Source organism: Eumetopias jubatus, unplaced genomic scaffold (assembly GCF_037043125.1).
Source record: "Eumetopias jubatus isolate StellerSeaLion01/CBP00866 unplaced genomic scaffold, mEumJub1_p1.0 scaffold_4, whole genome shotgun sequence".
Classification (NCBI taxonomy): Eukaryota; Metazoa; Chordata; class Mammalia; order Carnivora; family Otariidae; genus Eumetopias; species Eumetopias jubatus.
The window spans coordinates 79230096-79344668 of record NW_028274810.1 but is presented as its reverse complement, the minus strand read 5'-3'; the positions used below and the strand labels follow the sequence as shown (position 1 = coordinate 79344668).

Below are 114573 nucleotides of genomic sequence, written 5' to 3'. Positions count from 1 at the left end.
CGTTCTGCTCTGGTCCACAGTTACCAGGAGGGAAATGGATCCCGGTACTGCTGGGAGTGGCCTACCAAATGTGGGATGATGATGGGGTGGGGTGGGGGGGGGTCTGCCCTACCCAGGTGTGGGCAATAAAGATATATCACCTGTAGAGAATTTAAGAACCATAATAAAAATAGGGGTGTCTGGGTGGCTCAGTCCATTAAGTGTCTGACTGTTGGTTTCGTCTCAGGTTATGATCTCAGGGTTGTGAGATTAAGCCCGGCACAGGGCTCTGGGCCGGACATGGGACCTGCTTAAGATTCTCTCTCTCTCTCAAAAAAAAAAAGGGCTAAAAATTGGTCAGCTTTTCATTAAACAATATCAGTTTAAAAATGCTTCTCCCCCCAAAAATGTTTCTTCCCCCCGAAAATATTTTATTGGCCTGAGTTCTAAATAGTTGCTACAGGGGTGCCTGGCTGGCTCAGTAGGTGGAGCATGTAACTCTTGATTTTGGGATTGTGAGTTTGAGCCCCATGTTGGGTGTGGAGATTGCTCAAAAAAAATCTTTAGATGGTTGCTATAGATACTGTTGAGTTTTAGTAATATATATATTAGCTTCAAATTAGCACAATTTATTACTTTTTTTAAAGATTTGTTTTTAATTTATTTACTTGAGAGAGAGAGAGAGGAGAGACAGCTAGAGAGAGCACAAGCCGGGAGGAGAGGGAGAAGCAGACTCCCTGCTGAGCAGGAAGCCCAATGCGGGACTCAATCCCAGCACCCTGGGACCATGACCCGAGGTGAAGGCAGACGCTCAACTGACTGAGCCACCCTGGTGCCCCATTACTTACTTTTGAATAAACATTGTGTCCTACGTGGAAGTTAATTAGGAGAAATTTCACTTAAATAGTCAGCTCTTGACACACACAGACTCAGATATGCACATTCACTTTGAAATCACTCAAGCTTGCTCTGGGCTTAATTGCGGTCTCCAACTCTGTAACACTCCACATTTCTGAGTTTAAACAGTAGTTTCAGAATGAATGATGACAGTCATTGTAAAGGCAAAGAAACAGAACTTAAGTTACTTCAATTCTGTCATTCTATGTGATCATTTGTGCTAATAATTTATATATTTAAAAAATTAAAAAAAAATTTTTAAGTAGGTTCCACACCCAACACGGGGCTTGAACTCACAATCTTGAGATTTAAAGTTGTATGCTCTACTGATTGAGCCAGCCAGGTACCCATATATATATATGTGTGTGTGTGTGTGTGTTTATATATATGTATATATACATATATATACATATAATTTATTTTATTTATTTATTTTTTTTAAAGATTTTATTTATTTATCTGACAGAAAGATATAGCGAGAGAGGGAACACAAGCAGGGGGAGTGGGAGAGGGAGAAGCAGGCTTCCCGCCGAGCAGGGAGCCCGATGCTGGGCTCGATCCCAGGACCCTGGGATCATGACCGGAGCCGAAGGCAGACGGTTAACGACCGAGCCACCCAGGCGCCCCATATATACATATAATTTAAAGATTTTATTGTTAAGTAATCTCTACACCCAACATGGGGCTCGAACTCACCACCCGAGATCAAGAGTTACACGCTCCACCCACTGAGCCAGCCAGGTGCCTCTAAATTGTTACATATATTATTAAAACTCAACAATAAATAGAGTTTTGTGTTTAAAATTGTAACAGTGGAGACTGTAAGGTATAATATTTTTGTTTGGAAAGTGCAAATTTAGGGGCATCTGGGTGGCTCAGTCGGTTAAGCATCTGCCTTCCGCTCAGGTCATGATCTCCAGGTCCTGAGATCCAGCCCCACTTGGGCCTCCCTGCTCAAGGGGAGTCTGCTTCTTCCTTTCCCTCTGCCCCTCCCCCACTCATGCTCTTGATCACTTTCTTTCAAATAAATAAAATCTTTTTAAAAAAGTGCATTTATTCAAACATAAAATGTTCTGCCAAATTTAAATAATATTGTAAAAGTTAAAGTTACCCTTTTTATTATTTTTTTTCAATTTTTAAAAAGATTTTATTTATTTATTTGAGACAGAGAGTAGGAGGTTGTTGGGGGGCAGATGGAGAGGGAGAAGCAGACTCCCCCTGAGCAGAGAACCCCACATGAAGCTCGATTCCGGGACCTGGCGATCATGAACTGAGTGGAAGGCAGACGCTTAACCGACTGAGCCACCCAGGCACCCCTCAATTTTTTCATTGTGGTAAAGTATACATAACAGAATTGACCATTTTTGTAAGTGTAGAGTTCTGTGGCATTCAATACATTCACATCACTGTGCAACCACCACTACCATTCGTCTCTAGAATTGTTCATCTTCCCAAACGGAAATTTTGATCTCACCCACTTCTGGGGCTCAAGCTACTGTCTAGGTGAGAGTCTGTATAGTGTGGTGAAGAGCATGATCCTGGCTGGACTGCTGGGGTTAGAACCCTCGCTCTGTTACTTAGTAGTTGTGTAACCTTGGTTATGGTAACTAACCCCTCTCCCCTGGTCTGTAAAATGGCGAGAGCGAAGACACGTAGCTCACAGGGGTGTTGTAAGGAATCGATAAGTTAGTGTATGTAGAGAGCTTAGAAAAGTGTCTGACAGTTGGTAAGTGCTCAGTAAAGTCCCAATAAAGATAGAGTTTTTGGGCGCCTGGGTGGCTCAGTCGTTAAGCGTCTGCCTTCGGCTCAGGTCATGGTCCCAGTGTCCTGGGATCGAGCCCCGTATCGGGCTCCCTGCTCGGCGGGAAGCCTGCTTCTCCCTCTCCCACTCCCCCTGCTTGTGTTTCTGCTCTCGCTATCTCTCTCTCTGTCAAATAAATAAATAAAATCTTTAAAAAAAAAAAAGATAGAGTTTTTATTGCCATCTTTAGGCTGATGGCTCACAAATGCGACCCTCCAGTCCAGACCTCTTTCCCGAGATTGACAGCCTATGCATCTGTCTGCTGGACATCCTGGCTTGGGCGTTTTGCAAGTACCACCAATTCAACAAGTCCAAAAGTGAACTCTGGGGTGCCTGGGTGGCTCAGTGGGTTAAGCATCTGACTGTTGATCTCAGCTCAGGTCCTGATTTCAGGGTCATGATTTCAAGATGTGTTGGGATCCATGCTGGGCGTGGAGCTTACCAAAAAAAAAAAAAAAAAAAGTGAAGTAAGAAACTCCCCATCCTAGAGAACATCGTCAGGATCCGATTAATAGTCCTTGAAGTCAGAAGTTACCTCAGAAGTCACTCCTCACAGTGTCTCACCTCTGAAATATCTCTGCTCTGTCCCCAGTGCCCTCACACTAGCCCAGGCCATCCTGGAGAGGCTAGTAAGGCTTCGCCTCCAATCTAGGCTCTGCCCAACAACCACAAATCCACCCACACACTTCCCCGCTTAAATGCCTCCCGGGCCTCACTGCCCTTGGGATAAAATGCACACTGCGTAGAATGACTTCCTGGGGTTGCCACGTGGCCCTCACATTCTTCTTTTCTCTGTGTTCCCATTATCCTACATTTGTGAGTCTTCTGGGTGTTTCAGAGCCTTTTCCTAAACCATTTCTTTGGCCTGGGACACTCTCCCCTGCCCACCCCCAGCGGTCCCCCCATCGGGGTTGGCTGATGGCTTTCAACTCTTAAAAACTGCTTTTTCCAGGAGGCCTCCTTTGACCGGAGAGCTCTGTACCTACCCTAGCACAAGAGAGGCTTTATTATAACTATTTGTCTATTAAATGCTCTTCTGCCAGAACTTGAGTCACAGGAATATTTCAGTTCTGTCCTTCCTAGCCCTCAGTGCCTGGCACACAGTAGATGCTGTCTGTGTACAATAAATGTCCGACAGAGAGAAACCTGAGCAAGAGCATGCAAGCCAGAACAGTTGGGGGAGTGAGAAAGGGAGACTAATAGGCAGGTCGTGTTTCTCTGGTGCAGGCTGAGACAGGCAGGAAGGTTGCCAAACGTCCCGGAAGCTGGACAGGAACCAGGCACTGAACTTCTTGTATCCTGATTGGCTGGGAAATTGGTTCTTTCTCCTAAGGCATGGAAAAGCACAGAAGGGTTTTAAGTCAGAGGGTAGCATGACTGGGGGTGAAGGACCAGCTGCCCACAGGATGGAGGCAGGTGGACAAGACTGGAGGCAGGAAGACAGTTATGAGGCTGTGGCAGCAAGATGTCTCTGGAAGGAAACTGAGGAAGGGAAACAGATGGCCAAGGAACAGGGGTAGAAAAGATAATTCATTGCATGTTCTTTGTGTACTTACGGAAAATTTGAAGCATGGGACTGTACTATTTGGTCAAAATATCATTTTAAAAGATTTTATTTATTTATTTGAGAGAGAGAGAGAATGAGAGAGAAAGCACATGAGAAGGGGGAGGGTCAGAGGGAGAAGCAGACTCCCCGCCGAGCAGCTAGCCCGATGCGGGACTCGATCCAGGGACTCCAGGATCATGACCTGAGCCAAAGGCAGTCGCTTAACCAACTGAGCCACCCAGGCGCCCCAAAATATCATTTTAAAGAGTGAACAAAAACGGTATGTTGCAGTAATCTAGGCAAGAGGCGCCTGGGTGGCTCAGTTGGTTAAGCATCTGACTCTTGATTTCGGTCCAGGTTGTGAGTTCAAGCCCCACCTTGGGCTCCGTGCTGGGCCTGGAGCCTACTTAAAAAAAAAAAGAAAGAATCTAGGCAAGACATGGTATCTATAATATTTGATTTCTTTTGTATAGTAAATAAATGCTGGCTCCTTAAAGAAAATGAGATGATATATAAAATTAAAAATAATAAAAAATAGAATCCCCTGTAGTTTCTTCTTTTGAAAAGTGAGCAGTGATGGAAATGGAAACGCTCCCTTTTTCCCCACCTAAAGCTGCTAGAAGATAATCTGGATGAGGGCTGGGGGAGAGGCCTATCCCCTGGTGGGCTTGCTGAATTGAATAAATCAAAATACAGGACCCCTGTTAAAGTAGAATTTCAAACAAACAATAAATAGTTTTTCAGTATAACTATGTTCTAAATATGGCAAGAACATACATTTAAGGGCGCCTGGGTGGCTCAGTTGGTTAGACAGCTGCCTTTGGCTCGGGTCATGATCCTGGAGTCCCACCATCGAGTCCCACATCGGGCTTCCTGCTTGGCAGGGAGTCTGCTTCTCCCTCTGACCCTCTTCCCTCTCGTGCTTTCTATCTCTAATTCTCTCTCTCTCTCAGATAAATAAATAAAATCTTTAAAAAAAAAAGAACATACATTTGAAAAGTCTTTGTGGTGTCTTGAAATTTAAATTTCACTGGGCATCCTGGATTTTGCCTGGCAACAATATACCCTGGCCTTTCTCCTTGCTCGGCCCATATTGCTGGTCCTTTCCCCAATTTTTATTTTAAATCCTCATTTGGGAGGCACCTGGGTGGCTCAGATTGTTAAGCATCTGCTTTCAGCTCAGGTCATGATCCCAGGGTCCTGGGATCAAGCCCCACGTCTGGCATCTGGCTCCTGGCTCCCGGCTCCTGGCTCCTGGCTTGGCGGGGAGCCTGCTTCTCCCTCACCCTCTGCCTCTCCCCTGCTCATGCTCTCTCTCTCTGTATCTCTCTGTCTCAAATGAATAAATAAAATCTTTAAAAAAAAAAAATAAATCCTCATTTGGATGATTTTTACTTAAAAGACATCCAAGTTTGTTTTAAAATTGCCACCAGACTTTTCTGCAGGGTCCCTGGCCTCACACAGCACTAACCCTCTGGCTCCACTGGCCCAACATACAGCATACTGGGCCCATGAAGTCCCTGAGGTCGGCCAGGGGAAGTGAGTGGAGGAACCAGGACAGGCAGCTCTGGCCAGACACCAAGGGCTGGGTCCTGTGTCCTGGGTCCGGGTGATGGGCACTGGTAATTGAGCCTGGATACTGAGCACTGGGTTCTTTTTTTGTTTTTTTAAGATTTTATTTATTTATTTGAGAGAGAGAATGAGATAGAGACAGCATGAGAGGGGGGAGGGTCCGAGGGAGAAGCAGACTCACTGCTGAGCAGGGAGCCCGATGTGGGACTCAATCCCGGGACTCCAGGATCATGACCTGAGCTGAAGGCAGTTGCCCAACCAACTGAGCCACCCAGGCGCCCTGAGCACTGGGTTCTAAGCAGAGGGTATCATGTCCTGGCTCTGAGTGCTGGGTTCTGGGTCCTGGAAACCAAGACCAGGGAAGAGGCCAGGCAGGAGTTCTTGGTCACTGAGCAAAGCGGACTGGGCTCAGCAGCAGTCATGAGCCTGGTATCTCTTACTGCTCAGGGTGGGGCCGGGGGTGAGGAGTTGCCCAGCCCCAGCTGTTTTGTAACAGCTGCTGGACTAAGCTAGAGGGGAAATTTAAGGAGCTGGGGGTGGGGTGGGGAGGAAAGAGGTCAGTAGACAGGATAAGGCCACTTGGGCAGGCTGACTTAGGTCCCAGGCCCTGGGGATGAGAGCAGGCTGGAACTCCAGGTATCTCAGAGATAGTGGGACCTTAGGGGCAAAGGCAGGTTGGGGGGTGGGGAGAGTGAGAACCTTCAGGCTCCCTGTCTTTCCACCCTCCCTCTTTGCCAGCCTCCTGGCCTAGCTCCCAGGCCAAGGCAGCTGGAGTGATTAGTGTGGGCCGAGGGAGTAGGAAAGTCAGAGGCTTGTCTCATGTCTCAGAACACAAGGATCCGGCTAGAGCAGTTGGCACAACTGAGATGAGGAAGAGGGGCCACGAGATAAGCAGAGATAAACAGGGTGGACAGCAGAGACAGACCAGAGAAGCAGGGCAAGATGCAGAGGGAGAGCCTGAACGCCACGTGGAGAAATGGGTGGTGGTGGAGGGAGGCATCAGCAGCTCCCGGGCAAGCTGACCTTCTCCTTATCTCTTCTTAGACCCAGCAAGATCAGGTCTGAATGTCTCCCCACTGGCGCCCCTATCCCAGGGCTTCCCAACCTCAGCTCTATTGATGTTTGGGGCAGGATAATTCTTTGATGGGGTGTCTGTTGGGGGGTGCTGTCCTGTGCATTGTAGGATATTTAGTTGCTGCTAGACCCCTCTGCCTGCCGGATGCCACTATACCCTCTCCCCCCAAGTCGTGACAACCAAAAATGTCTCTTAGATATTGCCAAATGTTCCCCCGGGGAAGGGTTGAATCATTATATTGTGTACCTGAAACTAACATTACACTGTATGTTAACTAACTGGAATTTGAGTAAAAACTTAGGAAAAGAAAAACAACAAAACAGTGGGGGTGCCTGGTCTCTTGATCTCAACTCAGGTCCTGATCTCAGTGAGTTCAAGCCCCATGTTGGGCTCCATGCTGGGCGTGGAGCCTACTTAGAATTAAAAAAAAAAAAAAAGTTCCCTGGGGAGGAATTGCCCCAACTGACAATCTTCCCTGCTCCCAAGTAGATCTCTGTGTGCAGCTCCTGGTTTCTGGCTGGGTTCCCATCAGTCTTTGTGCCCCTCTTGCCCCAGAGCAGGGCTTCAACTGTCTGCCTTGGGGGCCATGGAAACCGGGAGGGTTGCTGAGACTAAAGCAGCAGTGAAAAGAGTCCCTGCCCTCATGGCATTCCCGGTGCTATTCCATCGGGAAGACACCACAGGTGCGTCTTAGGGTGCGCGAGAGGGCGCTTTGTGAGTGGGTGTGCGCGCTTGTCTCTACAGGAGGAGGGAGAAATGAGCCCCCAAGTACACCTGGACTAGGTATTTGTAGCAAGTATGCATGTTATCCACAATGCTCAGATGTAAGACGTGTCACTTTTATTTATTTCTCTATATCCCATTATCTGCTCCAAATCCCATCCCCACACTCGAGGCAGCCAGGCCAGCGGGAAATTCAATCATAGTCATATTTGGGAAATCCTCTACCCAGTGGTGTGCTGGTAAATGTTTACAAACGGTTGAGGGTGGGTGGTGCTAGGGAGAGACTTAATTTGTAACATTTGCCAGTTGCCGTGGTATAAATCCTGCCCGCCGCGGCGGGCCACGGACGGCAAGCTGCCAGCATGACGTCACCGGAGGAGTTGCTGTGAAGATGTGCAGCTGTGCATGACGCCGCGTTTCCCCCGTGCAGACGTGAAGAGCCCCAGGGCGCGGATGATAGCGGAACGCACTGAAACGATTAGGAAATGATGCACTTCGGAAGCTATTACCTTTTATTTATTTATTTATTTATTTAAGATTTTATTTATTTATTTGGCAGAGAGAGACACAGCGAGAGAGGGAACGCAAGCAGGGGGAGTGGGAGAGGGAGAAGCAGGCTTCCCGCCGAGCAGGGAGCCCGATGGGGGGCTCGATCCCAGGATCCTGGGATCATGACCTGAGCGGAAGGCAGACGCTTAACGACTGAGCCACCCAGGCGCCTGTTATTACCATTTAATACATTTTATTTAACTGCAACTTTATATAATTTAATTTTTGATAATGTCCCCACCCCTCCTAAGCACTATGTATAATTCCTGAGGGTGTGTCCAGTCCAGAACATTCAGGGGAGGACTTAATCAGCAATTAATTTCGCTCTATCCTCATGAATCTGTTTGGCTTTGCCCCAGTGGTCTTTTGCTGTGACTCCCAAGCCACCACACTCAGCACAAGCACACCCAACCCTTCCCCAGAAACAGGGGCTCCGCAGGCCCATTGGAGGTCCTGGGAGATCTGAGTGGGAGTGCTGCAAAGTTGCTATTATTCAAGGAAAGACAGCCGAGTCAGCAAAGACGCCCAGACCCCAGACCTTCACTTTCCCAGGCTTGGGAAACCTCTTCCCAGCTCCTCTAATGGGCCACTTCTGCCCCTCCCCAGCCTGGGAGCCCTGTGCTCTGGAATAACCCAGATCCCTGTCTCCTAGAGCCCGGGCTTTGGTAAACAAAAGCCCTGGCTGAGGGATGTCTTGTGGTGCCTGGCAACCTCTGCTTTTGGCCTGGCAACCCCAAAGCTTTTAACAGCCTGGGTCCCCACCCCCAGGCAAAAAGGAGGAAATCTACCCACAGCAAGGAGGCCAAAATGCAAATCACAACCTCTGCAGCATAGTCAGACCACTGTGCTGGCAACAACCAGCTGAGGCACCAATTAAGCAAAGGGAGAGATTCTAGTCTGAACCTGCCTCGAGGGAATTAAACGGAGACACTGTGAGTGTAAGTAGTGTTCTCTCCAGGCTGTCCCAGCAACCACTCAAAGTTGACCTTGTCATCCATGTTCACATAACATCTGATAGCTCCCTATCAACTCAGGTTGAAGTCACATTAATAGCTGAGCGCCTGGACCTTGTAAGGTAGGAGTTGTCCTATTTATAGACAAGAAAACTGAGGCTCAGAGGGGTTAAGTCACTTACCTAAAGGCACACAGCTAAATGAGTAGTTGAGGCTGGAATATGACCGCAGAGCTGACTCCAAAGCCTGTGTTCTTTGCACTGTGTGACCCCATCTTTCAACCCCCTCTGACCCTAACAGACCTCTGCAGTATCCCCCAACCACAACGTCCACCATCTCCCCATAACAGGGGCTGGGGAAGAGAGATTGAGCATGAATTCATTGATAAGTTGCCAAATAAAAACCTTGTGTTAGTTACTGCTGACCAGACCGTAGGATAATTAATTAATTTTTAAAGATTATTTATTTATATTTGAGAGAGAGAGAGAGAGCATGAAGGGGGGCAGAGGCCGAGGGAGAGAGAGAATCTCAAACAGACTCCTCACTGAGTGCAGAGCCCGATGCTGGCCTCAATCTCACAACCCTGAGATCATGAGCTGAGCCAAAATCAAGTAGTCGGATGCTCAACCGACTGAGCCAGCCAAGCGCCCCTATTTATTTATTTATTTACTTTTAAAAATATTTATTTATTTATTTATTTTTAAATATTTTATTTATTTATTTGTCAGAGAAAGAGAACACAAGCAACAGGAACGGCAGGCAGAGGGAGAAGCAGGCTCCCTGACGTGAGGCTTGATCCCAGGACCCTGGGTTCATGACCTGAGCCGAAGGCAGACGCTTAACGGACTGAGCCACCCAAATGTCCCTAAAAATATTTATTTATTTAAATGATCTCTACACTCGGGCGCCTGGGTGGCTCAGTTGGTTAAGCGACTGCCTTCGGCTCAGGTCATGATCCTGGAGTCCCTGGATCCAGTCCCGCATCGGGCTCCCGGCTCAGCAGGGAGTCAGCTTCTCCCTCTGACCCTCTTCCCTCTCGTGCTCTCTATCTCTCATTCTCTCTCTCTCTCAAATAAATAAATAAAATCTTTAAAAAATATATAAGGGTTAGTGTCACTGAACTTTTGTCTAAGCAAGATAAAGGATTTCTCAACTTCAGCACTATTGATATTTTGCACAGGATTATTCTTTGTTGTGAGGGGCTGTCCTGTAAGCTATAGGATGTTTAGCAGCATCCCTGGCCTCTCCCCACCAGATGTTGGTCGGTAACACACTCCCCTGCCCCGATCCCAGGTTGTGACAACCAAAAGTGTCTCCAGACATTGCCAAATGTTCTCTGAGGGAGAAAAACAGCTCCCAGGTGAGAACCACTGAGCCAGACAAAGATAAAAAAGCAATTGCCTTAAAGAAGCAGGTTTTAGTAGTAAATAAAATGTGCCAGTGAAGAATACCCCCGCCACCCGAACCCGGCTCCATTTCCCGTTCTGAAGTCACTCAGTGTTAATAGATCAGTGAGGTCCAGGCCTCTGCTGTGGATGTAAGAATGGGCAGAGGCAGTGGCTTCTAAGGCCTGAATTCCTGTCTGGAGCAGGGCCTGTGGCGATTCTCTGAGGACTGGCTCTGACTTTCCTGGGAATAACTCGCTTTGCCAGGACCCCACACCAACAAATCAGAGTCCAAGAGGGGTCAGTGCTGGTGCATTTATTGCCACCCCAAAGGGGGACGCCCCAACTGCAAGAGGAGCTTGCTTGGAGCAAGGGTGGGAAAAGAGGGACGGCTGATGGTTAGTGCCACATCCTACTTTCCCATGGGACCTAGTCTCTGAGCCTCTTTTCCTTCTGTCAGCATCTGGTTTTCAGTGCTCAGTCTCAACTGATCTGCCCACATGAGCGGACTGAGGAGAACCAAAGTGAAGCCCTGCCCTCTGGTTTACCCAGAGGGGTGTGTGCAGATGTGTGGGGGGTGTCCCCCAGAACAGTTCTTCCAAGCCCCCTTGAGGGAGCACACTATTTCCTTGAATGAACTTTCACGTCTCTGCATCTTCATACTTCTCTTGCAATGCCCCAGGTATCCTTCAAGAACCAGCTCAAATGTCTCCTCTTCGGGAAGCCTTCCTTGCCCCTCCGAGGCTGTTGGTGAAACTGAAGACCCCTGAGGGAAAGGATTATATTGTGTCTTATCTGTATATTTTGTATCCCTTCTTATCTCATAAATGGGACAGGGATTCAATCAAGACCTGAGCCTATTTTATTTATATGGAGAACTTCTGTGGCAGTCTCTGTGCTAGGGCAATACAGAAGACACAGGACACAATACACAGTTCAGATCAATGAGAAGAATGAATGAACAGAAGCTGGTACCAATGCTAGTGTTGGGGTTTGAGAGTGATACTTACAACCCCTCCACCATGTTCAGACCGATGGAGAGGTGTTCACATAGGCCAGTTGAGGCCGTAGGATGGAGGGCCCTGGAATCTTAAAATATCCTGAGATGGGGGCACCTGGGTGGCTCAGTCGGTTAAGTGGCTGTCTTCGGCCCAGGTCATGATTCCAGGGTCCTGGGACCGAGCCCCATGTCGGGCTCCTGGCTCAGCGGGGAGCCTGCTTCTCCCTCTCCCTCTACCTGATGCTCCCCCTCCTTGTACTCTCTCTCTCTAAAAAATAAAAATAAAAAAATCTTTAAAAAAAATTAAAAAAATATCCTGAGATGATTCCAATGTGCAGACAAGTTTGGGAACCACTGGACTAGAATATTCCCTGATGGTAGATGTTAGCCAGTTGGCTTAAGACTAACCATCTGCTTAAGCTCAGCCATGAAGATCTTCCTTTTGCCAATGATCAACGGGAAAACAAGCAACTGTTACCCTGAGCACAATGTTTGGTTCAGTTCTTCTGCAAAGCAGAGATGGAGGTGAAGGCATTTTGGTTGGTCTGAACAACAGCAAAGGTAACTGCTCCTCTGTTTCCCAGGTGGCCCTTCAAGCTTAGAGGGTCACACACTGGTGCTGGTCTCTTCTGCTTTCCCTTCCCACCTTCCTTCCTGCTCTGAAAGCCTCTTGTGTACAAAAGTTAGTTCCAATAGCTTCTCTCAGTTAGTCACGACTCCAGCTTAGAACCCAACTCAAACAAATTCATTTACTGGCTCATGCATGGAAAAGTCCAGAGGTGCTAACTTCAGGCATGGCTGAATTCAAGGGCCCAACTGGTCTAGTCAGTTCCAACTGGAAGATGTCTTTCTCAGCTCATGGCTCTGCTTTCCAACTGTGTTGGCTTCCTTCTCAGGGAGGCTCTCTCCAAAGGGTGGTGAAAATGACCATTCACAAGTCCGGCTGCCCCTCTTCTGGTCAGGAAATCCCAGGAAAAAGAGGGCTCTTTTTTCAGTCTTCCAGTATAGGTTTCAGGCTGATGTTAATTCCCTCTGCTAGCCTGGTCTGAGCCACCTGCCAAAGGAATGAAATGTGCTGATCAGCCAGAATCACCTGGTCATCCTGGAGCCAGAGTGGGGGTGGAAAGGCTTCTCAAAGGATTATCACAGTGCTATTCCCAGAGGAGGAGGAATGGAAGGAGGCTGGGCGGGCGTAGCAACAGACAGTCACTGTATTTGCTCCCTGGTTAGTGGAGGAATGAGGTGTACAGAAATCACACCAATGTAAGACAGAGTCTGACAAATGCAGAGTAGGTGTTGGGATACTCCTGATGGAGGGGGACTTGGAACTGATGAGGCAGGCTTTTGATAGCTGGGGCCATTGAGGAAGAAGGGCATGAACTAGCACAAGGAGGCAGGAAGTCCAGAGAATGGTCAAGACAAGCACACATGACTAGGACATTGGTGTATGAAAGCTGAGGACATGGAGGCCAGGTGGTGGAAGACCTTGAGCTTGTCCTTCATCCCAATGGCAACGGAGAACCTTTGAAGGTGAAGGTGAAGCTGGAGGGATAGTAGGAGATTAGACCACGTGGGGCCTTGTAGACCACATCAAAGATTTAGGGTTTGATCTTGAGAGCACTGAGGCCGGAGAACAGCATGATCAGAGTTGGGCTTGAGAGACAGCACTCTGACTACCTTTTGGAGCAGGGCCTGAATGGAAAGAGGCAGGGGGCAGGGATGCTGGGGAAGAGCTTTCCCTCTTTTTTTTTTTTTTTTAAGATTTTTTAAATTTATTTGACAGAGAGAGTGAGAGAGCACAAGCAGGGGGAACAGCAGAGGGAGAGGGAGAAGCAGGCTCCCCGCTGAACCGGGAGCCCGCTGCGGGACTCCATCCTAGGATCCACGGATCATGACCTGAGCCAAAGGCAGATGCTTAACCGATTGAACCACCCAGGCGCCCTAAAAATAAAGAAAATCTTTAAAAAACAAAAAGTCCACACATACTTACTGCTGCCAGTTCTTTGCCTAGACAGCTGCCGGGCTCTAGGAGGACAAAGAACAAGCGCATGGGGCGCCTGAGTGGCTCAGTTGGTTAAGCGACTGCCTTCGGCTCAGGCCATGATCCTGGAGTCCCGGGATCGAGTCCCGCATCGGGCTCCCTGCTCAGTAGGGAGTCTGCTTCTCCCTCTGACCCTCTTCACTCTCGTGCTCTCTGTCTCTCAAATAAATAAAATCTTAAAAAAAAAAAAAGAACAAGCGCATGGTTGCCTTCCAGGAGATGGCTCTCTGCAGGAGACACAGGCATGTAATGGATTCCAATACATTGTGATGCGTGTGGGCCGACTTGTACAAGCCGAGTGGGAGGGAGGCAGTAATAGCACTTCCATCCACACAGCTGCTCAAGCTGGAAGCGGAGGCTTGACTCCTCCCTCCCTCTCTCATCCAGTCAGTCATCAAGATCAGTAGATTTGATCTCCTAAATATCTTTTGAGCATCTTTTGAATCTGCTTCCTTTTTCTTCATCCCCACTGAAAACACATTGGATCAAGATATTGTGTCTACTCATTTGAACTACAGTATAACTTCCTAATTGGTCTCTCTACTTTCATTCGGGTTTGCCCTAATCCATTCTCACACTGTGCCAGAATAATCCTTTACAAAAGGAAATCTGAATTCCTCCCCTGCTTATAAATCTTTCAATGGCTTCCCATTGCTCTCAGAGTAAAATCCAGTAACCTCAACCTGGACTGTCAGACCCAGCAGGATCTGGCTGGTTAGGACCTCACCAGGCTCATTGTGCTTTAGGAACTATAGAGTCACTAGCAGGCTTAACATTATTTAGGATTGCCAAGTTCCTTCAGGTCACAGGGCTTTCCCATGTGTTGTTGCTTCTGCCTGCAATATATTTCGCTAGTTCTTGGCCTGGTTGACAACAAGTTTATGGGTCACTTCCTCAGTGAAGCCTCCTTTGACTTCCTAGCCTAGGTCAGAATCTTTAGATTCCATGGTAAGAGTCAGCAAACTTTTTCTTTAAAGGGCAGATAGTAAATATTTTAGGCTTTGCAGGTCACAGAATGCACAGCTACTCAAACCTTTTTTTTTTTTTAGATTATTTATTTATTTATTTATTTATTTATTCAATTTTACTTATTTGAGAGAGAGAGTCTGAGCTAGTGCATGAGTGGGGTGGGGAGAGGCAGAGGGATGAGTAGACTCCCCGCTGAGCAGGGAGCCCGATGCAGGGCTCTATCCCAGGACCCCAAGATCACAACCTGAGTGGAAGTCAGATGCTCAACCGACTGAGCCACCTATGCACCTCACTTATTTATTCTAGAGAGGGAGAGAGGGAGAGTGCGCACACACACAGGCATGCACATGTGCATGAGCCAGGGGAGGGACAGAAGGAGAGGGAGAGAAGCAGACTCCTAGCTGAGTGCTAAGCCCACAGAGGGGGCGGGGGCTCTATCCCACAACCTTCAGAGATCATGACCTGAGCAGAAACCAAGAGTGGACTCTTAGGGCGCCTGGGTGGCTCAGATGGTTAAGCGCCTGCCTTTGGCTCAGGTTATGATCCCAGGGTCCTGGGATCGAGTCCCGCATCGGGCTCCCTGCTCCTTGGGAGCCTGCTTCTCCCTCTGCTCTCTCTCTCTCTCTCTCTCTCTCTCTGTCTCTCATGAATCAATAAATAAAAAATCCTTAAAAAAAAAAAAAGAGTGGACACACAGCTCAATTGTGTGTCATAGCAACCATAGATGAATTTATGGATGCTGAACTTTGAATTTCATGTATACTTTTCATGTCATGAAATATTAATCTTCTTTTGATTTTTTTCAACCATTTAAAAATATAAAAACAGGGCGCCTTGGTGGCTCAGATGGTTGAGCGTCTGCCTTCAGCTCAGGTCATGGTCCCAGGGTCCTGGGATCGAGTCCCGTGTCGGGCTCCCTGCTCCTTGGGAGCCTGCTTCTCCCTCTGCCTCTCTCTCTGTCTTTAAAAATAAATAAATACATAAAAATAAAAATATAAAAACAGTTTCTAGCTTCTGGCCATACAAAACCAGGAGGAGGGCCAGGATTGGCTTGTAGGCTATAGTTTACCAACCCCTGTTCTATGTTATCATAGCATGTAACACATACTTTTCTGTGTTGCACTTACCACACTGGTAATTTTTTTTTTTTAAAGATTTTATTTATTTATTTGACAGAGAGAGACACAGCGAGAGCAGGAACACAAGCAGGGGGAGTGGAAGAGGGAGAAGCAGGCTTCCCACGGAGCAGGGAGCCCGATGTGGGACTCGATCCCAGGACCCCGGGATCATGACCCGAGCCGAAGGCAGACGCCCAACGACTGAGCCATCCAGGCGCCCTACCACACTGGTAATTAATCATGCATGTAATAGAGTTATTATTTTTTTGCAATAGACTTAAAAATTTTTAAAGATTTTATTTATTTGACAGAGACACAGCGGGAGAGGGAACACAAGCATGGGGAGTTGGAGAGGGAGAAGCGGGCTTCCCACTGAGCAGGGAGCCGGATGCGGTGCTCGATCCCAGGACCCTGGGATCAATACCTGAACCAAAGGCGGACGCTCAATGCCTGAGCCACCCAGGTGCCCCTAGACGTAAAATTTTTTTTTTAAAGATTTTCTTTATTTATTTGAGAGAGAGAATGAGAGAGAGAGAGAGAGCATGAGAGGGGGGAGGGTCAGAGGGAGAAGCAGACTCCCCGCTGAGCAGGGAGCGCGATGTGGGACTCAGTCCCGGAACTCCAGGATCATGACCTGAGCCGTAGGCAGTTGCTTAACCAACTGAGCCACCCAGGCGCCCTAGACGTAAAAAAAAATTTTTTAAAGACTTATTTATTTATTTATTTGAGAGAAAGAGAATGAGAGATAGAAAGTACGAGAGGGAAGAGGGTCAGAGGGAGAAGCAGACTCCCTGCCAAGGAGGGAGCCCGATGCGGGACTCGATCCTGGGACTCCAGGATCATGATCCGAGCTGAAAGCAGTCGCCTAACCAACTGAGCCACCCAGGAGCCCTAGACGTAAAAATTTTTAATAAGATTTCATTTTTATTTGAGACAGAGACAGAGAAAGGGCACACAGTGGGGGTGGGGTGGGGGTGGGGCAAAGGGAGAGGGAGAAGCAGACTCCCCACTGAGCAGGGAGTCCAACTTGGGACTCTATCCCAGGACCCTGAGATCATGACCTGAGCCGAAGGCGGATGCTTAACCTACTGAGCCACCCAGGCTTCCTTAAAATTTTTTTTTAAATTAAGAATCTTTATGTCCAACATGGGACTTGAACTCACAACCTTGAGCCCAGGGGTCACATGCTCTTTCAACTGAGCCAGCAAGTCACCCCAGCAATAAATTTCTTTTTTTTTTTTTAAGATTTTTTAAATTTATTTATTCCTGAGAGACAGAGAGAGAGAGAGAGAGAGGCAGAGGGAGAAGCAGGCTTCCCGCTGAGCAGGGAGCCCGATGTGGGACTTGATCCCAGGACCCCGGGATCATGACCTGAGCCGAAGGCAGACGCTTAACCATCTGAGCCACCCAGGTGCCCCCACCAATAAATTTCTTAATGTTGTCTCTCCAGTTAGAGGTAAGCTCTGTGAAGGCACAGACCACATTTGTTTTGCTTACCATTTTCCTCCGGAGCTTCTAGCACAAGGCCCGGCCCATAGTAAACGCTCAATAAATGAACATAGTGATAAGATTTTCTTTCTTTCTTTTTTTTTTTTTAAGATTTCATTCATTTATTCGACAGAGAGAGAGAAAGCAAGAGCAGGAACACAAGCGGGGGAGTGGGAGAGGGAGAACGCTTCCCGCTGAGCAGGCAGCCCGATGTGGGACTCCATCCCAGGACCCTGGGATCATGACCTGAGCCAAAGGCAAGATGCTTAATGACTGAGCCACCCAGGCGCCTGTGATAAGATTTTCTTTTCTTTTCTTTTTTTTGATATTTAAAAGTCTTAATATTTTATTAGAATATACTTCCAAACTTCTTTCCCCTCCATATCTAAACACAAACTTTAATTAAAAAAATATACATAAATCAGTAGAATACCATATTACAAATGCCCAGAAATGCAGAATAAAGACCAAGAACTGCTTGGAAATATTTCTAACACTTTTTGGGATTACATTCATAATCTAATAAAGATTATGAAGTAGCACAATCATTATTGGGGCCAACAATTCAAAATATTTGCCTTATCAAAGCTAGCACCAAGAAAGTATTATGCACATAAACTTGAGAACCAGATCATCTTTACTTCAGAAAAGCACAGTCCTACGGAGTCCTGCTCTCTAGTGTAGCTAGTAAAAGGGTCAATCTGTCTCACTGAGGCATACATCTGTCAGAGCCATTAAAGTCTCGTGATAAGATTTTCTTGAGAGGAGCCTAAAGCTTAGTGGAGAATACAGACATATCAACAATTAACTATGCAATTAGGTAATGTTGTATTACCTAATACGGAGAGAAAAAGAGTTCAGATTTCAGCAGGATTAGGTTGAGATACCAGTGGAAAATCAGGGTACGGGAACTCCTAACCATCTGGAACAATCTGAGTTGATGTCAAGATGTTATTAACGGAGTAAAATGCACAGAAGAGATGGAGAAACTACCTGAGTATGCCAGGTCGCTCAAGAAGCGAGGTCACTCAGGGAGAGAGGTCACTCAGGGAGAAAGACTGAATGAAAAGAGAGGGAGGAAGCTGGAACTGTGGGGTAGGTTTTGGGCCAAACAAGGGGTGGAGGTGGATGGGAGAGAGGTAAGAGATCCAGCATAGAGTATTTCAGAAACCAGGAGGAGTGACTATTTTTGTATCCCTCTAGTTTACTATTGTGTTCCAAGTATTTTGCACTGGGCATGGCATATAGCCCTCAGAAAAGCTGTGAATTAAAAATTAGGTTGAGGGGCACCTGCGTGGATCAGTTGGTTAAGCCTCACACTCTTGATCTCAGCTCAGGTCTTGATCTCAGGGTCATGAGTTCAAGCCCCAGGTTGTGGAGCCTACTAAAAGAAAGAAAGAAAGAAAGGAAAGAAAGGAAAGAAAGAAAAAGAAAGAAAGGAAGGAAGGAAGGAAGGAAGGAAGGAAGGAAGAAAGAAAGAAAGAAAGAAAGAAAGAAAGAAAGAAAGAAAGAAAGAAAGAAAGAAAGAAAGAAAGAAAGAAAGAAAGAAAGAAAAAGAAAGGAAGAAAGGAAGAAAGAAAATTAAATTGATTCAGAACCTTACAAGAAGCACGGCAGGGCATGCAGGGAAGTGCTCAAAGAAGGAAGAAAGAGTAAGTAGCTTGGAAGGAATGCCACGAGTTCAGTAAGGGTGAGGGCTGTGGCATGATCTGAGACTTGAGTTGAGCCTGCTGAGCTTTTCTTGCAGGAAGCGCAGATTTCTTCAATATTTATTCGTATTTACTTTTACTTTGCCCTGGGGATGCAGAAATCCACCCAAACCTATCTCTGTTCTCAAAGAGCTCGCAGTCTGGTGGGGAAGACAAACAGAGGTTCTGAAAATTACAGAATAGGGTGCAAAGGTACGGTGGGAGTAGACATGGGGGGAGCTAGTAAACTTGGAAGGCTTCATAGAAGAGGTGACATTTGAGCTCAGTCTTAAAGGTTGGAGTTCATTAGGGCAGTAATTCCAGCGGAAACTAGCTTGTGCAAAACCCTGATGAATGCAGTGGTCCTCGAACTTGTAGTTGCACGAGAATCACTGGGGAATTGTTTATAATGCAGATTCCAAGCCTATACTTCCCGGGAAACTTCTGGCTTAATAGGTGAGTGGCATCCATTTTAACAAGCTTCACAGGACTACACTTTCAGAAAATCTCTTTCTGTGCTCCCATGGTCATGGGCGGGGGAGGAGGCGGTGGCGGGAGATGAGGTGGGTCAGAGCTTGACCCATCGGGCTCCTGGGTCTCCGAAAGAGGTCACGCTATCACAATAAAAACAACTCCATTTTGAGTTGCGCTTTCAGAGTACAAGCCGCTTTCATGTGCTTTACTTTGTCGGACTCTCGCAACAACTCTACGGGATAGAAATTACGAGTGTCATACCATAGGGGAGGAAACCGAGACTCACAGAGGGGAGACGTTTTGCTCAAGGTCACAAAGCGAGAGGTGGCAGGGCAGAGACTGAAAGCCAGGAGCCCCGATTCCCAGCTCACAGATTTTGCGACAACGGAGGAAGGCCGCCAGTGGGTGGGGCTCAGGCCCTCCCTTCAGGCTGGTTCCAAAATGGTGGGGGTAGTGGCGTCAGCAACGCCCCCGCCCCTTCCGTCCACCTCCCTCCTTCTTCCCCAGGCCACCCAGGCGGGGGGAGGGGATGGAACGGAGCAACCCACGTGACTGCCGACAATCCGGCGCGTGACGCGAAGCGGCGGGCCCAACGCTCGCCTTGCCTTGTGGGAAACGTAGTTCAGCCGACCATTAAGTTGGCAAAGAGAGACGGGGCTAGCACTACATTTCCCAGGAGTCAGCGGGGCGACGCCGCCGCTGCCGCCGTCCGAGAGCGGGGACGCGGGGCGCGCTGTCGGGCGGGGGCGAGGTTCGGGCCGGTTGTGCCGTTGCGAGGCTGCAGCTGCGATCGCTGCGGTGGGCCCAGGTGAGTGAAGGCCTTTGATGGGGATGAGAGCAGTTCCACCAGCTCCAGTCGTTTTGTCTTTTATCTTTCCTCCGCGGCGGCTGGGTCAGGGTCTCCGGCAGGCCGGGCGCTGAGCCGCTCCCCCGCGCCTACCCCTAGGCCTCCTCTGAGCGGGCTCAGCTCTCTCCGGCTCCTCCCCTTCCCCGCCCTTCAGGGCTTCCCCTCGCTCAGGCCTAGCTCCCGACGCTCTGGGCCGCCTTTTCTCTCGAGCAGCTCCTACCCTTTTCTCCCCCTCCTTGCGAGCTTCGAGGAAGAGGCCTCCACCTCTTCCATTTCTCTCTTTAGTCGTAGGAACCGCATTATTTGGATTTCTCTTTTTCCCGGAACTCTTTGAGTGCTAACCCCCCCCCCCCGGCTCCATTGGCCTGGTTCTGTCTTCTCCTAGGGCGCATGTGGCTGGCACTCAGTAAATGTTAGTCCTTCTTTTCTGCCTTGCGGCCAGAGGAGGCATAGTCCAAATTTATCTGCTCCGGGAACATTTGTGCGCCCACTTTTATTTCAGTCTCTTGGGTTGGAGGTGAGGCCGACTTGCATTCCAGTGGTAATCGGTGTGTGTTCTGCTTGTAGGAGGCAATTTTCTTTGCCTCCTTTAGCACTTTAGCAACTTTTATCAGCTTTTCTCATTGCCTTTGTAAATCTTAGGGGTGGAGCATGGCGGCAGAAGCTGGCGAGTAGCGCTGGTGCCCAGAAGTTCGAAGCCATCAGGGGTAGTAGCGTGTATATGGGGAGGTTGTTAATTGGATTGAAGGAGAAGGCTCAGAGTGTGGTAGAGCCTGGCGGGCGAGAGCCAGTGAAGCTTCTGGTGGCAGCATAACAGATGGATCCTGCAGCCAGCTTGCCTGGGTTCAAATTTTGGCTCCGTTAGCTTTTGATTTTAAGTCAAGGGGCTTCGCTTCCAGGTACCTCGGTTTCCTTATCTGCAAAATAGCGGTAAGTAACAATGGCTACTTTATAGAGTGATTGTGAAGATTAAATGAGATTAAATTGAAAACCGCTTAGCTCATTACCTGACATGTATTAAACTACATCATTATCATCATCGTTTATGGGATTTCCAGATGGTGGGCTCAGAGTGGAAAGGCAGGTATCACACCAGCATTTTCCTTCTTTTCAGATGGCCCTCCCTTTTTTTGTTTGTGGAAATATTGTCTGTTCGGTTATCTGGACAGCTTGATGTGTGTGATCATTAAGTAGAAGCCTGTTAAAGAGTCAGCAACGGTTCCTGCCATGAACCAACTTGTGGAGCAAATCGGGCTTAGTTTGCTCTTTGCTGGGAATTACGTTTTGTGAACTAGTGCACACACTTTAGCAATACCAAAAACAAGATTATTCCGCAGCCACTTAGGCTTGATTGTATCTTGTAAAAGGTGAATTGAAGTTTTCAGAAGAAGTTGTTTAACTAAAAATCTTTTATGTCTAATACAGGCTTTTTGCTTTGTTCTTTAACCCTTTTGGCACCAGTGGCAGGTCTCCGGTTTTGGAGACTGACATTTTTAGTCTGCAGATGTTTAAGTCCCATTTTAGTGGTGGGGCTGATAGTACTAATAGTAGCCAACAGTAGTTCTTTAGCATATTTCATTACCATTAACACCGCGTACAGGCACTTTTTGAATTTGGTTTAGCCAGTGAAATTATGGGTTACAAAGAGAGTGTCCTGTTTTGTCCTGAGAAATTAGGAGGAGGAAGCTTGGAATATTGCTGAGATTAGCGCCGAGGTGGGGAGAGATGAGGCTGACGGAGAGAGAGCCGAAGACCTATGACTATTATTTCGATTGGATGGTCTCAACCACTAAGAATCTTAAGGTGCTAGTCTGTTTCTCTTGGGCACGATGACATCCTGAATTGAAGGCAGCGTGGTTAACGCTGTTCTCTCAAATACTAGATTTTGATGGATTGCTTCACGTACTCATTCTGTAAACATCTAAGATTGAGTCAGTTCAGTATTTGGCTGATTGATTCAACAAATAGTGCCTGAGAACGTACCATCTACTGGCTCCTATGCTAGGCTGTGGGAGTACGGGGGTGGTGAGAGCAGAGATCTCGCTTTTGGAGAACTTCCAGTAGAGTAGGGGAAGACACAACAGGTAAGCCAATAAATGACAAATTGAGAAAAGTGATGTAGATATATCAAGTAGGGACTGTAGTAGACACTAACAAGGGAGACCTCAGGGTGGTCAGAGAAGTTCTTTCGGGCGAGAGTGAGGAGACAGTTTTGTAGGAGGGAGGATTCCGTGTGGAGGGAACGGCAAGTGCCAAAACTTGAAGTTGGGGAGAATTTAGTGTGCTTTCAGCACTGAAAAGAGGCCCGAAGTAGCTGACACAGTGAGGAGAGAGGTTACAGAACAGATGGACAGGTAAGGTTGTTTGGGGAAGTCGTTGAAGCCTTCCGGTTGATACTTTAAAATCAGTTTTGCAGAGGTATGGAAGGTGGGGGGCGGGGGATATCATTATATCGTTTAAGAGGCTGCTGTACTGGGCCAGGCTGGACATGGTAGTTACCTGAAGTAGGGGGATGGAATGGAGATGTATTGGTGGGAAGCAGGAGGGGGTTGGAGATAATGTAGGTTTAATATTCTTTGGAGCAGGCCATTCTTAATCTTTGGTCCATGGACTGTGGGGAGCCCAGGAACTATAAAATTTTTGTGAGGGAGTGCTTTTTCTCAAAGGTTTGATACCTTCTATCTTACTCATTCGTCTCAAAATTTAAGAATGCTGCTCTAGAGCTTGGAATGCAGGTTTATAACCCATAAAAAAGTAGTTGCCCAGAGCTTATCAGGAGAGTTGAGTCATGGGTACCCTTCTAAAAGATTGCTTTCCTTCGTCCTTTTTATTTTTAAGTAATCTCTACACCCCACGTGGGGCTCAAACTCAGAACCCCAAAATCAAGAGTTGCCCCGAGAACTGAGCCAGCCAGGCACCCCATTTCTTAGTCTTTCATGGGAACTTTTTTAAAGATCAAGGTTAAATGCTGTGCCATAGATCATCTTTTAGTTTCTTTTTTTTTTTTTTTTTTTAAGATTTTATTTATTTATTTGACAGAGAGATAGAGAGCACAAGTAGGCAGAGTGGCAGGCAGAGGGAGAGGGAGAAGCAGGCTCTCTGCTGAGCAGGGAGCCGGACATGGGGCTCGATCCCAGGACCCTGGGATCATGACCTGAGCCGAAGGCAGCCGCTTAACCGACTGAGTCACCCAGGCGCCCCTCATCTTTTAGTTTCTTTTTGTCTGCAAGTTATGGGCTGATGCACATACTGAGGAAGCTGAACATTAGTGAGCTCAGTTTCATGAAAATCCATTTCTTGCTCTTTTTTTTAAGATTTTATTTATTTGACAGAGAGAGGGAACACAAGCGGGGGAGTGGAAGAGGGAGAAGTAGGCTTCCCACTGAGCAGGGAGCCCCATGTGGGGCTCTGTTCCAGCACCCAGGGATCATGACCTGAGCTGAAGGCAGACGCATAACGACTGAGCCACCCAGGCGCCCCAAAAATCCATTTCCTAATGTTTTCTTTCACTGGAAGAAACAGTTCCTATTTTAAGTGGTACAAATGGAGCACTTTAGGGTATGAAGAGCAAGATCATTTTCTTGCTTTCCTTCAGCAGTTAGGGGTTTCAGATGTATATTCATTTTTTTTTTTAAAGATTTTATTTATTTGAGAGAGAGAATGAGAGGTAGAGAGCACGAGAGGGAAGAGGGTCAGAGGGAGAAGCAGACTCCCTGCTGAGCAGGGAGCCCGATGCGGGACTCGATCCCAGGACTCCAGGATCATGACCTGAGCCGAAGGCAGTCGCTTAACCAACTGAGCCACCCAGGTGCCCTGTATATTCATATTTTTTGAGTATATTTTTACATGATGGTGTGTTATTGGATGTGTGGGGTGTACTTTGTACACCAGAGTTAGAGCTGTACCACTGAAAAAACCCATGTATTTTTGTTTTTATGGCAGAGGTTGGAAACTGAAGGCTTATGGACTGAATCCAATCTCCAGATGTGTTTTGATTGGCTCACATAGTCTTATAAATTTGAATTCGTTGTCAACATAAAAAAACAAGGAGATTTTATGTAAAAACTTGGATTCAGGCTGCTTTTGAAAAATCAGTTCTGGCAGCCATGGATTTGTGTTTCTGCTTCATAGCAGCCATCTTTTGTAGTTGGTCATGTCTTCTCTAGTTGGAGACCTCGCTACAGCCTGACATGTATCCCTGACGTGGTGTGAAGTGTCACTTGATATTATTTTACACCTTATATTACATGTCTGTTTGTGGGCCCTTTAATTTGGTCTCCCTGTTCTAGATCTATGATACAGGTCTCTAATGCCTCCACTTAAGTCTTTTTTCTGTCTTAATGTTCTATCACCATTAAAAATTGTTTTATGTCTTGTTGCCTTATTTTTTGCAGGCCAATGAGGGAGAGAAGTCCAAAACATTGAATTATTTTGTTTCCAAACTCAAGAAACCCAAGGGCTTTTAGAAAGTTTAAAGGCATTGACCTGACCCCAGTCCATGCTGGCATGGGTGCAGTGTCCTCGTTTTTGTTCTGCCTGATTTGCTTTTTAGCATCTAGAATATCGTTAACTGCAGAGCTGGGCTTGTTTCAGAACATAGAACGCCAAGCAAAGAGAAATTGCTGAATGTTTAATTAGAAGACTTTTTGCTCTTGTCTTTAGGCCTAAAGATCAAAATTGTGTTTTTGTGTGTGTGTGTGTGTGTTTAATATGCCTTTTTTTTTTGAGGAATAATAACTCAAAATTTTTTTTAAAGATTTTATTTGAGAGAGAGGTAGATAACTAGAGAGAGCAGCAGGCAGAGGGGGAGGGAGAAGCAGACTCCCGCTGAGCAAGGAGTTCGACGCGGGGCCCTATCCCAGGACCATGGGATCATGACCCGAATGGAAGGCAGATGCTGAACCACCTGAGCCACCCAGGTGCCCCAATAACTCAGTTTTTTCCTTCTATTTTGATAATAAGGGCAGGATAAATAAAGAATTGCTAGAGGACATCAGAGAGGTGAGACTGCTTTCTTAAAGTTACCCAGATTTCTTCACTCTAGGGCTCCATTACATCAGGGCTTCCCAGAAGATGGTCACAGTGTGTCTAAAGGATGTGTCCTGCAGTCTTGACTAATAGCTTTGGCTATCAGACTATGGGCTATCAGAAAAAAAAACTTTAAAAATGGAGGAGATTGGGGCACCTGGGTGGCTCAGTCGTTAAGTGTCTGCCTTCAGCTCAGGTCATGATCTCAGGGTCCTGGAATCGAGCCCCGCGTTGGGCTCCCTGCTTGGCGGGAAGGCTCCTCTCTTTCCCACTTGCCCTGCTTGTGTTCCTGCTCCTACTATCTCTCTCTGTCAAGCAAATAAATAAAATCTTTAAAAAAATAAATAAAAATTAAAAAAAAATGGAGGAGATTGAGGAGGTTGGTCAGATGCCAGAGTGGGTTGCCCACTAGAAAAAATTGGGTAAATTTTTTAAGATAAATTCTTGTTTCAGATATAATGAAGTGATGCTTTGTGTAGTCTTTTTTTTTAAGATTTTATTTGAGAGAGAGAGAGCAAGAGAGCATGAGTGGAGGGAGGGGTGGAGGGAGAGGGAGAAACAGACTCCCTGCTGAGCAGGGAGCCCAACATGGGGCTTGATCCTAGGACCCTGGGATCATGACCTGAGCTGAAGGAGACGCCCAACCGACTGAGCCACCCGCACGCATCCCTTGAACAACGCGTTTCTTGACACCCTATCTATAGGTATTCCTCTCATCAACCCCCCCCCGCACATTATTACTGTGGGACATTATTTTTTTTGTTTTTTAAGATTTTATTTATTTGAGAGAGAGAGTGCTCCCAGAGGGAGGGGGACAAGCAGACTCCGTGCTGAATGTGGAGCCCGACGTGGGGCTCAACCTCACGCAGGACCCTGAGATCATGACCCGAGCCGAAATCAAGAGTTGGAGCTCAACTGACTGAGCCACCCAGGGGCCCCTGTGGGACATTATTTTAATCCACTGCGTCTTCACCTCTTTAGAGAGTAAAGCAGGGATTTGTTTGAATCACTACTGAGTCCCCACACCTTCTATGTTCTTTGTCACATAGAAGGGGCTTAGTAAATACTGAAAGGGTGAATTAATACGGTAAGAGATATGCTGAATGGTTGGCTGTCTCTGGAAGTGCTCCCGCTATTAAGTCCTGATTTACTCATATTCTGTTAAGCTACCAGTTGAAAATGATTTGTATGGTGGTATGTGAGGAGATTGCAGAGGGGCAGGAAGGTACTTTCTGGAGTGATAGAAATATTCCATATATATATTTTAAAGTTCAACACGGGGCTTAAACTCAATGACCCTGAGATCAAGACCTGAGGTGAGATCAAGAGTCGGATGCTTAATCGACTGAGCCACCCAGGTTCCCCTGAAATATTCCATATTTTGGTTGGAGTAGTGTTTCACAGTATATTTTGTCAAAACTGACCAAACTGTTCTTACAATGTGTACATCTTTTGTAAGTGAATCATGAAGTTGATTTATGAAAATTTGTCAAAAGCCATTCTCTAAAGACTTACACTGTAAAACTAAGATAACTATAAGTAGGTTGTGATGATAAATGTTTTTCTTGAATTCTTACTAAGTTTAGCCAAGTATGGATTGGACAGGAGATTTTAAAATACCATTTGGAGTGAGGAGGGTGCCTCGGGATCTGTTGAGGGAAGAGACTGAGCTGGCAGGACTCTGAGCAGCCCACTCCCATTTCAGTCAGAGCAGTTCTACAGTGATAATTTTTTACTTAGGGGTTCTGCTTAACATTTCATTTTTATTTATTTAAAGATTTTTCTTTAGAAAAATGTATGTATTTCATGGCACAAGCAGGGGGAGCGGCAGGCAGCACGGCAGGCAGCGGGAGAAGCAGGCTCCCTGCCAAGCAAGAAACCTGATACGGGCCTTGATCCTAGGACCCGGGGATCATGACCTGAGCCGAAGGCAGATGCTTAACTGACCGAGCCACTTAGGCGTCCCATATTTTTTTTTTTGAGATGATTTATTTGAGAGGGGCGCATAGGTGGCTCAGTCAGTTAAGCGTCTGCCTTCGGCTCAGGTCATGATCCCAGGGTCCTGGGATCAAGCCCCGTGCTCAGTGGGGAGCCTGCTTCTCCCTCTGCCTGCCGCTCCCCCTGCTTGTGTTCTCTCTCTCTGACAAAAATAAAATCTTTTTTGGGGCGCCTGGGTGGCTCAGTCGTTAAGCGTCTGCCTTTGGCTCAGGTCATGATCCCAGGGTGCTGGGATTGAGCCCTGCATCGGGCTCCCTGCTCGGCGGGAGGCCTCCTTCTCCCTCTCCCACTCCCCCTGCTTGTGTTCCCTCTCTCACTGTGTCTCTCTCTGTCAAATAAATAAAAATCTTTAAAAATAAATAAAATCTTTTTTTTTCTTAAGTATTTTTTTAAAGATTTGTTTGTTTATTTGGGGGGGGGGAGGACAGGAGGAGAGGAAGAGAGTCTCAAGCAGACTCTGTGCTGAGCACAGAGCCCAATGTGGGGCTTGATCTTATAACCCTGAGATCACGACCCGAGCTGAAACGAACAGATGCTTAACCGAGTGAGCCACCCAGGCGCCCCAAAAATAAAATCTTTAAAAAGTAATCTCTCCACCCAGTGTGGGCCTCAAACTAACGACCGCAAGATCAAGGGTCAGATGCTCTACTGACAGCCAGCCAGGTGCCCTTTTTTAAGATTTTATTTGTTAGAGAGAGAGAGCACAAGCAGGGGGAGCGGCAGGCAGAGGGAGAAACAGGCTCTCTGCTGAGCAAGAGCCCAATGCACAGCTTGATCCCAGGACCCTGGCCTGAGCTAAAGGCAGACACCCAGCAAACTGAGCCACCCAGGTGTCCTGAATATCTCTTGTTTTAGAGAAGGAAGCTTAATGACATTTTTTTTTTTTTAAGATTTATTTGAGCGAGAGAGTGCGAGCCCGCATGAGCAGGGATGGAGGGAAGGGGGAGAGAGAGGAATCTTCAGTAGACTCCCCACTGAGCATGGAGCCTGAGGTGGGACTCATCTCGTGACCCTGAGATCATGACCTGAGCTGAAATCAAGAGTCAGAGGCTTAACCAACTGAGCCACCCAGGCACTCCTGAAGTTTTTTTGAATGAAAAAAACAAACATTTTTTTTTAAAGATTTATTTATTTGAAAGAGAGAGCACATGAGGGGGAGGGTCAGAGGGAGAAGCTGAGCAGGGAGCCCAATGCAGGACTGGATCCCGGGACTCCAGGATCATGACCTGAGCCAAAGGCAGTCACTTAACCAACCGAGCCACCCAGGCGCCCCTAATGAAAAAATTTTTAATATGGTTCATCCAAAGTGCCAGCTTCCTGATAAAACCTGATACCCACTGATTATTAATGAGTTGTGTATTTGCATACATGAACCATGAATGTAAGTGAAAGATAACGCTGGGTTTCAAAGTTGTCAACTGAGTTACTGCTGTGGCTATTTGGAAATTAAGATTTTATGTGCTAGTCAAAAGTATACATAAACTGTAACGTTATGTACAGTATGTTATTCCAGCTAGAATTTTGACCATGCCCTTCTTTTTTTTTTTTTTAAAGATTTTATTTACTTATTTGAGAGAGAGAGAGAATGAGAGAGAGCACGAGAGGGAAGAGGGTCAGAGGGAGAAGCAGACTCCCTGCTGAGCAGGGAGCCCGATATGGGACTCGATCCCGGGACTCCAGGATCATGACCTGAGCCGAAGGCAGTCGCTTAACCGACTGAGCCACCCAGGCGCCCCCTTGACCATGCCCTTCTCAGTTCATCTTACTCTGGTAACTAATCTGAGACCTGCCAACAAGAAATAGAGGGTACTTTCTGAGGAGAGGGTCTTTAGTTTCCTTGTTGGGTATTAAATATCACAGCAAAGCTATAGGGATACAGGCTTTGTCTTCTAGATTATTCATTCTCCTTCCTTTATTCCCTTTAATGAATAAGAAACTCATATATAAATCCTGGATACACTTTTTTTTTTTTAATTTTATTCATTTGACAGAGATAAGCAGGGGGAGCGGCAGGGAGAGGGAGAGGGAGAAGCAGGAGAGCAGGGAGTCCAACGCGGGACTCAGTCCCAGGACCCTGGGATCATGACCTGAGCTGAAGGCATATGCTCAACTGACTGAGCCACCCGGGCGCCCCTGGATACACTTTTTGATGCTTGTCTCCTATCATAAAGAATTATGTGTCCAAACTTAGCTTTTCCTGTAGTAACTCTTGAGTAATCTAGTTTCCTTTTGAAAGTATTACCTTTTCCTGTTGAAAATTTACATTTTTGGGCGCTTGGGTGGTTCAGTCAGTTAAGTGTCCCACTTCTGATTTCGGCTCAGGTCATGATCTTGCAGTCGTGGGATCCAGCCCTGTGTTGGGCTCCCCATGCGCTGAGCGTGGAGCCTGCTTGGGGTTCTCTCTCTCTCCCTCTGCCTCTCCCCCCTGCTCATGCGTGCTCTCACACATGCACAAGCTCTCTCTCTCTAAAAAACAAACCAAAAACTTCTTGGGGCGTCTGGCTGGTTCAGTCGTTGGAGCATGCAGCTCTTATATCTCGGGGTTGTAAGTTTGAGCCCCACATTGGGTGTGGAGATTACTTAAAAAAAACAAAATAAAAAAAAAAAAACCCACAACCTTTTCTTGACTAACATTTCTTGTTATGTTATATAATATTAATGTAATTTTTTTTTTTTTCTCACTGAGCAGTCAGCACCTGAACTGGATCTAATATGGAGTTAGGCAAAATCCTAGGGATTTAGCCTGATCTCTGCTTTCCATCGTACAGATATTTGTGTATCAAGTTAGTTTTTTGAAGATGATTCTGGAAACAGAATTAACTTTAAGGATTTGATTTATTGTTTGGTGATTATGTAAACACATTGCTTGGGGAAAGAGCCTCTCCCTTCCAACTTTCTGGGTTTTTTTCCCCCAAAATGCCCTTTTAGAATACAGTGTGCTATGTGGTTTACACACATCAGTTCATTCAGTTCTTAAGATAGACTATAAGATTAGTGTATCTACTTTTGAGATATGAGAAAATATTATTAAGATTATACATCTTGCTCAAGCCTGCACAGAAGTGGAGTCAGGATGCTAACCCAGGTCAGTCTTTTGTTTGCAAGGCTCTTGCTCTTTACCACTCTGCCTGTATTCAACAGATACCTTCATGTGCTTATCCTTTGGTGTAGAATTGTTTCTTTGATTTGACCCTAGGAGCATTGCTTTATAAATCCTATTTCAGTAAATCTCAATGTGTTTGACCAAGAAGTTTGTGAGGTCCGTGGGAATGCTAGTCCTCTTCTGTCTCTATCCTAGAGAATCTTTTTCCCTAGGAGACTGGGAAAGGGAATCCTAAAGGCAGCACAACCACAACGTTCAGCATCGTGTAAACCTTTTTTTCATGCTTTAAAAAACATGCCATACAAAGACATCCAAAAATACAATAATAATACAAGTAGTACCCATATATTTAGGAGATTAATTTACGAAATAAAACTCTACTACCACAGTTGAATTTTCTAGGATTGTTCTCCCCTTCTCCCAACCATTTCTTTTTTTGGTGTTTTAAGATATGGGTTTTCCTAGACTTCTCTCTCTTTTTTTTTTTTAAATATTGTATTTGTCTATTTGACAGAGACACAGCAAGAGAGGGGACACAAGCAGGGGGAGTGGGAGAAGGAGAAGCAGTCTTCCCGTGGAGCAGGGAGCCTGATGTGGGGCTCAATCCCAGGACCCTGGGACCATGACCTGAGCCAAAGGCAGACTCCCAACGACTGAGCCACCCAGGCACCCATTTTCTAGACTTCTCTTAAGTGTGTATGCTTTCCTAAACAAAATTTGGTATTGTTTTTGTGTGGTTTTACGCTTTGCATATGTTTAATACTGATTTATTTTGGTAGCTTTCTACTCAAGCTTGTGTTTGGGATTCATTTATGGTATATGTGTTCTTCATTTTCACTGTTGTACAGTATCCACTGTATGAACATATCACTTACCTGTTTTTCTATTGGTGCTCAGAGAGTGCCACCAAAAATATTTTTTTTAAGATTTTATTTATTTATTTATTTATTGAGAGAGAGAGTGAGCATGAGAGGGGGGAGAGTCAGAGGGAGAAGCAGACTCCCCGCTGAGCAGGGAGCCCAGTGTGGGACTCAATCCCAGGACTCTGGGATTGTGACCTGAGCTGAAGGCGGAAGGCTTCACTGAGTGAGCCACCCAGGTGCCCCACTTTTTTTTTTTTTTGAAGATTGATTTTTTTGAGAGAGTGCGTGTGCGCCCTCATGTGGGGGAGGGGCTGAGAGAGAGAGAATCTAAGCATACTCCCAGGTGAATGCAGAGCCCCCCAAGTGGGGCGCGATCTTAGGACCCACCTGAGATCATGACCTGAGCTGAAACCAAGAATTGGACGCTTAACCAACTGAGCCACCCAGGTGCTCTCAGAAATATTCTTGTATATATTTTCTTTTGACTTGGGAGAGTTTCTAGGGTTTATGCCTAAAAGTGTAATTGCTGGGTCATAGGATGTACATCTCTCTCTCTGTCTCTCTCTTTTTTTTTTTAAGTAGGCTCTACTCCCAGTGTGGGGCTTGATCAAGAGTCTCATGCTCTACTGATTCTGATCAAAAGTCTCATGCTTTACTGACTCAGCTAGCCAGGTGCCCCAGGATGTGCATATTTTTAACTTTATTAGGATACTAGCAACAGTTATTTTCCTGAGAGATTATACCAGTTTATATTCCATTACAAACATTTCTGTTGCTACAAATCTTAATGACACGATATTGTTAGACTTTAAAATTTTTGTCATTTTGGGGGCACCTGGGTGGCTTCGTTGGTTAGGCGTCTGCCTTCGGCTCAGGTAGTGATCCCAGGGTCCTGGGATCGAGCCCCGCATCGGGCTCCCTGCTTAGTGGGAAGCCTGCTTCTTCCTCTCCCACTCCCCCTGCTTGTGTTCCCTCTCTCACTGTCTCTCTCTGTCTCTGTCAAATAAATAAATAAAATCTTTAAAAAAAAATAAAATTTTTGTCATTCTTTTTTTTTTCAAAGATTTTATTTATTCATTTGAGACAGATACAGAGAGAGAGAGAGAGAGCATGAGCAGGGGAGAGGCAGAAGGAGAGGGAGAAGCAGGATCCCAGCCGAGCCAGGAGCCAGACATGGGGTTCGATCCCAGGACCCTGGGATCATGACCCAAGCCGAAGGTAGACACTTAACCATCTGAGCCACCCAGGCACCCCAATTTTTGTCATTCTTATGAGTACGAAATATTTTATTGTAGTTTTAGAATGGCGTTTCTCTGATAGTGAAGATTAAATCTTCTCATGTGTGTATTAGCTGTATAGGTTTCCTCTTTCTTGAATTGCCTGTTCATCCCCTTACCCCACTTTATTTGTAGCATTTATCATTTGACATACAATATGTTGTTACTTGTTTCTATATGTTGCCTCACCATGAGGTCAGAGACTTTTTCCCTTTGTTATTGTGTATCTGTAGTGCTTAGGACAGTGCCTGGCATATGGTAGGTGTTCAGTAAGTATTTAATGAGGTGATTTTTTTTTTTACCTAAACAATTGAATTTTTTAGTATTTTTATTTGTAGAAGTTTATATATAGTCTAGAGTCTGGATTTTAATCCTTTGATTATATGTTTTATGAATATGTTCTAGTATGTGAGTCCGTTTTGATTTTCTTTTTTTTTTAATTTAAATTCAGTTAGCCAACATATAGTACATCATTAGTTTCAGATGTAGTGTTTAAGAATCTATCAGTTGCTTATAATCCTTTTTTTTTTAAAGATTTTATTTATTTATTTGAGAGAGAGAGAATGAGAGACAGCACGAGAGGGAAGAGGGTCAGAGGGAGAAGCAGACTCCCTACTGAGCAGGGAGCCCGATGCGGGACTCGATCCCGGGACTCCAGGATCATGACCTGAGCCGAAGGCAGTCGCTTAACCAACTGAGCCACCCAGGCACCCTGCTTATAATCCTTTTGATTTTCTTTTTTTAAAAAAGATTTTATTTATTTATTTGACAGAGAGAACATAAGCTCAAGCAGGGGGAGCAGTAGGCAGAGGAACAGGGAGAAGCAGGCTCCCCGCTGAGCAAGAAGACTGATGTGGGGCTCTATCCCAGGACCCTGGGATCATGACCTGAGCTGAAGGCACATGCTTATCTGACTGAGCCACCCAGGCACTGCTCGTTTTGATTTTCTAAAACAGACATTTATCAATCTCTACCTTTATGGTTTATAATTAGAATATTTTGTTTGTAATCCTTTTTCTTAAATTCATTTAGATTCCTATATTTTCTTCTTTTTTATAAAAATGTTTTTTAGTGTGAGAGTGTGGAGGGGGTGCAGAGGGAGAAGGAGAAAGTAGACTCCCCGCAGAGCAGAGCCCGAAGAGGGGGTTGATTTTATGACCCGAGAGATCATGACCTGAGCCGAAATCAAGGGTCAGGCGCTTAACTGACTGAGCCACCCAGGCACCGCCCCCCCCCCCCGTATTTTCTTCTAAAAGTTTCAAAGCTTTTCCCATTTAATGTTTGTTCCTTTTTTAAATTTTATTTATTTATTTTCAGTCCACTTAGAGTTTATTTTGTCTGTGAGGAGAGGTAGAGATCTAATTTTACTTTTTCCACGTGATTGGTTTTAGTGTTCTTTTTTTTTTAAAGATTTTGTCTGTTGTTAAGTAATCTCTGCACCCAGTGTGGACCTTGAACTCATAACCCTGAGATCAAGGGTCACATGCTGCACTGACTGAGCCAGCCAGGCGCCCCTTGTTTTAGTATTTCTTAATATTTTGAATCTCGGGGTGCCTGGGTGGCTCAGTTGGTTAAGCGGCTGCCTTCAGCTCAGGTCATGATCCCAGGATCCTGGGATCGAGCCCCGCATTGGGCTCCCTGCTCAGTGGGAAGCCTGCTTCTCCCTCTCCCACTCCTCCTGCTTATGTTCCCTCTCTCTTGCTCTCTCTCTGTCAAATAAATAAATAAAATCTTAAAAAAAAATATTTTGAATCTCAAGTCCTGATTTGTGTTTTGGGTTGTGTATAGTGGCCTTTATACTTTTTTGCCAGGGCTTAAATCTTCTTAACTTTATGCACGAGAGATTGGAAAAATATTAATGTAATCTAAAACCACATTTCCAAGAAATAAAAAGCAGGATTGCTAAATTAGGGATGGCATGAGTCATAAATCTTTTAGGGGAAAAACTCCATTTACAAGAATCAATTTGACATGGGCGCCTGGGTGGCTCAATTGGTTAAGCATCCAACTTGATTTGGCTCAGGTCATGATGTCAGGGTTGTGAGATCCAGCCGTGTCACACGTTGGGCTCCCCACTCAGCAGGGAGTCTCCTTGAGATTCTCCCTCTCCTTCTGCCCCTCCCCTGCGTGCTCTCTCTCAAATCTTTTTAAAAAATCAGTTTGACAGATGATGTAATTCTCTTAGTAATTATACCACTTTTTATAGCAGCCTGTTTTCCTAGTTAAACTTAAGAATAATAGGACTGATTCTGGTGAGCTGTTACATTACCTATAAATGCTTTGGAATGAGATGCATTTTGTGAGGAACCTTCTGCTTAAGGGAATGGCTCAGTGGCCTTGGGAATTGGTATTTTGCGGGAAGAGAAGGCTTGAGCTTCCCTAAATGATGTTTATAAATTGCTTTTGGGTTAATATTGGCTACAAATTTATTTTCTAGAATTAGAACCAGAGAATATGGACATTTTGGGATAGATTTCCAAAATTGTTGGTAAGATTCTTTCTAATAGTAAGTTTAGTTGAAAATAAGTTTAGTTGAAAATAAGTTTAGTTGAAAATTTGGCAGTATTCTTAGTAGTAGTTACTTTCATGTCAAACCTAGTAATTCCTCCTGATTTGTAATTTAAAAAAGGAAAAACAAAGAAGAAAAAAATCTCCAAAGGTGATTGTTTTAATGGATTTTCAGCATATGATAGATCTTCTTGTTTATGATATTCTGTCATGAAATTTGGTCTCTTTTCTGTTGCTTATTTACAAATGAAAGCAAATGTGATTCATCTAAAGGTTGTTGTCTTTGCCTAATGCTCTGGTTTAAATGGGTTGTTAATTACTATTTTGGATGAAATTTTTTTAATAAAGCTAAGCAGTTGCAGAAGATAGACTGTGAATGTACCATCTTCTTTTCCAACTCTAAAATAGTTTTTTGTTTACTGAAATTTCGTTTCAAATAGGCCTTTAGTGAATTCGATTTCTTTTTCTTTTTTTTTTTTTTTTTTTTAAGATTTATTTATTTGAGAGAGAGAGCGTGAGAGGGGGGAGGAGGGTCAGAGGGAGAAGCAGACTCCCCGCCGAGCAGGGAGCCCGATGTGGGACTCAATCCCGGGACTCCAGGATCATGACCTGAGCCGAAGGCAGTCGCTTAACCAACTGAGCCACCCAGGTGCGCCGAATTAGATTTATTCTTATTCAGCATCCCCTGTGGCTTCCAGTAGAGCATATTTTAGGATGATTTAGGAATGTTTAAGACTGATTTCATAAAGCATATTAAAGAAATTTTTTCTTAGATAGCAAGTAAAATGGAAGAAAAGTGAGGAATCAGAGCCAATTGGATGAAGTTTGTGGCTTAAGGTTCTTTAACAGGTAATGATTAGCATGATGACATGAAAGAATTGGGACACTGATGGCCAAGGGCCGTTAGGTTCTAGTTTTAGGTCACCTTCTTAGGTAAAACCCTTCCTTTTTCTGGGCTCAGTTTCCCTTCTGTAAACCTAGAGTTACGCTAGATAACGATTTCTAGGTGTGTTTCCAGTTCTTACTGCTCTGTGACTCCTCTAATTCTAGTCCTCTTTGTCCAAAACGGATAGCCTCCTGGGTAGTGTTTTTGCCAGTAGATTAGAGTGGATTGTGGATCTCTTAATCACAAGGCTCTCTGCTTTTTGAGTAAAGCCAGCTGTAGACTGCCTTGAGGCTGACACACCCTATACAGGCTCTGATGGTAGCAAATTTTCTCTTTATTCTAGCACTTCAAGTCACAATTATTTTTTCAGATGACTATTTCAGTCAGATTTAGAAATAGACCCATAAACATTATAAGTGTGGGCTGGTTGGACGTTTAACCAGGTTCTCAGCATAATGTTATCAGAATAATGATAATACATACTGAGCAGAGATAAACTCCTGTGTTGTATTATAAGCACCTGAAAGAATACAGTTTGATTCATGTTTGTGCTTTCCATGGTACCCAGTGAAGGAAATTAAGAATGATTTTTTTAAAATCGTTATTTTTATTTTTTTTTAAGATTTATTTGAGAGAGAATGAAAGCGAGCGAGCACGAGGCGGGGAGCGTCAAAGGGAGAAGCACACTCCCCGCTGAGCAGGGAGCCTGATGTGGGACTGGATCCTGGGACTCCAGGATCCCAGGATCATGACCTGAGCTGAAGGCAGTCGCTTAACCAACTGAGCCACCCAGGCGCCCTAAAATTGTTATTTTTAAGTAATCTATACACCCATTGTGGAGCTTGAACTCACAACCCCGAGATCAAGAGTTGTATGCTCCACCAACTGAGCCAACTAGGCGCTCCAAGAATTATTTATTACTGCTATTTGAGTGCTTGCTATATTATTAGGAACTGTACTAAAATTTAGATGTTTTCCTCATTTAAATATTATAGCAGCTTATGAGGTAGTGTTACTCCTCTAATTTATAGATCAGGAAACTTAGGCTTAAAAGGGAATGTTTTAAACTAATTTTTATGTGACTCCAGAGCCTGTAATTTTTCTTTTCTTTTTTTTTTTTTTAAAGATTTTATTTATTTTGAGAGAGAGCATGAGAGACAGAGAGCATGAGAGGGAAGAGGGTCAGAGGGAGCAGCAGACGCCCCGCCGAGCAGGGAGCCCGATGTGGGACTTGATCCCGGGACTCCAGGATCATGACCTGAGCCGAAGGCAGTCGCTTAACCAACTGAGCCACCCAGGTGCCCCCAGAGCCTGTAATTTTTCTTGCCTCGGTATGCTGCCTAGCAAAGACGTTATTCAGAGTGTGCTCAGTGAGTGTTAACTGGGTGAAATACTTGTAAACTGTTTAAAAAAAGTTTACATTGTTTTCATCTTTGCGACAGTATTTTTAGAGGAGGGGGATTAGCTGGTCTTGACAGGCCAACTGAATGTCTTAATAGGACATCCTCAAGGCACGTTAACATGTGCTTGGGGGTTGTGTTCCAAAATTAAAAATTAAATAAGGGAAGGAGACTGGAAGTTGGGGACAAGGAGGGTAGAAATTAGGAAGAACTCTTTTCATTGTCACTCTTGTACCGTTTGACATTTTTAGTATGTGTGTGCTTCTAAAAAGAAAACTAGATAAGAAGAATTAAACACTGCTCAGGCAGATAAAAGCTTAGTTAATATTTCAAGTTCCATGATTCTGTGCATGTTTTTCTCTTTTTTAAACCTGTACATATGCCACAAACGTGGATGAACCTTGAAGACCTTATGCTAGGTGACATAAACTCTACGTAAACGAAAATCTTGTAGTCCACTTACCATGAGATACCTAGAGCCGTCACATTCATAGGGTAGAGTGGTGGTTGTGGGTGGGGGTACACGTTTTAGTTTGGGAAGATGGAAAAGTTCTGGACATGGCTGGTGGTGATGGTTGTGTAACAGTGTGAATGTACTTAATGCTACTGAACCTAATGATACACTCAAAAATGGTTAAAATGGTCAATTTTGTTTATTTTTCCATAGTAAAAAAATATATAGCTGATACCCATTTGTCATTCAACAGACATGTACCTAGACACTGGGGATACAAAAAGGAATTTGATTTGGTACTTGCCCTGATATAGCCATTTAATCTAGTAATATTACTCTAAGATTACACTATTAGTGATTTTCAAGGAAATAGAGGTTTAAGTTTTTAGGAAATTGTAGCTCGTAAAAGTTTTGCAACGTGATAAAAAGATGATAAATTCTGGGAAAGTAAACGATTTCCTGGCAGTCTTACCTGCTGGTTGATCCAGAGGATTCAGATGAGAATGTTATTTTGTCCCAAGGTACTTGTGCATAGCCTGAAAGCATGATTTTAGAAATTACCAGTCTGGGTAGAAACTGTCAGGTGCATGGATGGCATATTGATCCCTCCCTCTCTCTCGTAAATTGAGAACCTGGGCACAGAATAGTGGTGTCATTTAAGCGTCAGACTCATTCAGCCTGGAATCAAGTTTAGGCTTGGGTTTGTTGCCAGAGTGTACAGCTTCTTTAAGAGGTTCTCAAGCTGTATGAGTGTCTTACATTCTGAGTCTACCATAAAGACAAATTCTGAATTCTAAGGAGAAAGATAGTAATTGTTTAATGACCATGTGATTACCCATACTAGCTGGTGGAAGTCTTGTCTTTTAACTCTCTGATTTTGACATTGGCCTGATTAATAATATTTATTGAGTGCTAAATATGGGCTAGTAAGTATTGTTTCAGGTACTTCACATATTCAATTTTAATAACAGCTCTGTGTAGTGGGAATCAGTTTTACAGATGAGACAGTGGGATTTAATAAAGTAACTTATCACAGGTTTCAAAACTAGTTGGTGGTGCTGGGAATGAAAGGTAGTTTACCTTTAGAGCGTGTGTTGTTTCGTACTACTTATTGGGCCGGTGCTTTGGAAATTGTTTTGGGATGATTGATTACTAATTTTGTCTTATTGTAATTTGTTGGATTAAAAAGTGACAGTTTCTACCATTTGAGACCCCTACAGTTTTGAGAATTACTGCTCATTAAGGGTTTATTATTATATGGCCATTTGGGCTAAATGCCTTTGTTAATAAGCAAATGGTGTAGAACCAGAGTTGGCAGACTTTTTCTTTATAGGTCCAGATAATACTTTAGGCTTTAGGGTCAAGAGGCAAAACTGAGGATATTATATAGGTACTTAAATAACAAAAAAGAAAACGTATTAAAAATTTTTTTTTATTTTTATCTTTTTAAGTAATCTCTACACCCAGCGTGGGGCTTGAACTCGCTACCCTGAGATTAAGAGTCACATGCTCTACTGATTGAGTCAGCCAGGCGGCCCAAAAAAACAAATATTTTATTGGCAGAATTCAAAATGTAATAGTTCAATACAGTTTTTGTAAGGCAGGTGTGTTACAAGAGTGGAATTCACTTTGGGAGATAACATCTCACATTACTGGGGTTCAGAGTTAGCTTTACCTATCAAAATGGATGGCAAATGTTCATCTGTTAATGCTGAAATCTGTAGTGAGATTGCACATTTGTCATCTTTGAAAACGTCTTTACACAGACAGGTACTGCCAAATATTAATATTAATCCATGAGCATATGATTTTTTTTTAAAAATTTTATTTATTTATTTGAGAGCGAGAATGAGATAGAGCATGGGGGGGGAGGGTCCGAGGGAGAAGCATACTCCCCGCTGAGCAGGGAGCCTGATGCGGGACTCGATCCCGGGACTCCAGGATCATGACCTGAGCCGAAGGCAGTCGCTTAACCAACTGAGCCACCCAGGCGCCCAAGCATATGATTTTTTTTGAGCATATGGTTTATTTGAGCACATTCATCACTTGGAAGGCATTTATAGAATTCTGTTAGATTCATTTTTTTTAAGATTTTATTTATTTATTTGAGAGAGAGAATGAGATAGAGAGCATGAGAGGGGGGAGGGTCAGAGGGAGAAGCAGACTCCCCGCTGAGCAGGGAGCCCGATGTGGGACTCGATGCCGGGACTCCAGGATCATGACCTGAGCCGAAGGCCGTCACTTAACCAACTGAGCCACCCAGGCGCCCTGTTAGAGTCATTTCTTGATACTTGCCTCTTTGGGTACCACTGCAGAGTAATCGTTTCCAGTGGAAGACTTGATGGAAGTTTAAGTTTTGTGGGGGGTGGGGGGTTTGTTTTTTGTTTTTGTTTTAGATTTTATTTTTAAGTAATCTCCACACCCATCGTGGGGCTCGAACTCACAACCCCAAGATCAAGAGCCACACAACTAACCTGACTGAGCCAGCCAGCCACCCCTACCTAGATGGAAGCTTCTCAGTTGGACAGGTAGATGGATTTTGAAAGATAGAGATTTACTTTGCACTTCCATTAAGATTGGAAGTATGCTGGAAGTGTAGTTTGAATTAAGAAAATAGGTCTTTCAAAGTTTTGTGTGAACAGAGATATCATTGTGTTAACTTTGATAGTACAGGAAGTGAATAAAGTAACTTGACATTACCTGAGGTAATGTCACAGGTAAAACACAACAGTGTTTACTGTTCAAGTTAATTTGCCATAATCTATTTGCCATAAAAATACTATTTTTCTTAAAGATTTTATTTACTTATTTGACAGAGACACAGCGAGAGAGGGAACACAAGCAGGGGGAGTGGGAGAGGGAGAAGCAGGCTTCCCGCGGAGCAGGGAGCCCGATGCGGTGCTTGAACCCAGGACCCTGGGATCATGACCTGAGCTGAAGGCAAGCGCTTAATGACTTAGCCACTCAGGTGCCCCATAAAAATACTATTTTGCCTTATAATTTTTTATTGAATTCTTTAGGAAACATTATCAAGTCTGCACCAAAAGCTAATTTCCAAAGCCTTTCAGTATTCAGTAATAAGGTTTAAGTGTGGTTCTTCAGAAAAATTTTAGATTAAAAAAAAAATCACGATAAAATTTTGCTGCGAAGCCATTGAACTGCTGTTTGGTAGTGCAAATCAGGATCCACCTTCTATTTCTTCCTTTTTTTTTTTTTTAAAGATTTTATTTATTTGACAGAGAGAGACAGAGCGAGAGAGGGAACACAAGCAGGGGGAGTGGGAGAGGGAGAAGCAGACTTCCCTTGGAGCAGGGAGCCCAAAGCGGGGCTCGATCCCAGGACCCTGGGATCGTGACCTGAGCCGAAGGCAAGACACTTAACGACTGAGCCACCCAGGTGCCCCTCACCTTCTATTTCTGACAAAAATTCACAGAAGTGACCATGGTTAAGTCTACAAAAATGAATTGACAGTGAATGAAGGGGACTTTTGATAATACTGGCTCAACATGTGATTAAAAGTTCTTTGTGGAGTACCTGCTGATGAATAGTACAGTGAATAACCATATGCTTGAAACACCTTACATTTTCACAAGCCCTGTAAATTTGTCCAGTTAAGCCCTTTCTTCTTTACATATTTTTTACCACCACCATTTGTCACACATCTCAGCAGATTCAAGGTCAGGTTGTATTAGTGTTCTCTCACACGTCTTTGAAAGATTCTCACCTATAGTTGTTCCATATAACTGTTCATAGAGGCTGACTCTTCAGTCACTTCAAACCCAGCACTGACTTCTGCCGTAAACAGCTACGCAGTGTCTATATTATCTGTTGAATCAAGAGGCAACAGTGGTGAAAATCATTCCCTTCCCCTCTTAACAAATACTCTGTTGTTGAGCAGTTTCGGATTTACAGAAAATCTGGGAAAGTAGTACAGAGTGTTCCCATGTATACCTCACGCCCATTTCCCCTGTTAACAAATTAGTGTGGTACATTGGTCCTAGCTAATGAACCAGTGTTGATACATTCTTGTTAACTAAAGTCCTTACTTTATGCACATTTTCTTAATTTTTACCTAATTTTGCCTTTCTGTTCCAGGATCCTATCTAGGATGTACATTTAGTAGTTATGTCTCCTTAGACTCCTCTTGGCTGTGACACCGTTTCAGACTTTTCCTATTTTCAGTGACTTTCACAGTTTCGAGGAGTGCTGGTTAGATACTTTGTAGAACGTTCCTCAGTTGGGATTTTTCTCATGGTTAGACTGGTGTTAACGGATTTTAGTGAGAAAGACCACAGAAGTAAGGTATCATTTCCTTCACATCGTATCAAGGAATACATGTTACCAACATGATTTGTTGTTGATGTTAACTTTGATCACCTGGCTAGGTTTCTCTGGTGTAAATTATTCCCTCCCCTCCATACTGTACTTTTTGGAAGGAAATCACGAGGCTCTCCACTTATGGCATGGGAAATTGGTCTCTTCTCATCCATTATCAGTATAGACTCATAGATACTTTATACTTTGAGTTATCCATTATTTCATTTTGTTCAAATTTTTTTTTTTTTTTAATTTTGGCTCTTGAACTCTTTCAGTTGGACAGGAATGTCCTTTTGACATACTCTCTTCATTGTGGTGGTTTTTGTATGTTCGTTTGTTGCACTTTCTTCCTTTCTGGCACTACAAGATATTCCAGGCTTATCCAGTGTATTGCTGGCCTCAGCCGTGGAGTCAGTCATTTCTCCAAGGAGCTTTGGTTTCTTTTATTGGAGAATATTATTAGAAATCAAGGTGTGGGTGCTAGGTTGCTTGTTGCTACTGGAATGTTACTGTGTATAGGTCTTCTCAGCTGACAAGGAAATATATGTGTGTATTAAATAAGTGTATAATAACATACAGGAAATAGGTGTATAATAACACATTTTATATACATACAGAAATATCTGTAAATATTTCTGATGTATCTGTGTGTATCCATTTGTATCTGTATTAAGCTAAACAGGAGCTTATACTGGTATCTCCACTTCTAATCCAGTACCACCTGGATCATTCTAGCCTTTCTATCTTGTTTGTGGTCTCCCACTCCCAGCAGTGAGAAATTTGGCTCACACCATCTGTCATCCATTTATTTATTAATTCCAGTATACATATGTAATGGTTTCAGAATAGTTAACCCATACCCCCATGGGAAACAACTTCAACGTCTAGAATACAGTGATTATGTGCAGTTCCTTTTGCTGTTTTCCGTTTCACTCATTTCCATAGTTACTTAAGTCAACTCCTTTCCCCTCTACCTGCCTTATTTTTTTTTTTTTTTTAAGATTTATTTATTTGGGAGAGAGACAGCACAGTGCGCAAGTTGGAGGGGCAAAGGGAGAGGGAGAGAGAATCTCAAGCAGACTCTTCTGAGCACAGATCCCCATGCGGGTTTGATGCGGGCTCGATCTCATGACCTTGAGAACACGACCTGAGCTGAGACCAAGAATCCGATGCATCCGACGCTTACCCGACTACGCCACTCAGGCATCTCTGCCTTATTTATTTTTTTTAAAGATTTTATTTATTTGAGAGAGAGAGAATGAGAGATAGAGAGCACGAGAGGGAAGAGGGTCAGAGGGAGAAGCAGACTCCCTGCTGAGTAGGGAGCCCGATGTGGGACTGGATCGCGGGACTCCAGGATCATGACCTGAGCCGAAAGCAGTCGTTTAACCAATTGAGCCACCCAGGCGCCCCCTGCCTTATTTTTTTAATTGACTACTGTTGCTCCCATTGTCCTCAACTTTTCCAGTCAAAAGGCTAAGTCTTTTTTTTTTTTTTTTAAAGGTTTTATTTATTTGACAGAGAGAGACACAGCGAGAGAGGGAACACAAGCAGGGGGAGTGGGAGAGGGAGAAGCAGGCTCCTCGCTGAGCAGAGAGCCCAATGCGGGGGGCTCTATCCCAGGACGTTGGGATCATGACCTGAACCAAAGGCAGATGCTTAACAACTGAGCCACCCAGGTGCCCCAAAAGGCTAATAGTCTTAAAATGATTTTCTCTGGACACATTTCTTTGGCTGCCACAAACATGATTTAATCAACTCACTGTAAATAAATGGCTTTCCCTTTTCACTAACAGATGAACCACTCAGAAACTTATTTTGGTCGTAGTTTCATTTTTATTTTTGTGAAGATTTTGTTATGATGAGATACTCTGTTTTAAAATTTCCTGATTTTCTAACAAATGGTGTTAGATATGAATGTCATAATGAGTGCTTAGTTTGGTAATTTCGACATATATTGTATTCTTAGCACAGTTAGGTGTTTTTCATAATAGAATTTTTCCATCTAAATAATTAACAAAATAATCCACACTCCACACTGTCCCTTAAATGGGTAATGTTCGCAGTCCACTTTTGTCTTGTTTTACCATATGGTGATATACTGGTAATTTAAAACTAATAAAATGACAATGCGCGGTGCTTGAACAACTGAGCTGTAAGCGCAGCACTGCTGTCTATAGCAGCACAAAGTGGTGAGACCACATGCAGTCTCGTTTGCAGCTCCTCCACTCTGCTGTTGTGTGAAAGCGGCTAGCTGCAAACGAAGGGACACGGCTGTGTTCCAATAAAACTATTGATGTTGAAGTTGGATGTTCATAGAATTCGCACACATCCTGAAATACTCCTGATTTTTTTCATTCATTTGAAATGAAGAATGTAGAAACAATTCTTAGCTCATGGGTGGTGAAAAAAGAAAAAATAGGTTGGGCTAGATTTGGCCTGTATGCATCATTTGATGACCCCTGAACGTAGAAGGCCCCGTATTCACCACCCCTATGGGAAGTATCTTTCTCTCCAAAGCCACTTGTAGTAATTTCACCAGCCTTGGATTCAGTCTCAGTTCCTGCCGATGCCATAGAAGGGCTTAGAAGAGACATTGCACGGTTTTCTGTGGTAAAACACTAAAGGTTTATTTGCCCAGCTGTCATAATCTCCTCAATCCCTAGTAATTTTTTTTCGATGGGAGGTAGCTAAGGTTAAATTTTGTTCCCTTTTTTTTTTTTAAGGTTTGATTTATTTTTTTGACAGACAGAGAGGAAACACAAGCAGGGGGAGTGGGAGAGGGAGAAGCAGGCTTCCCGCCGAGCAGGGAGTCCGATGCGGGGCTCGATCCCAGTGGGATCATGACCTGAGCCGAAGGAAGCCGCTTAACCGACTGAGCCACCCAGGCGCCCCTCCTTTTATTTATTTTTTTTAAGATTTTATTTGAGAGCGAGAGAGTGCACACTGGAGGAGGAGCTGGAGGCGGGGGCGGACAATCAGACTGCTGAGTGTGGAGTCTGACTTCGGAGCTTGATCTCAGGACCCTAAGATCATGACTTGAACAGAAACAAAGAGTCAGATGCTTAACTGACTGAGCCACCCAGGCACCCCTAAATTTTATTTGGTGGATATTTTGGTTTAACTTGAATAGAAGACACTGCTCTTTTGTTCACTTCTATTGGTCTCTTGCTTTTGATGCTAGGAGCAAATTAGTCTTATACAAGCAAGTTATGCTTGGTGGTTTAAAGGACTAGCTTTGAACTCAGGTTCATAGGAACAGGCAAGGTCATCCTTGTGTTTTCCTCATGTTCTTTATCTCAGTAACTAAGATTACTGTGGGTGCCTGAGGTGAGATGAGGAAAAAAAAAATCAAGTCTTTAACCATAGGGGTACAGATACTGTGGTCCTAGAATATTAGTGTTTATCTTCTGTTTGGATTTAGGAACTAAGTTGTTACTTAAGGTCTGGTAGTGTTTGGAACATGGGAGTATTTCGAGGTACACTCTGGTCTAAGCCACTCCTGTCCTTTACCTGGATTATTATAGGCAATATCTACTAATTTCTTCTGACTTTGTCCTGTTGAAATCTGTTCTACACTCAGCAGCCAAAATGATCCTTCTAAAACATAATTCTGGTCATGTTACTCTCCTACTGAAAACTTTCCATTGGCTGCCCACATTACCCAGAAGAAAACCAAAGCCCTTAAATGGCTTATAAGGCCCTGTTTGTTCACCCATGTCTTTGTACCCTTATCTTCCCCCTAGAATATAAGCTCCAGGAATGAAGAGATACTTCAATTGTCAAACCACCATTGCCTAGAATAGTGCCTGGCAATGTGGTAGGTACTTAATAAATTTTTTGTTGAATAAGTGGACAATTAGGGAAATTGTGTAGAGGGGAAAAGCTATATTGTTGGCAGTGCCATGGTATCCTTGTTAATAATTTGGTATTTGACCAAGGGAAAAGTATGCTTGTGACTGTCCAGATGACACAGGAAGGACAAGTTGGGGAGGGTGCATAAAAATGGGCGGCAGGGTTGACTCAGGGCTTTAGGTGTCTCCTTACTGTCACAGAATAAGGGCTAGATCGTCAGATTTGCTTCTTCATCCATTGTTAACAATGGAAGATTGAAGATTTGTTGGGGTGATAAAGTTCTTGCTGGTGTCCAAGAGGAGGTTAATTAATAGGGAGAAAACATGATGGGGGGGGCACCTGGGTGGCTCAATCGGTAAGCGTCTGCCTTCAGCTCAGGTCATGATCCCAGCGTCCTGGGATTGAGCCCCTCATCGGGCTCCCTGCTCCACGGGAAGCCTGCTTCTCCCTCTCCAGCTCCCCCTGCTTGTGTTCCCTCTCTTGCTATGTCTCTCTCTGTCAAATAAATAAAATCTTAAAAAAAAGAAAACATGATGGGGTAGTGAAATGGAAGGGTGTGTGTGTGTGTGTTTGCTAGCTATCTGGTTAGAATCTTAAGGATGGGTGTATTAGAATAGTTGTTTCTTTAATTCAGAGCATTGTAGAGTAAGCGGTTCTCAGTCCTGGAGACTTCCCTCCAGGTGACTGATGTGAGCCCCTGCGCCTCTGCAGTTAGAAACAAGGAAAAGTTTTGGCTAATGTAACCTAAGATACGTTCTAAGAATAAGTGGCAAGAATAAATGGAAAAATATTTTGCAGGAAAATTTTTTGAAAATGCTATATTACTATTTATCAACTAAGTAGATGTGAACACTGTCATTAATTTGGTAAAGGGGTTGACTGAATACTAATGTTATCTGGATAAAATAGTCTTTTTTTTTTTAAGATTTTATTTATTTATTTGACAGAGAGACAGTGAGAGAGGGAACACAAGTAGGGGGAGTGGAAGAGGGAGAAGCAGGTTTCCTGCGGGGCAGGGAGCCCGATGTGGGGCTCGATCCGAGGACCCTGGGATCATGACCTGAGCTGAAGGCAGATGCTTAACGACTGAGCCACCCAGCCGCCCCTGGATAAAATAGTCTTGTTAGTTTTAAGAGTAGTTTTTTATTGCCTCTTCCTAGTGTTAATTACCTGATTAGCTTTGGTATACTCAAGATTTTATTGCTTAGGTATAAAGAGTTTGCAGTCCTTTGAGGGAAATTGACATTCATGGGTATAATGAGATGAGTGTAAGGAGAGACATGTCTGGGGTAACACCAAGAAGCAGTACCGAACTCAGCCTGTGTGCACCAGGGACAGCTTGCTGGGGGAAGAGGCGTTTAGGCTGAGGGTTCACATGTACCAAGAGACCATAGCTTAAGCAAATATATTCCTTTCTTTTCCTGGCTAGGTAGGCAGGGTTCAGCTATGTGCAAACCACAGATTTCAGAGAAAGCTAAGGTGGGTATCTTTAATTGAGTGAATGCTGAATAAATAAGTGAAAAAAAGAGTTTAAGACTGCATCTTCAGATTATTTGAATCTTGGGTGCTTTCCTACTCTATGGCAATATGGATGAATGATAAAGCTTTAATAAGCTAGGAGTAAGGACATTACATGGTGATCTTGGAACTTTGTTTTCCTGTTTGTTTTGGATAATACTACATAGCTTTGATGTATGGCTATGTTAGTAATGTTTAGATCTGAGAATATTTAAATAACTGGATCAGAAGGTTTATTTTGTGCTTTGAGGGATGAGGATGGGAAGTTTTAACTTGAAACGTGTTAAATTCAGTTCGGCATACCTCAGTTACATTTTTTTGTTTCAGGAATCTAATTCTTCTGAAGTAATTGTCCAGGTTAAATTATGGAGTTCGTAAATTAGTCTTGCATAATGCAAACCGTAGCACCTGAAATATTGCCAGTGAGTATCAGGTTTTAAGAGGAAGGTTTTAGTTGCCATTCTGCGGCCTTACTGTATGTAGGGGGTGGATGGATAAAAACATGTGTGAGACAGAAGACCCTCAGGCGAGTATGCTTTGAGAGAGAAGCCTGTGTCCACTTGGAGTAAAGTTGAGGGTTAAAGTGGAGTTTTTGCTTAGAGATTTCAAGCATCTGTATTTCACGATACAATCTGCGGGATTTGGGTAGTTGTCTTATCACTGCTTCTTTCCTCTCTTTCCAGAATTGTATCCTGACTTTGTAAATTGGAGAAGGCCGTGACACTGCCAGTGTTCTTTTGCGGGTAGTGTCTGTTTGGGATCCAGTGCAAGTTGAATCGTTGTTCACATAAGGTAAATGCATGGTGCTAAAAGGAACTAATAATAACCTCATTGGCTTATAAAACCAGCCTTATGTTAAGAGTTATTTATCTAGAAGATTCCTTAATGGACGTTTTGGGTTCTTATTAAGCAGTGTTTATTTTTCAGCTTAAACTGAAACAAGATGATAAAGTAGGTCTACTCTCCTCTCTGATTCTATTCTAAGTTGTAGAATCAACAGTTAACCTTTTTTATTTTAACTAACTTAATAACACGTTTATTCATTAGGAAGTATTGAAAGATCATCCATAAACTTGACATATATATAATCATTGTTAATATTTTGGTGAATAGTCTCTCTTCATGCGTGTGTTACTTGGATATGTGGTGTGTGTTTAATCAAAATCTGGGCTGGACTTTCTTGTCTCACCTGGTTCTTGTTAACATTCCCCATTTGCATTTTTAAATGACTCATGGCATTTCATCATGGATGTGCCATGTAATTTAAAATTATCTAACTGGTTCTTTTTTGGTAGACATTTAGGCTCTTCTGCATTTTTCCCTGTCTGATAACTATGTGATAGACATGAATACACTTATGTATACATTTGATTGTCCCTCAGTATATTTTCTTAAGTTTAAAAAGCATTTTATATATTTATTGTATTTTTTTGTTTTACTTAATACATGTGTAAAAATCCTTCCTAGTTTCTAGAAGCAGTCATTTCCAACTCTACTGTTTCTTTTGCTATTGCTTCTACATAATAAGCTTATTTTGCTACTTAGTGATTTTCTGGTTTTTGGTATTATCTGTTAATTTCCCACCTTGGATGGTAGTGGTTTCTGGTAGAATTCCCTGACCACCTCACACATTCACATTTATTGTCACTCTGGTTATAATGTAATTTTGGTTAGAGCAGTGTTCATTGTAGGAGGTTTATGGTTGTGTATAACTTACAGCCAAATCACTTTACATGCTATGGTTAATTTCCTGTTTTGCATAGCTTTTTATTTTCTCTGTTGTTAATACCTTTTTTTGGTCTGTTTTGTTTAATTTCTATTTCTCATCAGTAATTAATCTTTAAACTCTACCCAGAAGTGTAAATCTTCCCCAGTATTTTATTTTTTATTTTATTTATTTATTTTTAAAGATTTTATTTGACAGAGATAGCGAGAGAAGGAACACAAGCATGGGGGAGCTATAGAGGGAGAAGCAGGCTCCCTGCTGAGCCGGGAAGCCCAGCCACCCAGGCTCCCCACTTCCTCAATATTTTAAACATTTTAGCCATATTACAAGTTTTATCTTTCTGGAGATACTTTCTGATCTCCATTTTGGATGTTCTCGAGGTAGCTGCCCAGCTGTCATGCTTGCTATCTCAACATCATCATCCTCATGACTTTTCCTATGTCTCTTGTGCTGGATCCCATTATCTTTTTCCCATATCCTTTCCTTCTTGATTGAATCTCTTGTTTTGGAAGAGCACCTTTCTCCATTGGCTTCTTGAGAAAAGGGTACACAGGAGGTAAATTGTTTATGTCTAAAAATGCCTTTCTTCTACTTTCATATTGATTGTTAGTTTGGCTGGGTATAGAAGTCTAGCTTGGACATAGTTTTCCTTCATTTTGAAGATACTGCTCTATTGCCCTTTGGCTTTCACTGTTCGTGAGATGTCAGTTACCTTTGACCTCTGAAACTTTAGAACTGCTCTTTCCCAGCATTCTGAAATTTTATAATGATGTTTTTCATGTGGCTGTTTTCATCTAATGTGCTGGTCACTTAGTGGACTGAAAGTTAATGTCCCTCAGTTCTGGGAAATTTTCTGGAATTATGTCCTTGATTTTTCTCCCCTTTATTTTCTCTACTCTTTGTGGAATTGTTAATCGGATTTTGAATCTTTCGAACTGATCATCTAAATTTATCTTTTTTTCTGTTGTTTCCATCTCTGTTTACTTTGTGGGAGATTTCCTTGATTGCATTGTTTTTTTAAAGATTTTACTTATTTGACAGAGAGAGCGAGAGAGGGAACACAAGCAGGAGGGGTGGGAGAGGGAGAAGCAGGCTTCCTGCTGAACTGGGAGCCTGATGTGGGGCTCGATCCCAGGACCCTTACTGACTGAGCCACTCAGGTGCCCCGTTGATTGCATTTTCTAGACTTGTTTTTTCCCACTTACATTCATATAATATGTTTTTTTCATATTCATCAACTATTATTTTTAAGATTTTATTTATTTGAGAGAGAGCGAGCGAGCACAGAGGAAAAGTTGAGAGGGAGAAGCAGACTCCCTGCTGAGCAGACGGCCCGATGTGGGACTTGATCCTAGGACCCTGGGATCATGACCTGAGCTGAAAGCAGATGCTTAACCAACTGAGCCACCTAGGCACCCCATCAACTTTTTTCTTTTAAGTAATCTCCACCCAGCATGGGGCTCGAACTCATGACTCCCAAGATCAAGAGTCACATGCTCTACTGACTGAGCCAGCCAGGCGGCCCCATGTTTATCAACATTTTTATTTACTCCATTCCTTATATAACTCTGAACAGCTGCAGTCCCTATAAGAATATAGTTATGCTCTTTATATGTATGCAGAAACTTGTGCCTTCTAAGGCTGACAGGACAAACTGGCAGTACTTAAGTTTTCTTCCAATTGCTGTAGGTTACAAAGCCCTTCCCACCTCTCATGAAGGCTTTTCAATTTACTGACATCGTGGATGTTAAGATTTGTTTATTTATGTTATTGTGGTAAGAACATTTAAGATGAGATCTGTCCTCTTAAATTTTTAACTGTATATAATTGTTGACTATAGGTAGAGCATTGTACAACAGATCTCTAAAGCTTATTTGTCTTATTTTTTTTTTTAAGATTTTATTTATTTATATGAGAGAGAGAGAGAGCATGAGAGGGGGTTGGGTCAGAGGGAGAAGCAGACTCCCTGCTGAGCAGGGAGCCCGATGTGGGACTCGATCCTGGGACTCCAGGATCATGACCTGAGCCGAAGGCGGTCGCTTAACCAACTGAGCCACCCAGGCGCCCTTATTCGTCTTATTTAACTGAAACTTGATTAAGAACTGCCCATTTCCGCCTACTCCCAGCCCCGTGACAACCACCATTCCACTCTGAATCTATGAATCTATGAGATTGATGCCTCATAGAAATGGAATCATGCAGTGTTTGCCTTTTTGTGACACTATTTCACTTAGCATCAGGTCTTCCAGGTTCATTAGTGTTGTTGCATGTTGCAGAATCCTTTTTTTTTTTAAGGCTGAATAGTAGTCCATTGTATGTATATACCACATTTTCTTTATCCATTCTTCTGTTGATGGACATTTAGGTTCTTTCCAAATCTTGGCTACTTTGAATAGTGCTGCAGTGAACATGGGAGTTCTAGTATCTCTTTGATATCCAGATTTCACCTCTTTTGGATAAATACCCAGAAGTGGAATTGCTGGATATGTATTCTTATATTTTTAATTTTCAGGAGCTCCCTTTTGTTCTGTGAAGCAGAGAGGTGAAGTAGTATAGTATTTAAGATTGTGTATAGTTTCCTCGTGTGTAAAATGAGAGTAATAATAAATGGTGTGTACCTCATGGCAGTGTTGTAACTTAAGTGAATTAATTATGTGAAGCATTTGGAGAAGTGTCTGGTATTACTTTATTATGTTCTTATCCTTTTATGATGGATACAATATCTTTTTATCTCTTGAGAAGACTAATAAATAGGCTTACCCAGACCTATCAAATAGACACTAATATTTTATTTTTCAGTGGTTTTTTAATATTTCTTTAATATATCAGGCATTTTATTTTTGTTTACAGTAAGAAGAAGGAATCTAACTTTTTGTGCCAAGTTGTTAATTGGTTGTCCTGACCACTGATTTATCCTTTTATCTAGTGATTTGAAAAGCCACCTTTGGGGGCACCTGGGTGGCTCAGTTGGTTAAGTGTCTGACTGTTGGATTCAGCTCAGGTCATGATTTTTTGGGTCATCAGGCTGCAGGCTCAGCGGGGAGTCTGCTTGAAGATTCTCTCTTTCTGTTCCCCCCAACCCACATTCTCTGTCCTCTCCCAAATAAATAAATAAATCTTTTTCTTTTCTTTTTAAGATTTTACTTATTTATTTGAGAGAGAGAGCAGGGAGTTGGGGGGGGGAGCAGAGGGAGAAGCAATGCAGGGCTCAGTCCTAGGACCCTGGGATCATAACCTAAGCCATAGGCAGATGCTTAAACCGATTCAGCCACCCAGGCGCCCCTAAAATAAATAAATCTTAATAAAAAAAGAAAGAAAGGAAAAGCCACCTTTGTAAAGTGTGTCTTACAGGGTATGTTTCTTTTGGGGGAGGTAGTATTTATTTTTCTTCTTTTTTTTTTTTAAGATTTTTTTTTAATTTATTTATTTGAGAGAGCGCGAATGAGAGCTAGCACGAGAGGGAAGAGGGTCAGAGGGAGAAGCAGACTCCCCACCGAGCAGGGAGCCCGATGTTGGACTCGATCCCGGGACTCCAGGATCATGACCTGAGCTGAAGGCAGTCGCCCAACCAACTGAGCCACCCAGGCGCCCTCTTTTTTTCTTCTTTAAAAATATTTGTCAGAGAGGGTGAGAGCGAGTGTGCACAGCACAAGCAGAGGGAGCAGCGAGCTCCCCACCGAGCATGGAGCCGGATGCGGGACTTGATCCGAGATCTCCGGGATAATGACTGAGCCGAAGGCAGGTGCTTAACCGACTGGGCCACCCAGGCGCCCCCCAGGGCGGTATTTCTCAACTTTATATTTTGTTCCATTTTCTCTAATCTTGTACTAATACTCAGTGTTTTCATTGTAGCCTTATTTCATCTTTTACTTAGTGATGCAAGCCTTTCTTTCCTCTCCATCCTCAGGAAACAAAATATAATTATATCCATACTTCATATTTTCATCCATAGAGAAATATGTCAGTTCTTCAAGAGACTTAAGTATTGGTAATCTGAAAATAAAAGACTAGAAGGATATGTACGTAGGAAACCACTTGCATAATTTTTTAAATAAGCATTACTGGATTTTAACACCTTAAGATTCTTTTTTTTTTTAAGATTTATTTATTTATTTTTTGACAGAGAGAGACAGGGAACACAAGCAGGGGGAGTGGGAGAGGGAGAAGCAGGGTTCCCTGCTGAGCAAGGAGCCTGATGTGGGGCTCGATTCCAGGACCCTGGGACCATGACCTGAGCTGAAGGAAGTCGCTAAATGGCTGAGCCACCCAGGCGCCCCACCTCTTAAGATTCTTACCTTTGTCTTTCAAGGCTGCTTTTGATTTTTTTGCTTCAGTCAGTAGACGCTTGAGTCCTTGTTAACTGTGCCTGCTGTATGTGCTGGGGATATCAGCAGTGAGCAAGACAGATAGGACTTGTGTTCTTGGGGAGCTTACTTTTCTAGTTTGGGGAGGCAGATAAGATAATTTCAGCTTTTCCTAAGTGTTAGGAATGAAATAGGACTACCAGATAATGGGGGGTGGGGGAGCATTGAGGTTTCATTAGATAATACACTACAGGAAGGCCTTTTCAAGTAGCTGAGATTAGCAGGATGGGGAAGGAGCCAGCCATGCTTGGGACTGCAGAAGAGTGTATTTGGAGAGACAATGGCAAGTGGAAAGGTGCTGAGACCGTAAATGCCCGCCTTGTTTGAGGAACAGAAAGCCCACTGTGGCTCGGAGAGAGTGGTTTGAGATGGTGTTGGACAAGTAGGCAAGGGCCACATCCTTTCGGATTTTGAAGCTGTGGCAAGCCAGATCTTTCCTATATAAACCTGATGAATTCAGTTTTGTTCCTTTATTAAGGAATATATATAAGATGTTCTAGGAGATAAATAGATCTATTTCTTTTTATTTTATTTTACTTAAATATATTTTTTTAAAGATTTTATTTGTCCAAGAGAGAGAAAGAGGCACAAGCAGGGGGAGCGGCAGGCAGAGGGAGAAGCAGGCTCCCCGCTGAGCAAGGAACCCGATGGGGGACTCCATCCTAGGAGCCTGGAATCAGGAGCCTGATCCTTGGGTCAGAAGCCTGACCCAAGCCAAAGGCAGATGCTTAATTGATTGAGCCACCCAGGCGCTGATAGATTTTCTGTAGGTGGTTTATATGCTGTTCCTGAAGGAAAGCCCAGAGAGAGGAGCTGCATTGCTCACTTATATCTGAACTAAGTTCTGGTTGGGTGTTTGGATCTAACTGGAGTTGGGATAGTTGTGTTGTCTTTAAATGTAGATAGTTTTGAATAGTGCCTTCCTCTTGGTTTCTTTTGTAGACTCAGGATAGAATCCAAAATGATAGCAGATCTTGAAATCAGTTTTGGTTTCTTATGTAGAGTTGTGTGTTTAAGACATTTCTCTTTTTTTCCCCTCAATGTATCTGGTGAAGTGCACATATAAATGGAAAGCCATTAGGTGGTTATATCAACAGGAAAATCTTAGTGGATAGAAACTATAAACTGTAAAAATAAAAGATGAATTGAAGAGTGACTAAATAGGGGCTCCTGGCTGGCTCAGTCAGTAGAGCATGCCACTCTTGATCTTGGGGTTGTGAGTTTGAGTCCCATGTTGGATGTAGAGATTACTTAAAAAAAATTAATAAATAACAGTGACCAAATAATAATATTGGATCAGATTTAAAACTTGAGCATTCAAAAAGACATAATGATCATTGTTGTCCTTTAGGACAGCACTGTCCAAGAGAAGTCCAGTCTGAGCTGTACGTAATTTTGGATTTTCTGGCAGCCACATTACAAAAGAAAGCAAATGAGATTAATTTTAATGATGTATTTTATGTAATATATCCAACATATTCTCATTTTAATGTGTAATTAATATAGAAAATAGGTTACATTTTGATTTTTGTACTAAGTCTCTGAAATCCTGTGTTTATTTTCTACCTATGACTCATCTCGGTCCAGACCAGTAACATTTCAGGTGCCTGGTAGCCACATGTCTATTGGACAGTGCAGTCTGAGGACTCATGCATCTGAAGGAACAGAAAAATTAATATCTGGTTATTGAATGATACACTCCCATCTTCCAAATATAATTTAAAGCAGTGAAAGAATAACATATAATGAAATAAACTACACATACACTTATTTTTTTTTCCTTCTAAACCGCTATGTGATAGACTTGTTTGGAGAAGATGATTTGGTCCTAAAAAGATCAATGTCTATAAAAGATGTCAAACGACTTACTTCTCCTAATAGAGTTATAAAGTAGAACTCCGTGTAAACAGTGGCTGTCTGTGCCTCGGGGATGGGCTGCAACTTGATGAAGGGAGACCACAGTCCTAGTGCTCGGAGTCTGCAGTGTTCATGTGCCCCCGGTTCTGACTCCCTTTCCAGGTGTCCTCAGTAAGAATCTTTGATCAGTGGACTTCTTATATTTATTTTTTTTTAAAAGATTTTATTTATTTATTTGAGAGAGAGAGAATGAGAGAGAGCACGAGAGGGGGGAGGGTCAGAGGGAGAAGCAGACCCCCCACGGAGCAGGGAGCCCGATGCGGGACTCGATCCCGGGACTCCAGGGTCGTGACCTGAGCCGAAGGCAGTCGCTTAACCGACTGAGCCACCCAGGCGCCCCAATGGACTTCTTTTAAGGCTCCAAAGGTGATTGCAGTACGCACCACTGGTTCAGCCCAAGGTATTAGTAATAATAATTCCGTCTTAAAAAATAGTTAAGTGCCACAGTTGGCTGTTTAGTTTCTAAATAGGTTTACCATAATGAGAGCTGGAAGGAGGCCATAGGTCATTAGTTAACATAGGCTGTAGTGTCTTTTATTAAGTTAGAAGAGCTGAGAATTCCTCTAAAAAATAAAAAGATACTCCCCAGTGGTAACACATACTCATTTAAAACTGGAACTAAAATTGCTCTTACCCACCCTAGGGATAGAGAAGAACAGCCTCTGGGGTGAATTGAAGATTATTTAAGCTGCTGACTATGCTATGCTGTTCATTCTGTTTTTCTAATGATGAGAGATTAATTGCATAGATAATCCTGAGCTACTTAGTAGACCCCAACTGAGTAAATTCTCAAGAGAAGGTGCCGCAAGTTGCCTACATTGCGGATATTGTGATGAACAAGTTCCAAATGAATGGCCCCTCAACTTGCTGCTGTTGTTCCCTGTTAACACCTAGCAGCAAAGGGCTTTGTTCTCCAAAGGTCATGACCTTAGAATGTGACCTTTTCTTGCTTCTGTATACCTCTCAGTGCAACACATGCTGATTTAGCTAATAAAGGTATAAAACACTGTATTCTGTAATTATTTACTATTAATAGCAAGAAAATAGAATTCAGTGGTGAAATCTGTTTGCTCTTAGGCTCCTCAGTATCTCCCTCTCACCACTCTGAGGTTGTAGCTAAATATAGCTTGTGGCATGAACTCACCTGCTATATGCCAGGCAGTTTATGTGCACTTACTTAGCTCACGTGGTGGTTTTGTGAGTGGTAGGTCACTTTTGGAAGATTGGGAAAGTAGCTTACCCAGCTAATGAGTGCAGGAGCCAAGAACCTAGTTCTTTTTCAGTGCCAAAGCCACTACTCACTGCAGAATCTGGTCCAGTATTTAGAAAGTGACTCTCAGGGGTGGCTCGGTGGCTCACTTGGTTGGGCATGTGCCTTTGGCTGGGGTCATGATCCTGGAGTCCGGAATCGAGCCCTACATCGGGCTCCCTGCTCAGCGGGGAGTCTCCTTCTCCCTCTGCCCCTTACCCTGCTGTGTTCTCACTCTTTCTCTGGAATGAATAAATAAAATCTTAAGAAAGAAAGAAAGAAAAGAAAATGACTCTCAGGGGTTCTGTCCACTTCAGACAGGGCATTTTATTTTTAAAGACTTTTTTAAAATTTTTTAAAAATTTTTATTTACTGATATTTTTTAAAGATTTTTTTAATTTATTTGACAGAGAGAGACACAGCGAGAGAGGGAACACAAGCAGGGGGAGTGGGAGAGGGAGAAGCAGGCTTCCCGCGGAGCAGGGAGCCCAACGCAGGGCTCGATCCCAGGACCCTGGGACCATGACCTGAGCTGAAGGCAGACGCTTAACGACTGAGCCACCCAGGCGCCCTTTATTTTTTATTTTTAAGTAGTAATCTCTACCCCCAACGTGGGGCTGAAACTCACCACCCTGAGATTAAGAGTCGCACGCTCCACTGACTGAGCCAGCCAGGTGCTCAGAGACAGGGCATTTTAGATTGATAATTTACTTCGGCATATTCCCTCACTTACAGCCACCTTTATGCCCATCTTGAAGTAACCTTAAGCTGTGAAGAACACTGACTGAAACCTGGATGCCAGTCCTCCACTTGGTTGCTCACTGTGTGCCGCGACTGCTCTGGCTCCCCTTGGCCCTGAGCAGGATTGCCCAGCCATCTGTCTGCTTTGGTCTTCATTATCTGTGAGAGGTGGACAGCAAATCCCCCTGCCTTTTTGTTTAATACACTTTTTTGAGAACCGGTTAACACACCACTGCAAGAATGGTACTGAGTCCCTGTGTTAGTTTGATAGGGCTGCTGGGAGAAAGTACCCACTGGGTGGCGTCAACAAGAGCAGTTTCGGGCACCTGGGTGGCTCAGTTGGTTAAGCGACTGCCTTCGGCTCAGGTCATGATCCTGGAGTCCCTGGATCGAGTCCTGCATCGGGCTCCCTGCTCGGCGGGGAGTCTGCTGCTCCCTCTGACCTTCCTCCCTCTCGTGCTCTCTCTCTACCATTCTCTCTCTGTCTCTCAATAAATAAATAAAAATCTTAAAAAAAAAAAGCAGTTTCTTGTCTCACAGATCTGGAGGCTCAAAGTTACAAAATCAAGGTGTTGGCAGGGTTGGTTCCTTGGCATATAGGTTGCTCTCTTCTTCCTGTGTCTCTTCATACTGTCTTTCCTCCACATATCCCTATGTCCAGATGTCTTTTTATAAGGATAACCAGCCCTGTATCTCTGTAGAGATCCTATCTCCAGATGAGGTCACACTCTGGGGTACTTGATGTTAGGATCTCAACATACAAATTTTGGGGGTGGGGGAGACAGTTTAACCCATAATAGTTCCTATATTCCCTATGCCCAATTTCCCCCGTTAATAACACTGTACATCAGTATGGTACATTTGGCAGAATTAATGAACCATTACTGATACATTATTGTTAACTAAAGCGTTATCTCTGTTTCAACACATGAGAAAACTTAAGTTCAAAGAGAGACTAGGAGAAGATCCCACAGGTAGTGAACTCCTTTCTGACTACTCTGGTCCATGCAAGAGAAAACTCCCAAGGTCACGTTATGAACCTGAAGAGATAATGAAAGATACCTTTCTGTGTGTAATTACAACAGGACAGGGAACTTGTCTGTCTTGTTTGCTGCATCAAGCATAATGTGTAGCATGGGAGTTAGTGTTCAATAAATTCTCATAGCATGAACAGAAGCATGCTCTTGGTTCTTGCTGGACCATGGTATTTTTGGAGAATATACTCCTATCAGTCTTTCTAAAGTAACTGTAGGCATACCTACCTTTTATTGTGCTTCACTGTATTGCACTTTCTAGGTACTGTTTTTTGGTTTTGTTTTATTTTTACAAATCGAATGCTCGTGGCGACCCTGCATCATGCAAGTCTGTTGGTGCATCTTTGCAGCAGTTTTGCTCACTTTGTGTCTCTGTATCACATTTTGGTGATTTCTTGCAGTATTTAAAACTTTTTAAATTATATTTGTTATGATGATCTATCATTAGGAATTACAACTTGAAGGCTTAGATGATGGTTAGCATTTTTTAGCAATAAAGTGTTTTTTCATTAAGATACGTATTTTTTTAGACATAATGCTATTGCACACTTAATAATAGACTAAAGTACAGTGTAAACATAAGATTTAAACTAAAAAATTCATTTGACTTGCTTTATTGCTGTGTTCTGGAACCAAACCTGCAATATCTCCACAATGTGTGCCTGTATACAGAGATTGTGAAACTTGCATTAATGAGAGCAAAACTTTTTTAAAAAGAGAAATGATTGTCTATTTGCCTTACCATTAAACATCTCTAATGCAGTGTCCTATTTGTTTGTAAAGCCCAACTCACTACCATCCTGAAACCTTAGAAGTTGTATGTCCAGTATTATCCACATTTAACAAAAGAATAAACAAACCTACAAATAATTACTTTCTTAAAGTTCTCTAGGACTCCTCTCTTACTCCAATTCACTTCCTTTTCTCTGACATTATTAGATAAACCATAGAGTGTACTTACTACACAGGGTGCCGGCAGATGAATTGTTTACCACTTGTTATTCCTTCAGAATACCGCTAAGAGGCATACTTACGATAAAAGAAATTGGTGTGTAAAATTTTTTGCATGCATTTTATTTTACTAGCTTCTTTCAAGCTGGTGACTTGAGACCTAGTTCATTGTTTGTATGCATTTTTCAGATTTTCCAGGCACTGATTTTGAAATTATGTTTCTTCCTGTGAATGTTATATAATATCCCACCAGTTAAGACTTCCATATGTTTTAATTTCTGATTGAGGGAGAAATAGTTTGATTAAAAGAGTGAAGAAAGGTGTTTCCCAACAAAGATTTATTGTTGGGATCTTAATATTTTCTCTAATGTCAAAGGAGGCAAGTAAGCAAGCTTTATGGAACTCTGATTGCTGTGTGGAAATCAGGCTTGAAATAATTAGTGTCTTTCTGCCAGTTGTATTCTGTGGATAGGGAAAATACCTATCACTGAATTTTTCCTGCCTTTCCAAGTATTCAGAAGTAATATGGTCCTGGGGCGCTGGCTGGCTCAATTGGTGGTGTGCATGACTCTTGATCTCAGGGTGCTGAGTTCAAGCAAGCCTCACGTTGGGTGTGGAGCCTACTTTAAAAAAAATTTTTTTTTAATTAAAAAATTGTAATATGGTCCTGTTCCTTTAAAAAGTGAAAGATGGGAAGGGGTGGAGTTTCCCATGTCATGGGGACAGGAAATAAGTCACTGAAGAGCAGGAAGGAAATGTGACTTCTTGCTGGCTCTGTGATGGAAAGAAGCTAGAAGCCGTGTCCCACATCCTGACAGGGGTCTGTAGCAGGCAGAGCCCTGACTCATTCTGGGAACTCATCTTTACCAAGTGAGGTTGGTGCTGCCTGAATTTGGTATAGGTGGCTTGTCTCCATGCAAGTTGCTAAGATTTGTTTTTGCTGTTGTTGTTTTAAGAGAGCGCAAGAGTGAGGGGGAGGGATAGAGGCAGAGGGAGAGAGATTCTGAAGCCGACTCCCCTGCTGAGATGAGCACAGGGCTCCATCTCACAATCACGACCTGAGCTGAAATCAAGAGTCAGATGCTTAATTGACTGAGCCACCCTGGTACCCCAAGTGCTAAGTTTTTAAGTACAGTCAGAAGGTAAGTTGCCAAGTCCCTGGTCAGCTAATATTTTCAGGCATTTTGGCTAGTTTTTGTAAAGGAGGAGAATGTGATGAATGTGAAATTATTTCTTCTATAGTAAATTTCAGCATTGATTGGCTGGGGATGGAAGGTTGATTCTTTTCTTTTTAAGATTTTATTTATTTGAGGGATGCTTGGGTGGCTCAGTCAGTTAAGCGTCTGCCTTCGGTTCAGGTCATGATCCCGGAGTCCTGGGATTAAGTCCAGTCGCCCGGCTCCCTGCCCAGTGGGGAGTCTGCTTCTCTCTGCCCCTCTGCCCCTCTCCCTGCTCCTTCTCTCTCTCTCAAATAAATAAAATCTTACAAAAAAGGATTTTATTTGAAGGGGCGCCTGGGTTGCTCAGTCGTTAAGCATCTGCCTTCGGCTCGGGTCATGATCCCGGGGTCCTGGGACTGGGGTCTCTTCTCGGCCGGGAGGCCTGCTTTTCCCTCTCCCACTCCCCCTGCTTGTGTTCCTGCTCTTGCTATATTAAAGAAAAAAAATCTTTAAAAAACAAAAAAGGATTTTATTTGAGAGAGAGAAAGAGCATGAGCTGGGTGGGGGGGGAAGGGGGAAGGGGAAGGGTAGAGGGAGAAGCAGACTCCCTGCTGAGCAGGGAGCCCCACATGGGCTCAATCCCAAGACCCTGAGATCATGACCTGAGCCGAAGGGCTGCCGGGCAACCAACTAAGTCACCCAGGTGCACTAGGATGATTTTTCTTTTTAAAACAAAAAGGTTAAGCCTTTCTATACAATTCCAGTTTTAGGACATGTCTGAAGTAAGGATGAGGAATATCCTGCTAATAAGTTTGTGTAAATTTTCAAGTTTTTTGACAATGGTGAGCCATTCAGATCCTCATTTTATTGATGAAAAATGGTCAAAAAGAGGTAAAATCACTTGCCGCATATAAGGGTTTCTGGATTTATCAGGAGCATTAATTTGGTTTGGTAAATATCTCTCATTTAAGGTGCTTGCATACTTGCTTGGTGCCAGTTATTTATTTGTTCTTCAGCTTTTCATTGCTCACCAGTGTCAATGAAAAAGATCAGTTCTGCCTTCCCCTGGGCATCTTGATATTTGGGGGGCAAGGAGGGAAGAAAGCAGTTTGCAAATAGCCGAACAGGAGACCTAGAGTTGCAATCTGTTGTTTATTAGCTGATGGCTGGCGCTTGGGCTTGCAAGGAGGGAAGTCAAGAAGACTTTCTTTCTGAGGTAGGCTGGGCTCCCTGCTGGATACACCAACAAGAATCTGTAACAGGTTATGTGGCGGCTTTGGGAGACCTTTGTCCGACAGGTCAGGACAGCCCAGAGCGTCCAGAATAAGTAGCAGTACTATTAGAAAGGGATTACACCTTTCCCTGGAATTTCCCTCAAGTTTGAAGTGACAGCAGAAAATTCCCCCCTTTTCTTCTTTTTTTCCTACGCAGTTTGGTATGGATTTTCTAAGAGAGAGCTTGGAGTTCCTGTTTGCCATCCAAAGAAATAGCACTAGAAAAGAGACAGAGATAGACTTTTTGGAGGACTTGGAATCGAACTTCTGTGCATAAAAGCTGGCCTAGTATTTCCCACATAGGCAGTGTTCTTGACCTAGGGAGAAAAAAGGGTCGATAACCCATGTGTACTTTTAGGCCAGGCTTGCCATTCCTTAATTGCTCTTTTAAACTACTTTAGAGCTCATCCTCAGGGAAACTTCTTAATACTCACTTAGAAAAATTATCCATGTGTCTATGGATAAATAATGAGTTATTTTTTTATGTAGTGAAAACAATACATGGAGTTGGGCCTTTTGTTTCTGCAGTTAACCCTGACACAAAAACCAAGGGCCAAATACTGTTTCTCTGAGGGTGTGGGCTTTGTTGGCTGGCCCTTACCCCTCCAGTTTCAGGGCACAGAGGGGTCCCTGTGCTGCACTGTTTTTGAAGGTTGCCAGGCTAGTTCCTCCTTTGAATTCTCTTTCCAGCCCAACAACGACTGTTAGGAAGGACAGTTGGGAATTTGTTTTGTAAACAGGTCCATTGTTAGCATAAGTGAACTAAAGCAGATGCTTTCAATAAGAAAAGTGTTATTTTGAGGGAAATTGATAGTAAGGCTAATAAAAAGCACATTGGAGGCGTGCCTGGTTGGTTCGGTCAGTTGAGAGTCAGACTCTTGATTTTGGCTCAGGCCCTGATCTCAGGGTTGTTAGGTCTGGCTCCTCAGCAGAGAGTCGGCTTGAGAGTCTCCCCCCCCCCCCCCCCCCGCCAAGCTCAAATAAATCTTTTTTTTTTATTTTTTTAAGATTTTATTTATTTGACAGAGCACAAGCAGGGGGAGCGGCAGAAGCAAGCTCCCCGCTGAGAAGGGAGCTCGATGCGGGGCTCCATCCCAGCACCTTGGGATCATGACCTGAGCCGAAGGCAGAGACGCCCAATGGACTGAGCCACGCAGGCGCCCCATACATCTTTTTTTTTTCTTTTTTTTAAGATTTATTTATTTGAGACAGAACAAGCGAGAGAGAGCACACAAGTATGGCAGAGAGGCAGAGGGAGAAAGAAGCAGGCTCCTTGCTGAGCAGGGAGCCCAATGCAGGGCCTGATCCCGGGACCCCGACATTATGACCCGAGCCAAAGGCAGATGCTTAACTGACTGAGCCACCCAGGTGCCCCATAAATAAGTAAATCTTAAAAAAGAAAAAAAAAAAAAACACTGGGGAAAAAATGACAGTGTCAGATACTTCCCTAAATGCCAAATAGTTGGAAGTGAGCTCATAATTTTACAGTGGATTTTGGACTCTTCTTAGAGTTAGAAGACTTTTAGCTTCTTGGGGTTGCTGATTAAACGTAGTAGTTTGTTAATATGTATTTTCTACTCTCTCATAGTGATTTTCTCAGTTGTTACGAAGTATTCACACTTCTAAAAACAAATGGATGAAACAGCCCACAATGGGAATGGTATTTTGGACTACTCATGTCCTGGAATTAGGAGATAGTTTAGGGTTGCACTTTGGAATTTGCTTTAAATGTGTTTGAACTTAAGTCAGAGTGATTGTTACTTGCTGATAAATGATTCTCCTTGTGAACTTATTTGCAGAGCACACATGGAAAAGCAGGTAGAGGTGGGTGATTTGGGTCTCTTCATTGCTGTGTGTGTGTGTGTATATGTGTGTGTGTGTGTGTGTGTGTAAAGATTTACTTTTTAAGTGATTTCTACACCCATTGTGGGGCTTGAACTCAAAACCTCGAGATCACGAGTGGCATGCTCTACTGACTGAGCCAGCCAGGCGCCCCTGGGTTGGTTGGTTGTTTTTTTTTTTTGAGGTATAATTGACATACTAGATTCAGGTGTACAACATAATGATTTGATATTTGTGTTTTTGTTTTTTTTTAATATAAGGAATCTCTTTTTTTATGGGTTTTTTTTTGTTTGTTTTTTAAGGGAAAAGATACAGGAACATAGCTATATCCACCCAAACTTGTTAGGATTTTGACTATAAATAGAGCCCACCTATAGAGAGTTAATAGTTTTTGAAGCTGGGTGATGGGTACACTTGGGTTCTTTACACTGTTTTTTTCTAGTTTGTGTATGAATCAACACTTCCATAATAAAAACATTTTAAAGAAATAGAGCCCAGTTGGCTATAAGGCTGGCCTTTTTTAACCCTCCTTAAAGTCATAAAAGAATAAAACAATCCCATTGTAATAAGGTTTCCCCAAATGGACTTTGAGTAATTACAATACAGCTTTATTTAGGGTCATGGAAATTAGTATTTTGGATTTCTAAAAATAACTCAGAAGAAGGTGGATAGATGTTTGATTCCACATTAAAGATAAAAGAATCAACCCATTAACTCTGGAATGTCAACAACTTTTATTTTTAGAATATGGGGGAAAGTCATCTGTAAAATGACCAGCTAAGAAAATTATATGTAAAGTAAGAAGCTGTCTCCCTGTCTACCTCATTTGGTGTCTCTCCCTTCTCCTGCCCCCTTCCTCTTCATATCTTCCTTCCTGCTCCGCAGAGGTAACCACTGTTAACAGTTTGCTGCATATGCTTATAGGTTTGTCTTACGTGTACATTCATATCTACATATTACACATTTTTAAAGCACTTCTACCAAATTCCATAGAATTCAGTATTTAAACTTTTAAGAATTTTAGTACTAAACTTCGGAATAGATTTTTTTTTTTAATAAAGTAAGCTCTATGCCCAACGTGGGGCTTGAACTCATGACCCCAAGGTCGAGTTTTATGCTCTACCGACGGAGCCAGCCAGGTGCCCCCCCAGAATAATTTTGATTTTATAACCTAGGCAAGGCCAAGCCTTTTAAAATCTTTAAATTATTCAAGCAATAATTGCCATTCTCCCCACAGGCCCTTCCCCACCTTTAGGAAGGTGTTTAATGCACATGTGAGTATTCTTCTCTCTAAATTTTAGGGCTTCAAAATTGAAATTAGTATTATACTTACTGATTTACTTAATTTAAGAGAGCCACTTTTAGTAGAGTGAATTATTAAATAAATCCATAAATATACTAATTTCAGTTGTGAATTGAAATCGGAGACCGCTTCATTGTCATTCCCCCCTCCTCCACCTAATTTCAGTTTCTTCAGGGATACAGGTGGGATGTGAAGCCTTGGCAAAATGTTACCCTAGAGATACCCCCAGCTACTCTTGATTCTGTTTCCCTCTTTCACTCAAGAGAGGGAGAATTTCCAGAGAAAAGCATAAAATAGTAAACATGTTTAGTATTTCATCTGAGCTCTGCTTTCCTACCCTGAACTATCCGGAGGCATACAGAGCACAAATCAGGCCATTGCTTTGTGTACAGTCTTTTATGAATGCTGAACTTTTCCCAGTATTTTTGCATTTGTGTTTTCTTTATGTTAGACATTTTGTGTCTTGTTTGCCAAGAATTTTTTACTTCTTACCCTAGAGACTACTGAAAGCATGGCTGCCTTGACTGGACTTGGTGACAGTGGAGTTTTACTCTAACCTGGCACTAAGAAATGAAGTGTGAGTGTCTCCCTAACAGTGAGGTCAGTTTGGCCTTCTGTGTGTTGGTGTAAGACGTAGAATGGACAAGCGGGATCTCAACTTCCAGTTTAGCAGGCATGATTAGGGCTGTGGTACAGACTGAATTCTTATTCCCAGATTGTATTGTTAATATTTAATGAACTGGTCTTTTATTATTCCTGCTAGTGTGGGTGGGGAGCATGGAGAATGAAGAGGAAGTTTGAAAGAGCCAGTTTATTGAGCAAATGTGAAGTGTCCACTCTGTGGCTAAGCACTGTGCAAAGTGCTGAAGATACAGTGATTTCTGGCCAGTTCATTTTGTAGCCTCCTGGTTTTGGTATCCTGAATGGTTAAACTAATTTGGTTAGCACTCTTATGTTACCTTACGGTCATCAGATGTAGTGCCATCTGATCTGGAAAACTGTGTTGTCCTCTTGGCAGAGCAGACACTTAGTCGGGGGGCCTGGGCAAGGGATAGCCAGTGCCAGCCCATGTGGAATCAGTCCTCAGGAACTTGCCCCATTCTTTTAGGGTTATGGTAGAGATCCATAAACAGCTGAGAATAATTTTAAGACCTATTATAAAAGCAGGTGTTCTACAATAACAGTTGAAAACCAATTAATGTAATAAACCATATAAATAAAATAAAGGGCATGATCTCAGTGACACAATAAAAACATTTGGGGAAAAAAAAATCCCAGCACACTTTCATAATAAAAATGTTCAACACACTGGGAATAGAAAGAGACTTCCTCAGTCTGATAGACCTCTGTGGAAAACCTGCAGTTATCATCATACTGAAAGATGGACAGAAGCTCTATAGCAGAGAATCCTCCCAGAAGGAGGCTGGTGTTGAGCTGCTCCTTTCCAAGCAAGGACCACTTTTTAAATTCTAGGTGGACCACTTTTTAAATTCCAGGTGGTTATATTCTTGTTAGTAGTCTTGTTACATGAAGCCCTTCGTTCTCTACACCTGGCTGTAGTTTTCCTATTTTCCTAGGCTCTCTCAAATGAACTGCAGCAGAAATGTTCCTACTGCCTTTGGCAAGAGACTTCTTTTTGTGCTGGAAGTTCTGAGGCGGGTTTCAAGCAGACTGTGTTTCCATTTTTTGGAATGTTACAAGTTAGAGATAGGGGTGGGGGAAGAAAGCTGTTGTCAGCTTTAGTTAAGCATTTCAGCTTTGCTGGTGTAAGAACTAAATTCTTTCAGAAATCATTATGCTTCAGAGATTTTTTTTAACTGATCAGATTCACAAGAGACTGATGGGTGAAATATGAAAATGGAGTAGCTAACCTATAAGGTGATGGTGAGTTACAATGTTGGAAAAATTCGTGTTTGAATTCTGGACCTATTTAGCCTTGGAACTTTGGAGGCAAATTACCTAACTCCTTAAGTCCTTGTTTTCTCCTGTAAAACAGGTACAGAGCATAGTAGTTAATGAGGTTTGGGTGTATAAAATGAGGTAATGCTGAAGGTTTGTAGCTCCTTACCTAGCGTATCTTGGTGAACATTAGCAGTTTTTATTGATAAAGTGCCAGGGAATCCATTTTTTTCTTTTTTTTTTTTAAGATTTTATTTATTTATTTATTTGACAGAGAGAGAGAGAGAGGGCAAGCACAAGCAGGGGGGAGGGGCAGAGGGAGAAGCAGGGAGCTGCTCAGCAGGGAGCCTGATGCAGGACTCCATCCCAGGACCCTGGGATTATGGCCTGAGGAGAAGGCAGACACTTAACCGACTAAGCCACCCAGGCACCCTGGAATCAGTTTTCAGTAGATAACTTATCTAGCAAGAAAGCCAGTTTTTGCCTAGGGCAGTCTTTTCTGGTAGGCAGGTCCATTCAGAGACTAAACTCTTGAGTTAGATGGATGTTTCATGATTATAGATATAGAGCAGGAGGAGCTATATGCTCTCCCCCCCCCCCCCCCCAAGTAAACTCTACACCCAGCATGGGGCTTTAACTTACAACCCTGGTGGAGCTCATGAATCACGGTACTGTACTGACTTGAGCCAGCCAGGCGCCCCAGGAGCTAGATGTTCTTAAGTGGTAAGCCCTTCAGATCAGCATAGCTGAATGGCCCTAGTTGAGGAAATGATGTATCCTAGCCCTTCAGGATAGTCCCAATTTTAAAATCCTTTTCCCCATTGTCAGCCTAAATATCCTGTAAACTTGACCTTGCTAGAGACAAACATATCCCCACCCCAGCTTGTCTTAGCCAGAAGCACGGCAGAAACTTTTTTCTTTTGGTGGGCGCAGCAAAGCAAGGTTTATTGAGTGATAGTGAGGCGTTTAGTACAAAGCTCCCAAAGAGGGAGGGGGCCCGGGAGGGTTGCTTTAAGGCAGAAACTTTCATTGGGCTATTTGCTAACTTTCAGGTTTGAACTCTATGGTCCTGTACTTTTAGGTTTCTTTAGATGACTGTTATGGGTCATTAAGTCATAGCTTTTTCTTTCTTTGAACTTTTAAGAAGATGCAAATTCTTATGTTTCAGTTTTCCATTTTCAGTATTAATTCATGACTAAAACTTGTGTGTTTATCAGTGTATGTCATAGATATTTTATGCATTTTAATAGCATGGTATTTACTTTTTTTTATTAAAGATTTTATATATTTGAGAAAGAGCCATAGAGCACAAGTCGGGGTACGGGGAGGGGGAGAAGCAGGCTCAGGGAGCCCTCTGCTGGGCTTGATCCCAGAACCCTGAGATCATGACCTAAGCCGGAGACAGACCCAAACTGACTGAGCACCCAGATGCCCCAGTATTTACATTTTAAACTAGGACTTACCTACCTTATGCTAATAAGATTCTTGCCCTTCTTTTTGGTGGACTGGTTTTGGGGAAGATTTCCATAGGTGATTGTTCTTATCTATAGTTTTGACCATTAGTTTTCTCTTAGTTTCCACTTAGAGGGTGATATTTACTGATCCTGTCCTGAAATTGTCTTGGTTTAGAGCTTCCTTGGTTCCTGTAACCCAAATAAAATAAGTGTTGTTCCTTTGTAACGCTCTTGCTTTCCTGAATTAAAACTTGGCTTTTCTCTCATGATTCCTTGGAGTAAGCATTAGTAATGAAAGCTTCGTGATGTTAATACACTCTAATAACCTAGGAAAATAAGATACAGGCACCTCTATATGCTTCATTGCTGCAGGGAAGCTGCAGGCACTAGGAAAGAGGCTGGTGTTTATCAGGAGAACAGCTCGTACTTTGGTCTTAAGTTGGTTGTAATGTGTACATTGAAATGAGAGTTCAACACCATGTGAAATGTTGTGAATACCCTCTTGAAAGTATGAGATCTCTTGAAGAAATTGAATATTCTGTGAGATAGTTTGATACAGGATTGAGGAAAAAAAAGTGTAGCCTGCTTAGCAAAGCTCTCTACCGACATTAAATTACAGCAGCAGAGCCATTCAAGCAGTTTAGATGCAGATATCCAGAGATCAGACTGTTCAAGACTGTTCATCGTAGGCATTAGTCCCTTGCCCAACTCCATTTCCATATCTTTCTATGGGTTTAGAAAGCTTTGAAAGACTTAGGTTTGAATTGATTTCACATAACAGGAAGGCTTTGGGTCAGCTTGATGTTACCATTTTGTTTTCAAGTTGTAGTATGTTTTGCCTTTGGTTTTTGTTTGCTTGACTAGTAAATCCTGTTTCTGTAAAGTCTAAGACCTTTTAAAATACGAACCGAGTATTTATGGACTGAAGGATAGTTGTGTGGTTTATATGTAGCTTGGTCATTTGGTGCTGCTAAGGTTGGAGCCCCAGCGTGCTCTTTTGAGGTTTATATTTGGCACTACTTAGTTTTAGGAACCCAAACTCCTGACAAATATAACCTCTCAGTAGGCTACCTGCAGGGTTCTAGCCGTGGGGTAAATACTCCCATAATGTTTATTCTGGCGAATTAAGCAGATACCTAACAATTGCCAAGATAGTGCTGGCAGAATCACTAAGGACACTGAGAAGAAACTTAATCTGGGGTGAGAAGGGAAAATGAATAATTCAGTTTTTCCGTATCTTTGAGAGTTTTTGATTTAGAGAAGTTTGCTTTGGCTTTGTCTGCCAATATTCTTTTTTTTGGAGTTGAAAAATAAGATGTGTTTTTTAATGATGTAAAAGCCATATAATTATGTATCTTAAGACCTTCGTTTTAAATAAAATGCATCTCTTCTCCCAAGCCCGTTGATCTGCTTGGTAATTAGAGGAATGGTTCTGGTGGAGAAGGCTCGGGCTTTGAAAAAGCTGATGGCTCTGGGAACTGTGCTCTCAAGTGGTTCCGCAAGAACAGTTTGAAAGCGAACCCTTGCTCCAAGTGACAGAATCGTATCTGAAGTGATTTCAAAAGGCTGTTTGAAATTCTTCTCTTGGGTTTTAAAGAAAAGGTAGGAGGGAAAAAGAGCTAGAACAATAGTTGTATAAATACAAGCTGGAGGAGGAGGATATCTTGGGGCTGCAGAAGGGTGTATGAGAAAAGGCATCGGGGCTTAGTGACTTGAGGCTCACTCCAACGTGTGCTTGGTATGGCTTTCCAGAAAGAGAAGTTTTCGGATGCGGTAATATTCTGTATCAGGCCACATTTGTAGAATTACTCTTAAGTTCTGAGTATCCCAGTGAAGGAAGACAAACGAATTGATTCAGGGGCAAACAAGGTAACAATGTGCATATGATAACCACATCGTCTGAAGAATGTTGGAGAGTTGAGACTATTGGGATCATACCAGGCTCTTAACTATAGGAGTTGAGGAATCAGGTCCTATATTTCTGCATCCTTAATATGCCAGGCACTTAATAGTAACTGTTGATTGCTGCTTGGTCAGTTGGTGGATTCTTTTATAATGCTGGTGTAGGAGCTTGACTCCCTTACTTTTAATTTTTTTTTTTTAAGATTTTATTTATTTGACAGAGAGAGACAGCGAGAGAGGGAACACAAGCAGGGGGAGTGGGAGAGGGAGAAGCAGGCTTCCCGTGGAGCAGGGAGCCCGATGCGGGGCTCGATCCCAGGACCCTGGGATCAAGACCCGAGCCAAAGGCAGATGCCTAACGACTGAGCCACCCACGCACCCCTCCCTTACCTTGTGAGCAGTTTTTACCCAAATTGTGTTTGAGGGGACATGTTTTTACCTGAGCCACATTTCATAGTCATGAGCCGTCATATTATGCCATAGTTCTTCTGTAGGGACTGGACTTCTTTATAATACTCTAAATGAAACAGCCTCTCCAGAAAGGGTGAGCTTTGTTGAAGAAGCAAAACTTCTTTTGGGGGAATTCTAGTTTGAACAGAAATCAAATGCTAGGTAACATGTTAAAAGGTGCCAAATTGATTTCCAAGGTGGTATTTGTCTTTCTCACTTCCCAATATTTTTGTAGAATATGGACACAGAAGAAATGGTAGAAAGAGGTAAAGGTGTGTGTAATCACACTGATGTCTAAAAGTCTTCAGAGAGTTGTTTTGAATGGACTTTGCTTATTTGATTAAATGGCTTTACTTAAGATTGTCCTTACCTTATACTAAGAAATATATATGTATATCAAGAGAAAAAACTTAATGTCTTTTGGACACTTCTTTCTCTTCATATAACTTGCTCTTTGTTAGTCTTCAGGTGACAGCTTAAATGCCACCTTGTGACCATCTTAGTAAGTCACTACTACACTGTATAAATTTAACGTTATATGGTCTTTGTCTTCTAGTACCTGCCAGAATTTGTAATTACATTTTTGCTTGGTTGCTTATTTGTTGTCTCTCAGCACCTCTAGACTCTAATAAGCTCCATGGAGGCAAAATAAAATCTGGTTTAAATTTTTTTTTTTTTTTTTTTTTTTTTTAAAGATTTTATTTATTTATTTGAGAGAGAATGAGAGATAGAGAGCACGAGAGGGAAGAGGGTCAGAGGGAGAAGCAGACTCCCTGCTGAGCAGGGAGCCCGATGTGGGACTCGATCCCGGGACTCCAGGATCATGACCTGAGCTGAAGGCAGTCGCTTAACCAACTGAGCCATCCAGGCGCCCTGGTTTAAATTTTTTTTAAGGAGGGGTGGGGAAGAGGGAGAGAGAGAATCTTAAGCAGCCTCCACACCCAGTCCTGTCAATCTCACAGTTCTGAGATCAAGACCTGAGCTGAACTCAGCTACCCAGGTACCCCAAATCCGCTTTAGTTTTAAGTGTTTATCCACTAGCTAGCATCCTCTTAAATGCGTTAAATGATTCATTGATTTATTTGCCCCTCTGGTTTGGTATCATCCAAAATTATTCCATTTACATCTCAGGGTATGATGATGTTTTTAAAATTAGTTTCAATTCACATTTAAAAAGTTCCAGGAGTAGGAGTAAGGGGGTGGTATTACAGTATTGTGACTCTTAAGCGTACTTGTCAATTCTAGTAAGGTTTTTTTTTTTTAAGATTTTATTTATTTATTTGACAGAGACACAGCGAGAGAGGGAACACAAGCAGGGGGAGTGGGAGAGGGAGAAGCAGGCTTCCTGCTGAGCAGGGAGCCCGATGTGGGACTTGATCCCCCATGACCTGAGCCGAAGGCAGAAGCCTAACCGGCTGAGCCACCCACGCGCCCCTTTAGTAAGTTTAATATATGTAGAAATGTTAAGTTTGGCTCTATCTGTATTTAGGTGACAACATTTTCTTCCTCCTAGTGAAAATTAGCTTTAAAAAAAAAAAAGATTTTATTCATTTGCGAGAGAGAGCACAAGCATAGGGGAATGGCAGAGGGAGGGGGAGAAGCAGACTCCCCACTGAGCAGGGAGCCCGACGTGGGATTCAACCCCAGGACCTGGAGACCGTGATCTGAGCTGAAGACAGATGCTTAACCATCTGAGCCACCCAGGCGCCCCTGAAAATTAGCTTCTTAATTTTCCAGTTTCTGAGGGTTGAAATGAGCATTGCCTTTGACACTAACTTGCCGCTTTTCCCCACCTTTTCTTTTAAAGTCTGATATTGTCCACCTGTTGTGTGAATGATCTAAAAGGATTTTCCGTTCTGGCTCAAGCTAAAATTGAAGATTGGGCAGAGATGTTATGAGGCAGACAGAGATACCCCTAAACTTGTGACAGAAAAAAGCCATTCAGCAAGACTGAACCCAGAAAAACCCAAGACATCCTGAAGGCCAACCAGAAAAACAAAATGCATTTCCATACTCAATTTGTATAAATTGCTCAGGTACACCTCCACCTCCTATCTCTGAATAACTTAGTCCTCTACCCTGACTTCGCATAATGACTACTGCCAAAAATCGGCTTCAAATGGAAATCTCTTCGACCTTGCTGAAGCACACAACAGTTCAGTCCCTTTGGTAGGGTCTAGACTCTAGGTCTTCGGCATCCTCATTTAGCAATGTCTTACTCATTACCCTTTGTCTCTGGCTTCCTAGCAGTTTCTCCGTCCTCCTCTAAATCACATCTCTTTTTCATGGTTATGGTTATTTCCCCTATGACCTGGAGCACCCTAGAGAAGGACTGGGTGGCTACTTTTGATTGTGTGGTCAGGTGAACCTCTGAGGAGATGGCTTTTGAGCTGAGATCTGAATAACAAAATCCAAGAGGTAGCGGAGGGTGACATGTTTGCTGATTATCATTTTCCCTTCCCAAGCCAGGGGCAGCATCCTAAAAGACTCTTCAGCAAAGCAGTGAGGCAGCGATGTGTGGTAGAGTAAGCACTGGAATTTTGGCCTGGTTTGGCTGTTAACTAGCTTTGTGGGATTTGACAGATCCCTTGTTCTTCCTGGTCTTTAATAGGCATGTGCTATAGCACTTCAACTTTCTGCTTGGAAGATGCCCAGAGTTGTAGTAGGGTATAAAGGAGGATAAGTGAGTTCCCTTGATGTAGCATACCTTGAAGACCAAACCAAGCAAACTTGTCAGGGCAACTCTGAGGCTCTCTATTCATTCCTCCAGGGGAGGAAAGAAAAGGAAAAAGAAAATGTTGTTTTTTCATGGGAAACCTGAAAAAAGGTTGACCCTTGATGCTAAAGAAGAACTAGAGGAAAGTGACAGTTCTTCACTTTATAAATTACCTTAGTACTGTGTTTATGGGTTGCTATCCTGTGTTTTACAGGATTTAGTAACATGCCACCATGGTATTAGAGTATTTGAAAATACATTTTGTTCAGAGATTTATTTATTTGAGAGAGAAGGTGGGTTGGGGAGGGGCAGAGGGAGAGGGAGAGAGAATCTCAAGCTGACTCTCCACTGAGCGCAGAGCCCAATACCTTGAGATCATTACCTGAGCCAAAATCAAGAATCCAGATGCTTAACCAACTGAGCCACCCGGCTGCCCAATCCACATCTTTTTTATCCATCTGTTGATGGACACTTGGGTTACCTCCATATGTTGGCCATTGTAAATAATGCTGCAATAAACATAGGGATGCATATGTCTTTTTGAATTAGCATTTTCATATTCTTTGGGTAAGTATCCAGTAGTGGAATTACTGGATCATATGGTAATTCTCTTTTTAATTTTTTGAGGAACCTCCGTACTGTTTTCCACAGTAGCTGCACCAGCTTGCATTCCCACCACAGCACAGGAGGGTTCCTTTTTCTCCACATCCTCACCCACCCTTGTTGTTCCTAGTGTTTTTGATTTTAGCCATTCTGACAGGTGTGAGGTGATACCTCACTGTGGTTTTTGATTTGCATTTCCCTGATGATGAGTGATGTTGAGCTCTTTTCCTCTGTTGGCCATCTGTATATGTCTTTGGAGAAATGTCTGACTGTGTCTTCTGCCCATTTTTTAATGGGGGTGTGTGTGTGTGTGGAGTTGTAGGAGTTCTTCATATATTTTGGATAGCAACTCCCAACATACATTATTTGCAAATATCTTCTCCCATTCGGTAGGTTGTCTTTTTGTTTTATTGATTGTTTCCTTCACTGTGCAGAAGTTTTTTATTTTGATGGAGTCCCAATAGTTTATTTTTACTTTTGTTTCCCTTGCCTCAGGAGGTTTATCTAGAAAAATGTTGCTATAGCCAATGTCAAAGAAATTACTGCCTCTGCTCTCTTCTAGGATTTTTATGGTTTCAGGTCTCACATTTAGGTCCTTAATCCATTTTGAGTTTATTTTTGTGTGTGGTGTAAGAAAGTTATCCAGTTTCATTCTTTTGCATGTAGCTGTCCAGTTTTCCTAGCCCCATTTGTTGTTCTGTCACACTTTTTAAATCTTTTCCTTGGAATTAAATATTAAGGATTTACCTCGTGACTTTAAAGCGCAGGGAGTGGAAAATGGCCAGATGTTGCCATACACTCAGTAACCAAGATACCATTGCACAGAGTTTCCTTTCTTAGAATTGGGAAACCTGTCTTAGGTCTCAATACTTTTAACAGCTGACTTAGTCTGAAAAATTTGTTTATGGAAAAAAGACAGTATGCACCAAATCATTGGTAGTTCCCCTCACTTTTGTTAATGTTTCATTGTGTTCCCAAATCAGGGCTACAGGTCAGATTTTCTATTTGCTGCTGTGTCTTGGACTGTTTGGAACTGTACTGCTTAGAAATCCCTCCTTTTAAAAAAAAATTGTTTGTTTGTAAGCTCCATGCCCAACATGGGACTCAAAACTCACAACTCTGAGATCAAGAGTTGCATGCTCTACCAACTGAGCCACCTAAGTGCCCCTAAAAAAAAAATTTTTTTTTTTAATTGAAGTATGATTATCATAGAAATCCCTCTTGGTAACAGGGCAGAGTGTTTTTAATCAGTCATTTTATCTGTGTGTGTGTGGTGTGTGTGTGTGTGGTTTTTGTTTCTAAGTGTCCAGAGAAGTTGAAGTTTGCAAAGGTATTCCCTCATTTGTTTGAATCTATTTTCTTACTTTAGGTATAATTGAAAAGTGACCTCTTCAGAGATGTCAAAAACAAACAAATCCAAGTCTGGATCTCGCTCTTCTCGCTCAAGATCTGCATCAAGATCTCGTTCTCGTTCATTTTCGAAGTCTCGGTCCCGAAGTCGATCTGTCTCTCGTTCAAGGAAGCGCAGGCTGAGGTAAGGGGATGTGATTGTGTATCAGGATAACCATTGCATCGGTCATTGTGGGTCTCTGAAGAGCTTTTGCTAACTCTTTCTGTGAGTGTCAGTTGGAGTGGGTTGGCTTAAGGCGGAGGGTTGGGCTGTAAGATATTACAGGTCTCTTGAAATGCTGCGAATCCAAATCACCTTTGATTGCCATGCTGTTTGCCTAATTCCTTTTCTCCTCTGCCAGTACGTACTGTTTCTCATCTACTTTGGACGAAAGAGCATTTTTTTCTTTATCTGAACTGCTTGCTTCAAATCTCTACACCTGATTGTTTTTTCCTGGAGTATTTTTGGAGGCTTTGGACCAAAGTTTATATGCATCCTCGGCAAAGAAAGGAAAGCTGAGAGGATTAATAGTATGACTGACACTGTGAGGAGAGAAGCCTTATTAACTCTAACGTAATTAAACCGTAAAAACTTAACGGGAATCATTTGTAAACGTTCACCTGATGTGCCAGTTCCTAACAAGCGGTGTCTGTCTAGTAACTCACAGCAAAGCTATCCGAAAATCACTCTTGGAGACATCACTTTGCCTAAGCGAACAAAGAATTCTTTTGATTTTATTGCCAGTGTTCTTTAATTCAGTCAGTATTCACATTTTTAGGTGGATTTCCCTATTTCAGTTATGTCTTAAAATAGGATGCTAACCCTCCAGTGCCTTTCCTCTTTTGATGTGTTAGGAGTTGGGTTTTTCATTCTTTAAAACTGTTTTAATTTTCTTTTCTGAGTAGACAAGAACCTTTTAGTATATACAAGTTTCTACATGTGAATGTCGATGTATTTAACTACGAAAAGGGGAATAATGTGCACAGTTTTGTTCTTTTTGTCAGAATTGCACCAGGCAGGAGGTAATTTCTCAGTCTCACCGCTTGCAACCCCCCCCTCCACTCTTTATTTCACATGAGTATTTAGAATTCTTTTGTTAAATGAACTGATTATGAAATTTAAAATAAACCTCAGGAAAAGTAGTTATTAAGCTTCATTCTTTATTCCCATAGCCCTGTAGTATTCCTAAAATGTCTTCAAGAGATCGTTGGTGGAATTCTTTTTTTTTTTCCCCTCCCAACAAGTTAATTCTTTACTTGATCTTAGCCAGAAGGCCAAGAAGTGATGAGAACAAGTTAATTCTTAAATCGATCTGTAAGAGACCTGCCTGAAAATTAATTTCAGACCAGAGGGTGAATTAAAAAGTTGGCGTCCATAAATATTAATGATTCGGATAATAAGGTAGAACATAGTGAGTCTCTTCCTCAAACAAAAGAAACACTAGATTTTTTTAATTTTTATTTTTAAAGATAACATTACACCTTGAGGGTAATGAGTCCTAGCCTTTCCTCTCCTCTTTGTTTTTTGGGCATGCATTTTTATACCAAACTTAGTTCAAGCTGTAGGCTAGATAGAGGTTATTGCCCAATTGTGTGAGAGTCCATTTAAGTAAAATTCTATCCCACCTTTCACCTCTCTGAAAAAAGAAGAGGGAAACACACTAAGTATATTTATTATTTGCCTTAGGAAGTTGCTATCAAGATATGGGATCGAGCAGCGACTTTTAGTAATGCCTGCCTTGCACCCAGAGTCTTTGGATTTGGGCCATTTAAATTTCAGTTTAGCTCAGTTGGTTCTGAAAGGTAACACTTGAAAACTTAATCGAGTAAATGGAAATTAAGTAATTGGCTCAAAAACAAGAAGCTATACAACCAAAACTGAGTGACAAAATTGAACTGACACAACCCAAAGTGAAAAATGCTAACCAGCTGTGAAGTTATCTATGATAACTGGGATTCTGGGCAGATCTATCTAGACAGATCTCTTCTCCGTATTCGACATTATTTGGCATGGTCATTGACTTGGCAAATGAGGGAAAAATATCTTGGGCAATATGTGCTGGGGTAGGTCTAGAGCCACTTTATGTGCTATCTTATACTGAGAAGATTGTTACTTTGGAGGAATTTCTTCACAGAAAACATGTTTTTATACTCGATTCTAGTCTGACATCTCTGTTTTTTAGAAACAGATAAATTTGCCACTGGATGTTCAGTTTTTATTTCTGGCTTATCTGTTCCATGATTTTTTTTTTCTTTTGTTTTCCCTCTCCTACAAGGAAAGTATACTATCCAGAGAGTTTGAGAAACCATGCCTTTAAATTAACTTAACTGCTGAGTTCTACAGAATTGGAGAAAATTGATTGTTTCCTTGTATTTCACAGACTGTATCCTTTTAAGTGACTTCTCGTAAATAACTTCATTTGCAATCTGCAGAGACTCATGCTCCTGCATCTGTGCAATGACTGCGGGTTTTGGATGCAGTATGCCACAGGGCCCTCACTAGTAATTGGTGACAGAAGCAGCAGTAGCCTCTGAGGATGGGAACATGAATTAAACCCTCCTTAGTGCTGGTGGTGCATCACCTCCCTCAAGTATAGCCATTTAATCGGGTCATGTTCAGTTTCATAGCCTGCATCTGCCTCTTCCTTCTTTTCTTATATTGTTACTGTTTTCGAATGAAAAGTTTGGAAGGTAAGTTTTTGTTTTTGTTTTTTAATTGTATTTAAATAGCAACCGTTAACAACCAGCAATATGCATTTTTGCCAGTCACTCTTTTTCTCGGGGTAGATAAAGAACTTGAACCCCATGGGTAGTAAGGAGTGGAAGACCAATTTTACTTTATCTTCTTTAGATTAAATTAAATGTAAGTTTCTTTTTAAAAGCACCATTGTTTAGTCAAGACCTGTCACATTTGCTAAATGGAGTTATTTATAAAACAAGCAAACAAAATGTATCTGTTCCTAGTTAGGTCTAATATGAAAAGTTCTGTTGATTCTACGGTATCTGAAGAAAATATTTTTGGAAAGACTTTTCTAATAATTTTACATATTTTTATGTAACTACTCAGGAATAGCGGTTAATGTGAATGATCTGTATCTTAGGCACATCAGGTATCCAAGGACCCCAGTGGATTTTTATACCAACAGATAACAATTTTTGGCTTTTTGTTAGAAACAAAGCTCCCTGTCATTGACAAGCCTAGCATTCATAAACATGTAATTTTTACAAAGTTAGGTCACTGAACCACTGATGAGAACTGAATCCTGTGGTTCTGGAGATGTGCCTTTGCTCAGTTAGAGTTCCAAGCTGTTGAATGAAGAAGAACACAACACTAGGCTGTAGGTTGGCTTGAAAGAAATGTGGGTGGTGATGCAGGAAGAGGGCTCATTTTGGAGTTTTCTTTGGTTAACCTATGTACTTGGGTGTCTTATGATCAGATGGTGCCCTCTTGTGGCACCCAGCTAGGATCTTGTAGTTCAACAACAGAAACTTGACCTGAGTAGTGAGACCATTTCCAGGTCCTCAGTAAAAAACCATTATTTATATTTTTTGCTGACCTGATTTCAGTGAATTCTTCTAAGCTTTGGCAAGTTCCTATTTACGTGTTCTTTGCTTGGGACTATGTATTTACAATCCCAGGTCTTAGTGGAATCTAAGAAAGTAGCCCTGCCCAGACAGAGAGGGCTGAACGGGATGAGGAGTAAAATGTTATACCAGTGTAGGGGCCAAAGGACCTGCATAGTCTGCACCTAAGTCTGCGAACCCGAGCTTGTATTCTTCCTGACTTCCAGTGACATAGGGACCTGTAAAATCCCCTGTTAAACTCTAAGTAACTTTAATTAAAATGGTTGTGTTTAGTTACTACATTAGTAACATTTGATATTCTTTTAGTCACTGTAGAGATACATTTCTGTTTAAAATGTGCTACAGTATTAACGAAGCAATATCAGTGGGTCATTTATGAAGGTGATTCTTACCTATATTATTTGTACTTAATGTGGGTCAGCAGTGGGATTAAATGTTTAAGTTTGTTCTTTGAGAACAAAACAAAATAAAATACATAAGAACAAGATTTCAAACTGTTACTCTTCATTGGCAGGTATTTCTTAAATAAAAAGGCTTGTGTCAAAAATTCAAATATTTCCCCCATTCCCCTTTTCAGTTCTAGGTCTCGTTCCAGATCATATTCTCCAGCTCATAACAGAGAGAGAAATCACCCAAGAGTATATCAGAATCGGGATTTCCGAGGTCACAACAGAGGCTATAGAAGGCCCTATTATTTCCGTGGGCGCAACAGAGGCTTTTATCCGTGGGGCCAGTATAACCGAGGTGGCTATGGAAACTACCGCTCCAATTGGCAGAATTACCGGCAGGCATACAGTCCTCGTCGGGGCCGCTCCCGATCCCGGTCCCCAAAGAGAAGGTCCCCTTCACCGAGATCCAGGAGCCATTCTAGAAACTCCGATAAGTCTTCCTCTGACAGGTCAAGGCGCTCCTCATCCTCTCGTTCTTCCTCCAACCACAGCCGAGTGGAATCTTCTAAGCGCAAGTCTGCAAAGGAGAAAAAGTCCTCTTCCAAGGATAGCCGGCCATCTCAGGCTGCCGGGGATAACCAAGGAGACGAGGCCAAGGAGCAGACGTTCTCTGGAGGCACTTCTCAAGATACAAAAGCATCTGACAGCTCGAAACCATGGCCAGATGCCACCACATATAGTGCTGGTTCTGCATCACGGGCCTCTGCAGTCTCTGAGTTGAGCCCCCGGGAGCGAAGCCCAGCTCTCAAAAGCCCACTCCAGTCTGTGGTGGTGAGGCGGCGCTCACCCCGTCCTAGCCCTGTGCCAAAACCTAGCCCTCCACTTTCCAGCACATCCCAGATGGGCTCAACTCTGCCGAGTGGTGCTGGGTACCAGGCTGGGACACACCAAGGTCCATTTGATCATGGCTCTGGGTCTTTGAGTCCAGCTAAAAAGAGCCCTGTGGGTAAGAGTCCACCGGCCACTGGCTCCACGTATAGCTCATCTCAGAAGGAGGAGGCTGCTACCCCAGGAGGAGCAGCCTATACAAAGAGGCAAGTATCTTGTTTCCCCTCCCTGGTTGTGTTTTTAGCTCACCAGCTGGCAGTTTAATTGTAATGTGATCTCCGAGCTCTGATTGGTGGTAATAAGGTAATCCCTGTTTCCTAAACTTTGTGTTAGCAAACTTGAAAAGCACCACCCAAGGAAACCTTTAGCTTAACTCTAGCTTTCCTACCTTCCTGAATTTGTATTGCAGCATAAAGTTGCTTTAGACTGCTCTGCAATGATGTTTTCACATTTAAAATTTGCCTTGGATTCTACCAATGTAAGCCAGAGAACAGTAGAGATTTGTGGGTCAGCTATCAAAAAAATAAGGTCTTTGCCAAAATGAATGGCCATTGGAGCTGTTAGACCCTGTAGGACCCACCATCTACTGTGATCAATCTGCACCAGCCCATCATGGTGAAGAGCTACACCTCGTACCCTCACACGCTCCAGTTGAGGAGACTGGGCAGATGGGAAAGCCTGAGGCTTAGTCCAGGAAGCCCTTGTTTTAAAATCACAAGGTGGGTGTGTGTCCCGGTAGAAGCCAATCAGGCTGCGTGTTAGGAGAGGACGTGACCGTGCTTCTGTCTTTCTCTTCTGGGGGACATGGTGAGTTGGAACCTGAATCTTTGTTTGTGTGGTTGGATGGATTGGGATGGCAGAGATGTAACAGGGAAGTTGTATTGGGACCAGGTTGTCAAGAGGGACTTACTGGGCAGGGGGTTCCACCCCGCCCCAGCCCCCCCCCATGTCCCCTTTCTTATTAGCATATTCTTTGATGCCCTGCTCTCCTTTGATTCTTCTTTGCCATAGTAATGCCACTATAACTTGATTAGATTTTCTTCATTAATGGTACAAATGAGATGTTCAGCCTCTGTACTTTACAGCCTTCAGTGACTCTGCTTTAAAGTTAAGTGTGGTTCCTTGCCAGGACTGGGAGTCTCATTAGGAGACTCGGGCACGAGCTCTGCTTTTCCATAAGAACGAGTAGGATGGTTTCCGCCCCCTTCCCCCAATTAACTTGTATTTTGTTTTTATTTGTGTTCACAGTATATTTCATATTTAGATCTTCTAGGTGACTTGAAGCAAACATGAAGTCTCTTTTGAGACTTGTATTTCCAAATGTGAGTTGTATAAAAGCAAAACAGTCCAAGGTTGAACATTCTATGTTAACTTTGCTGAAAGCAGATTTTAAATGACTGAGTGAAGGTTGGATAAGACCTTAATTTTTTTTTTCCTAGACCACTTACAGGTAAGTAGGTTTTGTTTTTTAGTATCCTAAAAATTACCTTTGCTGTTTTCTTTTTGGTTGCTCTTTTAAGACACAACTCCATGGACCGGGTATTTTTCTCTTAAATGGCATCAAGTTCATAGATCTGTGGAAGGCCGCTTTTCAGAAATTACTAGGAAGTGACCAAGTAGAAAGTCTTTGGTAACACTGGAATCCACAAGATGTGTTTGTTCAAAGAATCAAAAACACAAGACCAGATGGTGCTGTTTTAGATCAGGTTGCTTAAAGGGCCTCTTTTGTGTCTCCCTTGTGTTTTTTTTTTTAACTAGGTACCTAGATGAGCAGAAGACAGAGAATGGAAAAGATAAGGAACAGAAACAAACAAATACCGATAAAGAGAAAATGAAAGAGAAAGGGAGCTTCTCTGACACAGGCTTGGGTGATGCAAAAATGAAATCTGATCCGTTTGCTCCCAAAACTGATACCGAGAAGTCTTTTCGGGGTAGCCAGTCTCCCAAAAGGTACAAGCTTCGAGATGACTTTGAGAAGAAGATGGCTGACTTCCATAAGGAGGACGTGGATGATCAAGACAAGGACAAAGCTAAGGGAAGGAAGGAATCGGAGTTCGATGATGAACCCAAATTTATGTCGAAAGCCCTAGCAGGTGCAAACAAAAACCAGGAGGAGGAGAAGTCAGGCAAATGGGAGGGCCTGGTTTATGCACCTCCAGGGAAGGAAAAGCAGAGGAAAACAGAGGAGCTGGAGGAGGAATCTTTCTCAGAGAGATCCAAGAAGGAGGATCGGGGAGGGCCCAAGAGAACCGAAAGTGGGCACAGGGGGTTTGTGCCTGAAAAGAATTTCCGAGTGACCGCTTACAAAGCAGTCCAAGAGAAAAGCTCATCACCTCCCCCGAGGAAGACCTCTGAGAGCCGAGAGAAGCTAGGAGCCAAAGGAGACTTTTCCACAGGGAAGTCTTCCTTTTCCATTACCCGAGAGGCCCAGGTCAATGTCCGGATGGACTCTTTTGATGAGGACCTTGCAAGGTGAGATGTAGTCCTTGAACTTGAGGGCTTTAGTGGTCTAAGGGGAATCTCCTAACCCCTCTCCCTGAGGATGTTCGGGAACCAGGACAGGCCCCTCCTGTATTTCCCCTGCTGTCCAAGTTTCAGTGCTTATACGTCTGCCTGTTTTCAGTGGAGAAGAGCGTGTCACTGAGCAGTTATATGTTGGGGGCAGTATCACAGGGGTGTGTAAAGTGTCTTTCAGTCTTCAGTGACTGGCTTTCTGGGTGTTGGGTCTCCTCTCGTCTTGACCTCTATCCATTACCCCACCCCCATCCCCCATCTTCCCATTTTTTCCCTTAAATGTGCTTAAGATGATTTTGCCTGTGGAGCCATCCAGAATCCACTTTTCCATTCTTAGCTAGATTACCAAAGTCTATTATTATAGACCTCCATCAACTAATGTAGCAATTTTAAAGTTGGGGCTGGGGGGAGAGGTGCATGGCCGAACTTGAGGAGAGTGGGGAGGCCCAGGCTGTGTTTTGTACCTGGGGTAAAAACCCCCACTGCCAGTGGGAAGTCCACCTGAGCAGCATTCCAGCCACCTCCCACTTCACTGAGTGGTCCTGGCTGGCCAAGCTAGTTGATCTTTTAAAATACTTTTCGTTTGTTGTGTGTGTTAAAACTGTAGTGACTCCGAAAACAGAGTCACTGAGGGTCAGTACTTCACCCTGCCCATATGTTCCTATTAAGGACTCCCAGTGAGAAAAGGGGGGAGAGAGATTTTGGATGCCCTTATCCATCATTATGGTCCATTGAGGTTACTTTGAACTTGGGTGGGAAGCAAAAAGCAACTTTGTGGATAAATTTAAAACTCTTGGGGGGAAAAGCGCATTGCCTTCTTAGGGTTTAAAATGTTCTTTCTGTATATCTTGTTACACTGGGCCTCCCTGTGTTTCTTTTCCAGACCCAGTGGCTTATTGGCTCAGGAACGCAAGCTTTGTCGGGATCTAGTCCATAGCAACAAAAAGGAACAGGAATTCCGTTCCATTTTCCAGCACATACAGTCAGCTCAGTCTCAGCGGAGCCCCTCTGAACTGTTTGCCCAGCATATAGTGACTATTGTTCACCATGTGAAAGGTGAGTGCAGACCCCAGCCTGCTGCGGGCTCCCTTTCTGCGTGCTTCGCTTCCTCCACTACAAGCAGGATGAGTGGGTGCATAAGGGAGCCTTTCGAGTCCCTTTATCTCATCAAAAGGGCCTTTGAAGCTAGGGACTGGCTCGAAGGAAATTCCTTCCAAGGAGGAGTTTCCATTTTTTAATTACAGAGTTGAGGACTAAATGTTAGTAACCTGTGATCGTGAGAATAGGTAAAATCCTTCACGTAAGGTTTAAAATGCTGGAAGAAGTATGAAAAATGGCTTTTGCAGCACCTCTTCTTTCCTGTCTAGCAGGTGGAAGCTGCTTGAAGTCTCTCAGAGACCTTGTGGTGTGAATTTCTTCCCCACGTTATTCTACCATGTCCTGGGCAAACAGGTGCGCAGGTTCAGGAGTGGTAGAGAGAAGTGATACAGCAGCTGGGTTGGGCCAGGTACAGATTCTACCTAAAACTTAAACTCCAGTGGGAGTTGGTGCTGTGATTCATAGAGAAGTGAGCTCTAGGTTTCCGCGTATCCACATCCTAAGACAAGGGAGTGACCGTGGAAATCCGGTGGCCAACACTGGATTGTGTCTGAGCCAGCTGTTTTTCTTTCCTCTTTTCAGTGTGTCTGTTACATGGATTTGACTACTTGAGTCACATCTCTGTGGCTGCAGGTTCATGCGGAAGAGTTGAATACTGTGTCTGCCTTTAGGAGCATAATGTGTTTTTCTTTGAATTCCCACAGAGCATCACTTTGGGTCCTCAGGAATGACATTGCATGAGCGCTTTACTAAATACCTAAAGAGAGGAACTGAGCAGGAGGCAGCTAAAAACAAGAAAAGCCCAGAGATACACAGGTGAGGACTTTGGCCTTACACTGGAGGTGGCCATAAAAGCTTGCTCATCAAATAATAAACTCGTCTTGTTCTTGTCAACGTTAGGTGGGTGCCTTAGCAGCAGAGTTTAGGGTAAACGTTCTCTAGACCCTAGGATAGCTGTGGGCGTTTGTAGTTTGAGTGGAAAGGGCGTGCCTTGATGACTATAGTTTCTCACTTTGGGCCTGAGGAAGACCAGCCTTTTGATACAGATGAATCCTTGTATTTTTGGAAGCTGGCACATGGTAACCTGAGACCACTGTGAACTTTCTATAGGTGGAGTAAATGTTAAGTTTCTTTCCAAAACTGATATATGGAACGCAAAACTAATATATGGAATGCATGTGTTCCATGGAGCAGTTCTTCTGGAAGAGTTTCCAGTGGGTGGGAGAGCTTGTAGGATTATGTCAAAGGGTTTAAAAGCCCAGCAGTTTTAAAGACTGTCAACATTCGGTTGTAGGAGCATATTCAGCAAATAGGGGCTTTGTCTAGAAACAAACTTGACTGCAGCTTTAATTTCGTACTAGTCAGCTCTGTTGCAGCAGGGAAGAGAACCATGTTTCTCCAACAGTTTTGGGTCTGGAGTCTTTGGGATGTGTCCATGTGCCAGGTGGTTTTCTCACCTAGACCTAATCCATAGGTAAATAATGGGCCATTATATTCTTATTCCCAGGACGAGAACTGCTCTTTGAGGTTAGCAGGGCATGGATAGTCTTGATGTGAACTTGAGATTATAGGCGTGGGTGCAGGTGAATCTTCCTGCCTGTAACAGTACTGGGAAGGAATAAGAAGTTCAGTTTGAGTTTGAGAATGTGCGCACATGCACACACACCTGCCCTGCCCCCCCTCGCCATGGGAGAGGATTAGTAGATAAGCAAAGAATATAAGTAACACATATATTTAAGTTAAGGAACATAATTAAAAGGATTCTATTACTCAAGTGGGGAACTAAAATATTACCAATAGTATATTCACATTATGGGGATATTAAACAATTTTTCTGTTTTCAATGTTTAGGAGGATAGACATTTCTCCCAGTACATTCAGAAAACATGGTTTGGCTCATGATGAAATGAAAAGTCCACGGGAACCTGGCTACAAGGTGAACTGTTGCTTTGATCGTAATTCCAACAAAATGAGTGCGTTGGGCATGAACTTGACAGAAATGTGTTTGTTTAAATTACTCTCTACTTAAGTTTGTGTTTTTCTTTTAAGGATGGGCATAATTCTAAAAATGAACTACAAAGGGTTAATTTTTATTAAATGTATCAACAACCTTTGTGAAGTGGTTAGAATATGGTAAATGACCCCAAAGTCTATTGAGGTGAGCTTGAGAAAAAAAAGAGAGGAGTTTTGGAACAAGTGCCCATGATGAGAGAAGAAACTTTTTGTGATATTTTTCTGCTTGTAAGTATTATCAAATCAACTATATTACATGCACTATATCCAACCATGATTTCAAAAAGACATGCATGTCAGAGGAGAGTGAAATATTCATATCTTAACATGGTAGACTGTTTTAAACAGCTAGTCCAGTTTTTTTTCTAACATTGTACCATATTTATCATCTGTCAGTTACTGTTACTTTAAAGCTAAACATTATTTTGATAGCCCAGCTACATTTGCAATGATGTGCACGCAAACAGAGTTATGAAGAGGTTAAAGCTTGTATGCAGTCTTTTACTATGAAATAATAGATTTGGTTTTTTTTTTTTTAAGTCTCTTAGTATTTATGGACCTTCATTCACATAAACAGTTGAAATTTAAAATTAAAGATGGCTCTTCAGTGCTGCTGAAACCTTTTCAAAAGATACTCATCTTCGGTTCTTCCGAACTTGTCTCAGTAGTCAAATGTGACGAGAGGCCCTCTGTACAATCTCTCTCCTCTCCCAGCCCCCTTTTGTTTTTCTCCATGTACCCACCAGCTTGGCACTGACCCTGTGAAAGGCTTTGAGACAGCAGACGAGCGCTCGCCCTCTAGGCCTCTCAGGCCCACTCCATAGAGGTGCTGTGGGTGCACGGTCTCAGGGAGCAGCATCTGCCTTTTTGGGTCTTTGGAGGGTACGGAGGCCCCATTCCCTCTCAGAAATGAACAGGATAAAAATAAATCTTAAACTTTATTTCAACAAAAAGTTTAGTAGTTTGTATGAGATGTTAATATGGAGTGAACTGCCCATTCCTTCCTCTTTTAGAGAGGTTTTACTTCCCATGAGGCAAGTCCTAGTGCTTGATGTCCCTGAATCCGCCTGGCCCTCTGTGCTCTGAGTGTCCCCAGAGCTGTCGAAAGCCCTTGCCCTGGTTTGGGGCACACAGCGCCACTGCCGTGTCTGCCGCACACATGCCCTGGGGGGTTCGACTTAATAAAGAAGTCAGCAAAAAAAAAAAAAAAAAAAAAGTTTGCTTTCCCTTTTTGCTGCTGCTTTTTCCCCTTTTAAAATAAATTTTGACCTAGTATTGCCACTTTGTGAATTCTCCATTGTGGTTTTTGATATTTCTTCTCTAAAGCAATTGCTCACTGTAAGTAAGCATTTTGGAAGGCTGCTGGTGTCCCATAGTCCTGTTGTTGGGTTCCACACTCAGAGCTCATTCCAAAGAGAGGATAAACCCATGGTGGCTGCCACAGTGTAGGTAGGAAAGGATGACATGACCCCAACGTTCCCACGCTTGGTGGTGACTAGGCCTGAGCCAGCCTAACCGGCCACCTTCTAATGCTGATTTTGGCCTACTCAGTGTGTAGGCTAGCCAGAGTTATTACTGGGCCACAGAGGAAACAAACAAGGAGAGATCAGTGTCTAGCATTTTCAGAAGGCAGTCGTCATCATTTTAGAGAACTGGTTTGGGTTCTGTGAGGGACCCTCAGTAAGGGACTTCTGTGGGACATCCTGTATCCCTCCAAGCTTGGGTGAGGTGCCTCACACTCCCAGTGCTTCCTCTGCACCACTCCATTGGAGTAGAAACCACAGTTTGTGGGGTGGTTGAGTTGACAGCCCCGAATCCCAAAAACCTTAATTTTGATTTCTCTTTTTGCAGGCTGAGGGAAAATACAAAGATGATCCTGTTGATCTCCGCCTTGATATTGAACGTCGTAAAAAACATAAGGAGAGAGATCTTAAACGAGGTAAATCAAGAGAATCAGTGGATTCCAGAGACTCAAGCCACTCGAGGGAAAGATCAGCTGAGAAAACAGAGAAAACTCATAAAGGATCAAAGAAGCAGAAGTACGTAAGCCCCTGTTACCTCCTTCAGACTCCTCAGTGGGGTGTCTTGTCTGCTCCTTCTGGGCTGTATACCAGACCTTCTGGGCCAGAGAAGTTCAGAGTTAGGAATGATAGTAGTTTCTTCTTTTGTACCACGTAACTGTCAAGTAAGGTCCCTGGCTGAAAACAGAACTTCTGCATCAAAGTAGGTGTGTGATCCTTGTCCAAAGAAGGCCTCCTGGGATACAGGCATTTAATTTGGCTTTAGGGACAGAGTGGAAAATCACTTGTAACCTTTGAAACCCTAGTATTCTGTGACTGGGGCAAGAAGCAAGATGGTTGTTCTCATTCTACATCACACCTCAGTTCACAAGAACTATTTTGCATAGGACTGAAGGACAGCTCACACAAGTAATAAAAGGTGGTGCTGGGACTCAAATCTGGCCTTATTTTTTTTTTAAACCTTTTGAAATAGCACTGACTTAAAGGAGTCAAGTGTTACACATCTGAGTTGTAAAAATCCTTTTGGGTTGTGTTAGACATAAGATTTCTTCGATACGTTCTTTTTCATCGCAAATCTTCATGGGGAGGCTTTGTTTCAGAAATGGCTCAAAGTTGTTGGCTGGTTAATGACATTGTCAGAGAAATAGAATGAAACTAGATAGGACAAGATTGTTGATCTTAAATGCCTTTTAAGAACTAGTTACGCAGACACTTCCAAGTGAGGTGTTCCAAATATTCTTTAAACAAAGGTAGCATTGTTGAACTTAATAGGGCAGCATTCATGCCAAGGTCCTGTCGTTTCTATTTACATCTGTGAAAGTCCCATGACTTTTCAATCATGTCTCATTAAACATAGAAGAGTTGAAGTCCTACACTTTCCCATATGAAGCAATACCACTTTTGCTGTTTGTGAACTTTAGCCGGCAAGCATTTTCATATCCATTTTCTGATAACAATCCTTTGATATAAGTTGGACACTTGGTGTGGTACCCATTTTGCCCATTTTGAAAGATAAGCTAAGCTCATAATGATTTGTCTAAGATGACACAGTTGTCAGCTGACATCAAAACCCAGATGTTCTGTTCTACTTTGCTGCTCCATCTTGTTACTTGTGCCTGGGGAGCCCTGGCAGCTTCCAGGGCTGCCTGTTGGTAAGGGACCTGATGATCATCCTCAGCAGAGAGTGGAAGTGGTGGTTCAGCAGTCCTTGATGCTGCTGCTGGTGGAGAGGACGTAGAGCCCCTCAAACGTTTCAGGGTTGGGTTTGGGTTGGGATCCTGATTGCTTTCCCTGGAGCACCTGCCTCTTGCTCTGTCTTGCCGTGTAACTTTTGAAACCCTAGTATTCTGTGACTGGGGCAAGAAGCAAGATGGTTGTTCTCATTCTACATCACACCTCAGTTCACAAGAACTATTTTGCATAGGACTGAAGGACAGCTCACACAAGTAATAAAAGGTGGTGCTGGGACTCAAATCTGGCCTTATTTTTTTTTTAAACCTTTTGAAATAGCACTGACTTAAAGGAGTCAAGTGTTACACATCTGAGTTGTAAAAATCCTATGACAGTAACTTAGCCTTCCCCTGTTTATGGAGTAAATGCTAGAAAGAGCTGCTAGGATTTAAATATTTAAGTTCTTGAGCTTTTTAAATGTCAGGGAATGTGGTGGGAGAAGGGGCAGGATACTTTGCATAATGGAGGCGGACAGCGAGAGGTTCCTGGCACTTGGCTGGCTTCTCCCTGTAAGTTGTCCTCTATTCCTGGGAGCCTGGCCTTTCTACCACCTTACAGGCCGCCAGTAAGCTCCATTCGCACATGGCGGGGCCAGCACCCACATCTGGTACATAGACAGTGACTCACTGTAGTAAGCTCATTTGCCCTAGTCTGTAATTTCTCTCAGATGAAGGGAAGGGCGGGAAATCACTCTGGGAAGAGTTTTGCTAGATCCTGTGCTTAATAACTCACCCTGTTTGAGCTCAGTGAGAGGTGCTATGTGGAGTAGTGGTATAATTGGAGCTAGGTTTGGGCCCAGGTTCTTCCCAGCTCTGTCACCCTGAATCTCCTCTGTCTATAAAATGGGGAAATACTACTGAATAATCAGGGTTGCCATGTACTGCGTGCTTGCTCTGTCACTGTAAAGTGTTTAAGCATGTTGTTGGTTCAGTCTTTAGAACAGGCCCATTAGGTAGATCATGTTCTTCCTAAGAGAAATAAAAGTAATGTAAAGCATAAAACAGATGGTATTATATAAAGCCTCTGTCCCAGTACCCAGTACATCATGGTTCCCAATACAGTGTTCGATTCTCTCTGCCTTTCTAGTTCATGCATGTGTATTATATGGGGCAATGTTCTCTTCCTCTTGCTATGCATGTCCCATGTTCATCACAGGCTAAGAAATAGATGTGTCACTGAACACGATTCAGAGAATTGAGAGGAAGCTCTCTGGGTACCCTGGGTGGGTAAGGTGGGGGCGAGTTTTGAGGTTACATGTCTTCAGTGTCTTCTTACCACAGATACGCTCCTGGTTGTCCTGTGCACCTTACCAGTGAGGCCCCGGCCAAGGGCTCTCCGCTAGGGCCGAGTGATTTAAATCCCTGGCTGTTCTGTTTTCATAGGAAGCACCGGAGAGCACGGGACCGGTCCCGGTCCTCCTCTTCTTCCTCCCAGTCATCCCACTCCTATAAAGCGGAAGAGTACACTGAAGAGACGGAGGAGAGGGAAGAGAGCACCACGGGCTTTGACAAGTCAAGACTAGGGACCAAAGACTTCGTGGGTCCAAGTGAAAGAGGCGGCAGAGCTCGAGGGACCTTCGTAAGATCCTGCCCCCTCTCCCTGCTCCTCCCAACTCTAGTTATGTGATTATCAGATTACTAGTTTTGTTGCCCTTGCTACAAGTAATCCAGGCTCTACATCCCAGAATCTGTGCCCCTCTTCCCCAAGCTTTCTGGTTTTAGTTATTTTTCTGTTCATAATCACTTACCTAGAAAGCCTCTTGGGGCTTCTGGCCTCCGAATTTCCCCACTTAGCTTGACTGCTGCTGCGTCTGTAGGGAGGGCCTTGTGCCATGTGGCCCTCTGCGTGGGCTACAGACGGGAGCAGAAAAGGAACGGCTAGAACCCAGTTGACCAGCAGATTGACTAGAGGACCGCTGTCTGTTCTGAGCCAGAGAAGTATTTGAGCAGAAGGCAGGCAGTGGTTTTTCTCCACTCCTGATGCAGTCCTTTGTTCCTTTTCCCCATTTATGCCACAGCAATTTCGAGCCAGAGGGAGAGGCTGGGGCAGAGGCTCCTACTCTGGTAACAACAACAACAACAGCAACAATGATTTTCAAAAGAGAAACCGGGAGGAGGAGTGGGACCCTGAGTACACGCCCAAAAGCAAGAAGTATTACCTGGTATGTGTCTGGGATAACCAGGAAGGGCCAGAGGGCCTCTGGCACACAGCGTGGCTGATACCGAAGCTTCATGGGTCTGTCCAGAGCTGTGATTAAGCGTGTGTGCAGGCGGACTGTGCTGGGGGGTTGTGTACTTGTGGGCCCATGTGGTGCTGGCCAGAGGAGTGATCTCCTGGGGGGCAGTGTCCTGGCCTCAGAGCTATATGAATTCCAGGATAAGCGAGAAAGGTTGCTCTGGCCTTTTGAGTCTGTGCGCTTGTCTGATTGCTAACCCCCCCTCGGCCTCCCTCCAGTCTTCATCCAGGGATGTATGTGGTCATAGTCCTCCCCCAAGTCCGCAGTTCACTCTGTCACTCCCTAGTGCAAGATAGAAAAGACAGCTCAGGATCTCTTTGAGGGAGGGGCTCTGTCTCCAGAATGAAATGTCACTGGGGCTTCTCTCATCTGAGCTTTTGGTCACTCCTAGGTAGCAAGCACTTTCTGGGTCTCCTTTCCTCCCTCCCTCATGTTGGGGCTCCTCAGGTCCAAGCAGATGGGACTCTGGGTGTTGTAACCAAGGAAAACTTGAAACTGAGACTCCATCACCCATGAGAAGGGCTGGCACGGGTCTGTACTATCAGCTGCACAGCTGGGAAACGGGTTTTGTAGATGGCTGCACAGCCACCTTCACTTTTCTGGTGACGCTGGGACCTATTCTGAGACTCCTAGGGGGCCCTTGGACCTGCATCTTAGGGAAAAGTTGGCAGGGCCCAGGATAGGTGCTGGAGTGGCACTGCTACAGGGGGAAGGCAAAGGCCTTCTGAGTCCTCCCTGTCCCCATCTGCCACCTGAAGTTCGGAGCATTGTTGGCCTCCTGCGATTAGGCTGTTGAACGAGCAGCCCTGGCAGGAAGTAGCTGGCCCTCCCGCCGAGTTGATCCCCGTAGCCTGAGGTCCTACTTGGGATGGTTTAGAGTTTTTGAAGCCATGGGGCTGATGAGGTAACAACAACTTCTAGTTTTCAAAGTGCTTTCTCACTCAGTCTCTCATTGGAGCCCTTCTCTCTTGTGTGATCATCAGAGCAGGATTGGGATGCAGGCTGGGTTTCTTCCTGCTCTGCCACACTGCCTCTTTGCATGAAATTACAGAGGGGAGATAGAAAATGGGAGGCTGGGTTCCAGGTCCTACCTTTGCTCCTCACAGGTCTGAGACCACGACCAGGTCATTTTGCCCTTGGTCTCGCTGTGTGTTCTTGGCCGGGATTGGGGGGTGGGGTAGGGAGGGCAGGCGAGAGCTTGCGCCCTAGTGAGCTGCCTGGCATCCCAGGTCAGACATAGTTTCATGTTTGGGTGTGTGCTTGGCTTTCTCAGACCCATCCTTTGAGAGCTGGTATATTAAATAACATGGAGTCACCTAAAGTTCCTTTGCAGAGTGGAGGGTGATGATGATGATAGAGGGTAGATGTGAGGATTAAATGAGATAATGCAGGTGAAGGTCTTTCAGGGCTCAGTGCAGGTTTCATCATCATCATTGTAATGCCCAGGCTATTGCCTCAGAATTCCTAAGGCACCCAGTGGAATATTCTCTTGGGTCTGAATCAGTAGCACTTTTGTAGTGGGGGGGGATCAGGAGGAGGACAGAAAAGGAACAAAGGGTGGGGTGGGGCAAAAGGCTGGTTTGAGAAAGTCAGATTTGGATGAAAAGAGGACTTTGGCTACTTTTCAGTCTGGGATTGATGGCAATTTTCTTTTCTCTCAGCATGATGACCGTGAAGGTGAAGGCAGTGAGAAGTGGGTGAGCCGGGGCCGGGGCCGAGGAGCCTTCCCCCGGGGTCGAGGCCGGTTCATGTTCCGGAAGTCCAGCACCAGCCCCAAATGGGCCCACGACAAGTTTAGTGGGGAGGAAGGGGAGATTGAAGACGACGAGAGTGGGACAGAGAACCGAGAAGAGAAGGACAATTTACAGCCCACAACTGAGTAGGGGCCACTCTGATGGCAGTCCCTGCCCAGGGGAGAGAGGGCGCTGGGAAGATGGCTGGTGAGGAGCAAAACAGAGGAGTCTCAAGATTGCAGAAATCCCACCCCTACCCCCCCAGCCAGCCGCGCAGAATCCTACTACAGCCGAAAGCATCCCAGGCGCTGCGTCCCACTGGACAGAGGCGGCCGGCCGAGGAGCCTGGGGTCAGGCCCGGCTCTTGAGCAGAACACAACACATTGGGCTTTAGCTGTGTTTCTCATTTGTTGTTGGTGTGTGGGGTGGGGGCTGGGGTAGGGAGGGGAGAGCGATATTTGGATTTTGGTTTGTTCCCTATTAGAAACCAACAGTTTTGTTCTTTCTTTCATTTGGAGCTAAGAGGACTAATTTGATGATTTTCAGTCTCTTCTCCCTTATCCTGATTTTAAAAGCCCTTCTTCCTTTTTTTTTTTTTTTTTTTTTTTTTAGGCATATGTAGTAATAATAGCAGAAAGATTTAATTTGGGCAACTTTGATTCTTCAAAGAGAAAACAAAGCATGTGAATAAACATTGAAGTGTTCACCTCAGTTTGGGACCAAACTGCTTGGATCTTTGTAAAAATCGGTTTTGTATGTCGAGGAGGAGTTCAAGGCCTTTCTGACCACCTTGTGTTCCCCTTTTCTGCACAGCCATGCATCCCATGGCTGCTGACCACACCCCACATGCCCCCCCACCCCAATATTTTCTGATTTCTTCTGGGCTGGGCATCCCATTCTCCACCAGCAGCTCCAGTATCCCAAACTTTGTAGTCCTGCTGACCCTCTCAGCAACAGGGGTGGAAACTGGACGGCAGTTTCTGGTCTGTTTTCTAAGAAACTTCTGAATTCTATTATCTTTACAAATATAAGATGAGAAAATAATTTTTTCAATATTTTTTATTAATCTTTTTATAAAATGAAAAGAAACTCCTATGATCGATTAAGGAAGGTGGTTATGGCTGGGTGGTTTGTGGGGGTTTGTTTTTTCTTTTCCTTTTTTTTTTAACCTTAAGCTTTAAGTTGAAACATTCTTGGATGTTTGGGGGGAAAACATCCTCTTAAAATGGGTCCTTGTGCTTGCCTTCTGGGGAGGCGGTCCTGAGCAGGTGAATCATACGGCATTTACGCATATGTTATATGCGGACTGCACCCACCTCTCCCCCCCCCCAACCTTTGCCTCTTGGGTTGTTGTGCTTCTTTCCCCTTACTTTGCTACATTTCTATAGTTAAGTTGGTTTTACTTGAATGATTCATGTTTAGGGGGAAAAAAATGAAAACACCCTTAAAATTTGTTTCAACTCCTCCTGCAAATAAAAAAAATAAATGAAGAAGGCAGATGTAAATGGACTCTGGTCATTGTCACCCTTAGAGTGTGAGTGTGTGTGTGTGTGTGTGTGTGTTTGGGGGGGAGGTATCTACTGTAGCAGCTTCAAGAAACCTGAGAGACAAAAGTGTCTCTCAGGGCCGTGTCTGAGGCTGTTGCTTAGTCCCATCTTCATCAGTGCCATGCTCAATTGTTTGGGAGGAGACTGGGCCACCCTTTGCTGGCTAATAACTCATTGCCACCCCGGTGGTTTTACTTCATCCTGTACCTTGGACACCCTAAGAGAACCAGATTCTTTCACTGGTTTTATGGGCAAGGACTTTGGCTTCCAAAGTGGTGGGGCAGAGGTCAAGGGTCATGGATAACAGGCTCGGCCTTCTGTGTTCACCACTGAGCAGAAAGATTACCAGAGAGCCCAGCCAGGATGGGGCTGGCACCAGATGGGCCCTAAACTTCAGGCCTTGCCAGCTCTGGCCTTGGCTGTGAGCAGGAGCCTTGAAAGCTCCTAAAGCTCCTTTTTTCTTGCCCTTTCCCAAGGAGAATCTGGATGTGTTTTATGAAACCAAACAGCCCCGTGACCAGAAGCAGGGGTCTTTGCACTCCTCCTATGACCTGGGGTGGGGTTGTAAGGAGATGGTGCCTTGGAGGGAAAGCAGAGCACAGCAGTAGCTGTGTGCGCCCAAGAGCAGCCGCCCCCTCCACCCAGGGCCTGCCTCAGAGCAGTCGCTGCCTGCTGGGGGCCCCACCCTGGTATGTGCCTCTCCCACCTCTTCTCCCATGGCTCCAAGCTTGCCAGCGGGGAGAAGATAGACCAGGAAAGGCTTTGTGCCAACGGTGGGTGGGAGCCTCAGGCCCTAAGGCAGCGAGAAGGAGGAGAGGCGGCTAGACTGGAATTTAAGTGACTAGGCCAGGAAGAGCATGTGGGGGAGCTGTGGCCCCAGCGCTGGCCAGAGACCCTGGAGTCTTCGTCCCAGGGTTGGGGGCCAAACCTGCTGAGCCGGGCCACCCCCTCTCCCACACCCACTCCCAGCACCTGGGGCCGACCTATCCGCTAGCGTCTCCGCCTCCTTCGCTTCACAACCTCGCAGCTCGTCCCACCCTACCCGGGCCCAGTACTTGGCTGCCTGCGGGACAGCACTATACTCCCAGCCCGGCCCTGGAGCGAGACCCGGAAGCTATGGGTATGTGCAGAGGGTTTGGGGTGACGGAAGAGGCAACAGAAGCGTACACCACCACCCCGCTCTCACGCTGTCCTTTACGCGGAGCCAGGGACTCGCGCCTAAGCCAGTGTGCCCGGACCGGTCCCTTCTGAGCTGCGCGCCCGTTCCGTCCTCCGCCCGCAGAGGTGCTTGTTCTGGCCGGGTACCGCGCGCAGAAGGAGGACGAGCTGAGTCTGGCGCCCGGGGACGTGGTCCGGCAGGTGTGCGAGGGGCCCGCACGGGGCTGGCTGCGCGGAGAGCTGGGGGGTCGTTGTGGTCTCTTTCCCGAGCGCTTGGTGCAGGTAAGACCGAACCGGAGGTCGGGTGGAGGAGGGTCTCAATGCGTGCCCTCAGGACTGAGAGCCGCCCCACCGCCCCGCCCCCCAATCTCCTTGCGTTCATTTCCAGGAGATCCCGGAGTCTCTGCGCGGCGCCGGGGAGGCGCCGAGCCCGCGCTGTGCGCGCCGCCGAGGTGAGCACCAGGCCGGGTGGGCGGGCGCGCGGAGTCTGCGCGGCTCCGGCTGCCCCGGGCAGGCCGTGACCGGCGCGGCCCTAGGCGGGGCCGCGCGGGCACTCCGCGGTTTGTGATTGGTTCTTGGGCACAATGCTCCGCCTTGGGGCGTGGCCTGGACCTCCAGCTGGGGCGCTCCCGGCCCCCCTCTCTCCCAGCTCAGCGGACTGGGGCGCGCGGCTCCAGAGGCCTCTTTCTCTCTCGTCTGACCCCAGGTCGCCCCGCCAAATCTCAGGGCCCCCAAAGATGGTGCAAGGTGAACTTCAGCTACAGTCCGGAGCAGGCGGACGAGCTGAAGCTGCAAGCTGGGGAGATTGTGGAAGTGATAAAGGAGGTGAGGGGACGAAGTGGTGAGAGGCTTTGGGCGGAGATGCTGGAGCACGTCCCGGGGTGAGGGATGTGTGAAGAGAGGGTGTGGGCGTTGGGGCTGGTGAGGGGCGCAGAAATGGGAAAGTGAGGGAGCAAGGGAGGAGGGGGCATCGGGCAGAATCCGGGCAGAAACATGGGTGGAAGAATTCTCGAGAGACCGTTGGGGCAGAACCAGATGGCCCTGCGTCCTCCTCCTCCCCAGATTGAGGACGGCTGGTGGCTGGGGAAGAAGAACGGGCAGCTGGGAGCCTTCCCATCCAACTTTGTGGACTTGCTGGACAGTGGGCCCCCAAGTGAGACCTGCACCCTGTGACCCCGTGAACCCCTATGACCAGACTCTGCAATTTCCAGTGACCCTCCCAGTGGCCTGACCCTGTGACCCCTTTGACCTCTCCCATGATCTAAACTGAATTAGCACACTCCCTAACTTCACTGTCCTCACCAGGCCTCGGGAACCCAGACATGCCTTCAGTCAGCCCTGGTACCCAGCGGCCTCCCAAGGTAAATTGGGTGCGGTGGGCACAAACGTGGTGAGTTCCTCTTGGAGGCGTGGAGACTCAGCTCGTTCCTCCCTCCCCCTTCCCCCCACTAGCTGAGCAGTCTGACCTATGACAGCCCTCCAGACTACCTGCGGACAGGTGAGCACCCAGTCAAAGGGTTCCTCAGAACCCCCTCCTGTGAGCATAGCTGACTTGGGGAAGGGGACACTCAATGCAGCTGATGGGGGAGGGAGTGCCTGACTGATCTGGGGAGAGGAGTTGGCCTTGATGGACTGACCCCCCCCCCCCCCCCACAGTCTCTCGCCCTGAGATCTACAGGGTCCTGTTCAACTACCAGCCTGAGGCCCCGGATGAATTGGCGCTGCGGAGGGGGGACGAGGTGAAAGTACTGAGGAAGGTATGAAAGCACAGGGCCAGGGAGGTGACCAGAAAGGGTACGTTGAGGAGCCATGGGACCCGGAAAGGAAGGAGCTTGGGGATCTGGCTCACCTCCCCATGGTATCTTGTTCTCCCAGACCACAGAGGATAAGGGCTGGTGGGAAGGAGAGTCTCAAGGCAGAAGAGGAGTTTTCCCCGACAACTTTGTGCTCCCCCCACCCCCAGTGAGTATGGAGCCAGGCATTCAGGTTGGGGGTGGGGGGCAGGCAGCCTACTCTGGACAAAGTTGGGGGTGGTGGTGCTTAGTGGACATTTAGGCTACCCCTAAATATTGGTGGATCTAGAAATGTGGAGACTCTTCAGATTCTGATAACTGTCTTCTTCACAGATCAAAAAGCTGACCCCACGGAAAGTGGTGTCTCGGCAATCAGGTGGGTGCTCGCGGGAAACCTGGGATTTGGGTTGGGGGGAAGGGTGGGGGTGGGATTTTGCTCTCTGGGGCCCCACCAGTTTAGCTGCCATAAACACCCACAGCTCCCCCGTGGTGCAGTATTATAGTCCCTTAGGAGCTACCGCTCTGTGGGTTAAGGACCTGGTAGGTATATATGTGGGTCATTACGTAGGAATGTGTTTGTGTGTGTTCATATTTCTTTGTGTGTTTTGAGAATATGGCTGTCAAGTGTTTAGATTTGTTTCATTTTGTAAGGAAGTACGTGGATCAATGTGTCTGTCTTTGAGACTGTGTTGTGTGTTTGCTCGTCATATAAATGTGTCAATGAATAGTTCCGTGGGGATGTTTTACTTATCTTTTAATGTAATATTTCACATGTGCCAAAACCGCACATAATGTGCTTTAAAACTTAATAATGGAGACCTGTGGACATTCATGATCTGTCACCAAACCAGGAACTAGAGTATTGCTAATGGTTTGTGTGCTCCTTTTCCTTCCCATTCTGCTCCCTCCTCTCCCCCCAAAAGATAATCAGTATTCTGAATTTTGTTTTTACAATTCCCTTGAGTTTTTTAATTTTTTTTTTAAGATTTTATTTTTTTTTTTTATTTGAGAGAGAGAGAATGAGAAATAGAGAGCATGAGAGGGAAGAGGGTCAGCGGGAGAAGCAGACTCCCTGCCGAGCAGGGAGCCCGATGTGGAACTCGATCCCGGGACTCCAGGATCATGACCTGAGCCGAAGGCAGTCGCTTAACCAACTGAGCCACCCAGGCGCCCTCCCTTGAGTTTTTAAATTTGTTTACCTATATATGTGCCTAAATAATGTATCGATTGATTTTTGCTTGTTTTTGAGCTTGATAAGAATGGTATCATGTTTATAGTCTTCTGGAACTTGCTGTTTCCAATCAACATTATATTTCTAAGATTAATCTATGTCATATCTAGATGTAAGTTCATTAATTTTTCTCTGCTATATAATATTCCTTGCAGGGAATTTACCACAGTTTATGTGTGTATCTGGCCTCCTCCTGTTGTTAGCCATTTTCATTGTTTCTAGTTTTTGTTACAACAAATACTGCTGCCATGAACATTTCTCTGCCTGTGTTCTGGTGTGCAGATACCATCATTTCTCTAGAATATCATCCTAGGAGTGGCATTCTAGATTGTAGGGTATGTGAATGTTCAACTTTTATGAGATAAAGTCAGTTTGGTTTTCCAAGTGATTGTACGCTTTAACATTCCACCATTGGTGTATGAGATCCTGTTATTCCAAATCCTCTTCAACACTTGGTTTTATCAGATTTTACTTTTTTATGTGTGAATCTAGTAGGTACAAAATAGCATCTCATTGTGACTTCATTTGCATTTCCCTGGTTAGTTATAATTAGTTGGAGTTCTTTATATATACTGAATACCAATCCTTTGCAGGTTGTATGCCTTACAAATATTTTTTCTCATTGTGGCTTTTTATCTCTTTTTGTGTAATGGTGTTCTGTGATGAACGGGGGTTCTTAATTTTAATGTAGACATATCAATCTTTCATGGTTAGCAGGTTTTTCCTTGTCTAAGACATCCTTCCTGCTCCAAGTTCAGAAAAAGTCATTTATATTTTCTTTAAAACTTTTAAAGTGTTGCCTTTTGTTTTTAAGTGCCTTTATCTTTGTGGCATTGATTTTTAATGAGTGACCCAATTATACTTTTTTCCATATGGGCAATGAATTGCTCCAGCACCATGTATTACTTTCTGCTTGTGAGTTTTACACAACTTTTGTAAGATTTATCTCTAGATACCTCAGATTTTTTTGTTGTGTCTTTTAAAAAATTAAATAGGGGTGCCTGGCAGGCTCCATTGGTGGAACGTGCCACTCTTGATCTTGCGGTTTTGAGTTTGAGCCCCATGTTGGTTGTAAAGATTACTTAAAAATAAAATCTTAAAAATATATAAATAAGTAAATATTAAATTTTATTCTTAAAATATCCTGTTTATTTCAGGAATATAGAAATGCATTGATTTTTGTATATTGATTTTATAGCCGGTCATGGTGCTAAAAACTGATTATTTATAACAGTTTATCTGTAGATACTTTTTAAAAAAATTTTATTTATTTGAAAGAGAGAGAGAAAGCAAGAGAGAACATGAGCGGGGTGAGGGGCACAGGGAGAAGCAGACTCCCCACTGAGCAGGGAGCCCAACGTGGGATCTCAGGACTCCGGGATCATGACCTGAGCCGAAGGCAGACGCTTAACCAAATGAGCTAGTCAGGTGCGCCCCCCCCCCTTTTTTATTTAAGATTTATTTATTTATTTCAGAGAGAGAGCGCAAGTGGGAGGGCAGATGGAGAGGGAGAGAGAATCTTAGGCAGTCTCCATGCTGAGCATGGAACCCAGCGTGGGGCCCAAGCTGAAACCAAGAGTCAGATGCTTAACCGACTGCACCACCCAGGTGCCCCTGTCTTTAGCTTCTTAATATGTTTTCTATGAAGACAGTTATGTCATCTGTGACTAATGACAATTTTGCTCTATCTTTTCCACTTTTATGTCTTTTCATTTTATTTTCTCATTTTACTATAGTGGCTAGGGGCTCAACACACTATTGATAGAAGTTGTCATGTTAAACATCATTACCATGTTCCTGATTTTAAGTGGAATGTTTCCAGCTTTTCTCCTTTAACAGTGAGACTTACTTAATATCTTTTTTTTTTTAAGATTTTATTTATTTATTTGAGAGAGACAGAAAGAGAGAGAGAGCATGAGTGGAGAGAGGGAGAAGCAGATTCCCTGCTGAGCAGGGCTCCATCCCAGGAACCAGAGATCATGACCTTAGCCGAAGGCAGACACTTAACCGACTGAGCCACCCAGGTGCCCCTAGATCTTTTCTTAGATACTCTTTTTGTCAGATTAAGAAAGGACCTTTCTATTTCTAGTTTTAGAATTTTTATCAAGAGTGTGTGCTGAATTTTTTCAAATTGTTTATATGAATCTTTTGAAATGATTTCTCTGGGTTTTCTCCTTTAATCTGTCAATGTGATAAATGACATTTGTAGAATTTTCTAATATTAAGCCACCCTTGCATTCTTGGGATAAATTCAAATTGGTCATGGTTTTATTATCTTTTCATATACCATTGGAATATTTTCCCAGTTTTTCTTAAGATTTTTGCATTTATTTTTACTCTCCTCCTCTGATTATGAATATTATACTGGCCCCATAAATGAATTAAGGGGTATACATTTTGGTTTTTAATTATCTGGTAGATCTTAAAAAGATGGGAATCATTGTGGGGGCACATGGCTGTTTCAGTCCATAGAGTATACGACTCTTGATCTCAGTTGTGAGCTTGAGCCCTAAACTGGGGGTAGAGTTTACTTGGGGAAAAAAAAATGGGAATCATCATTCCTTGAGAGTTGATAAAACTTGCCTGTAAATCCATCTGGCCCTGTTTTTTTTCCCCCCATTATGGGAAGATTTTAAACGACTTCAATTTCTTCTTCCTTTTTTTTTTTTTTTAATTTCTTTAATAGTTATGGGAAGGTTTGGCTGAAATTCTTTTTCTTTTTCTTCTTCTTTGTTTTGTTTGGCTTAAATCAACAGAAATTTAATCTCTCACAGTTCTGGGTACTAGAAATCCGAAACCAAGATGTTGGCATAGCCATGTTTGCTGTGAAGAGTCTAGGGGAACCATCTTTCCTTGTCTCTTAGCTTCTGGTAGTTGCTGGCAATCCTTGGCTTATGGATATATCTGCCACTCTTCTCTGCCGGTCTTCACATTGTCGTGTGCACCGTGTCCAAATTTTCCTCTTCTAATAAGGTTACCAGTCACTGGTTTAGGGCCCTGATAGAGTGTGACCTCCTCTTAACTTGATTACATCTGCAAAGACCCCCATACAACTTCTGTTCAAATGGCTTCTTCACCTTGGAACTCAGATGGGAGGAAATCTTGCATTTTAGGAGCCTTGCACAGACAGCGTTCTTTCGGTCTCCTGGTCCCTGGGTAACAATGGCTAGCCAGAAATCTGGCTAAAATTCTTGAATCAGTTTTATTTTCATTTTTGTTTTTTTAATTATTTATTTTTTAAATAAATAATTTTGAGCCGCCCAATGGGGGGCTCAAACTCACAACCCCGAGATCAAGAGTCTCATGCTCCACTGACTAAGCCAGCCATGTGCCCCTAGTGAATTATATTTGTAATTATACATTTCATCAATGTTTTCTAGTTATTTGTGTAAGGTTATTCATAATATTCTCTCATAGTCTGTATCTACACTTAGTCTTTTTTTCATTTCTAATAATTATTTTTTCTTCTCTTTTTCTTGTTCAGTCTCATCAGAGTTGTTAATATATTCAAATACTTAAAAAAAAAACCCACTTTTTTTTTTTTTTTTTTTTAAAGATTGGGAGAGAGAGAAAGGAGGGGCAGAGGGAGAGGGAGAGAAGGAATCCCAAGCAGGCTCCACACCCAGCATGGAGCCCCATGTGGGGCTCCATCTCAGGACCCAGAGAAAAACCTTTCTGTTGTACCTTTTGTTTTCAAGGTTCATCCATTCTCTAGTATATGTTGCACTTCGTTCCTTTTTGTTGCCCAATATTCCATCGTGGTAATGTACGACATTTTATCCATCTGTTTGCTGGTGGACATTGGGTTGTTTTTACCTTTTGGGGTAGGAGCACTTACGTACAAGTTTTTGTGTTGGCATGTTTCCATTTCTCTTGGGTGTATGCGTAGGAAAGGGATTTCTGGGTGCTATGATTGCTCTGTAGTAGCTCTGGGAGGAACTGTCACACTGTTTTCACCAGCAATGCATGATGGTTCTAATTTTTCCACATCCTCACCAGCATTTGTTACTCTCTTTTTTATTATAATCACCCTAGTTAGTGTGGGGTGGTATCTCATTATTGTTCCGCTCCAGCTTTTTCTGCCCACTTAAATGTTGGGCATCTTTTCATAGATTTATTGCCAATTTGTATATCTTTCGGAGAAATGTCTGTTTGGGTCCTTTGCCTATTTTTTAATTGGGTTATTTAACTTTTGACTATTGACTAGAGTTCTTTATATGTCTTGAGAAAAGTCCCTTATCGGATGTAAACTTTGCAAATATTTTCTCCCATCCTGTTGTCTTTTCATTTTCTTACTGGTGTCCTTTAATGCACAAAAGTTTTACATCTGAAGGAAGTCTCATGTCTCTATTTTCTCTTTGGTTGCTTGTGCTTTTGGTGTCCTATCTATGAAACCAGTGCCAAGTCCAAGGCTACACCCTAAATTGAGTGACCTCCCTTCCACCGTGGCAGTGAAGCTGCCAATCCTTGCCGCCGGCCCTACGCTGCAGAGCAGAGCGTCTGCATAGACCAGGCTGGCGGGAGCTAGGGCAGGGATGGGGGCAGGCGCGGGCAAGGAGACCATCAAGCGTAAACACTTCTTAGGTTATCTTATGCCTTTGGTCAATTTCCAGAGCACAGAAATGGTGGTTTTGTCCAGCTTTCTAGTTGCCTTGCGAGGTGAGGATTTGTCTACCGCATCATTCAGCCGTAGCCAAACCCCCTTTCATTATCCATTCTTTTTACCACTGCTTTCAAATGTTCTGCTCCTTGTCTCACTATGTTTCCAGCCTGGTAATTCTCTTTCTGGCTTTTTGGCTGTGTTTTACCTGCTATTTAACCTATATTGCATTTGATTTATTTCAAGAATGCTATTTTTCATCTCTAGTCACTCCGTTTTCCTCCCCCACCCCCCCAGATTTGCCTGTTTATTCCTGATGGTCCTTTTGTTGCGTGCCCTGTAGCACAGCTGTGTTCTCTGACAATTCCAGTACCTGCTGTGCGTCGTGTCTGCAGACTCCCATTCTCAGTGGCCTGCCTTCTCGTGTGTTTTGTGATCTTTGTGTGTGAGCTCAGGACTTGATCCCAACCTGAGGGAGTTCCCGCCTCGGGAGGGGAAGACTTCTTCCAGAAAGGACTTGCTCCTACTTCCGCCAGGAGCCAAAGGGCACCAACCACCAGAGACCACCAGAGCCCTCTAAAAGAAAGGGGTGTGCAGGGGTGGCACTGCCGCTTGGGCCCGTGGGGGACTCAGGGGGCGCAACCTGGGTATCGGCTCCTCATCACAGGCCCAGGCTCCGGAGCCCAGTAGTTGGCCCTCCTCCTACCCTTCTGGCCTCAGTTTGTCCCTTTTTTGTGGACCTCCCCCACTTCTCTGAGGCCCAACACTGCCTCAAAATTGTATCCTCCGGAGGATAGAATTGCTCTCTAGTGGGAGGGCCCTACCGAGCACTTTAGCAAAAAGCTAAAGTACGAGAAGCTGAAGTCAAAGTGAACGTTTTCTGAGCCTTGACTCTATGTCCCATCCTCTTCTGAGCGCCTCACGTGAGTGAAGTCCCCTCAGACCTCGCAGTAACCCCACCAGGTGTATACTGTCGTGCCTCAGGGTGACATTCCCCTGCTTGTTCTCTCTCAGTAACACCCAATAACTCTCTCACACATGACATATTCTACTTTTGCTTATGTCTGCGGCCCCGGTGGAACCCGAGCTCACTCTGACTGCTGTGGGAACAAGCCGTAGGCAGGGGGAGTGTGGCCAGAGCCCCGCTCGGAGGCTGCCGCCCTGTCCAGGTGAAGGTGGGGGTGCCTCGGTCTAGAGTGCTTAGTGGCAGGGCTGGTGAGAAGTGGTTGCATTCAGGACCTGAGCAATCAGGATTTACTGCTGGTTTGGATATGCAGCGTAAGGGAATGAAAGGGGTCAAGGATGACTCATTTTGTCATCTGGGCGAGTGGGTAAGGGGGTGAGGTGGGGGACACTGGAAAAGAGGCAGATTTGGGGGATGGGAAGTGAGAGCTCAGATTTGGATATGTTAAGTGTGTGATGCTAGTTAGCTCCCCAAGTAGAAACAGGACAGTTGGATAGGAACCTGGAGTTCAGGGGCTAGAAATGAGAATATGGACATCGCTGGCTTATTGGTGCTAATTAAACCCATAAAACTGGGTGAGATCTCTTAGGGACTAAAGGAGATAGAGAAGACCAAGAAGTCTTCTCTAGGGAGGGTGGGTTGCATTGGGGAAGGTTATTGCTGTAGTCTAGGAAAAAGATGAAGTCTGAACCAGGGAGGCAGCCATGGGCAATGAGCAGGGGACAGGTCATAGAAAAGTATGGATAGAAGCGCCTGGCTGGCTCAGTCCCTAGGGCGTGCAACTCTTGGTCTCAGGGTTCTGAGTTTGAGACACATGTTGGGCACAGAGATTACTTTAAAAAAAAAAAGAAAAGCATGGATAAAAAAACTGGCAGGATATGAAGCCATGTCCCCTCCAAAGCCTTCCCTGACAACTGTCTCCTGCTATGTGTCCCTTTGGGTTGCTCCCACAGTTCCCATGCCCACGTGGCATGAAGGTGGTCGGCTTCCCCAGAGTTCCGAAGAGGCAGCGTCAAATGTTCCTCCCCTGTCCCTAGTCCCCTATGCAGAGGACAGGGCCAGCAACTGTTAGATGGATGAATAAGGGAGTGAATGGGTGCCACACTCCCTTCTCCCCTCCCAGCTCCTATTAAGGAACCAAAAAAGATGATGCCCAAATCGGCCCTCCCTACAGTCAGGAAGCTGGTGACAGCCCCTACTGGGCCCAGCAAAACCAAGTAAGGAGTGGGGTGGGGGTGGGGGAAGGAGGAGGGTACAAAGGAAATGCTGTCCCCTGACCCCACCTCCTGGTCTGATGGGAATATGTTCCAGGCCTTCTTGGACACCCAGCGGCGGAGACAGTCAGAAGCGCCCCTCCCGAGACTCGGGTAGGTCTTGTTGCCTCCCACAGTGGGGAAGGAATGGGGGACAGGGATAAGGGTGGCTGTGCTGAAGGACAAAGATGGGGAGAGACTTGGGGTGAGAGGAGCTTGGACCCCTGAGGTTCTGCTCTCATAGGCTCCGGCAGCAGCTTCCTCAGCGGGGGTCCAGCCCACCCTGGTAGAAAGGGATCAAAAACCCAGGCTTCCCGGCAGCGCTCTGCAACCAGTCAGGTAAGAGGCCCTGAGACACCGGGACCACTGGGCAGAGTCTGGTTCCCAGGGCTATGGTTGTGAAGGGTGAAGGATCCCAGGCCAAGGGGAGCCTGACTCAAACTGTCAAGGTACCCATCCCTCAGCTGAGACCTCACCCCCATCACCACAGGAGGAAGAGCAGAGCAGCCTAGCAAAGGCCTCTCCTGTGAATAAAACCCCCACTCTGGACAAGACCCCCAGCCCAGAGAAGACTCTGTCTCCGGATAAGGCCCCCACTCCAGAGGAAACCCTGACTCCAGATAAGGTCACCATCTCCGAGGAGGCCCTGACTCTAGAGTTCAAGACCCCAGCCCCAAAGATCCCCACCCCACAGGATGGCCTGATTCTAGACAAGGCTCCCAGCCCACACAGCCTCGTTTCTGTGGATGAGGCCCCTGCCCCAGAAGTCCCACCAGAGGATGAAGTCCTTGGCCCAAAGATGGTCTCTCCTGGGGATGAGGCGCCCACCCTAGAAAAGGTCTTGACCCCTGAGCAGGTGCCCTCTGAAGAGGCCTCCAGTAGAGACAACACTCAGTTCCATCACTTCTCTCCTGAGCAAGCCCTGCCAGAGTTCAAGTCTCCTGTGGCCAATGAGGCTCAATCCCAAGAGGTCCACATGCCAGAGGAGCCCGATCTCTGCACGACGACACACCCTCTCGATCAGAGGGACAGCTTCCCATTCCAGTCTAAGTCCAAGCCAGGGTCCATGCTTGCCCTTGAGAAGGCTACAACTCTCCTTGAGGAGGCACCTGGGAAGCATGAGGGTACCCCGGAAGAGGAGGCACTCCCCAAAGAGCAGGTGTCCCCCAAAGAGGTAGCCCCTGCCCAAAAGAATCCTCATTCTATCAAGTCGACTGCAGACCCCCAAGAGACTCCCACTCTACTTTCCCTCGTCCCGCAAAATCTCACGGACAGCAAAAGTGACAGAGGCGATATAATGAGGCTACAGGACGAAATGGAATCTTTAAGGAGGTCGCTGGAGTGGATGGCGGTGCAGCTGGAGTAAGTGGGGAGGGGGAGGGGCGTGGGCTGGGAGGGGGCTGGGGGCTCTAAGCCTGCCCAGCCCACCCCTCCCCCTCGGCCTCCCGTCCGCAGGAGGAAGCTGACCGACATCTGGGAGGAGCTGAAGAGCGAGAAGGAGAAGCGCCAGTTGCTGGAGGTGGGTGGGGTGCAGATCCCAGGGGGCTGGAGGCTGGCCCTCCCCTGGCGGCCTGTTCTGAACGCCCTCTCCCGACTAGGTGCAGATGAAGCAGGGGACTCAGGAGTCCCGGACCCGGGGCTCCATCCACGCGCAGACGCAGACGCACTGAGGGTGGGCCCGGAAGGGACCACCGCGGGACCTGGGGGCAAGTCAGGCTCCGGCCTCCCACGTCCTAGCACGCGACTCTGAGAAACGCAAGAAAGTAAACTGCCGTGTACGCGCTCGCCGCGCCTGCCTGGTCCGTGCGGGGGCGGGGCCTGCGGGGCGGGGGCGGGGCCGGCCGGGCGCTCCGGGCCCTCCGCATTCCCGGCGGTCTCTCCCGGGCACATCTGGCCAACATGTGGCTCCCATTACCGTTCCCAAGGCCTGCGCGCGTCTATTTTTATCCACCGGATGGCGGGGGCGGGTGGGGGGTGTCTCCTTCGGACGTCTGCCGGGTGCTGGAGAAATGGCCGGCAGGAGAGGCCCAGGCGGGGTCGGGCTCTGCCCGCGGGCCCGGATTCCGGAATCCAGCTGTGCGCCAGAGGAGGTGGGCGGGCCTGCTCTCGAGCCGGGACCCCTCCCAGTTGGCCCCACAGTCCGCTCGGAAGGACTCGCTGGAACGCAGCTCTGCTCAGAAACGAACTCCATAGCCCCCCTCTGGCACACACGGTTAACACGGGCTAATAGTGCCTTAGCGTCAAGGGCAGGGTCCCCGGGCCTGGGGTGTGTGTGTGTGTGTGATTGCAATGATGCAGGATCCCAGAGCATTCGAAGAACAGGGGCAAAGTGCGCCCAGGCCTTCGTCGGGAAGGAATGCATTTGTGAGGAAGGAATGCGAGTGATAACTTGTTCTGTGCGTGAGGCTGTGAGGTGGTGGAGTGTTTTTTCAGTCTGTGAACTGAATGCAAGCGTGTATGCTGAGGTGTTGGGTGGGTTGATAGAGGTGGTCAGCCTGGTAAAAGAGTCGAGTGGGGTCTCAATCTGGGGCCCCCTGCACGGCAGGAGCCTGGAGGACACTGGGGACAAAAGTAACAGAGGGAGACTGAGTCACTGAGAATGCAGTTTTCATTGGTCATCTCTTAACCGATCCCACGAAAGGGGCTGGGGAACCCTGTGTCCTGTCCCCCACGGGCTTTGTGGCAGGACTGGGTATCCCAGAAGGTGGGGATCCAGGCCCAATAGCACTGGGGGAGCTGTGGGGGCGGGGCCTCCATAGCACCGTGGGCAGGGGCAGTCCCAACGTCCTGGGGCCGCTGTGAGTTCCTGCGCATGTCCAGTACGCAGAGCTCTTTGCAATGGAAAGGGGCCGGTCAGTAATAGTGCATGCGACCCAGGGTGCCTGTGGCCGTGGCGCTGGGCCCCAGCGTGCCGGTGCCCAGCAGGTCCGGCTGCCCGGTGCGCCAAATCTCCCTCAGGATCCGTTCCCGCTCCTCCAGGCGCTGCGCCCGCTCCAGCTCCTCTGCCGACGTGAAGACGTTGACGCTCAGCGGCCCGTCTGGCTCGGCGCTCAGCTCGGGGCCCGGCAGCGTGTCGTCGGGGCCCAGCCGGGTCACCGTGTCCTCGTCGTCCTCGTCCTCGTCCTCGGGGTCCAGGGTGCTGCCGCGGGGGTCCCGGCGCGGCGCAGGGGCCCGGGGCCGCGGGCGGGGCGCACAGGAGATGCTGATGACTAGTAGACACAGGGTCAGCAGCAGGCCAAAGCAGACTCCCAGCACGAAGTAGAGGCCAAAGCTCTCGGGGTTAGCTGGGGGTCAGAGGGCAGAAGTCATGGAGGAGCCCTGGCTCCCTGGCGGGTGGGAGTTACTCCATTTCGGAAGGACTCCAGGTTCTAAGTTTTGGGGGGGGCAAGGACAGTACTCCTTATTTGAAAGACATTAGGTAGCCGCCATCGGGCAGTGAGGGACGGGGAGGATGGGGCAGGGAGGTGGGGAGGGGAAGGGGTGGAGTGGGGCGCATGCCCCCCCGGGGCCCGCCCTCACCGCGGATGTGTGCGTAGGCCGCCAGGCTGTTGCTCAGCAACTCCATGTCCCTCCGTGGGGCATCCATGCTGCTCTGGGGGGCGGAGGGGCAGCCCCCCTGTCAGCCTGCGAGGTCAGCAAGGTCAGATCCCACTCCCCAGCCCAGAGCTGATCCTGACCCCGCTTCCTCCGGGTAGCTTCCCTCGCTGGAAGCGCAGCCCCCAGCGTCCGCCCTGGAGAGAGCACATCCCTAACTTTGTTACAGACCTGGGCCCTGCCCGGGGGTGGGGGGGGTGGGGAATCCTTGCCCTGGGCGCAGACGTCCCTCCAACTTGAGGGGTCAGGGAAGTGGGCCGCAGGAGGCTCCGCCCCCTTGTGGGGTCCCCAAATGACGCCCGGTTTCGGCGTCCCGGTAGTGGGATGGAGGAGCGAGAGGCGAGTGCCTTCCCCACTCCCAGGGCGGGCTCCGGGGAGGGGAAGCCGCCTCCCTCTCCCATCTGCCCGCCCCGCCGGGACCCACCGTCCCGGAGGCCCGGGCTCACTCACCGTCAGCGCCCCTCTTCCCCGCTGCCGGCCCGGCGCGTCCGGCGGCTGCATACACCCGGGACCCCGCCGCTCCCACCCAGTCCGGTCCCGGCTGCCCCGCCTGCCCCGCTCGGCTCCCAGGCCGCGGCAGCGCGGGCCGGACACGGGCCGATGGACCAGCCGGCGGAAAAGTTTCCGCGGAGGAAAGAGGAGGGGCGGGGCGGGGCGGGGCGGGGGGAGGCGGGGAGGAAAAGGGCCGGGAGAGGAAGGGGAGAGGAGCGAGCGACTGGGAGGAGGGGGAGCGAGGCCGGCGAGGCCGTCTGCTCTCCCACAGGAAACCGCTGGGGAGGCCGGTGGCAGGGTCCCGCCCCCAAGCTACTAATAACAAAAATAATAGTAAGGATGAAGTTCTGCCTAGGTGCCAGGCGGTGTGTGTGTGTGTGTGTGTGTGTGTGTGTGCGCGTGTGCGTGCGCGCGCCCTTTGTAATATTCTTTCATTTAATTCTAACCACCTTATAAAGTGAGTACCATTGTCGCCACTTGACAGATAAGTAAACTGAGTCACGGAGAGATTGAATAATTTGACCAAAGGGGCAGGATTTGAACACACTGCTCTTTGCCCCTTGAGCCCGGGGCTCTTAACCCCTTCTCTACACCTTGCTTTTCCTCCCAGAAGGCCCCCTCCACCCAGGGAAGACTGCCCCTCTTCTTCAGTCCTGCCCCAGATGTCAGTTTACGACAGAGGGGCTCTCCTCCTCCCTCCCAGGGCTCCGGCTGGGAGAGCTCCTGTCACACAGGGTTAGTGAATGTCGGACCGGAGCTTAGAGCCAGGAGCAGGCCAGCCTTGCAGAGCCCAGCCTGGAGCTTCCGCCGCCCCGGTGCTCCGCGCGGAGCCGGCCGCAGAGACGCATTTGCCCCTGGCTAAACCTGCCAGTGCGCGCGCATCCGTTGCCACCTGGGCTCGGCTTGGACGGGCAACGCGTTCTGTGATCCATGTGTGCTGCCTGGGTGATCTTCCTGCTCAGACTCTCACCCCCCCCCCCGCCTTTCTGGGCCCCCCTTCCTGCGCTGGGCCTTGGGTGAGGGGGAGGCCTTCTTGGCGGGAGCCTCAGAGAGGAGGAGGAAAGGAAGGGGGAGAGGAAATTGCAGACATAGCTGAAGGCGCGGCCTGAGGCCTGTGGGCCAGTGACCCCCACCCCCCCGTGTGTCCAGGCTGGAGACCCCCCACTTCCAGTCCTGAGACTGGGTTCAAGCAGAGGGCAGATGGAGATGGAGAAAGGACAGACCAGTTCCCATGGGGATGGGAAAGGACCCCCCGGGTGTCGCTGTGACTGTTGAGTCTGTTTTGTGAGCGCGGATGGAGGCATTTCTGCCTCTATCTGTTTGTGTGTCTACTTTCGTGTTGTATCTGCTCGAGCGTTTGTGTGGGGGCGGCTACCGCTGCGTGTAAATCCCTACAGCGGCCCGTCCCCAAATGCTACTTCCCGGGAATGGGGGCTCCGGCGGGAAACAGGACAGACACAGGCCTCTGCCCTCGTGGAGCCGACTCCAGGGCCGGGAGGCAGTCCCTGAAGAAGGTAGCGTGGGCGCTGCTGAGACGCAGAGGGTGATGGAACACACCTGCAGGCCGCTCTCAAGGGGGCGCGGGAGGTGACACCCGCATCCTGCCGTGGGGCGCCTCTCTCCCGGGTGCAGGGGAGGGGCGTGGGGGGGCCCAAGGGGGAGCTCCGACGTTACTGTCCGTGCGGTGAGGAGCCCTGAGAGTCTGGGGGGCCGGCGGAGGCGGCGTCCTGGTTCCTGACGCACTTCGGAGAGACCCCGGTGGGGACTCGCGGTAGCAGGCGGCGGCGGGGCGGGAACGGGGAGCGGTGAGGGCCGGGGCCGCGCGGGCGGCGCCCAGGGCTTGGTCCCGGAAGTGCCGCGGAGCAGGTGAAGCGGGGTCAGCGATTCCTGCCTTTGCCTGTGGCTGTGAGGGAAAGAGGTCGCAGGGCCGCCGCTTGACGCTGGGCCTGAGCCCCTGAGGGAAGCGTATGTGGGGTGCAGGTCTGCGGGGTCGGACTTTCCTTTGAGATGTGCATTAGATACCCCGGGGGAGGTGTCAGGCGGGGGGCCCCGGGAGGAGTCTGGGCTGGACATGGGTTTGGGAGCCCTCCACACATAAGATGGATAGAACTCCCCGGGAGTGGGTGGCATCAGCCTTGGAGCCGGGAGGGACGAGAAGCCGCCGAAGCCCGAGCTCCGGCCGTGCACCCTTGAGGGTTCTCCTGGGGGAGGAGTCAGGAGACACCCGTGAGGTGGGAGGCAGAGCCGGATGCGATGAGGATGAACGTGAGGCCGGAATCTAACCACCGGCTGTGCTATCAGTGGGTTTCCGTGGGCGCACGGATTCACGGAATGCCTTCCATCTGTGCGAACATCGGGGTGTGCTGCAGCCGTGCTGTGACCCACCTTTTGGTGGGTCTTGAGGATGTTGTGCCTCGGTGGGGATGGCGCACACCTGGGTCCTCCTGAGGGGCCACACGCACGCCTCTCTGTATTCATGAGAGCATACAAGTTTCTGGATCGGTGTTAAGCTGTTGCCGCGCTATGCGGATCTCTGGGTATTGCTAACCTGCTGACACGGGTGTCTGTGCCTTGGTGGGTGACGTGTGTGTTGGGAGAGAGTCAGGTGTGACTCAGCCCTGGTGAAGCTGGTGGCCCTGCTGAGCAGAGTGGGGTTTGCGATGCTTACTGGTCCCTTCAGAGACAGGGACACACCAGAGTGTTGCCTTCGCCTAGGGGGATGCATGCGGCCGAGCTAGGCTGGGTGGGAGGAGGGGTAGCCTTGCCCTGGAGGGTTCCAGAGAGGCTGAGGGCTACTCCTGGAGGCCCTGGGGGGGTGCCTCTGGCCCAGGTGGGTGGGCCCCTTGGCCGCCAGGCCCTCCTGCCGACCTGCCGATCTGCTTTTCTGCCTGCCTCGCTCTGCCCGCTCTGCCCGCCAGCCAGTCTGTAGGCATTCCCGGCCACCTGCTTGCCGGTTGTGCTGGCTGGGATCTCGGCATACCCATCACTCGCCTGCCTGGCTTGCATCCTATCTCTCCACCTGCTGATTTTCTCCCTGTCTGCCGGCCTATGACTGACCTGCTGCCCGTCCACCTGCCCACTGGTTGGCTGCCTCTCTGCTCTCCTGTCAGCCTGTGGGACTAGAGATTTGTCACCTTGGGAGGCCCAGAGAGTGATCCTAAGATGAAACTCAGGAAAGACAGGTTTTTTTTATTTTTTTATTTTTTAAAAATATTTTTATTTATTTGACAGAGAGAGAGCACAAGCAGGAGAAGCAGCAGAGGGAGAGGGAGGAGCAGGCTCCCCACTGAGCAGGGAGCCTGATGCGGGGCTCGATCCCAGGACCCCGAGATCATGACCTGAGCCGAAGGCAGATGCCTAACGACTGAGTCACCCAGGTGCCCCAAGACAGGTCTTTTTTAATGAAAAATGTTAAGACAGGTCTCGGTGGGAGGTCAGGGGGTGCTGAGGGACCCAGAGCCTCTGGGAGGGTTGTCAGGGGGGCTGGAACAGCTCTGCTCCCTTCCTCAGTGGCCAAGCTGGGGGTCTGTTCCTGACACTGGGGCCTTCCCACTGAGGGGTTCAGGGGCTGGCTAGGTCCTAGATGGAGGGAAGAAGGTGACCCACTCATGGCCTCCTTGGACCTGCTCAGTCCTCTGAATGCCTCTCAGCCCCTGGGACAGCCACTGGGAAGAGGGCCCAGTGCAATTTGCAGAATGAACCATAAGAGTTATGGATATGGAGTGCCCTCCTGGCACCTGGTACTTGGTTGGCTAAGTGCTATGTGCCCTTCATCTTCAGCTCTCCCGGTCACGCCGTGCGGGTCGTAGCGGGACTCCCATCTAACGAGGAGGAAAGTGAGGCTCAGGGGAAGCATGTATGTGTGGTCACATGGCTGTAAGGGCTGGGGCCTGGCTCCCAACTAGTCTTCCACGGGCTGGTTCTAGGTCATGGTTCCCCACCCAGGCAGACCCAAAGCTGCGTCTTCGTGATACTCTGTATTGATCCTTTTATGCTCCTGAAGTGAAATTTGTGGCTAATATACCCACCCCCGCATCTAATTAAAAGTATAAAGAAATAAAAGGTAATGATATGTATTTGTGATGTGGTCACTCCCTGGGAACGTGACAGCTCTGAGTGCAGACTGGTGCTGGGACATTGCGGTCATGACAGGGTCGGAAACGGTGAGGCGCTCTTGGTACAGTTCGGAGCAACACAAGGTGTAGATTCCCTCCACTTTGCACAGTAGTTGCATTCTCCAAAGATTCGGTGTATGTTATGTGTCCACCAGTCCTTTGTGTTTATGTATAAAAGGGAGGTAGATTCTTGGCTCTGGTCATTGTAAACACATTTTCACTCACGTTGTGCAGGATGTAGACTCTGCCTTCCTTGTGGGGCTGTCCCTGGCCCCCACCCTCTAAATGCCAGTAGCACCCTATAATTCTGACGCCCCCCCCCCATGGACACACAGAAAAGAGGCCTGCCCTCATGGAGCTCAGCATCTGAGAAGGGAAGGCAGATACAATCAACAATCGGACATATGATATCATACCAGGCTGTGGGAAGCACAATGAAGAAACATAAAGAGGAAACCTTAAGGGGTTAGAGAAGGCCAGGTGTTCAGGACAGCCTCTCTGAGGTGACATTTTGAGCAGAGGGAAGTCAGGGAGGCAGCCATGCAAATTATCTGGGGGAAGAGCCTTCCAGAACTAATAGCCCAGGCAAAGGCCTTGAGGTGGAAGCCGGCTCGGCTCTTTCGGGATCAGCAAGGAGCCCAGTGTGGCTGGCACAGGGACGGAGGTGGGGTGCGGCGCCCACAAGTTAGAGAGGGGGCCAGGCGCAGGGCTGTTTGTGGAGCTTTCCAAGCCACAGACCGACCTCTGGATGTTATCCTGCCTGGGGCAGAAGCCATCAGAGGTGCTAAGCTGAGGACAAAACCGGGCTTGTAAAAAGGCTCATTCTGTCCTTA

At 45.3% G+C, this 114573-nt stretch overlaps 3 protein-coding genes across 7 annotated transcripts; 2 read left to right on the top strand and 1 right to left on the bottom strand.

Annotated features, from left to right (window-relative positions):
- Positions 1-19968: 19968 nt before the first annotated feature.
- THRAP3 (thyroid hormone receptor associated protein 3) lies at positions 19969-94498 on the top strand. Of its 3 annotated transcripts, none has more exons than XM_028113590.2 (12): positions 19969-20066; positions 47996-48104; positions 75267-75431; positions 79449-80354; positions 81907-82620; positions 83546-83718; positions 84465-84576; positions 85612-85696; positions 87625-87812; positions 90407-90602; positions 91042-91185; positions 92922-94498. In XM_028113590.2, the coding sequence occupies exons 3-12, from the start codon at positions 75295-75297 to the stop codon at positions 93141-93143; spliced, it is 2877 nt and encodes a 958-aa protein (XP_027969391.1). In that variant the 5' UTR covers positions 19969-20066; positions 47996-48104; positions 75267-75294; the 3' UTR covers positions 93144-94498. The 3 variants fall into 3 exon arrangements, with proteins under 3 accessions (XP_027969391.1, XP_027969392.1, XP_027969393.1); XM_028113591.2 differs by lacking the exon at positions 19969-20066 and adding an exon at positions 20483-21035; XM_028113592.2 differs by lacking the exons at positions 19969-20066; positions 47996-48104 and adding an exon at positions 60073-60169.
- A 733-nt stretch (positions 94499-95231) lies between these two features.
- On the top strand, positions 95232-107329 carry MNMIP1 (manchette microtubule inner protein 1). The gene is made up of 17 exons (XM_028113852.2): positions 95232-95313; positions 95568-95660; positions 95823-95980; positions 96087-96150; positions 96405-96523; positions 96761-96851; positions 97004-97059; positions 97151-97196; positions 97355-97455; positions 97574-97660; positions 97825-97867; positions 105410-105503; positions 105598-105653; positions 105784-105878; positions 106030-106901; positions 106995-107058; positions 107138-107329. Exons 1-17 carry the CDS (start codon positions 95232-95234, stop codon positions 107207-107209), a joined length of 2193 nt encoding a protein of 730 aa, XP_027969653.2. The 3' UTR covers positions 107210-107329.
- An 800-nt stretch (positions 107330-108129) lies between these two features.
- On the bottom strand, positions 108130-109766 carry EVA1B (eva-1 homolog B). Of its 3 annotated transcripts, none has more exons than XM_028113926.1 (3): positions 109584-109766; positions 109059-109163; positions 108130-108823 (listed from the first exon to the last, which is right to left on the bottom strand). In XM_028113926.1, the coding sequence occupies exons 2-3, from the start codon at positions 109123-109125 to the stop codon at positions 108393-108395; spliced, it is 498 nt and encodes a 165-aa protein (XP_027969727.1). In that variant the 5' UTR covers positions 109126-109163; positions 109584-109766; the 3' UTR covers positions 108130-108392. The 3 variants fall into 3 exon arrangements, with proteins under 3 accessions (XP_027969727.1, XP_087879139.1, XP_027969729.1); XM_088023013.1 differs by having other exon boundaries at positions 109059-109131; XM_028113928.2 differs by having other exon boundaries at positions 109059-109126; positions 109584-109623.
- Between the last annotated feature and the right edge of the window lie 4807 nt (positions 109767-114573).

Coding starts and splice junctions, on each gene's coding strand:
- THRAP3 (XM_028113590.2), top strand. CDS start 75,295: ATGTCAAAAACAAACAAATCCAAGTCTGGATCTCGCTCTTCTCGCTCA. Junction 82,621..83,545: donor TTTGATGAGGACCTTGCAAG/GTGAGATGTAGT, acceptor TTTCTTTTCCAG/ACCCAGTGGCTTATTGGCTC. Junction 87,813..90,406: donor AAAGGATCAAAGAAGCAGAA/GTACGTAAGCCC, acceptor CTGTTTTCATAG/GAAGCACCGGAGAGCACGGG.
- EVA1B (XM_088023013.1), bottom strand. CDS start 109,634: ATGCAGCCGCCGGACGCGCCGGGCCGGCAGCGGGGAAGAGGGGCGCTG. Junction 109,132..109,583: donor GGGGAAGAGGGGCGCTGACG/GTGAGTGAGCCC, acceptor TCCGCCCCCCAG/AGCAGCATGGATGCCCCACG. Junction 108,824..109,058: donor GGCCTACGCACACATCCGCG/GTGAGGGCGGGC, acceptor TCTGACCCCCAG/CTAACCCCGAGAGCTTTGGC.
- MNMIP1 (XM_028113852.2), top strand. CDS start 95,232: ATGTGCCTCTCCCACCTCTTCTCCCATGGCTCCAAGCTTGCCAGCGGG. Junction 105,504..105,597: donor ACTGGGCCCAGCAAAACCAA/GTAAGGAGTGGG, acceptor AATATGTTCCAG/GCCTTCTTGGACACCCAGCG. Junction 105,654..105,783: donor GCGCCCCTCCCGAGACTCGG/GTAGGTCTTGTT, acceptor CTGCTCTCATAG/GCTCCGGCAGCAGCTTCCTC.